The sequence below is a fragment of the Sorex fumeus genome, unplaced genomic scaffold (assembly GCF_029834395.1).
Source record: "Sorex fumeus unplaced genomic scaffold, SorFum_2.1 ptg000030l, whole genome shotgun sequence".
In the NCBI taxonomy this organism is placed as follows: Eukaryota; Metazoa; Chordata; class Mammalia; order Eulipotyphla; family Soricidae; genus Sorex; species Sorex fumeus.
The window spans coordinates 8,356,297-8,478,192 of record NW_026606087.1 but is presented as its reverse complement, the minus strand read 5'-3'; the positions used below and the strand labels follow the sequence as shown (position 1 = coordinate 8,478,192).

Below are 121,896 nucleotides of genomic sequence, written 5' to 3'. Positions count from 1 at the left end.
ATTTTCACAATCATCAAGGGGAGATTGTGGTTTTTACATGGGATCTAGGTAGTATGAGTTTATTATTATGGTTGGAACAAATAAAGCAAGCTTTTTCTTTTTGAGTCATACCGGGCAATGCACGGGGCTACTCCTGGCTCTGCACTAAGGCTGGCGGTGCTTGGTGGACCATATGGGATGCTGGCAATTGGACCCGGGCCAGCCGCATGCAAGGCAACACCCTATCCGCTGTGCTCCAGCCCCTCAAGCAAGCTTTTTATGATGTAATGCCCCTTCCAGGATTATTAAAACACAAATGGTAATTCCGTTTTCACTACCAAATAAGGGCTAGGGTGGTAGGACAGGAGGTAGGACATGCGGCCACCCAGGTCTGATCCCCTGCATTCTGTGTGGTCCCCCAAGCACTACCAGGAGTAATTCCCGAGTGCAGAGAAAGTAACATTTTTCCCCCCCAGGGAAAAATAAGCCCTGTACCTGAATGCTCCTGCCAGTCTTTTTAAAAAAAATTTATTGCTCAAAGCACGTGGCTTTCTCTAGACTGATTAAGGCATTAAACTTTGACAGAAAACTTGTCTGAGGGCTAGGCAGATTGTGGGAGACCTCAGCAACACAGTTCCTTGGCACTACCGGGAGTGACAGAGCTGGATAGTCCTATTTCCTGTTAAAATTTCTTTTGGGGTACTACAGTGCTCAGGGGTCATTTCTGACTCTGCACGTAGGAATCAATCACATGGAGGTAGGGAGGGACACTGTGGTGCCTGGGAATACAAAGCATACAGCATGTGCAGCCCATTGGGTTTCCTCTCAAACACTGCATATGATGTTCTTCTAGTGCATTTAGGCAAAAGGAATAAGTGGAATAACATCCCCCCCCCCGCCTTTTGGCTTTTTGGTTCACACCTGGCAAATGCTCAGAGGTTATTTCTGGCTCTTCTCTCAGGAATCACTCCTTGATCACTCCTTGCAGTGTTTGGGGGTCTATATGGGTTGCTGGGAATGGAACCCGGGTCAGCTGTGTGCAAGGTAAATGCCCAACTGCTGTACTGACTCCAGCCTTATAGAAAACCCTAGAGAACCACACTCATACAGGGTCTAGAAATGACTCCTTATATTCATGGTTGGCTGATTTTCAATAATGCTAAAACCATTTAATGTGGGAGCAGGAAAGACATCTTTCAAACAAATTGCTCTGAAATAGTTGGACTTTCACACAAAAGCAAGTTAGATTTTTATTTCACAACATACACATTGAATAGTTCCATGACTCAGTATTTTCCATCAAACTACTTGACTTCGTGTATCATGTACCAAGGAGCAAACCTGGAGCTTCCACAAGCAAAAGCATGTACTCAAAAGAACACTTCCAGTTAGTTCAAACAATCCAGTAAATGGGAGAAATTTAGAATTCTAAATATAAAGGGTCGGGGAACTAGTGTAGCCGGTATGCTGCTTGCCTTGCACGTGACTGACCTGGGTGCTATTCCGTGTACTCTGATCCCTTCCAGGAGTAAGTAAGCCCTGAATACAGCTAGTTGTGGGCCCCAAACAAAATCCTAAAAATATACAGAAACTGTACAACTGAAAAATGGGGGAGCTCAAATAATACATGGGGTAAAGTTCCCCCAACACACCCAACTTGCTTTAAATTTTAAATGGGTATTACAGAAAGAGGTCCCTAAACTTTTTCCTCTTGCAACCTCCCCTGTACTTTTTTTTAGGGGGGGGATGGAGGGGCAGAATTTGTGGAACTCAGGTTTTAACTCCTGGTAATAGGAGTCTCTACTAACTACAGTCACAACTGCTTTTCACTGAGAAAGGCAGTATGGATAAGCACAGTATGAGTGCATGCTTTGCATGTGAGAGGCTCAGGTCCCATCCACAGCACTGAGTCCCTAAGCATAGCATATTACCCCTGAGCACCACCTGGCATTGCACCCAAACAAACAATCAGATTCATTACACATTTTTCCCCCTTATTATTCGCATCTGGGGTGTTTTGGTTACTCCTGGCTCTGCATCACTCCTCGCAGTGGTTAGACCACTGGGGATGCCAGGGATCAAACCTGGGTGTGCTATGGGCAAGGCAAACACCCTACCTGCTGTACTATTGCTCCAGCTCTCAGATTTGATTCAAGTTCTCTTAAATGTAACACAAAACATACTCTACTACCCCTCAAAAATTTGCGTTCTAATTACAGTTCTAAATAATGTGTAGAACTCTAGCACTGTCCTCCCATTGTTCATTGATTTGTTCAAGCAGGAGCCAGTAACATCGCCATTGTGAGACTTGTTACTGTTTTATGGCATATCGAATACTCCACGGGAGCTTGCCAGGCTCTCCTGTGAAATAATGCATAAGACTGAATTTGATCCATAGACCAAGGTCGCTGAAATTATGCTTGGTTTTTCTTTGGGGCCACACATAATTGTGGTCAGCGACTTACTCAGGGATCACTACTAGCGAACTCGGAATCATTAGGGGTGCCAGGGAATGAACTCAGCTTAGCCACATGTAAGACCTTGCCCCGCTGTACTATCTAGCCCATCCTAGAGATTATGTGAAAGAGCTAAGTGCAGTTTCTTTTTCTGCATGTCTGTGTTTTTGTATAAACATGACAAAAATCAATCAGTTCTCCAGAAAGGTTGGGGGATACACACCCATAGGGGCTCAAGCCTTACTCTTGGCTCTGCACTCAGGGATCACTCCTGGTGGGGCTCAGGGGACCATACAGGGTGCTGGTGATAAACTCCAGAGTTGGCAGCAAGCAAGGCCCTACCCGCCCTATGGGTTGTACTAGCAAGGCCCTACCCGCCCTATGGGTTGTACTATCACTCTGGCCTCCTCCGGAATGTTTTAAGTACAGAAAAGAAAAACATTAAATATGCAGGGGAGACAGAAGAAAGAACTAGAGGGATTTGTGAATTCTGGAGATCAAGGTCTGATCACTGAGTACCAAACTGGACGTAGGTGTGACCCCCAAACCAGAACATACACATAAAACAAAGCTGAGGGTTTGATCTGTCATCTAAATAAAAACTACATGAACATTTTTTAATAGACACAAATTATATGAAGGTACTAAATATGTTAGCCTGTTTAGAATACTGAAAGAATTGGCGGGGGGGGGGAGGGGGGAACGACGACTAAACATAATTAAGGCCAGAGAGAACACAGCAAGATTCAGGTGTAGCCCAAAAACAAAAAAAGAAAAGGGATAGAGAGACATCCCATCTCCAAATAGGATGGTGTACATGCTTTGCCTACAAGAGGCCCAGATTAATCCTTAACAGCACACAGTCCCCTGAACACTGCCAGGTGTGGCCCCAAAACCAAAATGGGCCAGAGATAGTATAGGGGTTAAGGTGCTTGCCTTACAGGCAGCTAAGATTCAGTCCCTGACTTAAGTGACATTGTTGTGCATTATTATTATTTTCCCAAAACTCGAGCAAATAATACTAATAAAGATTATACATGGGGAATGGGGAAGTTTCTCAATGATACAGTATGTGTCTAGCATCTGTTAGACCCTGGATTGAATACCCAACCTCAAGCCCACCTCCCAGATCATTTGGTTTGGGGCCACACCAGGTGGTGCTCAGATAACATTCTTGGTGGTGCTGAGGGGACTTTATTAGATGCTGGGATCAAACCTGAAATGACAGGTTTCAGGTTTTATACCACACCCAGCAGTGCTCAGGGGTTACTCCTGGCTCTGCTTGCAGGAATTACTCTTGGCTGATTTAGAAGATCACAGGGTGCTGGGAATCCAACCCAGGTTGGCCATGGCATGCAAGGTTAATGCCCTATATTCTGTACTATCACTTCGGGCCCCTGGCTTTATATTTTGTTTTGGACCACACTTAGTAGTGCTCAGGGATCACTCCTAGCAGAATTTGGGGAACCACATGTGGTGCTGGAGCTTAAACTCAGGTAGGCCATATGGAAGGGAAGCACTCTACCTGCAGTACTATCAGGCCCCTTTATCTGGGTGTGGGGAAATTGGAGTCACTCTTGACAGAGCCAGTGGGACTATACAGGGTACTTGAGATCAAAGTTGTGCAAGACAAGCACCATTCCCACTGTATTTTAAGGACTTCTCTTAAATTTTTTTTTAATGGGCCAGAAAAAGTACAGGGGTTAATATGCTTGCCTTATGGTTGATCTGTCAGATTCCAGGCACTGCATATAATACTGAGTACTGCCAGGATTATAATCTGCATAGAGTCAGTAAGACCTGTGCACTGCAAGGTGTGGTCCCAACTCAGAAACAGGCAAAAAACAAACAAGCGAAAAAAGCATGCCAGGTTGAATCCTGGGCACCATGTATGGTCCCCTGACCTCACCAGGAATGATCCCTAAGCACAGAGCCAAGAGTAAGCCCTGAGCCCTGTTAGATGTGTACCCAAAATAATCTGGGCCACAGCAATAGTACAGTGGGTAAGGTGCTTGCCTTGTATGCGGCCAACTCGGTACTACATATGGTTTCTCCAAGCCTGTCACACTCAGGTGATTTCTGAGCATAAAGTCAAGAATAAGCCCCAAGAAGTCAGGTGTGGCCCCCAAACCAAAGCACACAACAAAACCCACACAAACTCAAAACACAATTTTATGTAACAGCTGGACTACATTATTTCTGGCTGCTGTAGAAAGTGAACCCTCACATATTCAAGGAATGTCCTGTCCTGCGCATTGATTAAAAATGAACTATTTTCAAGACACTTTCTTCTTGGGTCACACCCAGTGATGCACAGGGGTTACTTCTGGCTCTGCACTCAGGAATTACACCTGGCGGTGCTCAGGGGACCATATGGGATGTTGGGAATCGAACCCGGTTGGGCCGCATGCAAGGCAAATGCCCTACCTGCTGTGCTATTGCTTCAGTAACTTTTTAAGATGTAAGGCATGGTAGGTGATTTGGAGAATCTGATTTTTTTTTGGGGGGGGGGGTGTCACATCTGGCAATGCTCAGGGGTTACTCCTGATTTTGTAATCAGGAATCCTGGTGGTGCTAGGGGGACCATATGGCATGCTGGGGATCGAACCCCAGCTGGCCGTGTGCAAGGCAAATGTCCTACTGACTGTATTAACCATCTAGCCCGAAATCTGAATATTGTATTTTGGTTTTGGACCATACTTTTTTTTTTTGAGGGGGGATGCACACCCAGGTAGTATTTTATTTTGGGTTTTAGGTGAGACACAGCTGTGTTCTGGGTGCAGAGATCAAACAAGTGCCTCCTGAATGCAAAACATCCCTCTAGCACCTTGAGCTATTTCTCAAAATCACACCTTATCTGTACTCCACACCATGACAAATGGAATGACAACAATTCCATTCCTGTTAATGATGGTTCTCAACAAGTCAATCCAGTTTCAATAAACTTCAATTTTGTGTTGGTTTTTCATTTTTATAAGAATGTAAAAATATGGGAGTGATGACAGAACAATGCATGCTGAAACTCTTTGCAAATCATAGTACCTTGAAAAAAAAATCACAGGGGTGCAGTGCTGCCAGCAGGTCAACTGTATCTGTGGGGCGAGTATATCAGCACCTGATGGTTCCTTCAGATTTCCTGATACCCCAAAATTGGTGTTGTGCCTCTGGCCAGACCCTAACAACTGGGACCAAGTTTCCAAGAAATTAAATGGCTTAATTTAATTAAGTTACATATTGGGAGCCACATTCACAAACTACCTCCAGCTCAGCTATGGAAGCTCATTTATCAGTCTTGCTTCAGAGATCCACAAACATCAAAGAGATCAAAAGCCTTAGTTAATCTCAGACCTGCACTAGGCTGAACAGACCAAGGTAAATCTGATGGGGGCAGGTTGGCCTGGTATCTGCCCAAGCAAAGCCCCTGGCAGCCCCTTGCTCCCACAATCCTAAATCATTGCCATGCCCCTAGCCAGACTCCACTGTCTCAGGACAGACCTCACCAAGACAATAACCTGTTGAAACTTCAGATATGTGGGTTTTCTTTTTTTTTTTCCATTTTGGGTCACACCTGGCAGTGCACAGGGGACCATATGGGATGCTGGGAATTGAACCTGGGTCGGCAGCATGCAAGGCAAACACCCTATCCACTGTGCTATCACTCCAGTCCCGGATATGCGGGTTTTATGACTGAAATCGCCAGGATTTCTCAGAGTCAAGATGGGCTACCTCCCCCCATTTCCCTATACTCCTGGTATCACTGGCAGTTACCCCAAGGAACCAACTCCAGCATCACCATGGAACCTCTTCTACTGGCCTTGATTCTAGAGATCTATAAATCTCAAAATAGATTTGTGTGTCAGACCCACACAAGGCTGAACAGACCAGGGTAAATGGGAGCAGGGAAGGTCAGCCTGATGCACACCCAACCAGAGGCACTGGCAGCTGCTTGCTAATCCAATATTGCCGCCATGCCACCAGCCAGACTCCACTATCTCAGGACAGACCTCACCAAGATAAAGCACCATAGCACTGTCTTCCCGTTGTTCATCGATTTGCTTGAGTGGGCACCAGTAAATTGTTACTGTGTTTGGCAGATCGAATACATCACAGGGAGCTTCCCAGGCTTAGCTGTGCGGGTGAGACACTATTGGTAGCTTGCCAGGCTCTCCAAGAGGGGCAGAGGAATCAAACCCAGGTCGGCCAAGTACAAGGCAAACACCTTACCCGCTGTGCTACTGCTCCGGCCCCACCATGATATAATATGCTAAAAATTCAGGCTTGCAGGTTTTGTGATTGAAATTTTCAGGCTTTCTCAGGGTCGGGATAGGCTATCTTCCCCTACCTCCTTGTACCTCCTGAAGCTTCAGCATACATGTCCACACCCCAAAGCTGCACCTAGTTAAAAAGCTACTCCAGCCTTCCCCATAAAAATACTGAACACCCTGAATAAACACGATGACCTCTTAGTATCTGTACTGCAGACTGTAATGCACAAAAGGAGGAGATTGGTTGTGGGGGGGGGAAGGGTGTTGTGTTGGGGAATGTGGGAGGGAGATGGGGGTCATTGGCAGTGGGAGGTGGGCAATTGTCAGAGGGATGGGTGTTGGATCATTGTGACTGAAACCCAATCATAAACTTTTGTAATGGTCCATCTATTCGACAAAAAAATTAAAATTCATGCCCCGCGCTTTCCCCCAACGATGCTAAAGGGGTAACTTCATGGCTCTGCACTCAGTATTTAGTCCTAACACCGCTCCAGCTACCGTATAGGATGCCGGGGATCAAACCCAGGCTGGCCATGTGCAAGGCAAGTACCCTACCCAGTGCACTACTACCCCTCCAGCACCTAAAATAATATTCTTTGTTTTGTGGTCATGCACAGGAGTGCTTGTCTTACACTTGGTAGAAGAACGTTTGAACCCTGGCAGACTATATGATACGCCCCTCCAGGGCCCAGTCAGGAATGATCCTTGGGCATCTAGGTGTGGACCCCAAACAAAAAATAAAAACTAATGAATGGTAGAAAATCAAAGTTACATTTTCCTTCAACATTTAGGCACCAATTATGCAGCTAAATCTAGATTAGGGTGGATCCCAAATTCCTACATAACCTTTACTAAATCTCGGTTATGGTGGATACCCAAAAAGGTGATCATTAACTTTCAAAGGGCTGAACTATGAACCAGAACATTCAATTAGGATCTGTAGAGATAGTACAATACGTAAAGACCCTGGCCTTGCATGCAATAGTCCTGGGCTCCATCCCCAGAATCCTATAAGGTCCCCTGAGCACCACCAGTAGTAATTCCTGAGTGCAAAGTGCAAAGCCAGGAGTATGAGCAAGGACTGGTATGGCCCCTTCTTGGGGGGGCGGGGGAGGGGGGGAAGCACCTCAAAACATTCCCTTCTACTCAAAAGCCAGATAATCTTTTGCATGTAAGTAACCCCTAGGCCATTCTATAATCACCTGGAATGCAAACACAGTGCAGTGAGCGGATCGGATTTCCTGGACAGCACTCCAACCTCCTGATGGAGGACAGGAGGGAAACTGGACAAATGCACCCATGAAAAGAACGATTTTCCCTATCTTGTTTGACCCCCACTTACTGGATCCCATCATTACTGTCTTGGTTGCCAAGGGGAACTTACTCGTTCATTTACTGAACATTCCTAAGATCTTTACGAAGCAAGCAAGTGGATTTGGGGGCGTGGGGGAATGGCAATGAGTTCTCTGTAAATAATAAAATCAAGATGTAGCCACTCTGTCACCTGCTCTAAAATAACGCTCATAAAAGCATTATGGCCGGGACCATAACTTTGGGGACAGAAAGAACCCAGGGGAGCAGCAGGTGCGGAAAAGACAAATAATTCCCACGAGTCCACAAAAGGTACGGGTCGCCAGCTCTAGGAAACGTCACCTGAACTTCGCCACTCGCTTCTACCCATTCTGAAGGCTGGGGAACAGCTCGATGTCTTTTGCCTTTTCTCCCCTTCCACTCGCGACATACACAAAAGGGAAAAGTGCAACAATTCAGGACGGTGAACAATTTACATACTTCCCAACCTGAACCTAAACAACACCAACGGGCCAGCGCCTCCGCCGCCAAGTCCTCCGGGCCGAGTCCGAGACCACCGCCCCGCAGCATTCGCAGGGACCCCCCGGGGAGGCTCGCCCACGCCCCCGCCCCGCCGCACCGGCCCCAGAGCCGCCTAAAGCCGCGCGCGGGAAAAGCAGAGCCCTCGGCCCGGCCCCAGGGCCTCGGCGGGGTCCCGAAGGCGCCCCCCCAGCCCGGGAGCGGCCGGGCGTCCGGCTCCATCCGCCGCCGCCCAAGCCATTCCGGCCGCAGCAGGCCGACCCCCGGGCACCCGCTCGACCGAGCCCCGACGACCCCGAGAACGCGCGGCAGCGCGCCCGCCGGGAGAGCCCGGCCCCTGAGGGGAAAATGGCGCCTGTCACCCCGACTCCCTCTCGGCTAGTCACAAGGACCTGCCTCCCTCCCTCGCTGCAAAATGGCGCCTCCCGCTGGGGCCCCAGAATCGGCATAACGCACTGCTCTGTGCGGCGGTGTCAATCTGGAACGAGGCTTCCTGCGCACCAGTCACACGCGGGCGCCGGGAGTGGGCCGCGCGCGCGAGCCACTCAGGCGCCGGCCGGCGCTCCGGGCGCGGCTGACGTCACAGCGAGGGGCCGAGGACCAGGCGGTGTCTTTTCCGCGTCGCCTCGCTCGGAGCCAATGACGTGCAGGAAGCGTCCCGTGAGTGACGTCGAGGCAGCCCAATGAGGCCTGGGGGCGGGCCCCTCGCTCCAGCTATGCGGGTTGCGGGGCCCGGGGGCCGGGCGGCTGTTTCCTGTCCTGGTGCATGGTGGTCGGACGAAGGAATTGTTGGAAAATTTTCTCGGAGGTTCGTATATAAATGTGTTTTTACCCAGTGTGCATTATTCTCCGCCCGGCCGCCGCCCTCAGCGCGGCGGCGCGGGCCCACTCGGGCCCGGGCTCGGACTCGGACGGTGCCTAGCTTCGCCGCAGGCCTTGCCGATGCTACGGCCGGCCGCGGCAGCAGCGCTGGGCACCCGCGGAGTTTATTAATAACCCGCGGCCGCCACTCCGGGGCGGCGGAGCCTTTCTACTGAGGACGCCACCCTCCCCCCTCCCCCTCCCGCCTCCCCCCGCAGCCTGGGAGCGCCGTGCCCTGCCTGTACCCTCCGGGGACCGCCGAGGGGAGGGCTGAAGGAGGGGAGGGTGGAGCCCCCGGGAGTCTGGCGGCGCTGCTCCGCCTGACCTCGGCGCGGAGCGAGTCCCCAGGCGCCGCCGAGCGCAGCTCCCGGGGCCGGGCTGCTGGGCGCAGGGACTCCGCGCTAGGCCCCAGCTGGGGCGCCGGGCGGCGGGCTTGGCCCCGGGCCCGCCTGGGGACCCCACTTCCAGATTGCACCCAGGATTTCCTCCCACCTGCATCATGCACAAGTTCATTCCCACGCTTTTTATTTTTTAAAAGATTGTTGAGGCCTAATGTCGACTATTAAAAATTCTCAGTTTTATTGTACCTCCTTTTTTTTTTTAATCCCCCCCGCCCCTTAGTCGGTTAAAATGTTCATGAAAGGGTGTTGTAATTGCTTTGTAGCTTTTTGGGATGTGTACCAATTTTTAGTTTCTCTTTGCTTTCGCTTTTTCTTACTTTTCCTTTTTTTTTTTTTTTGAAGAATTCCCCCGCCCCCCTGCATTAACGGAGTTAATTAAGGGGAGAAAATAAGGGGAAAATACACCACTGCCAAAACCATTATTTAAATCAACTTCAGCCCTTGCTGCTTTGAAAGTGTCTAATAGAGCTGTATAATCAAAGGGGGAGGGAGGTTGTGAAAAATTGTAGATTCCATGTTGTGATCATTATTCTGAAATTTTACTAGAAGATGCGTGTGTCTTGCTTTTATTAAAAGTCTTATGGAGAGGGGGGTTGCGTTTACAAAAGTATGCACTATGTAATTTTTAAAAGTGTACTTTTAGGTGGTTAGTATAGAGACTGTCAGGATGCATGAATTAATTTTTTGTTTGTTTGGGGGCCATACCCAAAGTTGGGCAGGGCTTACTCCTGACTGCACCCAGGAATTACTCTTGGCGGTGCAGTGCAGAACCATATGGGATGCCGTGCTAGAGATCTAACCGAGTTTGGCCCTGTGCAAGAAAGTGCCCTGCCCTCTATTACTGCTCCTGGTTTTTCGACTGCTTTGGAAATTGTTAAGAGTGCTGTTTCTCCATTGCACCCGCCCCCTTCACTTTTTAAAAAATAGCTTTATTGCTCTCACACAACTTCAGCCTATTTAAAAGTGTATAATTTGGTGGGTTTAATATACTTAACAGTTGTGTAACTGTCACCCCAGTTTTAGAACATGTTCATTGCTTCAATAAGAATATGCACTAATAATTATTACCAGTTTACCCATATACACCACTACACCAGCCACTAGCCTATGAATTTTCCCTTTGTGAACATTCCATGTCAGTGCAGTTACATAGTATGTGGGGCTTCTGTGACTAACATCTTTTACTCAATATTTTCAAGGTTTGTGTATGTGCATTTTAACCGTGAATCTCTGTGTAATTATTTTTTTTTATAGCTGAGTTTCATTGTATGTTTCAGCCTATTGACATAATAACCATCTATTGTTGGATATTTGGGTTGTTTCCACCTTTTGTCTGTTATGCATAGTGCTGCTTTGAACATTTTGTTTTGAACATACTGCTTTGAACAGGTTTTTGTGTGGTCATATATTACTGCTTCTGTTGGGCAGTTACCTGAGGGTAACTGTATATATGGCAACTCTAAGAAACTTACAAACTGTTTTCTTCAGTCACTGCTCCAATTTACATCTCTTCTTTCCTTGCATGATTCCCAGTTCTCTGGGCCTTGCCAGCTTTCATTATTGATCTTTTTTGATGCTTGCTGCCATAGTGCGTGTGATGTCATATCACTTATGATTTTGGTTTGCATCTCTTAGTGACTGATGGTATTGAACATTTTCTCTGCTTATTGACCATATGTGTACTTTTCCTGGCAGGTGCGTCTATTAGGATTCCAGTACAATTTGAAAATTTAATTATTTTGGACTGGAAAGATAGTTATAGCAGCTAGGGTGCTTTGGTTCTGGAGCTACATCCGAAAGTGTTAAGGGATTAGTCCTGACTCTGCTCAGTCAGAGATCACTCCTGGAAAGCTCTGGAGGCCGGAAATGGTGCCAGGAATATAACCTACATTGGCCATGTGCAAGGCAAGCGTCCTTCCTTCTGTATTGTTGCTCTGGCACCAGTCTTTTAATTAATTACAAAAGTTCTTTATATAAAATTTCTTATCAGGTGTATGGTTTGTGATCTCAAAAAGTAACTCAGTGGTAGGGTGCATGCCTTGTGTATATGGGTTCAATTCCTGGCACTTCAAAAATAAAAACAACATACATGAAATGCAAGATACCCATAGTCCATGATTTGCAAAATGTTGTTTGTTGGAATATTACTGTGATGTTAAAATTAATTTCATGCTCTTCATGGAAAAGATCACCTACTTGGACTGATTAAAAAAAGTGACTCCATTTCAACTGTTGTTATTTATAGCATATATGTGATTTATGGTTATGTGAGGAGAACTTTCGGTACTGAAGCTTTCGTCATTATTTTTCTGGAGGGTGGAGGAGTGGGAGAAGTACTCTGCAGATCATATGGTACCCGGCCTCCTGCATCCCATTACTTAATTTTTGAGATTTTTACGTAGGCTTTGTTTCTATTTTAATCTGAGTAGATTTACTTAGTACTAAGGCTTTCTGTTCCTGGGTGTTGCTTCAGTACACGCTGTTTTTGTTTTGTGTGGGGGCCAGTGCTCCTGGGCTGTTCCTGACTCTGTGCTCAGGAGTCTCTTCTGGCGGTGCTTGGGGGACCATATTTGGTGCCAGGTATCTAATGGGACCTAATGATTTCCAAGTGCTTTAACCCCTGTCCTATTGTGCTTTCACCCCTGTCCTATTGATCTGGCCCTACAGCAGTGTCCCTTCCCCTCCCTGCTATTATCATTGGCATTTTGGGAGCTACACACTTTTGGTTCTGTTGCTCACCTGGGCTAGCACATCCTCCTACCCTCCAGAGTCACATGGTAGCTGCAATGCTTGTGTGTGCACATCTTATACTCTATTGTGGTAGGGAGTGGGGGTGGGGTTTCCACATAGCTGAAATATAACCTTCCTGGGGCGAGTGGGGAGGGGCACTCTGGGGTCTTAGCTCATGGTCTTAGGCTATGAGGCAGTTGCTTTTTACTGAGCCAACCTGAGTTGCTAAATTGAGTTGGGGGAGGAGGCCGGCCTATGGCCCCTATCAGCCAGGATTGCTTCTTCAGCCTAGTGCTGGGGTTGTGGGTTTGTTCCCAGCATTGCTTGGGGCTTTTTTATGCCTATATTCCAACCTTCTGAACCATCAATCTCCTTAGCCTTCCTAAGGTGATTTTTAAAAAAAAAAAAAATTTATCATTGCTTGTAATTTGCTTTTTAAGGGACAGCCTTAATGAGTTATTGTTTCTTTTTCTTTTTTCTTTTTTTGGGGGCTTTTTTTTTTCTTGAGTCACACCCAGCAATGCACAGGGGTTACTCCTGACTCTGCACTCAGGAATTACTCCTGGCGGTGCTCAGGGGACCATATGGGATGCTGGGATTCGAATCTGGGCCAGCCGTGTGCAAGGCAAAAGCCCTACCTGCTGTACTATTGCTCTAGCCCATGAGTTAGTGTTTCAGCCTTTAATGTATTATCAGTGCCAGGTAATGTAATGTCAGATGATATTTTGTTTGGTTTTTGGGCCACACCTCGTGGAAACTTAAGGATTTCTCTTTGGTAGTACTCTGGAGACCACTTGGTGCTGGAGATCGAACCAGGGTTTGTTCCTGGAGTGCCTTAGACCCTGCTGTACAATTTCTCTGGCCCATGATTCTGACTTAGGTTTTTTTGTGTTATGCCCCACCCAGAGGTGCTCATGGGCTACTCCTGGCTCTGTGCTGAGGAATCAGGAATCATTTCTGGAGGTGCTGGGGGAGCATTTGCAGGGCCAAAAATTGAACCAGGTTGTCAACATGCAAGGCAAGAGCTTTCCTCCCTGTTCTTTATCTTTTAAAGGTGAATTAGGGGCCAGAGCAGTAGTACAGCAGAGAAAGTGCTTGCCTTCTACACGGCTGACTCCATGTCTAGCCCCAGCCCCAGCATCCCATATGGTTCCCCGGGCCCACCAAGGTTGATCTTTGAACACACGGCCAGGAGTAAATTCTGAGCACTGCTGGGTGTGGCCCAAAAACCTAAGTAAATAAAGATGGAATTAGACTGCAAGATGTCTTGTTTCTTCATAGAACAAAGTTTTTGAAAAGTGATTTTATTACCTCTTTCCCATAAGTTGAATCCTATTTAAAAATTGTTATGCATTTGAGCCTTCCCCCCTCAAAAAAAAATTGGTGTGCAGTGAGAACTCTTAAATTGTTGTTTATTAATGTGTCGACACAGACATTTAAATCGAGTGCCAGACACATAGTACAGGAATAAGATGCTTGCCTTGCATATGGCTAACCCGGGTTTGATCCTGGAGCATAGAGCCAGTGGTCAGCCCTGAACACCACTGGTGACCCCAAACCAAAAAACACATTTAAGTCCTTTTTTTTTTAACAGACTTATTTATTTATTTGGACTTCCTCCTGGCTCTGTACTCAGCAATCACTTCTGGAAGGGGTTGAAGGACTGTATCTGGTACAGGGGTCAGCTGCATGCAAAGCAAGCGCCCTACACACTATACTATCACGGCAACTCCCAAACCTAGTTTCATACTTAATATTCCACTAACAAAACAAAACTGATGTTCTTAATTTTGACTAGGTATTATCTGAAAGGATTTGTTCAGTGGTTTATATATGTGAAATTTTAATCTTTACTACCAACTGAAATCAAATACTAGTTATTCCTGTTTTGCAGGTGAATCACTGAGATTTAGTGTAACTTGACCAACTTTTATGAGACACTTGAACAGATGATTGGGTCAAATGCCTCAACTAAGTTCAGTAAACTACCAGGAATTCACCTCTTTTATTATTTTTATGGTTTTGGTTTTTAGGCACTTGGTGATGCTCAGGGCTTAATCCTGTCTCTGCACTTGGGGATCACTCCTAAAGTTTTGGGGTACCATATGGGGTGCCGAGGAGCAAACTAAGGTTGTCTGTGTGCAATGCAAACACCTTCCCCAATGTATTTATCTCTTCAGCCCCCTTTAACTTTTGTAATTTTTGTTTGTTTGGGGGCCACATTCAGCAGTGCTCATGGGTTACTCCTGGCTCTACACTCTGGACCATGTGGGATGCTTTTAACTCATACAAAGTATTTGTTCAGAAAATACTTAGTACGCATAACCCAGACACTTACAAGGGCCCTGAGAATTCAAGGGTGAACAGAATAGAGGAGGGCTCTGCCATTTTGCAACTTAAAGAATTCACTTGGAAATTCTTGAGACCAGAGATTTAGTACTGGAGGTTGGGCACTTGCCTGGCACATGGTCGACCTGGATCTTATTCCCAGCACCCCATAGGGCCTCATGACCCCTGCCAGGAGTGATCCCAGAGTACAGAGCCTGGAGTAAGCCCTGAGCACTGCTACGCGTGACACAAAAACAAAAACGATTCTGGTGAGGGCATTGAAGATGACAGTTCTTTGCGAGAGTAAGGGGGGGGAGATGAGGCTGAACATTATGTGCAGAAGCAGTGTAGCTTTTTGGGAACTGGATATATCTATAAAAACTTGAGTACCACGGATGTTTAGATATAGATAGATAGATATAAAGCATTTGTTTTCTAAAATGTTAGTTTTCTTAAACATATTCCTGAGTGTCAGAATGCAAGGACCATGTCACTCAATGGGCTAAGCACATACACAGACCACACTCTGCCCCTGGCTCCACAGTGTCTCCCCATCATCCTTCCCCACTCCCCCATCCAGCACTGCAGTGAGTGATCCTAGGGAAGGAGCCTGGACTAGCCCCTGAGTACCCGAGGGTGTGGCCCACAAGTGTGTCCTGCACATATCCTCCCCAACCCCCCCCCCCCAATAAATAAATAATGGCAGGACCCCAGATAGCACAGAGGCTCAATACATGCTCTTAGTGACGGAGGCCTGGGTTTGTTCCATAGTACTGAAGCTAGAGGAATATGTGGCTAGAGCGATGGCACAGCGGTAGGGCATTTGCCTTGCATGCGGCCGACCTGGCAGACCCAAGTTTGATTCCTTTGCCCCTCTTGGAGAGCCCGGCAAGCTACTGAGAGTATCTTGCCCGCACGGCAAAGCCTGGCAAGCTATCCATATGTATTCAGTATGCCAAACACAGTAACAACAAAGTCTCAGATGGAGACGTTACTGGGCCCGCTCGAGCAAATCGATGAACGACGGGAGGACAGTGCTACAGTGCTACTGAAGCTGGAAGTAGTCCCTGAGCATTGCCAGATGTAGCACAAAACATTTTTGTTTGTTTTTCAGGCCATACCTGGATGTGCTTAGGGCTTATCATTTTCATCCAAAACTCTTATTTCTGGGGTTTAAGAATGCAATTCCACTTTTGTACCCTCAGCCCCGAAGTGAAAAGCTGTTAGGGCTTGTTATGTAGTTCAGTAACAGAGCTTATGCCTTATATCACGATCACGATCACGACCACCCTGTTGTTCGTCGATTGCCTCGAGCAGGTGCCAGTAACGTCTTCTTCGTCCTAGCCCTGAGATTTTTTTTTTTTTTAAAGTGCCATATTCAAGGCTTTTTCAGGGTTAGGAGAATGAGACCCATCATTGTTACTGGTATTTGGCATATTGGGTATACCATGCCTTATATACATGAGGAAATAGGTTCAGTTGCCACACTGAAAGGGGGAAAAGACTATAGATTAATTAAAATGTTGTTTGGGCTTTTATTATTATTTTTTTAAGATTTGATTTTTCTGTCAGAGGCAAGCAAGGGGTCTGAGCTCATGGCAGCCCTGACAGTGACCCTCTAGGCCTAGAAGAGGAGAAATCACGATATCACAGTCTTCCCGTTATTCATTGATTTGCTCAAGTGGGCCCAGTAACATCTCCATCGTGAGACTTGTTGTTACTGTGTTTGGCATATTGAGTACGTCACGGGTAGCTTGCCAGGCTCTGCCATGCGGGCGAAATACTCTCGGTAGCTTGCCGGGCTCTCCAAGAGGGGCGGAGGAATCGAACTCGGTTTGGCCATGTTGGCTGCATGCAAGGCAAACGCCCTACCCGCTGTGCTATTGCTCCAGCCCAGAAGAGGAGAAAAGCTCCTTACAAAGCTCCATAGGAGAGAGGCCTTTAAAATGTTTCTTTATGTTTTTATTTTCCAGGGGTGACCAGGGGGTGTTTTGGGCCACACCCAGAACTGCTTACTTGTCGGAATTCTCGACCTGTGTCTGTGCCAGGATTTAACTGGCTCCACTGCATGCAAAGCAAGCGCCTTAATCCCTATGCTATCTCTTTACCCTTGTTTGTTTTATTTTCCTCTATGAGTTATATCCAGCTATGCTCAGGGACCATTTCTAGCTTAGTTCTCAGTGTCACGTGTAGCAGGTGCTCGGGAACCATGTGCCAAGGATAAAATTCAGGCTCCATCCCTTTGAACCATCTTCAGTACCCAAACAAGCCTAACACCAACCCCCCCCCCCAAAAAAAAACCTGTTTGTTGTTGTTTTGGTTTGTGATCCACACCATAATTATACCCAGTGCTGAACTCAAATTAGTGTGGGATATTGGCCTTCAAACCTGGGACAGTGGTGTGTAGGGCAAGTTTATCCTGCCCATTGGAGTAGTGTTCCGGCCCCCTGAAAAACTTTTTATTTTTTTTTTTTACTTTTTTTTTCCCTTTATTTTATTTTATTTTTTTTACAGTTGTAGATTTACAATTTTTTGTGCTTGGGTTTCAATTATACAATGATCAGATACCCATCCCTCCACCAGTGCCCATTTTCCACCACCATGGATAATATCCCTCCCACCCCCATCCCCCCATCCCCCCTGTCTCTGTGGCAGGGCAATCCCCTGTGTTCTCTCTCTCCTTTGGGTGTTGTGGTCTGCAAAAGAGGCATTGAGTGGCAAACATGTTCAGTCCATAGTCTACTTTCGACATGCATCTCCCCTCCTGGGAGGATCCTCCAAACATCCTTTATTTGGTGCTCCCTTCTCTATCTGAACTGCCCTTTCCTCTAGGATACCCGACTGGCCTCTAAGTTATGGAGTAACCCTCCTGGTGCTGATCTCAGCTATTCTTGGGTATTAATCTCATACTTTGTTACTTTATATCCCCCAGATGAATGCAATCTTTCTATGTCTATCCCTCTCTTTCTGACTCATTTCGCTTAGCATGATACTTTCCATATTGTACCACTTGTATGTAAATTTCATGACTTCATCTCTGAAAAACTTTTTTTCAGTGGTTAAATTATATGTGTCTGGGGGCTGGAGCAATAGCACAGCGGGTAGGGAGTTTGCCTTACACGCAGCCAACATGGCCGATCCAGGTTCGATTCCCAGCATCCCATATGGTCCCCCGAGCACCGCCAGGAGTAATTCCTGAGTGCATGAGCCAGGAGTAACCCCTGAGCATCGCTGGGTGTGACCCAAAAAGCAAAAAAAAAAAAATTATATGTGTCTGGCATTTAATACGGAAAATAATATTTGTATTAAGAAAATTATAAGGAAAATTAAGTTGTTAGATCACGATCATCCTGTTGTTTGTCGATTGCCTCGAGCAGGCACCAGTAACGTCTCCTCCTTAGCCCTGAGACTTTAAAAGAGCCATATTCAATGCTCTTTCAGGATTAAGAATGAGACCCATCATTGTTACTAGTATTTGGCATATTGAGTACGAACGACACTGGAAGTTTGCCAGACTCTGCTCTGCAGGCAGGATACTTTCAGTAGCCTGCCAGGTTCTCCAAAGTAAGAATGAGGTAGTAAGATGTCACGCGGCCGCAAATGTGGCTGCGCGCTTCTGGCTGGGTTTTATAGTCTCTGGGTCTTGGCCGTTGGTGGGACCAACTTGGCGCCAGCGGCAGCTGGTGGGTGTGATGCCTACCTACTGGAAGATGGGAGATCTGGGTGAAGAAGGCCCAGTCCCGATCCGAGCAGTCTTGGAGATCTCAGCCCCTGGACCTGCATGCCTGGGTTCCTCTGCCAGTTCCTTCATGCATGAGGCTTGTACGGATGTGTGGAGAGTAGTCTCAGCATGGCTGTGTTGTTAGAAGGGTATTGAAAGTGATACTTGTTTCTTGGCCCCAGAGTAGAGGAGAAGGAAAAGAGGAGAAGGAAAAGAAATAGGGGAAGGGGAAAAGAGATAGATGAGAAGCAATAGGGGTAGAGGTCAAGGGGATTACATTGGTGGTGTTAAGGACCGATAGAGCTCAATACCCAAACCACAGACTCAACAACATTGAAATCATGAGACCCACATTTTAATAACTAGGCTTAGAAGATGCCTGTCAAGATGGGCTGGGGCTGGGGCGGGGGTAGGAGGGAACCTGGCAATATTGGTGGAAGGAAGTTGACATTGGTGACGGATTCGGTGATGGAATATTGCATGCCAAAAACCAATTATGAATAACTTAGTTATTCACGATGCTTTAATAAAATAAAATTGGGGGCAGTGATATGTGTGAAGATTAGCATCTTAGAAAACTAGAAGTTTTCAAAGCTGAGCTCCTGTTGAGCCAGGAGTACCCCCTGAATATCACCAGATGTGACCCAAAAACCAGAACAGAAGAAAAATATTCAAAGCCATAATTTTTTGTTGTTTTTGTCACATCTGGTGGTGCTCAGAGTTTATTACTCCTGGGTTTTGTGCTCAGGGATCATTCCTGGCAGTGCTCAGGGGAGTACATGCATTGCTGGGGATTGACCTGGGGGCGATTGGCCTGGAAGGCAAGTGCCTTAACCTCTCTGACCCCTAAAATGTTACTTTCACCCAGAATTCTTAAACTTTTTCTACTTTCAAACCTTTATCACTCAAAAAAATTTACCTGGCCTCAAATGCACAGGAATATAAAGTAGGTATATAAGTCAAGCATTTACTGATGGTAAACTATTAAGAAATTACTTAAAACAAAACTTTAAAGATTTTTTATGACCTGAATTTAGCTATATTACCCCAGCTTAAGAAACTCGAATTTACACTATTTAGATAGAAATGTTTCAAGAAGAAAACCATAGTTTAACACAGTTTGCAGTGTTAAACTATTGAGAATTAGTGTTTTCAATTTGTAGTCTATGTTACAGCATGCAATGAAATTTTTGATGTTATACAAAGCAAAATATAGGGAACTGGCAAATTATTGAGCTGGAAATAAAAGAGAGATGAGAAAAGAGATTGGAGAAAATTATTAAATTGGAAGCAAAAAAGAGACTGGAGAAAAGAGGGCATAAGGAGGTAATTTCAATAGTTAAGGTGTGAGGAGATGGAAGACAAGGCCTTTACAGGATAAGGATTATGGAGCTGGTAACCGCCCTACTGTATTGTAAAGTTAAGAATGAGGATTGGGACCTGTAGAGATAGTTCAATGGACTCCCTCTTGCTTTGCTTCCCCTTGCTTGCTTTGCCTTTCCTATCCTGGCACGGCCTGGTCCCCAAGGCACCCTGAGTATGGCTCAAAAACAAAACAGCAACAAAATATATAGAGGACGAAGTGGAGGTTTAGTAGGGCTTTTTTGTATTAGGGTTTGGGATCAGATTTAGTTTGGAAAACAATTCTAACTGCTAACAAAATGGTTTAAAAGCTGGGTCAGGGAATGGCACAGTGGCAAAATGCTAGTCTTGCAAGCATGAAGCTATGAGTTTGATCTCATACACCTCAGGCAAGTGTGTGCAGTCACCACAACTCAGGTGTGCAACCCCCAGAGAGCATTGCTGCTGAAAATGTGCAGGCAACATGGACAAGTGTGTGACCTCCAGCGAGTACTAGACTCTGCAAGAATTCCACAGCCGGCCAGTGTGATGCCTGGCAGACACTACGGCCAGGTGTGGAACTCCCTTGCAAGAGCCACCACTAAGCCTGTGTGTAACCTAGTAGAAGTAACAGCAAATGGAAGGGAAGGTGGAAAGAGATTGGAAAGCCTCTCGAACTTACATTGTTCTAGTTATATATATTTTAATTTATAACCACATAAAATTATACAGACACGCACATATATTTGGGTTTTAGGTCACCCCTGCCTGGAGGTACTCAGTACTGATTCCTGGCTTTCAGGGAGCACTCCTGGTTGGGTTTGGGGGGCCATTTGGGGTACTGGGGCTTGAACGTGGGTCTGCCTTGTGCAAGGCAAGCACCCTACCTGCTGTACTATCACTCTGACCCCTATTTTTAAAAATATGAATTTTTAATAGGATTGTTTATCTAGACTTAAAGAATGATAGAAAATTCAAAAAAGGGCTCATGAATGATCCCTGAGTGTAGAGCCAGGAGTAAGTTCTGAACACCACCAGGTATGCTCCCCCCGCCCCCCAAATGGAAGAAAATGCTTGCAGATCTTGTATCTGGTAAGGAATTCATATGCAGAATATTCATTAACTCTTATAATTTAAAAAACAATTTATAAGTTTATATATACAGTTATATAAATTTATATATACAATTTAAAAAGTAGCTCTTTTGTTTTAAATAGGCATGGACTCTAGATAGATAATTTTCCAAGAACATACACCAAAGGCCAAGAAGCCAGTGATGCTTAATTCATAATGTCTGTGGGAGATGTGTGACTCCCACCAGGAGGGTCTTCTCTGAACCCTCTCCTCACCCCCAGTATCTCATGTGAAAGTGGGGAGAAGGTGGTAGCCTCAAGAAAGTAGTTTACAGCTTCTCTCAACCCACCTCAGTCACATGGGAAAGTGCCTGCGGAAATCTAGGACTGAGTAAGTCAGCCAGGAGCACCTGCTTATTCCTCACCAGCCCGAGGTGTTTTCCCAACTACACCTGAATTCCATTTGGTCTGCCCAGTGTGGGAAATGATCCCTGCCACCCAATTTCTCAGGGAGCCGTGGAACGCAGACTAGGGCAAAGGATTGTTCTCTGCTGGAAAAGAAAGTCCTAAATTCTGCCCGGGCATTTCCTCACGGAAAAGAAGTTCAGAAGACGACTAATAGTGCTTAAAACAAATTTGGGGAAGAGAGGGAGAGAAAGATATGCGCTCAGGAGAGACCGCTGACTTTCTTCAGAGTGGAAAGTGCATAGTACACATCTCGGCCCATGTTCCAGCAGTAGACCATCTCCTCCCCTGGGATCCAGCCTTGCTTTGGACCTGGAATTCTGCATCTCAGTGGTTTTCCAGGTCTCCTCACATGGGTCCTTTGTCTCAAAGGACTGGTTCAGATTCCAAGCTGTTTTTCTGAGCGTATATTACCAACAGTCCCCTTCCCCCCATCCAATTCCCTTCTACCCACCTCAGTCACCTAAGAAAGTGCCTAGGACTGATGAAAGCCTGCGATGGACCCCTGCACAGTCAGACCTGGAGTCTCACAGCCCTAGGAGGCAGCTGTCAGTCTGCACCTGAAGCTCCTCTGTTCTGTAGCGTGGGACTGGGAGAAGGGAGACTTGGGAGTGATCCCTGCCACCTGATTTCTCAGCTGTGGACTCAGGCTGGAGCAAGGATTTGCTATTAGCAGGAAGGGAAAGTCCAATGTCTTTCAGGTCTGATGCTTTTCCTTCAAAGAAAAGAATTCCAGGAGGAGATGAATAGTCAAGTAAAATAAGCTTATTAGAAGAAATTCACTTTGCAAAGTGTGAAAGGAGAGAAAGGAAAACATGTTCAAGAGAGAACAAGGGCTTCTCCAAGTGGAAAAAGCCAGAACACCTCCCAAGCAGGAATGTGCGGGCTAGTTTCCCCAGAATGTGGAAATGCGTCCTAAAATAAGAACATACACATCTCAAGAGGAGATGCAGGCATGGGTGGCCTCATTCTCTGCCAAGTTATTTAGTTTCCCCAGGAGACTCCCCTCCCCCAACTCCCATCTGTTGCTAGGGTAGTTGCCATGAGGGAGAGCTTGGAGCAGTCAGTGGTCTTTTTGATATTCTTCACAGGCCTTTGTTCTAGCTGTGGAGTTTCTCCTTCCAGGGGGTCCAGCCACCTTTCAGGAAGCCATCCTTGCACCTGGCCAGAAATTCTGCATATCAGTGGTTTTTCAGGATCCTGAGAAGGGTCCTTTGTGTCAGGCCTTCATGCCTTCTGACTGGTTTAAGTTTTAAACAATGTTTTCCCAACATGTATTACCGGGCTCCCCTCTCATCCTGAGTACAACAGCATATAGTAAGTCATCATGGAATTGTAAACTGTCATTATTATTTCCTAGTTAGTGTACTAATAATGTTTTATTGAATTATCATTAGAAATTAGAATTTTACCAAGATTGCTGGAGGGTAGAACATTTAGAGGTGACTAGAGTAAGATTATAGGATAGAGTAACCACTTATTTTGACTTGCCCAAGACTGTCGTGGCTCTGTGTGTGTGTGTGTGTGTGTGTGTGTGTGTGTGTGTATGCATGCAGACAGGGGAATCTAACCCTGAACTCTCTCCCTTTGAGCCATCTTACCAGCCCCTGTTCTAGTTGAAAAAACTCCCCACCACGACCAGAATGAGGCTGGAGTTATAGCCCATGGATAAGACACCTGCCTTACATGTGGCTGACTAGAACCCTGGCACTTCGTTCGATCCTTTGAATATTACCAGGAATGATCCCTGAGCTCAGACCAAGAGCTGAAGGGACTGGAGAAATAGTACAGTGGGTCGGGTGCTTGCTTTGCACATGACTGACCTGGGTTCAATCTCTGGCATCCTATATGGTCTCCCTAGCCCACCAGGAATGATCCCTGAACCCAAAGCCATTGTTAACCCTGAGCAAGGCTATGTGTGGCCCATCCCCCCAAAAGGTGATGATATCCTGTAATCTAATAGGAGGGACAACCTAGAAGACTCAGGGGCATAAAGCCTTTTCCCCGCAACCCCACACCAAAAAATAAAACCCAAAGAAATTAAAACTATCAGGGCCAAAATTACAGTATAGTAGAGAGGGTGCTACCTTACACAGTGGCCAACCCCAGCATCCCATATGGTCCCTTGGACACAACCTGGAGTGATTCCTGAGTGCAGAGCCAGGAGCCAGGAATAAGCTGTGAACACTGCTGGGTGTGTCCCCAAAACAAAATAAAAGCAAGTGAAAGTGAATGTCCCCTGTTCCATAAACCTCTGCAGTATTGAACAAATTGAGATGCTTATCTACCTTTCCTGTGTGGGTGGAAGTGGGATTTCACATCCAGTGATACTTATGTTCTGGAAGTGCTCTTAGCTCTATGCTTAAGGGTTGTTTCAGGTGGTTCTCAGGAAAGTGCATTGCTTGCGGGGGGGTGGGGGGGTAGGCAAATGTAGGTCATGTAGGTCTTCTGCATGCAGCACATAGGCTCAACCCCATGAGCCTCTCTGGCATCTACTTTATTGGAAATACTATATTTTACCACATAGTCATCACCACAATGTAATTGTTGCACCCTATTTTGAAGTAATCTCAGCAGTTTTTGTGCCACACCTGGCAATGCTCAGGGGTTACTCTTGACTCTGTACTCAGGAATTATTCCTGGTGGTGCCCAGGGGATCATATGGAATGCTGGGGATTGAACCCAGGCTCAGCCGTATGTTTACCCTTCCTGCTGTACTATTGCTCTGTCCCTCCCCTCCCCACCCCTACTCCATACTGCCACAGTTGGGTTTTTTTTTTTTTAAGTTCCACATAATGGTTCCATCCTACTATTTTGCAAAAAAAAAAAAGGTATAAAGCATGCAACATTTATGCAGGGAAATTTGGTATTAGTAGGGTTCAGATGATAATACTGAACTATGTGGGGAAATGGATAAAAAAAAGATTTTGACAGAAACTAGCTATAATTGAATTTGAAAATGCTTATACTGTGCTGAGGTCATTAGATAAAAGTGGGATCTAGGAAGCTGATGTTATTCAAATGGGTGACAGGATCCTATTAATCTAATAGGAGGGACAACCTAGACGATGGCTCAGTGGCATAAAACCCTTTTCTATCAAGTGTCGGGCCACAACTTCAGGCCCTAATGCTGCTGTTTGTACTAAGTTGATCCTGAGTGTGAGCTAGAGTGAAGGAAGTAAGATACTATAAAAGGAGCAGAAATGAGTGAATATGACTGACAAATTTAAGAAGTGGAGTGGTTATTTTTGGTTTGATTAATATTGGTAAATAAAGAGAGATTCGAATTGCTGGGTGATTGAGTTTATTATGATGGTGGGAAAAATCGGAGATTTCTGTGGGAAACTATTGCGATGAAGGTTATAAAGGCCAGTAAGCAATTTGTCTATATAGGTCAGAAATCTTTAATAGAAAGAAAGATAAGTTTTAGAGGACTTATAAATTAAAGTGCTCTTTGAGACTGTGTTAATGGATATGATTAAGCAAGGGGAAAATTGCTTAGAATGAAAAATCAGAAACAGGATCAGAAGAGGTCGGAGGGGCTGTGGAGTGATAGCATAGCAGGTAGGGCATTTGCCTTGCATTCAACCGAAATTAAGTTAGAACCATGGTATACTAGCTACTGCTCTGTGCAGTCAACCAAATTGTTAGCTCTACTTTGACACATCGGCTGTTCAGTTAATATCAGACCACCTGCAAAGTTGACATACTTGATGATTAGACCTAGATATTCATGTCTAAATTTGTGTCTCACATTTCGTATGTGGGGGGCAGGAGACACACGGACACACCCTGCAATGCTCAGGGTTTATTATTGGCTCTGCACTCAGGAATTACTCCTGGTGGATTGAACCCAGGTCGGCTACGCGCAAGGCAAGTGCACTACTCACTGTACTATCGCTCTGGCCCCAGTCACTTTATTTTTCAATTATTTTGGAGGGAGGTTTGGACCATAGTCAGTGGAACTTGGGGTTTACTTCTGATTCTATACTTGGGATTCCCCTCAGCCAGTTGTATTAAAATAATTCTGTTTCTAAGTGGCCCTGGACTTTGACAAAGCCTTCAAGTTCCAATGGTTTTCTTATCCAAGTAGAATATTCTGCTGCCTATTTTAGTACAAACTTTTAAATTATTTTTTCCCTCTTAACTTTTATGTTGTTGGGGATGACTGGTGGTTGAACACACTTGATGATGGTGCTTGTACACTTTGGTTAGAATACCTTCTTCTGGCATTTTGCTTTGAGCTTATGTTTTATCTTTTTTAAAATTTTTTGTTTTTGTTTTGTTTTGGGGCCAAGTCGGCAATGCTTAGGGGTTATTCCTTGCTCTGCCCTCAGGAATTACCCTGATGGTACTTGGGGGACCATATGGGATACTGGGGATCAAACCCAGGTCTGCCACATGTAAGGCAAGCACCCTATCAGCTAGTCTATCTTTCCAGCCCTTTTCTTTCTTTATTTTGATTTGGGAGCCACATCAGACAGTGCTCAGGGCTTACTCCTGTCTCTGTGCTCAGGGCTTACTCCTGGTGAGGGTTGAGGGGCCAAACAGCATACTCTGTATTAAACCCAGGTAGGCTGTGTGTCAGGCAAGTGGCCTTCACACTGTACTATCTCTTAAGGTTTTTATGTTCATCTTGATATCTGATGAAAGGTTCCTTAATTCATACTATCTTTGATTTTGCATTTTTAATCCAACTACCCACTCTGTGTCTTTGGTTAGTGAGTTTAGGCCATTCACATGGAATGGTTTTTGATAAAATGGGGCTTTTTCTGTACAGCATTAATAAAAGAAATGTAGAGGAGAGAATATGGGCAGAAACTGTTGTGGTTGTGTAATAAGAAAATTTGAAATTAAGTGATCCGGGCAAGAGCACTAGTACAGCAGGTAGGGCATCCTATATGTACCCCGAGCACCGCCAGTAGTAATTCCTGAGTGTAGAGCCAGGAGTTACTCCTGAGCACTGCCAGATGTGGCTCTGAAACCAAATAAGAAAGAAATGAAGTGATCAGGATTAGTGCCATTGTAGTAAGAAGGAACAAAAATCTTGATGAAGGTAAGGAATAATGAAGTCATGGGGAAATGTTTCAGGCAGGAGTCAGTGTACTGGAACCTCTGAACACCCCATGTTTGTTCTGGAGCAAAGTGTGCGGCTGAATTGGAATGAATGTAAGAGCGTAGGGAATGAGTGACCTCATAGGCCATTGTAAGGACTTTTGACTTTACTCTGATAAGAAAGTTTTAACTAAATGTGATCTAAATGTTTCCCTTCCCGAAAAAGCGCACTGGGTCTGGGTCTGGGGATTAGCTCAGGGGTCAGGCACTTGCCTTGTCTGTGTGAGACCCTGGGTTCTATTCCCAGCACCTCCAAGAAAAAAGGGGGAAAGAAATGGCACTCTGGCTCCTGTGCTGCAGGACCAGGAGCAGGGCGATCCCAGAAGCAGGGAGACGTGGGAGGATACTGTTGAGCAATTTGCTAAGAGATGGCTGTGGTTTGACTCAGGGAAGTATGGGAAAGGTGCTCGTAAGTGACTATATGCAGGCTACATTTCTGAAGATTGAGCCACCAGGACCGCTTTTGCCCAAAGGATTCTAATTTGGGAAATCTGGGGCATGGCTCAAAACTTACAAGGTGAGACTTGTCTGCTTGCTCAATAGTTCACTGATGATTTATGACAAGTCTACCGTGGATGCTTGGGTTAGTACTTTTATGCTTCACATGAAATGAAATGTCAGTTTATTTTAAACACTATGGGGGCAAAGTCTTCCTTGCAGGCATGAGGCCCTGGGTTTGATCCTGGGCAGTACCCTGGATGCCAGGTGCGAAGCTGGCAGCACTAGCACTTGGGATCCATGGTGCCATGACCGAGTATGCAGTCTCCACTGCACTGCAGCCAAGTGTGCACAAGCACCACATTTTAAAACATACCCAGACTTAACTGTATGAGCACTGTGACCAAGTATATGCACCCCTGGCATTGTAGCAGTAAAAGAAGGGAAGGGGAAAAGGGGAAACTTTAATTTATAAACTTTGAAGTAATAAAGCAGTAAACTTAACAGTGCTTTGTGGTTCATAAGTATTATATTATTGAGCACTTAACTGCTCAGGAGTCATTCCTGCTGGTGCTCGGGGGACCTGGCAGTGCTAGGGATCAAGCCTGAGGCTCTTGCATGTAAAGCATGTGCTCCAAGCCATTTATTCGTGCTTCCTTCCTGATCTCCTTCTTTTTTGTCATAAAGTCTTTTTTAGCCAATTTAAGGTTCCAGTTAATATAGCATACATATTCTTTATGTCCCACACATCGCTCTGTGTTTCAAGTTCCTGTATTTTTCTTCAAGGTAGAAAATGTTGTTAGCCCAAATAAATCGAGATTCTCAGGGAATGACTGAGTTTCCTGGAGGAGGAATGGAGGCTCAACACGTTACCCTGTGCCTGACGGAGGCAGTGACTGTGGCAGGTGAGCGGTCCTGTTTGATGGATCATGCCATGTGGGGGGTGGCATTTGTCTCGGGAAAATGAAAACTTTCCAGCACTGTGTGTTTGCCTTTCCCCCATCCATCTAGAGGCAGTTCAAAGAAATGCCTTTCTATGAACATTTCTTGGTGTGGCCGCTGACGGAAGTAGGGCACAGAAATGTTCTTGTAAATACTAACAGAAACTCATTTGACTCTAAATTAAGCTGTCTTCCCTTTTTTGGCCTAACTTTATTAAGTGAATTTAAACAGCATGATTGTTTATCTAAAAAGAAAGAAAGAACATAGTTTATTAGTTTCGTCAGCATTTTATAGCACAGTGGGTAGGACGTTTGCCTTGCACGCGGCTGACCAGGGTTCGATTCCTCCATCCCTCTCAGAGAGCCCAGCAAGCTACCAAGAGTATCCCACCCACACAGCAGAGCCTGGCAAGCTCCCCGTGGCGTATTCAATATACCAAAAACAGTAACAAGTCTCACAATGGAGATGTTACTGGTACCCACTCCAGCAAATTGATGAACAACGGGAGGACAGTGCTATAGTGCTACAGTGGATTGTTTAACAGTATTCTACAGAAAATAACATTTTTTTTTTCACAATAGACGGTGACAATTTAGAAAACATGGAAGGTGTAAGCTTGCAAGCAGTGACACTTGCAGATGGTTCTACCGCTTACATACAACACAATTCTAAAGGTATGTACATACACAAACCCTTGCTTAATAGCAATAATCTATGTCCTTACTGTTGGAGTGCCTAGCAACTGTGTCCCTTCCCAGTTCCTCGTAAGGACTTTTTGTTGGCTATGATTACTATAAATAGTTTTAGTTTAATTTGAAGTTTTAAAAATAATTTAGGAGAGACTTGAAATCTTTGGAAGGCACTCTGGGCCATCAACATCAGTGAAGAAGAGAGGGAGTAAGGGGCAGAGTGCCAGACCTGTTCTTAATAAAACCTTTCTTCGTTGCTTAGTTAATATTTAATGTTTTTACAAAATATGCACAAGAGTGAAAAACATTTGTTCTTGCTTGAATAACTTTGTCTCAGAATCATTGTTTACTTTGCTAGCAGTTCTCAAACTTCTGTTTATCTAGAAACCTGCCTAGCACTTGTTTACATAGTGAAAGGATTTATGTAAGCCCGGAAGGATAAGAGTGGCAACTGGCCTCACAGACACTGACTTGTCTGTTCAGCGTCTTAGTTTCAGGGTTAAAGTCACTGTTCCTAAGTGACTCAACAAGCTAACAGAGGTTTGGTTGTGTAGGGCGCCATAATGAGCCACTCTTCCTCTTGAACTTGTTTAATTGAAAATTGGAGGGGAAGGGCTGGAGCAATAGCAATGCAGGTAGGGCATTTGCCCTGCATGCAGCGGACCCGGGTTCGATTCCCAGCATCCCATACGGTCCCCCGAGCACCGCCAGGGGTAATTCCTGAGTGCAGAGCCAGGAGTAACCTCTGTGCATCGCCGGGTGTGACCCAAAATAAAGCAAAAAAAAAAAAAAAAGAAAATTGGAAGGGCAGAAAGATGGCTGAGGGAGGATTTTCTGCTTTCTGTAGGATCACTGGATGTGTAATTGAATTGCCTCAGAACATTGAGGGAAGAATCAAGATGAACATGATCTTAAGTAGTGTATGTTCTTATAGTTGTTATCATTTTGAAATTGTACAGAGCTTATCAACATTTTTGCTTGAGCTTATTTGTTGACTTCAAATTTTTGTTCCAGATGGGAAGCTCATCGATGGCCAAGTCATTCAGCTGGAGGATGGTTCTGCTGCCTATGTTCAGCATGTACCCATACCGAAAAGTAGTAAGTATTTATTGCAGGCAGGTTCTCAAACTTCAGGATTTGCCTCCAGCTGCCTCTCTGCCTCCCTGAACTTTGTCCTGATCTCTAGTTGTTTTGAAAAGAGGGATAAGGTGCTTTCCTGGCATGTTCTTGACTTTGGTTTGATCCCCTGCACCACATATAGTCCCAGTGGAACGGACCATAATTCATTTTAAAACAATAGAAGAAGAAAGAAAAGAAACAGCAGAGCAGAAGAAGTCAAAGAGAGGATCTAGAGAAAACTTTAAGTTAAAAATTATGGAAATGATCCTGGAGATAAGTAGGCAACAGTCCTAAATGAGTATTACTGTTATGAGTTAGATCTCCAGATCTTTTCTCCCCTCCAGCCCCCTTTATTCCCCATAAATATCCCTGGCATGCATTCCTACAGCAAATAATGCTGATACCTTATTTGGTTTTGTTTTTGGGCCACCCCAGGGTGGGTAGAGCAAGCAGTGACTCTTGACTCAGTGCTCAGGTTAACTCCTGGTGGTGAAGGGATCAGACTGGGGTCAACAGATTAGACTCTACTCTGAGTCACACGCAGCAGAGCTGGTGGAAGTGGGGAGTCATATAGTGCCAGGAATCAAACCCAGGGTCTCGTCTACTTGAGCCACGTCTCAAGTCCTCCAAGCGTTGGTTTTTCTAACACTTAATAGTTTATTGACTCTGTTCACACGAAATCTTAGAAAACATGAAATCTAAATGTAAGCTTTGTTTTTTGAGCAGGGGACAGTTTGCGCCTAGAGGACGGTCAGGCAGTGCAGTTAGAAGATGGAACCACAGCATTTATTCACCATACCTCCAAAGGTAAACTGGCTTTGGAAATACGAGGGAAATAAGGGAGAAGTGGAAGAATACGAAAAATAAGCCTTGTTGGAATGCCAATATGTAAAAGAAGAATTGTATTTCTCTGAAGTAAACCCATGTTCCCTGGAAGACTGCAGTTTGTCATATTGTTCATATTCTCTCTCTCTCTCTCTCCCTCCATCCCTCTCTCTGTTTCACCTACCCCCCTTCACCCCTTTCTTCTTTTTCTCTTCTCTCTTTTTTTCCTTTCTGTTTCTGTTTTGGGCCAAACTCAGTGGTATTCAGAGTACTCTGTTGGGCTGGGGATCAAACCCAGGCCTTCTGCATGCAAAGTATGTGTTCCAGGCATTGAGCTATCATCTCTCCAGCTCTTTTGGTTGGTTGGTTGGTTGGTTGGTTGGTTGGTTGGTTGGTTGGTTGGTTTTGGGCCACACCTGGCAATGTTCAGGGGTTACTCCTTGCTGTGCACTCAGGAATTACTCCTGGTGGGCTCAGGGGACCATATGGGATGCTAAGTTTGAACAGCCATATGAAAGGAAAACACCCCACCTACTGTGCTATCTCTACAGCCCTAATTCTTGTCACATAGTAAATGATCAGTACAATTTTTTTTAGGTTTTTTTTTTTAAATTTGTTTTTGGTGATGTCTGGTTGTGCTCATGCGCTACTCTTGCCTCTTTTTTGGGGGGAACCATGTGATGCTCAAGACCAAACCTGTATCAGCCATAGCAAGGAAAGTACCTTGACCCCTATAGTATCTGTCTGGTCCTATGATCAGTAAACTTTAGCTGTTTTTATTTTATTTACTTTATTTTATTTGGGAGGGTGCCAACACTCCCAAATAAAATAAAGCTCGAGCTCCTCTTGGCTCTTGGGGGATGATGCAGAGCTGGAAACTGAGTCCAGGGCCCCTGCTTGCAAAGCAAGTACTTCAGCCCTTTAAGCTATCTCCCTGGCCCAGTGTTATTATTTTTTATTTTTTTAAATATTTTACTATAAACTTGTGTTTTGTGTTTTAGAAAGACTATAATAAAACTCATATTACATTTATAGGTAAATTTTAGTTATAGTTGGTAAAAAGTAAGTTCTGAATTTTGTTTCATAATGAGAGTTAATCACAGGTTTATTATAATTAGATAAATTTTGATTTTCACAATGCTGTCTCTATATATTGACATGGTTATATAGAAGGGGAGCAACTGCCTGGACTTTCTTGGACTTACAATATGACATGTTTAGATCCTGGTTTCTGTCCATATGGTTTTTGACAGGTCGTTTGTTTTGCTTTTTGGCTCACACCCTGCAATGCTCAGGGGTTACTCCTGTATCTGCACTCAGAAATTACTCCTCGTGGTGCTTGGAGTTCATATGGGATGCTAAGGATCAAACTCGGGTTGACCATGTGCAAGGCAAATGCCCTACCCGCTGTACTATCATTCTGTTTTTTGTTTTTGTTTTTTGTTTTTGCTTTTGGGGGTATACCCAGCGATGCTCAGGGGTTACTCCTGGCTCATGCACTCAGGAATTACTCCTGGCTGTGCTCGGGGGACCATATGGGATGCTGGGAATTGAACCTGTGTCGACCATGTTGGCTGCGTGTAAGGCAAACGCCCTACCCGCTGTGCTATTGCTCCAGCCCCTGTACTATCATTCTGGACCCTGTTTTTGATTGTTAATTGTTTAATTTTCTTTTTCCTAAGAAAAGTAACTTTATTTCCCAAAATCTAACTTCCCTTTTATATATTGTGGGTAAATATCCCTCAAGTAGGTCATTGTTTATAGTAACTTCTCAATAAAAAATCATCACCTTCTTTTTAAAATATTTGACAGTTTACCAGAGTCCCTTTAACTTTAATGCCCTTTAATGCCATTTGTGTTCTCTCTCTCAGATAGTTATGACCAGAGCGCATTACAGGCAGTTCAGCTGGAAGATGGCACCACGGCGTACATCCACCATGCAGTGCAAGTTCCACAGTCTGACACCATCTTGGCTATTCAGGCTGATGGCACTGTGGCAGGTTTGCACACTGGAGATGCCACGATTGACCCGGATACCATCAGTGCTCTGGAGCAGTATGCAGCAAAAGTAGGACTTTTTATCACATTGCAATGTCATCCCCAGATACCACTGGTTTTTCATTAAAAGAAAACCTAAAAGGGGCCAGAAAGATAGTACAATGGGGTGCTTACCTTGCGTGCAACTAAGTTTGATCCCCTGGATCCCATATGGTTCCCCACGTACCACCAGGAATAATTCCTCAGTACAGAGCCAGGAGTAACCCTGAGCATCACCGGGTGTGGCCCAAAACTCTCCTCAGAAAAAAAAAAGAGCATACTTTATCAAATTAGAAACTACAGCTACCAGGAGCCAGACAAATAGTACAGCAGGTAAGATGCTGGCCTTGCATGTGGCCTACCTGGGTCTGATCCTCAACACCCTGTATAGTCTCTCAAAAACAAACTACCAATTCAAAGCAGAAAACAGACTGCCTAAAAGATCAGCACTTCTTTTTTTCTACTCTCCTGCCCCTTTGCTTGTCATGATAGTCTTGATGTGATTACCAGGGATTGTGTACAACTGACTGTAGTGCCCACGCATTTTTGTTAGTTTGTGTTTGGGATGGGGGAGTTTGTGACCACACCTACTAATACTCAGGCCTTACTCCTGGTTCTGTGCTCAGGGATCAGTCCTCGTAGTTAGTGCTAAATAGGCAGTTAGAGTCTGTCTGTGGAGCTGGAGATTAAACTGGGTCCAGCCTGTAAGCAAGGCAAGCTCCTTATGGCACTATGTCTGTACCGTTTCTCTGGACCCATACACATCTCTTTAAAAATCCTTGGTGTTCACCAGGAAACACACATCAGATTGGCATGTTCGTACATGTGCCCTCATACGCCTGCCCCTGGTGCTCATTGACATTTGCACTCCTTTACTTGAGGTGCATATACATGTGCTCAGGTAGGTTTACACTCCTAATTCGGGCACACAAGTTAATGCTGTGCTTGCTGGGGTTTTTTTTTTTCAGTACTCACATGCATGCTCATAGAGGTTACACTTCCTCTCTGTGTACTTGAACAACATTTTTAGTTGCAGTACTTGCTGGAGTCTTATCTTTTTTTCTTTCTATTTTTTTGGGGGGGAGGGGGGCAGTTGTTTGTTTTTAAGCCACCTACCTTGATTTACAAAGTTATTGTGATTAAGTTTTAGGCGTACAGTGTTTCCCAATATTAATCCCTTCGCCAATGTCCACTTTCCTACACCGATGTCCTCAGTTTTCCTCCCACCCCCTGGCCTGCCTCTGTCATGAGCAACTGCCTTCTTTTTAAGGCACTCTGGTTCACAGTACTGTTACTGATAGGAGTTTAGGAATCAAAGTTCACCACCTTCCAGCATTGCCTTTTCCTTTCTAGAGTCATCCTTTTTTTTTTTCTTTTTTTCCTTTCTTGGGTCACACCTAGCGATGCTGAGGGGTTACTCCTGGCTTTGGCTCTGCACTCAGGAATTACTCCTGGTGGTGCTCAGGGAACCATATGGGATACCAGGAATCGAACCTGGGTCAGCCACGTAAAAGGCAAACTACCTACCCGCTGTACTATCACTCTGGCCCCAAGTCATCCCTTTTCTTAGTGCCTCCACACATCCAGCTGCTATTTGGCAGGAAATTACTTGCAGTGCCAGGGATTACAGATGCCAGGTTACAGATTATAGTGCCAGAGCTCTCAGGTTTGTGCCAGGTGCATTTGGGAAACCAGGGAATCAAATCTGAGTGGGATGCACTCAAAGTATATGCCATTAACCCTGTACTATCTTCCCAGCCACTAACTTTTCTTTTCTCCCCCCTGTTTTCTTATTTTTGTTTTGTTTTGGGGCCATACCTGCAGTGCTCAGGGTTTACTCCTGACTCTGTACTCAGGGATGACTCCTGACAGAATTCAGGGAACCATATGGGATACTGGCAATAGGACATGGGTTAGCCATGTGCAAGACAAGTGCCCTACTTGCTGTACTGTCTTTCCTGCTCTCTCCTAATTTTTACTATGGAAATTTTCAAGCACGCACAAAAATAAATGATAATCCTATGCATTTATTATCCAGCCTAAATATCTATCAAAATATAAAATATTTTAAAGCTTTGTTTTATTCTTATAGGTATCCATTGATGGCAGTGAAAGTGTGACAGGTACTGGAATAATTGGAGAAAATGAGCAAGAGAAAAAAATGCAAGTATGTAAAGCTACCTACCATGTTTATTTTGTTTTATTTTTTAAATGAGACTCTTGTTCTTCATACTTGGGAGCCCTGCTGTAGAAGAAAGAATAGGGAACTTAACTAGGTGAATCTTACCAGTTGAGTAAAACAAGAGTATATATCAGACAGGAGTTTCCTAAACTACCTAGGTCTTAGAATCATATAGATATAAAGTGGCACTAAAGAAATATAAGTAGCACAGAATCCAATTGAAGCTGGTATTCTGGAATCCAAGGGTGTTGGAAACCAGGTAATAGAACTTGCCCTACCTGAGGGAGTGTTTGGATTCTTTCCCTGGGGCCCTGCTGTTATAGTGACTATTCAGATTTTTATTTTTCTGCTTCAACTGATTTCCTCCATGTTTCTTTTTCAACTTCTGGAGAGAAAGTCTATCCTAAATAATTTTTTTTTTCATGGACACAGAAAACTTTGGGTACTTTCTTTTGGACAGAGTCCTGAACTGCCAATGGTTTGTGCGTTGTCTGCCCATAACTCACTTACTGGATTCTTTCATTAGTTTACCCTTACCTAAGTAACAGCGTAGAGTAGTAGTGCCTCTAAAAGTTTTGATTTATTTTTATTTTTTTTTTTTATTAGTGAAACACCATGAGGTACAGTTGTAGATTTACAATTTTTTGTGCTTGGGTTTCGATTATACAATGATCAGATACCCATCCCTCCACCAGTGCCCATTTTCCACAACCATGGATAATATCCCCCCACCCCCATCCCCCCATCCCTCCGTGCCTCTGTGGCAGGGCAATCCCCTGTGTTCTCTCTCTCCTTTTGGGTGTTGTGGTCTGCAAAAGAGGCATTGAGTGACAAACATGTTCAGTCCATAGTCTACTTTCGACATGCATCTCCCCTCCTGGGAGGATCCTCCAATGATTTTTTTTTTTTAGGCATATTTAATTCTTAGGGAGTTAGGGAAATGCCTTTTAACATAAGCATTAGCAGTATCTTTTTTTTTTTTTTTTTTTTTTTTGCTTTTTGGGTCACGCCTGGCAATGCTCAGGGATTACTCCTGCCTCTGCACTCAGGAATTACTTCTGGCGGTGCTCAGGGGACCATATGGGATGCTGGGATTCGAACCTGGGTTGGCTGCGTGCAAGGCAAATGCTCTACCCGCTGTGCTATCGCTCCAGCCCCAGCCGTATCATTTAATGACAGTGAGTGATGCTGTTAGAAATTATCAAGTGGATTTTGCATTTATAATAATAGTGAGTGATAAAATTATTAGAATCACTGGTAGAAATATGATGTTTCTACATATTACTGGGCTGGAGCAATAGCAGCGGGTAGGGCGTTTGCCTTGCATGCAGCGTACCTGGCCGACCCAGGTTCGATTCCTCTGTCCCTCTCAGAGAGCCCAGCAAGCTACCGAGAGTATCTCACCCGCACAGCAAAGCCTGTCAAGCTACCCGTGACATATTCGATATGCCAAATACAGTAACAACAAGTCTCACAATGGAGACATTTTGGGGCCTGCTCGAGCAAATTGATGAACAACGGAAGGACAGTGACAATGACAGTGACCAATTTACATGGTGCCATAGAGCAGCAGTAGTATAAATACAATTTAATGAAGTGCTAAATCCTTCCAGGTTTGAAATTATATGGTTTTTTTTTGGCTTTTTGGGTCACACCCGGCGTTGCACAGGGGTTTCTCCTGGTGGTGCTCAAGGGACCATATGGGATGCTGGGAATTGAACCCTGTTCGGCTGTGTGCAAAGCAAACGCCCTGCCCACTGTGCTTTTGTTCCAACCCATGAAATTATATATATATATATATATATATATATATATATATATTTTGTTTTGCTTTTTGGGTCACATATAGCGATGCACAGGCTTACTCCTGGCTCTGCACTCAGGAATTACTCCGACAGTGCTCAGGGGACCATATGGGATGCTGGGAATTGAACCCTGGTTGGCTGTGTGCAAGGCAAATGCCCTACTCATTGTGCTATCGCTCCAGCCCCTAAATTATATGATTCTTGGGGGGGGAAAAAAGAAGGCAGAGGATTGGGGGCTGGAGAGAAATAGGATAGTGGATAAGGAGTTTCCCTTGTACTTGGCCAACCTTGGTGCAATCTTCAACACCCCATATTGCCCCCTGAGCCGATCAGGAGTTCTTTGAATGCAAAACCAGTAGTAAGTCAGTCCTGAGCACAACCAGGTGTGCCCCCCCCAGAAAAAAAATAAAAACAATAACAACAGGGGGCCAGAGAGACATTGTAAGAGGTAGGGCTTTTGCCTTGCACTTGACCAACTCAGGTTCAATCCCTGGCACCACAAATGGTCACTGGAGTCTTACAATAAATGGTCTCTGAGTTAGAAGTAAAGTCCTGAGCACCTTAGGGTGTGGCTCAAAAAACAATGAAGAAAAAAAACAGTGGGAAGGGGGCATATTGGGCAATGTCAGGCCAAACTCAGGAGGCACTCTTGACTCTGTGCTCTGGGATTATACCTGGCAGACCTCAGAGACCATATGCTAGACCAGTGCTAGGGATTGAACCAGGGTCAGCTGCTGGCAAGGCTAGTACCTAGACCTCTGCACTATTTCTCCAGTGCAGATCTTTGAATTCTTATTATAAATGCCTTTTCTTTTTACTGGGGAGGCGGGCCGAACTCTGCATTCTTCAGAAATACTTGCAGCTCTGTGTTCATGCATCAGTTTGGTACCAGGTATCAGACTGGAGCCAACTGCATGCAAAACAAGCCCTTAACCTTTGTACTGTTTCTCTGATTGTGAAAGTGCATTTTTAAGTCTCTGTATTTATAAAATTAAATCTTAAATTTTTCATTTTTAGGGGCTAGAGTGATAGGACAGTGGTAGGGTGCTTGCTTTGCATGAAGCCAATCCAGGTATGATCCCTGGCTTTCCATATAGTCCCATGAGCATCATGAGGAGTGATCCCTGACTGCAGAGCCCGGAGTGACTCCTGAGCACTGCTAGGTATGCCCCCCCCCAAATTAAAAAAATATATATCTTTTATATATTATACTCTATCAAATCCACCGAAATTCATAAAATCAAGCTACTGAAATGCGTATATGATGTAAATGTTTTCAGAGATGTTAGTACCTTGAAGTAACCCAAAAAAGTTTCTCTCACTAGTAAATAAAAAGGTTTTAAAGAATAGACGATTGTGTTGTGTGCTCACTCAGGTACGTGTCTGTGGTGTACCAGGGCATCACACATTTAAGACAGACACTACTGTTGAGCCACATGCCTAGCCCCCAAATAGAATATTTTATTTTGTTTTTGGGTCTCATTTGGAAGTGCTCAGGACTTCCTACTGGCTCTGCTCTCAGGGATCATTCCTTGAGGACTTGGGGGACCATATGGGATGCAGGAGGATTACTCAGGTCAGCCCTGTGATAATGCTAAGGTCATTAGCATTATCACATGCTAATGACTTCAGCTGATTAAGAAATAAGAAATTCTGGGCCAGAGAGGTAGCTGAAAGGCTACAGTATGTGCCTTGCCTGTTGAATTCCCCAAGTTTAATACCCTGGTACTTCATGCCCACCCAAGCACTGTTGGCGTGTCTCTGGTGACCCTAGCACCACATCACCAGGAACTGAATTGTCAGGCTTGCACAACTGGGCAGAGTATCATTTGCAATGGCCCCAGAGCCCTCTGAGCGCTGCTTGGGAGTCCCCTCCCCACAGAAAAAGAAAGAAAAAAGTGGGCTGGCGCATTAGTTCAATCAGTAGTGTGCTTACCTTGATGTGACTGACTGGGATTAGATCCCTGGCACCTCATATGGTCCCCTGGGCCCCGCCAGGAGTGATCCCTGAGTGCCGAGCCAGGAGTAAGTCCTGAGCACTGCCAGATGTGGCCCAAAAACAAACAAAAAAGAAACAAATTCAACTGGAGTGATAGTATAGCTGTAGGGTGTTTGCCTTGCATGCAGCCGACCCAAGTTCAATCTCGGCATCCCATGTGGTTCCCCAAGCACTGCCAGGAGTAATTCCTGAGTGCACAGCCAGGAGTAACCCCTGAATATTGCTGGGTGTTACCCAAAAAGAAAAAGAAAAGAGGAAGGGAGGGGGGAGGGGAGAGGAAGGGAGAAGGAAGGAGTCTGATATCTCCACTCCGTCTTTCTGCCCTGTAGGCACACACTAGGAAATTCAGTAGATTCAGAAACTGGAGCACCTGACCCCTTTGTCACCACCCTGAGTTCTTGAAGCAAATGACTTAGACATTTGAATGCAAGTAGACAGAAGTCTGTCTCTTAAAAAATTCCAATGTGCGCGCATCACAGGTTATGAATTTACTCTTAGTTTGGAGGGCATAATTAAGTTAATGGAAACTCCCCTCCTCCACTTCCAGTGTATATTTCATTCCAGAATTAAAGTTTCTGATCAATTTTCCTTGGAGTGATAGACACAACAGAAGTTTCATCTGTAGTGATAGTGTGCTGCCACCACCTGGGAAGGTGTGAGCTGTAGTTTTGTTGGTTTTAGTTTAGATTTGGGGCCATACCCAGGGGTTACACTCAGGAATTACTCCTGGCAGTGCTTGTGGGACCATATGGGATGCCGGGGATCAAACCTGGTTCAGGCATGTGTAAGGCAACACCCTACCTGTTATACTATGACTCTGGGCCCCTGAAGATGTGAGCTATTTTGTGAAATCCATCAAACTCAAATATGAGGAGGTCATAGGCACTGTCACTCTTGTCCTTAGTGCCCTCCTTTTCAATTAGTATCTGCCCTTAGAGCCTAATTCTGTTCTGCCAGAATAAGACAGTTTACTGGGCCAGAGAGATACAGAGTTCATTGAGTAGGGGGTTTGCCTTAAGTGCGACCGATCTGTATTCAGTCCCCGTTAGCACATACAGTCCCCTGAGCACTACCCGGTGTACTCTAGAATTTCAAATAAATAGAAATGAAACTATATATGGACATGCGTGCATTTGAAAAGCTCTGAATAGGGATCCAGGAGCTAACTAAAAGGTGAATGCTTTGCATTCTAGAGCTGTGAGTTCAGCTCCTGGCACTGCAAGGTCCCCTAGCTAGAAGTATTCTCCAAGTTCCACCAGGTGTGGCCCAAAGACTGAAAAACAAAAATATTAATTGGGGCTCCCATATGTAAAACATGAGCTCCAACCCACTGAGCCAACTCTCTGGTCTCAAAATTTATTTTTTTAAATGATAGAGTAGTTTTTAATAAAAAACAAAATTATGAAATTATCACCAAAGACTTTAGAGCTTTTTTTAAAAAAAAAATTAAGGTGTTAACTTATGTTTCGGTTTACAAAGTCACTGTGGCTTCACAGCCATCAAAGTACCCTAAGACCCTCTATATATTTTTATTCTTGTTCACATTTCATTCTCCCCTCTCCTTATTCTCCTTATTCTGCTCAGTAATCTCAGGTTTTTAGTCAGAGGTCAAGAGTTAGTCATCATTTGATATTGTCTATTATTTTGTTTCTCTATACAGTACAGATGAGTAAGATCTTTTTTTTTGTTTTTTTGTCAGCTGATTATCTGACTTACTTTGCTTAATAATTCCCTCTAGTTTCATACAAGTTGCAGAAAACAGCAAGATTTCCTCTTTTTTTAATTTTTTATAGCTGCAAAGTTTTCCGTTGTGTACACATGTGACAAGTTCTTTATCCACTCATCTCTCGTGGAACATTTGGGTTATTTTCATGTCTTTGCTATTACACTTAGATCTGCAGTGAACAGCCTCTATACTGTTTTCCACAGAAGTGAAACTAGATGACATTCCTACCAACAGTGGATAAGATTGCCTTTGACAATACATATCCATCAACACCAGTTAATTTTATTATTAATATATTTTTTATTTAAACACTGTGATTTACAAAGTTATTCATAGTTGAGTTTCAATATGCAATTTTTTTTTCTGCTTTTTGCGATCACACCCAGCGATGCACAGGGGTCACTCCTGGCTCATGCACTCAGGAATTACTCCTGGCGGTGCTCAGGGGACTATATGGGATGCTAGGAATTGAACCTGGGTCATCCGCATGCAAGGCAAATGCCCTGCCCGCTGTGCTATCGCTCCAGCCCTTCAATATACAATTTTTAAACACCTATCCTGTCACCAATACCAACTTTTCTTCACCAATGACCCCCTTTTCCTTCCCACGAGTGATATAGAAACAAAAAATTGAAACATTTACCCAAGATTCAGAGGAATAAGTCTGTTGGTATAATTAAAAGGAAACTGAATGTGGACATAAAATTCAATTTCAAAAAGTACAGTTCTGGGGCTGGAGAGATAGCACAGCGAGTAGGGTGTTTGCTTTGCATGCAGCCGATCGGATTCGATTCCCAGCATCCCATATGGTCCCCTAAGCACCGCCAGGAGTAACCCCTGTGCATCTCCTGGTGTGACCCAAAAAAGCAAAAAAAAAAAAAAAAAAGGACAGTTCTGTGCTCATTAACAAAATGTTGAAGTTAAAATTCTACAGAAATTGGGTCAGAACGATAGTACAGCAGGTAGGGAGTTTGCCTTGCATGAGGTCAACCCAGGTTCGATCCCCGGCATCCCATATGACACCCCAAGCACCGCCAGGAGTAATTTTTGAGTGCAAAGCCAGGAGTAACCCCCTGAGCATAGCTGAATGTGACCCAAGTAGCAAAAAATCAAAAAACAAAAAACAAAAAAAAAAACAAAGAAATTGTCCTAAGAGCATACTTTCGTACTTTCCATTTAAGTAATGAATAGCGGAAGAAAATAATGTAACTTTTATAGAAGAAAAGTTACTAAGGAAATTCATTTGCACATATTTCCATAATTCATTCGCACATATTTCTATTTATGACCTTGGCAGAGCTTGGCAAGCTCCCTGTGGTGTATTCGATATTCGATATGTCAAAAACAGTAACAAGTCTCACAATGGAGATATTACTGGTGCCCGCTCAAGCAAATCGATGAACAATGGGAGGACAGTGCTACAGTGCCATTTATGAAAGCAAGAGAATTATGTCATCAGAGATTTATTGGTCAAAATACAGTTTTTATGAACAAACTAATCCAAGGTGTTTCCCAGATAATAAAGTAAATGAAAAAAAATACCCAAAGAGAAAATCATGTTATATGGGTAATTGCAGGGGAAAATAAAATCAGATGAGTACAAAATGTTGTCAAACTTCTTAACATAAAGTTAGAAATAGTTTTGTTATTAAATGAGCTGTGTATTTTGAAAAGAATTTTAATTTTTTTCTTTTAAGATTTTATTCTTTTACTAGAATCAAGGGCTGGAGTGATAGCACAGTGGTAGGGCGTTTGCCTTGCACGCAGCCAACATGGCCGACCCGAGTTCGATTCCTCCGCTCCTCTCGGAGAGCCCGGCAAGCTACCGAGAGTATCTCGCCCGCACGGCAGAGCCTGGCAAGCCACCCGTGATGTATTCGATATGCCAAACACAGTAACAGCAAAGTCTCCAATGGAGACATTACTGGGCCCACTTGAGCAAGTCGATGAACAACAGGACAGTGATGATGATGATACTAGAATCAAAGTGAGATGCACCATTACAAAGTTGTTCATGATTGGATTTCAGCATATAATGTTCCAACGCATTCAACAGTGTACATTTCCTACCACCTTGTCCTCAGTTTCCCTCCCATCACCTTCCTCATGGCAGGCACTCTCACTCTCTCTCTCTCTCTCTCTCTCTCTCTCACTCTCATTTAGAGCTTTTTGGCATCCTCCCCCTTATAAGTTTTGTAAAGTTTTGTAGTATAAATCTTTTTTACCTAGTGCTATGTGGCACAGTTACTATCTTAAAAAAAATTTTTTTTCCCAATGTGAAAATTGAACCCAGGGACTCACCCGAGTAAGCGCTGAATTGTATCTATCCCTCACTGCACTCTGAATTATGAGGACATGGAAGATACAATTCTTCATATCAAAGAACTGTATGCTAGTAAGGAAAAGAAAAAAGACAAATAATCTTTAAAATCAAAGTCATTGTCTGAAGTGCCATGTTGGTAATAAAACCTAAACATTACAGGGACCTTGAGCAGTTAAAAAATCAGCAGTTTAGGTTAGCTTTTCAAGCCCTTGTTCTCCCTTAAACATGTAAAGTGCTTGCTTATCTCCGTGTCTCTGTACTTGTCTATTTCCTTTTTGGAGAAGCCTGTGTTCTCTCTTGAACACGTACTTCTCTCTTTCTGTTTCCTTACATCTTTCTAAATAAGTTTCAGTGAACACTGTCTTGCTCATTCCCCCTTCCCCCCCACAAAAACTCAGCAGTTTGAAATGATAAGAACAGGCATCATGGAGATAGGGAAGTGGGACTTTCAGCAGAGATGATGTGGCATTATCTTATTTTGATTATAGACACTTTTCAGTCAATAAGCATTCCCCTCGTCACATTGACACTTATGTACACACACTTTACCGAAGTATTTTATCAAGATAGGTTTACCTTTATTCAGGTTTGATTCTCAAGTTATTTGATACCCCTGAGCACAGAGTTAGGAGATACCCTGAGTGCTACTGGGTGTGGCCCAAAATAAGAGAGACAAAATCTTTTGAAGGATCATGTTTGAGCTGTGTATGATGATAGCACACAGATAGGATTTTGGAACACTATTACTGCCTGGTGTACATACAGATCCTTAATTTTGTTCTGTTTTGTTTGGGAGCCACATCTGGCATTGCTCAGGGATTACGCCTGGCTCTGTGCATAGAGGTCACTTCTGGCAAGGCTCGGGAGATCATATGGGGTGCCAGGTATTGAACCCAGGTCAGCCGCATAGCAAGGAAGGCACCCTACCTGCTCTATTGCTCTTACCCCAGATTAGTTTTTATGATTATCCTTTAAAAGCCTTTCAGATTAATGCTGTTGTTTGAATTCTTAGGGTATTGAGTCCCAGTAAAGTGATCTAAGAATATAAGTACACACTGAGATTATATGGATTAGTGTCATGCAGATGACAACCTGATTTTTTGTTGTTGCTTTTGACATGATTTTGAAATTTGAAATGTTTTTGATATTTTTCAGGGGGATACCTATCCTAAAATATATTTGTATACAGTTTTGTCAAATCATTCTTTTTGTTTTATTTAGATTGTCCTGCAAGGACATGCAACAAGAGTCACTGCTAAATCTCAGCAGAGTGGAGAGAAGGCATTTCGATGTAAATATGATGGATGTGGAAAATTATATACAACAGCTCACCATCTAAAGGCATGTATTTTTTCAATGCTGTTATCGAGTTGTGAGGATACCTAGAACATCAAATGTCCATGAGTTAGATATACGTGTGGCACTCAAACACTATTGTTTTCCCCACTTATCAAGATCCATACACATACTTACTTATACACAGAAATGTCAGAACTCTTGCAGACTTTGGAACCTGCGAACTCTTTCAGAGACCCAAACTCTGTTTGTTCTGGGTCCCTAAAGTACAATTTACTGCCCAGCACATGGTAAGTGCTCTGTATATTTCAGTATGTCGTTGGCATATAAACTTTAAATAATTATATGAGAGGTATGTGTTATCACACTTAATATTGATCACTCTTAATACTGATTTCCTGGAATCTAGCAAAATTTCCTATTTGTTCTGTCTCAAATATTTAGGCCAAGAATTTGGATTGTAGCTAAATACAATGTATCATCGCTCGTAGTAATAACTAACTTACTGGAATAACTTACTGCGTGCTAGGTTAGCATACTCAGTAGACCCCATCTCCACTACTTACCAGTGTGTAACATTCACATGTGATATAAAATTAGATTGAGAAAACCATTCCTTGTAGAATGGTTGTAAACATTAAGTTAGTACTTTTTATGTGACCTGAAAAGAATAATCTGGTATGTGGTAAAGATTCAGTAAATGTTGGCCACTGTTGTGATTACTCGTATGTCACAGCCACTTTACAGAGAAGCAAGTAGAGAAGACATGCACCTGGGCCATGCCTGTCATTGTTGGAATCTCATCTCAGATCCAGTCCCCTCTAATAGCCGCCTCTCTCTACAGCACCTTTTATTGTCACCTTACTCTGCTCATAGCTCTCACCTGGTATATGTCACCCATGAACACCTTTAACCATTCAGTAAAACTCAAATCTCCAGAGTTCCTGTGCTTTACATAAAATGAGCACTTCCTAACGTGCACCATTTAGGTCTTTATTCAGAATGATTGGGCTATAGCTTTTGGTTTGGAGCCATTCCCAGCAGTACTCAGGGCCTGCTCCCAGGTTGGCACTTGGAGGTTGCTCCGGGTATGCTTGGGGAGCCGGGCATGGCCAGGAATCAAGCTCACTGCCTCTTTCATGGAAGATAGTGGGCTCCTGTTGATCCACAGCCCAGTTCCAGTGAGCTCAAACTTGAAAAGTGAAAATAAGAATCATGTAAACAAAAAAAAAAATATGTTGGGGTGGGGGCTGTATGTTGAGACAGTCCACTTAAAGAATGCCTAAAGCAAATAGAATTATGCTGTGTTTTACTGACAGGTCCATGAGCGATCACACACAGGAGACCGGCCTTATCAGTGTGAGCACCAAGGCTGTGGGAAAGCATTTGCAACAGGTGAAAACATGCTGTTACTTTTTCTTTTTTGCAACACTCTGACCACATAAGTGCACATATAAAAAGTTGTTCTTAACTTTTTGTCTTGTTTTTGTTTGGGGTCCATGCCTGGTGGGGCTCAGAGCTCTCTGCGTTTAGGGATCATTCCTGAAGGGTTTGGGGGACCTTATGGGATGCCGCAGGTCAAGCCTAGGTCGACCACATGCAAGGCAAGCACCCTATCTGCTGTACTATTGCTCTGGCCCCTGTTTTCTTCAATTCTTATAGCCATCTTGAAAGTACCTTTGAAATCAGTGCGGTTATTTGGATTTGGGGGGTATTGAGTCCCAGAAAAATCTACTTTTGGGGTTATATGAATTGTAATGTCTCCAAAAGGTGATTCAAATAACCTTATTTTTGTTTTTGTGACTTAAGCAGAGACTGTGTTTAAGTAGCGATAGACTAGAGGCAGTTATTAACCATTGTCTGAGTCAGCGGACAAAAATGACCTGTTTTTCAGTCTCTGCCTTAACTGGTCTTGTCCTGCTGCTCAATTCTCTTTCTCACTTTTCCCTCAAGTCTGTTTCTTTCTTTGTTCTGTTTTTTTTTTCTCCTTCTTCTTCTTTTTGGGTTACACCTGGCGATGCATAGGGGTTACTCCTGGCAGTGCTCAGGAGACCATATGGGATGCTGGGAATCGAACCCCGGTCGGCCACGTTCAAGGCAAACACCCTACCTGCTGTGCTGTCTCTCCAGCCCCGCTTTGTTTAATTTTTGTTTCAAGCGTAGACCTGGTGTTGCTCTTAGACTTCTCCGCCAGGCTCTGTGCTCAGGAGGTGCTCGCTGCCATACTTGGGGAAGCCAGGCAGTGCCAGGACTGGCGTCTGTGCCTTCTGCATGGGAAGCCTGTGCTCCGGCCTGCATCAAGCCTATTTCTGGCTACAGTGTTTAGAGTTTTTATTCCATACTTTGCTCTCTGTTAGCAGGGGGAAAATAAATGAGTATTTAAAGCTGATATAAAATTTGATGTTAGAATAGATGTTAAGGAACCATGGAGAACTAGGGTTTGGCAGAGGGTAATGAGAGTGACCCAGGAAGACAATGGCCAGCCTGGGAACCTGTCCCAGACCTCCTGATCTCCACACAGTTTTGCGTTCCATTCACCACTTCAAGATTTGTGGTGTATCAATGAGAGAGAGAGAACAAAAGGGAATGCCCTGCCCCAGAGGCAGGGGGGGATGGGGGGAAGGGGGTGGGAGGGATACTGGGATCCAGGGTGGTGGGAAATGGGCACTGGTGGAGGGATGGGTATTTGATCATTATATAATTGAAACCCAAGCACAAAAATTTGTAAGTCTACAACTGTACCTCATGATGTCTCACTAATAAAAATTAATAAAAAAGATTTGTGGGGTATGAATTATGGACATTATTAAGATCCTGGCAAGTTTCACTGTTCTGAAACTTCAATTAAATTTATTTCATTTTTATTTATAGCTTGGATAATGTTTACAGTAGTGATTACATTTATGGTTTTGATGTACAAAGCTATTGTATAACTTCAACGTCACCAGTGTGCCCAAGTCTGTCTATTGTCCTTTTTAAGAAAATTTTCTTGAGGTGCTCCTAAACCTGAAGATTGAAGTACATTTAAAAAGAAAAACACATAAGCTCATTTACATGAAGATTAAACTGCCAAATTTTCAGCATAGTGGTCCTGAACGACCCATCTTCTTATCCATTTTTATTTTTATTTATTTTAGTTTAGTTTTTAGCTTTTTGGGTCACACCCAGCGATGCACAGGGTTTACTCCTGGCTCTGCACTCAGGAATTACCCCTGGCGGTACTCAGGGGACCATATGGGATACTGGGAGTCAAACCTGGGTCGACTGCATGCAAGACAAATGCCCTACCTGCTGTGCTAGTACTCCAGCCCCTTCTTACCCATTTTTAAATTACTCTGTTATAATTCTGTTAAACGTAGCATTATGAGTTACTTGGCATTTAGTATATCTTTTAGTCGATGAATCTCAATGTGTGTGATTAATAAGGGGATCTAATCAAAATTCTTTTAAATTTTTCTTAAAGGTTACGGATTAAAAAGTCACGTTAGAACTCATACAGGAGAAAAGCCATATCGGTGTTCAGAAGATAATTGTACTAAGTCTTTCAAAACTTCAGGAGATCTTCAGAAACATATCAGAACTCATACAGGTACTGTTGTGAGGGAGTATCTTCTCTAGGCCAGGACTTTCTCATCCACTAAGGGGAGGGGGACAAGGAGGAGGGACACTGGGAGGATTCAGGGAGTCACTGTGTATATCTGCTTCTTACCAGGATGAGGGGCCATAACTTTGTTACATTCTCGAAGGGGCCCATGTCCCGAATATTGATGAATAATAGCCATAGACCTCCAGCTCTCTTAGTTTTCAGGTAAATGGGTTATCTCAGTTTCAGTTTATCTGAGTAGCAGTTCTATTTATTTAGGATTATACATCTACTTGGTAGCCCACCTGAGACCAGAATCTAATGTACCCAAATCTTTCTCAGTATTTGTATCACTTCTTTATTGAACTGCTGGGAGAGAAAGCGTCTGAAAACCCCAATAGCCCCCCTGAATGAGAAATTACTTTCTATGATTCTTTCCTCATCATTCAATTTGCTTTATCTTTTCCCAAATGATACTTTGTTCTTTTTGCCCTTTCTTTGTGTAATTGTGTATTATTTGTGGAATTGGATTATAAGGAAACATATTTGCTGTGGGTTAGAGTTGGAAGCATTTCAGAAACATGATAACTTTTATTTTTTAAGTACTGTCTTGTTTTCGGGTCATAGTGTGGTACTCAGGAGTTACTCCTGGCAGTTACTCAGGAACTGCTTTTGGCGGCCTTGGAAGACCATATGGGATGCTTAGGATAGAATCTAGATTAGCTGCTTGCAAAGCAAGTGCTCTATTCACTGTACTATCATTCTGGCTCCTGGATAAGTTATTTTTTGTTTGTTTGTTTGTTTGTTTTCCTTTTTGGGTCACACCTAGCAATGCTCAGGGGTTACTCCTGGTTCTGCACTCAGGAATTACTCCTGGCGGTGCTTGGGGGACCATATGGGATGCCAGGGATGAACCCAGGTTGGCCGTGTGCAAGGCAAACGCCCTATCTGGTATACTATCTCTCCAGCACCAGATAAGTTTCTTATTGGACTGGGAAGACAGTTCTAAGGACTAGTGTGCATCCTTTGCACGTGGAAAGCTCAGGTGTGATCCCTGGATCCATATGATCCTGAACACTTCGAAAGAGCAAATTTCAAGCACCAAGTTGAACCACTGAACTGGAACTAGTACCTTATCACTTCTGCTGTGACCCAGATTGACCCCCACTTTCCCAAAAAAATGCTATTATAAGTTGTTCACTAATATAGTGTAAGATCTTTTACTTTGAGACTTTATTAATGGTGTGATAATTTTGCCCCAAATACATCTAAGTATTATTATGAAATAGTTTAGCAGATTTTTATAGAAAATACTATAAGTCACTAAATTTTAGATTTTAATTCAGATATGATCCCAAATTTATTTTAAATGATTTTGTACTTAGGGACATTTCAATTTCAATTTTTTTTTTTTAGTGAGCATGTCAATTTTATTTAACCAAAATGAAAACACTTATGTTTTGATTTTTTTTCAAGTAATTTTTAACTTTCTTGTGGAGGGCTGGGGGTCGGCACTCCCAGTGGTGCCCAGGGTCTACTTTTGGTAGGTCAGGGCTTTCTTCCAGCAGTGCTCAGGGACCCATACAATGCCAAGGATCAGATGTGGGACATATGCTTTAGTCCTTTCAACTATGGTCTTGGCCTTCAGTTTACTTTTTAAGCTTTTTTTTTATTTTTACTGGTGCTGGACACAGAATCCAGAGCCTCATATTTGCAAAGCAGTTGCTCCGCTGCTAAGTTACATCCTTGGCCCCTCAATTCATTTTTGTTTTGCTTGTTTGTTTTGTGGCCACATCTGCCTGTGCTCAGGGCTTACTCCTGGCTCTGTACTTAGGGGTCATTCCCGGCAAGGCTTAACGGACCATATGGGGTATAGAGTATCAAACTCAGGTTAGCCGCATGCAAGGCAAGGGCTTACCCACTGTTACAATCTCTCTGACCCCCGCCCTATAAATTATTTTTTTGCATAAAATGGGGGGGGTCATACTCAAGGCTTATGCATGACTCTACTCAGGGAATACCCTGGCAGGGCTCAGGGTATCATGGAGTGCTGGGAATTAAACGAGTCAGATATATGCAGGGAAAATGCCCTATCCACTTGCCATTGCTCTAGCCTGCAGTTTTGTTTTTGTTTTGTTTGTTTGTTTTGCTTTTGAGTCACACCCAGCAATACTCAGGGGTTACTCCTGGCTTTGCACTCAGGAATTACTCCTGGCGGTGCTTGGGGGATCATATGGGATCCTGGGGATCGAACTTGGTTCAGCCACATGCAAGGGAAACTGCTCCGCCTTCAGTTTGGTTTTTAATGTGCCTACATAGATGATTTCATCTTGGACAGTAATGTAATAAAGGATGAATCTGAATGCCATTCAGGTTTTTCTTTGTAAATTTACATTTGGGATAAAAAATACTGTTTCATGGGAAAAGAAAAGAAATACCTGACAGGGAAGTTCCATACAGGAAGACTAGTCTTGAGTGTTAATCCTAGACACAACTGCATGATAGGACATGTAAATCTCCTATCTATATTTGCACCATCTAATTTATTTCCTTTTGTATTTTCAGGAGAAAGACCCTTTAAATGTCCTTTTGAAGGCTGTGGTAGGTCTTTTACCACATCAAATATCAGGAAAGTTCATATAAGGACACACACAGGAGAAAGACCTTACTACTGCACAGAACCAGGCTGTGGGCGAGCCTTTGCCAGTGCAACCAATTATAAAAACCATGTGAGGATACATACAGGTAACAGTCTTGATTTTTTTTCTTGGTCTTTGACTTTCAAATTTAACTCCTGACACCCCATAAGTCATTTCTAAGTAATTACTTCTTCCTGCCTCTTGGCATAAAGAAGAGCAAGTAGGCAACTTAAAATGCTTTCACCTTAGCATATATGTACTCTACAAATAGTTGTGAGCATTTCCTTTGTGTTTGAACACCTGTTTGCGAAGCATCAGAGATACAGAAATAGGTGAGTATTGTCAAGAGCAGTTGAGGTAGCAAGATATAGTAGAAAAACTATTAGAGATAGTAAGTATTCTGTGTCACTCTTTATTTTAATCTTTTAGTTTTGACTGTTGGGTATCAAACCTGACTCCTGAGCACTGGGACATGCCCTTGATCGCCAGGCCACATCCCTGGCCCCTCATTGTCTCCCTTTATATGACACGATGCTGTGGGATTGAGAGGGGAGCAGTGATCATTGGGATAAAGGAGAGCCACTCAGGGGAGGCTTTCCGGAGGAAGTTGACTTTCTCTTATCGTCCAAAGGTTTTTGTTTGTATTTTGATATTTGGGGGCCATACCCAGCAGTCCTCGGGGTTTACCCTTGGCTCTGCACTTAGAGATAACTCCTGGCAGTGCTCAGGGGAGCCAGGTGGGATGCTGCAGATTGACTCTGGGTTAGCTGCATGCAAGGTAGCTCCCTACCTGCTGTACACTGCTCTGACCATCCAAAAGTTTATTTTTGTTTTATGTAGTTCACTTCTTCATTTTGGTTTTTCTTTCTAAACTCCATGAGTACTATCATTTGGTAGGAAGCCAATGGTTTATATAACTGGTTGTGTAGAAACACAGACCACAGATTGAAGTTGGGTGTTGCATCTGAATTATAGCATGGTCTTCAGAAGACTGTGCCCCTTACCTGTGGAATCATTTATTATCTCTGGGTAGTGTCAGAATTAAGTTGAATTCTTGAACACCTTGCTGATATCTAAGAATTGCTTATTGAAGGAGGGAAACCTCCACACACTCATTGGAATTGAGTTCAGAAACCTGACACACGATGCTGATAGCAGTGTCTTTAAGATTGTATTTCTTTTTTTGTTTGGGGGCCACATCCAGTGGTGCCAGGTAAGGTATTTTTGGTTGTTGTTATTCTTTTGGTATTTGGGGGCCATACCCAGTGGTGCTCAGGCTTAGTTCTGGCTCTGTATAGGGATCAAACCCAGATCATCTGCATGCAAGCATCCTGCTCTGTGTACTATCACTCTGGTCCCTTAAGATAGTATTTCTTGGGGCTGAAGAGAATATATAAAGGTAAAATTACTTGCCTGTCATACAACTAATGTCACGACTGTGTTTTGAATCCAGCACCACATATGGTCCCCCAAGCACTGCCAGGTGTAGCCCCTGAGCCCTGTTAGGTATGGTCTACAAACAAAATGATTGTTTCTTAGGCCAGAGAAATGCTCCATGGAGCACATGCTTTGTGTGCCGGGGCATAGATTTGACCTCTAATGCCACATGTCACCTGAGCAATGTTAGAAGAAACCCCTCAGCACCTCTGAGTGTGACTCAATCCCTATCCCCTAGCTCCCAAATAAAATTATATTTCCTATATTCATCGGTCAACATTTGGTCAGTCTGTATCATAGTGACCTTCTTTGCTTTTAGTTTGACTATTTCCCTTAATATGCCCCTGTCTCTCCCTCTCAAAATCAGTGTCTTTTTTTGCCAGTGGCTCTTCACCATTGCAAAAGATGGCCCAGGTATATGCTAGGTCATACTCTCCCAAATTAACATTCCCTCTGAGGATGAGAAACTTTCTACTTCTTTTGGCATATAGTATTTAAAAATAAATATATTTTTTAACTTTGGGAGCCACAGCAAAGGTGTTTGAACCCAGAGTTTGATCTCTGAGGGACCATGCAGTGCCAGAGATAAACTCAAAGTCTCACCTACAACTTGAGCCACATCCCCAGCCCTCACGTGTAGAATTTTAACATTCTTTTTTAATTTTAATATTCTTATAACACAGTATATCTTTATCATACACTGCTTCACTCGTATCATACTCGGGCTGGTGGCCTCAGCACTGGCCAGTAACTTTCTGTGGCCCCTCTTCAAACTATGGCCGATGCTCACCTCTTTGTTCTTTCTTCCACTTTGTTCAAAAGACTGTTCGTTTCTCCTTTACCTGAGAAAGTCACACCACTGTTGTAACTCTGAAGATCCAATAATACCGATCCTTCTAGATAAATTCTCAAATTGGCAAAAGACCTGCCTTTTATTTTTTTTAAACGTGGGTCACTAAATGGCCATGAGCCTGCCAATTTGCTTGACGCCATCATATCCTGCTCATGGAAAGTGAGCTGAGATCCTTAGCACGGTGTTTACAGCATGTACTGGGTTGTGCTGCCATGGGAGAGTGGGGCACATATTGTAGGGGGCTCTTGGTGTGATGGGCCGCTAGAATTTGACTTTTTCAGTGTCAAATGCCCTAAAGTTTACTAAGTGAAATGGTGTATTCTGGCAAGGAAAATATTATGGATAAAGACACGAAGGTATGAAATACCATTGTTTAGTTGGGAGTATTAGGTGGCTCCTTATTACTAGAGCATAGAGCGCAGATAGAAGAATTACGAAATTAAGTCAGAGTGTACATCAGTCTGTGTTTTGTGCTTTCCTGATAAAGGCAATTCCTAACCTGGATCTTAAGATGCTCAGAGAAGAGGAATGGGCCTCTTCCCTCTGTGGGTGTGTGAAGTTCTGGTTTCATTTTAGTTTGATAAATCAAAACAAAACAAAAACAGCTTTGTTGAGGTATGATTCACATGCTGTTCAATTCATCCATTTGAAGTATATTATTCAGGAGCTGGAGCGATAGCACAGCAGTTAAGGCATTTGCCTTGCATGCGGCCGACCCGGGTTCAATCCCCAACATCCCTTATGGCCCCCTGAGCACCGCCAGGAATAATTCCTGAGTGCAGAGCCAGGAGTAACCCTTGAGCACCACTGAGTGTGACCCAAAAAGAAAAATAAAAAAGTATATGATTTAACCATAAATAATAACTGATAGTGATAACTACCGCACAATCCAGTTTTAGAGCTTTTTTATCCCACCTAAGAGAAGCTCTTTGCTTATTAGCTGTCTTCTTAAATCTTTACCTGACACCCAGAAATGGTGACTAATTTATATTCTGTTCCTTGGATTTGTCCATTTCATACATAATGAGCTATTCCATATTTGATGATTTATGTCTCATCCTCTTTATATTGGAATAATACGTGTGTGTGTTTGGGGGCTATACCCAGCAATGCTTGGGTTACTCCTTCCCCTGTGCTCAGAGATCACTCCTGGCAGTTCTCGGGGGACCATATGGTATGCCGGGGATCAAACTTAGGTCAGCCACATCCCGTACTATCTCTCTGGCACCTGGAATAATGTTTTTGGCTTTCTGGCACATCATATGTTATTAGTTCCTTCATTACTGACTGAATAGTGGTCCATTAGATAGATACATTATACCTTATCCATTCACTTGTTGCTTTTGTATTTACATTTGTTTGGCAGTGGTGGGTTTATTCTTGGCTTTGCACGCAGGGATCACTCTTGGTAGGCTCAGGGAACTATATGGGGTGCTATGGATTGAACCAAGGTCATACTTGTCAAGACAGATGTCCTGCCTGCTGTGCTATCTCTCCAGCCCTAGTTTCACATTTTTTTTGACTATAAAGAATGCTGTTTTGAAACTTCATACACAAGTCTCTGTGGACATATTTTTTTCACTTCTCTTTGTGAATATGCCTACGAGTGGAATTGTGGATCATGTGATAACTCTGCGTTTAATATTTTGAGAAATATTCAAATTGTTTTCCAGTGTTACCACACCATTTTATAATCTCATCAGCAATATATAAGGGTTCCAGTTTCTCTACAGCCTAGCTGAGAGTTATTATTATTTGTCTTTTGGACCCTATACTGGTGGGTGGGAAGGTGTTATTCAACTCATGGTTCTTTTTTATTTGTGTTATGTTTGGGAATCATACTTGGAGGTATTCAAGGTTATTCTTGGCTTTGTGTGCAGGGGTCATTCCTGGTCTTGCTTGGGGGACTCTAAGAATCAAACCAGAGTCAGCTGCATGAAAGGCTTTACTCACTATACGATCATTCTTGTCCTCACAGTGCTTGTAATTTGCACTTTACAGGTGTGCTTTGATGTCAGCCATCTTTTTATGTGCTTATTGACCACTATAATGTGTTCTTTGTTTTTTTTGGTTTTTTTTTTCCTTTTTTGGGTCACACCCAGCGATGCTCAGGGGTCACTCCTGGCTCTGCACTCAGGAACTACTCCTGGCAGTGCTCAGAGGACCATATGGGACACTGGGGATCGAACCTAGGTCGGCCGTGTGCAAGGCAAATACCCTACCCGCTGTTATAATGTCTTCTTTGAAGAAATATCTATTTGGATCTGTTGCTCACTTTTCAAATTGGATTGTTTTGTTTTGTTTTGTTTTGTTTTGTTTTGGAGCCATGACCCACAGACCTCAGGAGTAGTTACTTCTGTGCCCAGGGCTGCTCCTCGTGTTGCTTGGTACTTGGTATTAAATCAGACCTGGGCCTCCTGCATGCAAAGCATACATGCACTCTCCTTATTAAGCTATCTCTCTGTCCTAAAACATTCTCATTATAACATCAATAAGTCGTTTTAACTGTTAACCAAAGATGTGTGCTGGAATAGAAGATAAGAGCAGCTATCTTATCAAGTCTATAATACAGTGAATTCCCGCATTATACTCAGCATGGAGTACAATGATCCAAATGCATAAAATGCTCTCAGTGTTGATCAGTTGTGGGGCTGGAGTGATAGTACAGCAAGATACAGCTTGCCTTGCATGTGACTGACCCGGGTTCAATTCCCAGCATCCCATATGGTCCCCCGATCACTGCCATGGGTAATTCCTGAGTGCAAAGCCAGGAGTAACCCCACCTATGCATTGCCGGGTGTGACCCAAAAAGAAAAAATAATGGTAGCTCACATGAACCAGCTGATGCAGTGCACTAGCTCCTCAAAAATGCCATTCAGATCTATTTACATCTCATCTGTGGCTTGATGCCACCTAGTGGTAGTTTTGTTCAGTCAAAATATCAATGTAGTCCCTTTTCTGGGTTGGATTTACCTGTCATTACCCACCTAGTTTTATTTTTCTGTCTTGAGGTTTTTGTTTACAGTGGATTTATTCAATATCTACCTATGTGTGCAGTTGTCACTCCACCAAAGTTCCAATATCTTTGCCCCACCAAAAAAAACCCCTCTGCTGCTTTTTGTTTGTTTGGGGGGCTACACCCTGGTAGTACTCAGGGCTTACTCCTGGCTCTTTTCAGGGATCACTCCTGGCAATACTCAGGGATATGGGATTCAAAGGATTGAAAGTACAAGCATCTTACCCACAGTACTCTCTCTCTCTCTCTCTCTCTCTCTCTCTCTCTCTCTCTCTCTCTGGCCCCTCTACTTATTTCTCCCTCCCCTTCTCCCTAATAACCACCATAGTTTTTGCTAACTAGTATTGAGGGTTTTTTTTTCTTGCCTTTTCATTTCCTTTAGTAATTGATATCCCACATGAGTGAACTCATCCAATAATTTTTTTCATTTTCATACTGTTTCACTTACATAATAGCCTCAAGATCCATGCATTTTTGTGCCAAAGGGTGCACTTTCATATATATATGTATATATATATAAATTTTAAGTAGTAGAGAAGTATTTCATTGAGTATATATACCTCAGCTTTTTTATCTAATCATTTCTTTCTTTTTTGGGGGGGTCACACCCGGCAGTGCAATGCACAGGGTTACTCCTGGCTTTGCATTCAGTAATTACTCTTGGCGGTCCTCGGGGGACCATATTGGATGCTGGGAATCGAACCCAGGTCGGCCGTGTGCAAGGCAAACGCCCTACCTGCTGTACTATCACTCCGGCCCCATCTAATCATTTCTTGATGGACATTGCAGTTCTCTGTTTCAGCTACTGAGAATGATGTTGTTTATGATTATGGAGGTGCTAGTACGTATCTCTAGAATTAATTTTCTAATTTGGTTTTTAATTTTTTTTTTTTTTACTCAGAATCCTTATGAGCAGAGTTTCTTCCAGTGAGTGAGAGAATTCGTGTTTTTTGGTTTTGGGGCCAGCAGTGCTTATGGTGAAGAGTGAGGGTTATTACTGCATAGTGCTCAGGGATCACTCTCAGCTGTGCTTGGAGGTCTGTGTAGTGGGTCAGACTTCAGTCTCCAGCATGCAGAGCATGAGCTCCAGTTTTTTGAACCATCTTTCTTGTCCCTGTTTTGTTATTTTACAATATCTTTATCCTTTATTTATTTATTTATTTATTTATTTATTTTTTGCTTTTTGGGTCACACCTGGCGATGCACAGGGGTTACTCCTGGCTCATGCACTCAGGAATTACTCCTGGCGGTGCTCAGGGGACCATATGGGATGCTGGGAATTGAACCCGGCTTGGCCGCATGCAAGGCAAACGCCCTACCCGCTGTACTATCACTCCAGCCCCAATATCTTTATACTTTTTATGTAGATGTTTTTGCTGCATCCCATAGGATCTTGTTGTTTGTCTCATTTTTTTGTTGTCATTCTCCAGGTAATTCCCCCCCACCCCCCATTTTTGGCAACATCTGTCTGTGTTCAGGGGCTGCTACTGGCTTGTTGCTCAGGGATCACTTCCAGTGGTGCCAGGGTTCGAACCTGGACCTCCTGCATGCAAAGCGTGCACCCCAGCCATATGAGCTATCTCTCTTGCCCCCCTCCAGGTAATTTTTTATTTCTCATATGATATCTTCACTGATCCAACAGTTTTTCCAGAAGCGTATTTTTGTTGATTTTTTTTTTTTAAGCTACACTCACGGGTGCTCAGGGGCTACTTCTGGCTCATTGCTGGGGCACTGCTCCTGTGGCAGTTCGGGCACCATGTGGTGGGTGCCAGCAATTGAACCTGGAGCCCCACATGCAGAGCATTAAACTCTGTGCCTGGCCCAGAGCATATTGTTTGGTTTCCGTGTGTTTTGTTCTTTCCTATTTTGGTTGTTGATTTCTAATATTACGGCATTATTATTAGAAAAGATGTTTGTTGTTATTACAGTCTTCTTCTGTGCCCCCTTCCTATTGTTTTATTGTCCCAGGGTTTGTGCACGCTTGTTTGTGTTCACACTTGGTGCCTCAGAGACCCTCCTGTGGTGCCACGAACACAATACAGCAGGACTGGAGAGAGTACAGCAGATAAGGTGCTTGCTTTGCACTTGGCCAACTTGGGTTCCATCTCTGGCACCCCATATGGTCCCCCGAGCACTGCCAAGTGTGATCCCTCAGCGCAGAGCCAGGAGTAAGCCCTGAGCATCACCAGGTGTAGCCCAAACAGCAAGCAGACAAAAAATATATAACAGTGTTATCTTCCCTTTGCTTTTCCTAGTTGTTTTTGATGAATAGTATCTGAGATTGGATGTGAGAAGCCAACTGAAATTAATGTGAACCATGGAATTCCTTTCATATTACCAAACTGGTACTAGTCCAAACTATGTCTAAAACTCTTTTTCAAAAGTCATTTTTTAAATTGCCATTAGGGAAACTAGTAACATAGCTTAACAGAATGGAGCACATATGCTTTGCATGCAGGTAGCCTGGGTTTGAGCCTCAGTACTGTCTGAGGTCTCTGAGCACCCCTTGATATCACCCCAAAACAAAACAAAGTAACAAGCAAAAACAAAGAACCCTAGGGCAGGGACAAGGAATGTAAAGTGTATCCTTTCTATATGAACCTTGAATTTGATCAAAAAAAAAAAAAGAGAGAGAGAGACAAACCCTTAGGGTAAACTGTACTTGTTATAGTAATAGTTGCATTTATTGTTGTTATCAGTATAAATCTTGATGCTATCTAAATAGTCTAACTATAGGTAGCAATTAGTCTCATTAAAGCGTAGTTAAACTGGGCAACATCTCCCTCCTGACACTTCTCATCTCTTGATGTAGAAAACTACTCAGGCAAAGGACTCACATTCCAGATACCAACCACTTTTGAGCCAAATCAAAAACCATACAAAAGTTGTGTGTGTATTCTCTCATGGCAAGATAGAGAGGGATCTGCCAACTATTTGTTTTGCCTTCATTTTTTTTTTTTTTTTGTCTATTTCATTTAGGGGAAAAGCCATATGTATGCACAGTCCCTGGATGTGACAAAAGGTTTACAGAATATTCCAGTTTATACAAACATCATGTCGTTCATACTCACTCCAAACCGTACAACTGTAACCACTGTGGAAAGACCTACAAGCAGATCTCCACATTGGCCATGCACAAACGGACGGCCCACAACGACACCGAGCCCATCGAGGAGGAGCAGGAAGCCTTCTTTGAACCTCCCCCAGGTGAGGGTTTGCCCAATTTATTTAGCTTTGTGTTTGGGAGCCAACATTTTATAAGCATGATTTATGATTCATATCAGCTTCTAGAAAAAAGAAAACAAAGTTTTATTAGCACAGTTTGCCACTGTAATTAATAAATGCTGCCAAGAGAAAGCACATGGAGCTCTGGAATGCCTAAGGGGTGAACTGCAGTCTATTCTGGGAGGTCAGAGAAGGTTTCTTGGGGACAGCGGGCCCCCAGGGCATCTGTCCTGCACACAGCCAACTTGGACTCGACACCTACAGTCTACATAGCACTGTCGAGTGTGTAAAATCAAAGATGGTTCTTCTCTGAAGAAATGAGCTTGGAAGAGTTTTAAGGTGAGTATAGGTTCATGAGGTGAGGAGGCAAAAGGTTTGGTGAGAGAAGAAGAGGTGCAGAAGCAAAATAACTTTTTTTTTTGGGCTTTTTGGATCATACCCGGTGATGCACAGGGTTATTCTTGGCATTGCACTCAGGAATTATTCCTGGCGGTGCTTGAGGGACCATATGGGATGCTGGGAATTGAACCCGGGTCGGCTGCAGGCAAGGCAAACACCCTACCCGCTGTGCTGTCGCTCCAGCCCCTTTAATAAATGGAATAACATGTGAGAAGCCTGGAGATTGGAGAGAGCAGAGTAAATCAGAGAGAGTGAAGGAGGCTGGACCAGTGTCATACTCTGCATGGGAAGGTGGTGTGAAGTGAGACTGGAGAGGAGCCGAAGGCAGAGAGATTATTTGGGTGTTGATATTAATGGTAAAATGGTAAGAGTGGTGAAGCTCTCTGGTTGTTTGAGTCTACTCAGGCGGTGCTCAGGGCTTACTCCTGAATCACTCCTGGCAGTTCTCAGGAGACCATCTGGGGTGCAGGGGATCTGTCCCAGATCAGCAGCATGAAAGGCAAGCACCTGCGTGCTGTCCTATCTCTCCAGCCCCCCTCAATAACTTTCAGTTGATTCATGTGCTATTAGTGTTGTAGGAGACAAAGCCATTCATTTCAGTAAGATTGAACTGTTGGATAAATTGTTTTAGACATTTATAACCTCTGATTTCATTGAAGTCATATAAGAAAACAGGTAAAACAAAGTAGGTTTTTCCAAAACATAGTGTGTCAGAGCTGAGAGTGAGCTCGACAGGCTAAGCTCTGCGTGTGGGAGACTCCAACAGTGCAGTCTCCTGCCAGGGCTAACCCCCAGGCACAGAACCAGGAGTAGCCCAAAATCCCCAAGTATGACCCAAGAACCAAAACAGTTTTTTTGTTAATATACAGTATACACAATCTGGGACAAATTTTAGCTTCCCAGCTAACACAAAGTTTGACTTCAAAAAATATGCTTGTATGGATTTAAAAGAAAAGTTAAATTTGGTAAATGCAGTTATTCTTATGAAAAAAGGAACAAAGAAAGCAGAAATCAAATGAGAAAATAGCTGCATATATTAACATGTGAAGAAACAGAATAGACTTTCCTGTGCTTCCAGCTTTTCTTGAAAAGTTTTGAAATGAAGTGCAAATGAAAACTTTTTAGCTCATTTAAAAAAATTAATTTTTATAAAGTTGTTCATAATAGTTTATTACATTCAATATTCTAACAACAGTCTCGCCACCATTATTTCAAGTTTTCCCACCACCACTCAAGCCTGCCCCAAAGGCAGATGCTAAATAATTTATTTTGTATTGCTTATTACAAATAATCCACTAAAAGTGATCCAAAGAGGAAAATGTGTGAAAATTTTTGTATCTCACCTTGGAGCCATTAAACCCCTATATAAAAGATCACTAATATGTTGTTACAGATTGAGCCTTGTATGCATATATATGTATATATATATGTATGTATACGTATATGGGGGCTGGAGTGATAGCACAGCGGTAGGGCGTTTGGCTTGCACGCAGCCAACATGGCCGACCCGAGTTCGATTCCTCTGCCCCTCTCGGAGAGCCCGGCAAGCTGCCAAGAGTATCTCGCCCGCACGGCAGAGCCTGGCAAGCTCCCCGTGACGTATTCGATACGCCAGACACAGTAACAACAAAGTCTCCAATGGAGACGTTACTGGGCCCGCTCGAGCAAATCGATGATCAACGGGAGGACAGTGACAGTATATGTATATATAATATATAATACATACGTATATACTGGAGCGATAGCACAGCGGTAGGGCATTTGCCTTGCGCGCAGCCAGCCCGGCCGAGCCAGTTTCGATTCCTCTGCCCCTCTCGGAGAGCCTGGCAAGCTACCTAGAATATCTTGCCTGCACAGTAAAGCCTGGCAAGCTCCCCGTGACGTATTCAATATGCCAAATACAGTAACAAGTCTCACAATGGAGATGTTACTGGGCCCGCTCGAGCAAATCGATGAACAATGGGAGGACAGTGTTCAACAGTCTTGTTTTTATATTTATCAAGATTGGTTGCCTTCTATTTTACATCCCATCAAATGTGGTGTGGTGCCAGGCAAAGGCTTTGACCCCTGTACTGTGTCTTTTTTACCTAACAGAGACTTTTTTTTTTTTTTTTTGCTTTATGGGTCAGACCCAGCGATGCTCAGAGGTTACTCCTGACTCATGCACTCAGGAATTGCTCCTACCTGGCGGTGCTGGGGGCCATATGGGATGCTGGGAATTGAACCCGGGTCGACCGCGTGCAAGGCAAATGCCCTACCCGCTGTGCTATCACTCCAGCCCCAAGAGACTTTTTAATTACCAAGAAAGACCTCCGATACACCATTACCTGGGCCTTGTGAGCCAGAATCCTGAAGTATTAGGGCCAGAGAGACAGTACAGCAGGGAGGGCACTCGCCTCAGGCGGCCCACCCGGGTTTGATCCTCAGCACCCCATACAATCCCCCAAGCCCTGCCAGAAGTGATCCTTCAAGACCCAGGGGTGAGTCTTGAGCACTGCCAGGGGTGACCCAAAAACAGAAGAAAAGGAAAAAAGAGACAGAACTTTAAAATTTCAATTTTCTTGACCCTGGAGAGGCAGGAAAGCAAGGCGTGACTGGCACTCAGCAGCACATGCAGAGCCGGTGTGGGTGCTGGCTGGTCAGCATCATCCAGACGCTCCGCTGAGCCTCATTTGTCCGTGAGGTTCCTCCTATGCAGACATTGCACGGTTGGTATTAACGAGCTTTCCAAATTAAACAATGTGGGGCCCAAGCGACAATTCAGGGGAAAGGGTGTCAGCCTTGCATGTGGCAGACCTGGTTTGATCCCCAGCACCGCATAGGGTCCCCTCCAAGCCCCCCCACCACTGCCAGCTGTGGCCACAAAACAAAATCATTAACAGTATGTTTGGGGTTCTGTGTGGGTTTTTTTTATGCTCTTTGGGGGACCTCTTATAGTCTAGTTCTCCTTCTCAGAGAACCCAGCAAGCTACCGAGAGTCTTCTGCCTGCACAGCAGAGCCTGGCAAGCTCATGTGGTGTGTTCGGTATGCCAAAAACAGTTACAATGATGTGTCTCATTCCCCTGACCCTGAAAGAGCCTCCAGTGTGGCACCGTTGGGAAGGACAAGTAAGGAGAGGCTGCTAAAATCTCAGGGCTGAGATGAATGGAGATGTTACTGGTGCCTGCTCAAGCAAATCGATGAATAATAGGATGATAGTAACAGTGATACTCTTGGTATATCATTGGCATATGGTATACCAAGCATGAGATGTTGCACGGAGTATGACTGTGGCCATGTGCTCGAGGAATTCTTTTTTTTTTTTTTTTTTTTTGCATTTTGGGTCACACCCGGCGATCCTCAGGGGTTACTCCTGGCTCATGCACTCAGGAATTACTCCTGGCGGTGCTCCAGGGACCATATGGGATGCAGGGAATCGAACCTGGGTTGGCCATGTTGGCTGTGTGCAAGGCAAATGCCCTACCCGCTGTGCTATCGCTCCAGCCCCGAATTCTAAAATTTTAAACACAGTGCTAGAGCTGGAGTTGCATTTTTAACTGTATGGAGATTTTGAAGTCTGGAGGCATCTCAGCAGCGTGTTGCTCTCTTCTGAGATTTATTTGTGAGTCTCTGGACCATGGCCATTAATGGGCTTATATGGTGCCAGAGGCAGTTCGTGGGGGTGACTGCCAGGGACTGGGAAGCACAGGGAGATGGGAGGAGGGTGTCCATTCCCAAATCTGTGCAAACCTAGAAGTTCAGTCACAAAACCTGCATACCTGGGTTTTTCAGTGGATTTAATTCTCTTGTGTGAAGGGCCCATCCCAAGCCTGTGAAGATCGGCAGTGAGCATGGCAGAGATTGGGTTCTGGAGTTTGCAGCTGCCAGGGTTCTGTTGGGTCAGGCAGAGAGACTCATCTACCCCCCTTCAAGGTACTCTGGATGAAGTCAGCCTGGTGCGGGGTGAGGAGGCATCTCTCCCAAAACAGTTTCATCTTCCTGTTTCACTGAATACCTCCTAAATGAAGTTAATTTGAAAAATCAAAGAAATACCCTTTCCATTTGAAGCACTGAAAAATTTAAGTAAAGTAAACGAGTTGCAGATTAAAATTATTCACTCCCTGATCAAATAATTTCCAGTAATTCATGATTTTGTTTGGTTGGTTTGGGGGCCATAACCAGTGGTGCTCAGAGCTTACTCCCAGTTCAGTGTTCAGGAATCACTCTTGGCAGTGCCAGAGAGCAAGCTAGTCTGCTACATGTAATACCTGTACTATCCTGCTGAACTCTAGTTCTTTATTTTGTAGCTGAGCAATGTAAGTATGCACAGTTAGATATTATTGTAGAAACCCTTCCAGTTGGAAAGCAGGCTGTAATGATGTCCAAGTCAGTTTTAGTAGTCTTTTTTTTTTGGGGGGTGGCACATCCAGCAGTACTTATGGCTCTGTGCTCAGGTCAGGGATCACTCCTGACAGGTTTGGGGGACCATCTGGGATGTCAGGGAGATCAAACCTGGGTCAGCCGCATGCAAGGCAAATGCTTTGACCACTGTAATTTTGCTCCAGCCCCTCTGTGTTTAATATTTTTCTGCTGCTGTTGTGATGGCCTGAGATCACGCACACATCTGAGGTGTTTGCCCTTTCTAGTTGCGGTGCTCACATATGTGCTTTCTAGGGCTTATGCCTGTGCCCCAGGGCTCATACATCTTTTAGTGTCCATGTGGCAGTGCTCATGCATACCTGGCTGTGGTGCGCCAGAGATCACGCACTAGTGTAGGGCTCAGGGGAAGGGAGTTTACCAGACAGCAGAGTCTAAAGAACTGCTCTGAGTGCATGCAGGTAGCACAGGGACCGAACTCAGGGCCTCATTTGCAAGGCAGGTGCTCTTTGCCACTGAGCCAACTGCCAGGCCCTACACATTCACGGGGCAGGGGTGGTATGTTTGAGGTTGGGGGACAATAACCAGTAGTGCTCAGGAGCCATTCCTGGCTCTGTGTTTAGGGGTCACTCCTGGCAATAGTTGAGGGACCAGTGAGTGCCAGGGATCAAACTGGAGTCAGCTGTGTGTCAGGCAGATACCTAAACTTCCCTGTATTGTCTCTCCAACCTCAGACCATTCCTTCTTTTTTAAGCTTCTTTGGTCTTTTCCTTAAGTGTTGATATTTTAGATTGTCACAATTTCTTATGTTCTAAAGAAAGTCTGTACTATACTGTCATTTTGCTAATTTTAAATTTGATGAATATCTGATTGCATCTGTCCAGTACCGGCATGTGTTACATAGAAATCATGTTTATTTGTCTACTGTTGCAGAGTCCATCCCAGTTGGAAGTGGGTAGGAGTGGAGTGGAGAGGCAAAATCAATCATATATTGTTTCATGACTGTTCTGAGGATACGTGCAATGTAATCTAGTTTCTATAAATATAGGATCTTTACCAAACAGCTGCTTCAAACACAAATGAAACCTCTGTGACTCTTTTAAAAATGTGGAAATAGGGGCCAGAGAGATGCACGGGGGTAAGATGCCTTCCAGCAGCTTACCCTGGTTTGATCTCCATGCATTACATATGGTTCCCAAGCATCACCAGGAGTGATCCCTCAGCGCTGAGCCAGGAGTAAGCCCTGAGCACAGGGCTTTAGTTTAGTTATTTTTTAAAACTAAAAAATAATAATAAACTTTGAAAACGAGGCCAAAGAGTTAGTACAAGGGTTAAGGCACCCACTTTTCCATTCAGTTCCTACCTCTTCACGGTCCCCAATTACTACTAGGGTGGCCCGAGCATCCTCTTCTCCTCTCATCAGCCCTTTTGGTGGAGAATCACTCAAAGGGGTCCCCAGGCCACCTGACCACTTCTTGGGAGTCCACATACATAAAGTAAAAATGTGATGAAAGTTACTGCAATTCTCAATGTAAATATTTAATAATTCAGCACATTTCCCTCAGCTAGTTGACTCCAGGTGTCCTCTCTCCTGAATCAAGCCTGTGTGAATAACAGAGACCATTTAAAGGTCTCTGAGCTCACCTCTCTTTCTTCAGCATGAGGAGACTGAACAGTTGCTGGACAGTAGCAGAAACTGGCAGCAGCCCCTGCCTGGACACTCCATGAGGATGTGGAGCTGAACTCCCTCCACCAGTTTGTAGTGCTGCACCCCCAACTTCTCTCAGTTGCTTTGAAATAAAGTGTGCCTTTGTATATACACACGCATTCTTCCCCCCAAAAGAAATCCTCATTTACCTTTTTTCTGCCTTTATGGGAAGTTGGAAGTGGTAGGAGAGATCAGTTATCTTCCTGGTTGCCAAGTGTAGCAGTAATGGGCTTGTTGAAATTGCTGTTTACTTACTGACTCTTTATGAGATAAGGAAGGGGATAGGAGTTTCTGCTCTATCACTTGTTAAATGATTAACCTTACTCTGGATAATATGCTATTTACTGTCTCTACACAATGATGCCATTGAGTACTGAAGACTTGCAATCAGTCACTTGTGTTAAAGAGTAAGGAGCTTGTGTTTACACTCCATTCTAGTTTTGTGGTTAATGTTTATGAAGATTGTCTTATCGTTTTTAACAGCTCCTTAAGTGGCTGCAAGAATTTGGTTTATACTTGCCAACATTAGAAGGATTATTGCCAGTCAGTATTCCTGTGCACTTCTTTTCCCACACTCTGTGCCTCCACATATATGCACAGTATCGTATGATGACTCTGTCTGAGAGTAAGAGATGGAAGGCTACCAGAATTAGAACATTTACAATTTCTTTTTTATTTTCCTTTGGGATGTAGCATTGTAGGGCCCCACCTAGTGACATTCAGGGGCTCAAGGAGTCACTAGTAGTGTTCTTTGGTGGATGATGGTGGAATCAAAGCAGGGTCTGCTGCATGCAAAGCAAATGTCTTAACCTCCTCACCAGCCCAGATAGTTCAATTTTTTTTCTTTTTTCCCATCCTGCCTTCTTTCTTCTCTCCCCTTCCCCCCTTTTCTCTTCCTCCCTTTCTTCCTCCCCCTCTTTCTCTCTCTCTGTCTCCTTTCTTTCGTTCCTTCTCTCTTTCCCTCTTTCTTTTTCTCATGGCACCCTTGGTAGTGTTCAGTGCTTGCTCTGCACTCAGGAATTATTCTTGGTGGACTCGGGGAACCATATGGAGTGCCAGGGATCAAACCCAAGTTGCCACATGCAAGGCAATTGTCCTACGCTGTGCTGTCTCTCCAGTCCAAACACTTAAAATTTCTTATAGAAAGTTTTGATTTGGCTTGCAAAAGAGGAGGTAGAGGGATTAGAAGGTTCTAGAAGCCATTTTCATGATTTAGAATATATAAACATACACTTGAGTTTGTATGTTTTCATAAATTTAAAATAAACTTTGGTTTCAAAGAGCTCGGGTGATTGGTCAGTAAATGATTTATTTATTTTAAACAGGTCAAAGTGAAGATGTTCTTAAAGGGTCCCAAATCACATATGTTACAGGTGTAGAAGGGGATGACGTTGTGTCTACACAAGTCGCCACAGTAACCCAGTCTGGTTTGAGTCAGCAAGTTACTCTCATATCCCAGGATGGAACTCAGCATGTAAGTAATAACTACAAGTTAAATAATATTTCTCTGAACCTGGACTTGAATTATAGATTGAGTCTCAACTACAGACACCTTTAACTACCTATGCACCAAGTTTAAGCTGCAGCTTCTTTGTGGTGCGAGAACTCCTGAATATTTTTCAGTAGTCTGCCCAAAGACACTGCATGTAGAGTTTAGTAAAGAGAAGTTTGCGGCTCCATAAAATTCAGATATTGGTAAGTTTACAGATTTGGCAATGAAGATCAGAACCAGGTTGAAATTGAGGACTTGAAAAGTGATGGAGAGAGCCTGGAGTAAGTTGTGAACACTGCTGGGTTTGACCCGTTAGCCAAGGTGAGGAGTGATAGATCCACAAGAAGCACAATTTAGATTAGTGATGGAGCTTGGTAGCTGAGTATATCTAAGAGGTGAGAATGGAAAATCAACAAACTTGACTGAGGCAATGATAATATAGTTTTGTTTATGTTTTTATTTTGTTTTTTTACAGAGTGTGTGTGTGTGTGTGTGTGTGTGTGTGTGTGTGTAGTGATCCTCTGCAGTAGTGTTTGGGAACCTGGAGCCATTCCCACTGATAGTCAACTGTATATGCATGTGAAGGGGTCAGGACTTTCCAGTGCTGGTGGCCAACAGGGCTACACCCTGAGTTACTTGGATGGGGAACCCTATACTCCAGGGATCAAACCCAGGATTTTATATATGCGAACCGTGCTCTCTGCCACATCTCCAGCATGGGTTTCTACTTTTTCCAAAGAGAACTCTTCCTTATCCCCAACTCACAGCTTGATCTTCCATGGACTAATCAGTAATTGTTAACATGTCAGTGTTGGCTCGGAGGCAGAATTGAAAAATACAAAGTACTTGTACCTTTCTGTTTATTCCCCTTCCTTTAAAAAAAATATATATATATAAATTTATTAATTGAATCACCGTGAGAGCAGTTACAGAGCTTTCAGGTCTAAGTCTCTGTCATACAATGATGAAACGCCTGTCCCTTCACCAGTGCCCATTTTCCACCACCAAAAACCCCAGTGTGCCCCCCATCCCACACCCTCCCCCTACCTGTGTGGCAGATGATTTCCACATTATTCTCTCTCTACTTTGATTACATTCAATATTTCAACACCAGACCCACCATTATTATTTGGGATTTTATCCCAACACTCAGATCTGCCGAAAAGGCAACATTAGACAATTTGTTTTCTATTGTTGATTATGAATAGCATATGATGTCACTATTGGAATTCTGAAGTTTCAATAATTAAATCTGGAGGGATTTCTGCCAAAAGCCGTTGGGTTCCAAGATTTGTTTCTGAGTCTCTGGGATAATGGCCTTAAGCAACTTGATCAGTAGCCAGAGGGCTCATTCTTGGGTGGGAACTTGGGGTCTAGTTGGGATGGCTCCACGCTTCCCCCCCCCCCCCCCCAGGCCTACCAGGCTGTTCATTGTATGCCCCTTCCTTTTGACATTAACTCCACAAATTACTTTTTGTTCACTAATTGGCAGGCAAGATCAAACTTTTCTTTTGTTCCTTTGTTGCTGGAAGGAGGTACTTTTGAACTGAACCCACTGTGCCTAGGGCCTGTTCTTTACTATGTGCTCAGGAATAATGCCTGGTGGTTCCTGAGGGACCATGAGTGTTGCTGGAGAGCTAACCAAACGGGTGACAACATGCAAGGCAAATACCTACCCCTGTGTTGTCTCTCTAGCCCTAAACATATTTTCTAATTCAATTTTTGGGGGAGGGGGTCATACCCAGCGATGCTCAGGGGTTACTCCTGGCTCTTACACTCAGGAATTACTCCTTAGTGCTTGGGGGACCATATGGGATGCCAGAGATTGAACTCGGATCGGCCATGTGCCTGCCTGCTGTACTATCTCTCTGGCCCCCTTTTTTTTTTTTTTAGTTAAGGCACCATGATTTACAAAATTGTTCATAATAGAGTTGTTTCAGGCATACAGTGTTCCAACACCAATCCCACCACCAGTGTCCTCTTTCCTTCACCAGTATCCCTCCCACCTCCCAGTAAACATTATAGATACTGCTTAAGCATCAGAATTAATGTGAAAGATTACAGTAAAAAAATCTGCGTTAAAAAATACTGATCAGGGGCTGCAGTAATAGCACAGTGGGTAGGGCGTTTGCCTTGCACATGGCTGACCCGGGTTCTATTCCCAGCATCCCGTATGGTCCCCTGAGCTACCGCCAGGAGTAATTCCTGAGTGCAGAGGCAGGAGTAACCCCTGTGCATTGCCAGGCGTGACCCAAAAAGCCAAAAAAAAAAAAAACTGATCAGACATAGAACAATCAGTATAAATCAGGTTTTAATTTATTATTGAAAAATGAATAAAATCCCTTAGCAGTCTAGGAATAAACATGCCTTTCTTAATCTTGTAGAGGGCAGCCATATGCACCATTAGTGAATGCATCATTAATGCCACATATTGGGAGTTTGTGGTATCCTTTAAAGAAGTTCTTTTATGCTGATTAGATTGTATTTTTTCATGTTTGTGAAGTGAATTGCCCCAAATATAAATGTCTAGATCTGAAAGTAAGGACCAAAAAACTTCATATTTCCAAGTTTTTTTCAAAGTTTGAGTTAACATAATCCAAAATAATACAGCAGTATTCTTGTATTTTACATTTCTCTAAATGAGTGATGTCTTATGTAAATATTCACTACTAAAAGAATTCTGATTTTGGGAAAAAAATAAAGGTCTTTTAACACTTCTTGCAAAACTGGTTTCAGGACTATGAATTTCTTATGCTGTAATATGTCCATGAAGCTCTGTGTCATTCCTTCAAATCTGAATGATAATCTAGCTGGATAGAGTGTTCTTGGTGAGGTGTTCATTTCGTTGAGGTTTTTTGTACTATCCCTTTTATATTCTTCTGGCTCGTAGATTCTCATTTGATAGAGCTGCTGCACATCTTATGGTTTTTTCCTTTGTGTGTAAGTTCCTTTTTCTGTCTCTGTCTTTATCTTTGGATATTCTGTCTCTTTCTGTCTCAGTATTCTGTCTCTGTATCTGGATCTTATCAGTTTGAGTGTAACTATCTTGGAGTTTTACTACTTGGATCTGTTTTCACTGGGACACTTCCAGCCTCTTGGATCTTGGTACCTGTAATCTGCAGCTGTGAAAAATTCTTATCAGTGATTTCTTTAACGGGCTGGAGCGATAGCACAGCGGTAGGGCGTTTGCCTTGCACGCAGCCAGCCTGGCCAAGCCGGGTTCAATTCCTCTGCCCCTCTCGGAGAGCCTGGCAAGCTACTGAGAGTATCTCGCCTACACAGCAAAGCCTGGCAAGCTACCCGTGACGTATTCAATATGCCAAACACAGTAACAACAAGTCTCAAAAAAATGGAGACATTACTGGGCCCGCTCAAGCAAATTGATGAACAACGGGAGGATAGTGTTTGTGTTTGATTTCTTTAACTATTGTTTCTTCATCACATTTGCCTTCCTGTTCTTCGGGGATTCTGATGATTCTGATACTATTCCTCTTGAACTCATTCCATAGTTCTCTGGTTTGCTATTGATTTCTTTTCTGACTATTTTCCACCTTCCTAGCAGCTTCTTCCTCCTCATCTTGGAGCTCCTTCATCTTTTCTCAGCTTCTGTTATTCTGCTGTTCAGTTTTTTATATCATCTACTGTACTCTTCATTTCTGCTTATAATTGCTTATAATTATCTCTTTTGTGTGTGTGTGTGTACGAGTACTGTTATTTATTCAGCCACTGATTAGCTGATTGAATTGGGCATGAACTCCACCTTACTTTTTTTTTTCATAGTTTTATTTTTATCTTATATTTATTTATTGAATCACTGTGGGAAAAGTTACTAAACTTTCAGGTTTAAGTCTCGGTCATACAATGATCAAACACCTTTCCCTTCACCAGTACTCACATTTCACCACCAAGAACCCCAATATACCCTCCCTCCCACCCTCCCAATGCCTGTGAGGCAGATGATTTCTACTTAACTCTTCTCTACATTGATTACATTCATCAATTTGACAAAAGATGCACCATTATTGTTTAGAATTTCCCCCCCAACAATCAGAATTGCTGAAAAGGCATTGTGAAATACTTTGTTTTCTATAGCTGGCTATGAGAATCATATAATGTTGCACGGCCGCTATTGCGGCCATGCAATTTTGGATTTCTGCAAAGAGCCAGATAATTTAGAGATTGGTTTCTGTGCATCTGGTGTATGGCTGTGCCGGAGAACCGCTCGTGGGGGTAACTCAGGACCTCGGAAGGGCATGAAGGACGAACCAGTACCGCCCCCTTTCCCATGAGACTTCAGTTGCCCCGTCACTGCCGGCTCATACCTGGCTTTCCTATAAGCTCTGAGGCGGCGGCCACCTTGCTGCCAGGGGAAGGGGGAAGAAAAGGCAGAAGGGAGCAACACCCTTTCCATCCCGGGGAGGCATGGCGCCATAGTTTAACGCATGGTCCCTTCACTTTTCTGCCGCAAGCTCCCGGGCTCTGGATTAAGTCCTTTTGCCTCTGGAGCCATGGCCATGCCGGAAAGATGCTCGTGGGGGGCAATTTGTGACCTCAGTAGGGCGTGAAGGATGAGCCAGTACCGCCCCCCTTCTCATGAGACTGCAGTTGCCCTGTCACCGCAGGTTCATACCTGGCTTTCCAATAAGCTCTGAGGAGGCAGCCACCTTGCTGCCAGAGGGGAAAAAGGCGGAAGGGAGCAACATGCTTTCCCTCCTGGGGAGGCATGGTGCTGTAGTTTAACGCATGGTCCATTTACTTTTCTGCCACAAGCTGCCAGGTTCTGGACTAAGTCCTTTTGCCTCTGGAGCCATGTCTGTGCCGGAGAACCACTCGTGGGGGGCAACTTGTGACGTCGGTAGGTCATGAAGGACGAGCCGGTACCGTCCCCTTTTCCATGAGACTGCAGTTGCCCCGTCACCGCCGGCTCATACCTGGCTTTCCAGTAAGCTCTGAGGCGGTGGCCACCTTGCTGCCAGGGGGAGAAAGGCGGAAGGGAGCAACACCCTTTCCCTCCCGGGGAGGCATGGTGCTGTAGTTTAACGCATGGTCCATTCAGTTTTCTGCCGCAAGCTGCCAGGCTCTGGATTAAGTCCTTTTGCCTCTGGAGCCATGGCTGTGTGTGCGGTCCAGATGCATTTCTACCAAAAGCTACTGAGTTTTGAGATTTGTTTCTAAGTCTCTGGGATCATGGCCATTAATCAGCTTGATCAGGAGCCAGAGAGGCCGTTTGTAGCCAGCGACTCTAGGTCTCACTGGGATGGGGAGGAAAGGGCCGGTTCCACCCCCAACTGGTGAGGCCCCGTGTGTCTCATCACTGCAGGCCCAAACCTGACTGTCCTGTGGCCTCTGGAGGATGATGGTCACCAGGCCGTCAAGGGAAACAGGCCAAGGCACGAAACTTATTCCCACCTGGAGTGGCCCAGCCCTAGTAACCTACTGCAAGAATAGGACGCATTTCTGCCAAAAGCTTTTCGGTTCTGAGATTCGTTTCTGAGCCTCTGGGATCATGGCTGTTAAACAGTTCAATCAGGAACCAGAGAGGCCATGCCTCCAATCATATAGCTGAGCCGGAGGTGGTTTGTGGATGTGTCTTCCACATACCTAACTTTTGGCTGTTTACTTCCTTGATAAACTTTGCCCCAAGTTTTTGGAGTCTGGCCAAAGGCACAGCAGCAATTTTGGGGTATCTGAAAGTCGGACGATGCCATCAGGCTGCTGATGCACTCGCCTCACAGGTACAGATTCACCTGCTGGTGGCACCATCCTCCCTAATTTTCTCATTTTGACTCCCATGCTTTCGTGTGCTTTGCTGACTACCTGTGCCCCTTTTTTTTTTGGAGCTCATTAACTATTCTCATCTTGGTCTCACTAACGTAATTATCTGAGAAGTTACTGAGCTGATTGTTGTTTTGCCTTCATGATATTTTGTTCATTGAACTTGATGTTTCTATGTTTTCCTCATTGGTTTTCTAGTGTTCTTCTTTGCTGGGGGTGAGTCTTTATAGTTAGATCCTCTGGAAAATGCTCAGAGATTAGGCTGAGTGTTGCTTTCTTCCTTCTCTGCCCATCTTAACCAAATGACCTGTAACAGGACTGTGAGCAGCATGTAATTTGCTGATCACAGATCTGTTGGGTAACTGCTTATGTGGCTGCATGCTTCAGAAGCTGTGGTATGGGCCTCTGTTAATATGCACAGGTTAGGTGTGAAAGCTACTAGCACCTAGTCGGAGGGAGGGGCCCTGCCTTTGTTCCAAAGTTGACCCAGTGATGTCAGCTGGAGATTAATCTCACCTGCAGCAGCAAGTAGAAGTTGAGGAACTGTGGTGTGAGCCCTTTTCTAATCCTGTTTTAACTCACTGTCAGTCTTAAGGCATTTTTAAAATTAGGTCAGTGCAAACAGAGAACTTCTGGGGGTCATAGATACTCTCCCTCTTTCCCTAAATTTGAAGAAACTTCCTGTACAGCAGCCCCAAAACTTAAAAGGCAGGTTCTCTTAGGAGAGTGTTATGGTCAAGAGAGGCAATATAGGGATGAAGATGGACGCTTGGTTTGCATGAGGCTGACCCCAGTTTGATTCCTATTAGTTCACGGTTCCCTGAGCACCACAAGGAGCAACCTCTGTCCATTGTGGCCCCAAACACACCCCCGTACCCCAAAAGCACAATAAACTTACCAGGGAAAAAAAGGCCTGTTCCATTGTGATATATTCTATTGCTGTTGATAGAGAATGAGTCTTATCCTTTTCTGTATTTTTCAAAACAAATATTTTCCCCATACCAGTTTTATTTTTTTCTATGTGATCTTCCATTTCTTTCAGAAATTGTATTTCTTTTCTATTCTTTTAGTCAATTTAAGACAACTTTTATTGAGCATTTGCATAATACTAGACATTTTGGAAGCTTGCATAGGGAGTACAAGAAAGAAGGTATCAGAGTCTAGTAAGAAGAAAACATTGCTGAAATGAGCAGTTTCTTACGATGATGGGTATGTAGCACCAGAGAAATACAGGCTGAGAGCATACGTGTGTATGCTGAGCATAGATTCTAGTCCTTAAGTTCTGAGAACTACCAGTGTGCCCCCTCCCCCGCCAAAAAAAAGAACAGGACCCGGAGAGATTGTACAGTAGATAAGGTGCTTGCCTTAGATGCAGCCAGTCGGGTTCAGTTCCCAGCACTGCAGATTGTCCCCTGAACACCCCTGTCTTGCCCCACCCCTCCCCGCCACACGGGAGGGAGTAGGCCTTGACCGCAGCTGAGTAAGACCAAAACACCAACACTAAGAAAAAAGAAAAAAAAAATTTTTTGGTTGCTGTGTAAGTGCTATGGCAACCTGGAAAAAGGACCAAATTATTCTTCTTGAGGGAATCTTGGAGGCCCCCCATTTTTTTTTAATTTTAATGTAGAAGTATTGCTGTTTATTCAGCCATTGATTAGGCTGATTGAATTGGGCATGAGCTCCACCTTACTTTTTTTCCCCTTTTTTATAAATTTATTTATTGAATCACTGTGAGAGCAGTTACAAAGCTTTCGGATCTAAGTCTCAGTTATACAATGATGAAACACCCGTCTCTCACCAGTGCCCATTTTCCACCAAAAACCCCAGTATACCCCCATCTCACACCCTTCCTCCTACCTGTGGGCCAGATGATTTCCATATTACTTTCTCTCTACTTTGATTACATTCAATATTTTGACACCAGACCCACCATTATTATTTGGGATTTTACCCCAGCACTCAGATCTGCCGAAAAGGCAACATTAGACAATTTGTTTTCTATTGCTGATTATGAATAGCATATGATGTCGCATGGCTGCAGTAGTGGCCATGCGATTTTGGAATTCTGAAATTTTAACAAGTAGATCTGGAGGGATTTCTGCCAAAACCTGCTGGGTTCTGAGATTTGTTCCTGAGTCTTTGGGATCATGGCCGTTAAGCAGCTTGATCAGGAGCCAGAGAGGCCATTCGTGGGTGGCGACCTGGGCTCTCATTGGGGTGGGAGGAAAGGCGGCTCCACCCCCATCCCGTGAGGCCCCACGTGTCTCCTCACTGTAGGCCCAAACCTGACTGTCCAATGGCCTCTGGAGGATGACGGCCACCAAGCTGCCAGGGGGAACAGGCCAAGGCACAAAACCTATTCCCACCTAGGGTGCCCAGCACCAGTAACCTACTGCAGGGACTGGACGCATTTCTGCCAAAAGCCGCTGGGTTTCGAGATTTGTTTCTGAATCTCTGGGATCATGGCCTTTAAGCAGTTTGATCAGGAACCAGAGAGGACTTGCCTCCAAATATAGGTGAGCCGGAGATGGTTTGTGGTTGTGTCTCCCACATACCTAACTTTTGGCCATTTTACTTTTTTGGTAAACTTGGCCCCAAGTTGTTGGGTTCACAGCAGCAATTTTGGGGTATCTGGAAGTCTGAAGGCACCATCAGGCTGCTGATGCACTCACCTCACAGGTACAGATTGACTTGCTGGCGGCACCATACCCCAATCTTGGAGATCCTTACAGAGAATTCCACTCAGTAGATCTTGAAGTTTTCTTTTTCTTTCTCTTCTTTTTTTTTTCTTATTCTTCTTCCTTTTTTTAAATGAATCACTGTGAGGTACAGTTACAGACTTATAAACTTCCATGCTCAGGTCTTGAAGTTTTCTATTTTTATTTTTTGCATGCTCAGATCTTAAAATAATTTTATGAGTTTTCCATGCAGAGAGTGAAGATACAGCACTCTCTGGGTGTAGAAGGGACTGTTTGTGGCTTTAGTCCAGATACTGGTGTGCAGGTAGTGGAAGGTGTATGTACGAATGTAGAGAAGCTTTTAAATGACATCGTGCAAGGTTGTAAATACCCTGACAGAAGCTAGTTGTCTTTCTCTTCCTGACCTACTTAATTAAAACACACCCTCTAGTTTCATCTATTTGTGCAAAAAGCAAGATTTCATCTTTTCTTATAGCTGAGTAATACTGTGTGTGTTCACGCACGCGCACGCGTGCGTGCAGGCCATTTCTTTATCCCCTTGTATTTTATTAAGAATTTGGATTGTTTTCAGATCTTGGATGTTAAAAATAGTGCTGCAGTGAATTTAAGCCTGCTCTTTATAAATGTGCCAAAAGGCACATTCCACTCTGTTACAGTCCATATCCCATCTTGAAGTGTGTAATTTCTTTCTTTTGTTGTTTTTGTTGTTGTTGTTGTTGTTGTGTTGTTGTTGTTGTTGTTGTTGTTATGGAAGGGGTTCTACACTTGGCAGGGCTCAGGGAACCATTTGGTGCCAGGGATCAAACTGCAAAATATGCAGTCAGTCTGTGGAGCTTTCTCGCCGGATCCTGGAATTTCTTTCTTTTAGTTCTTTCAATTCAAAGGGCTTCTATTGTCCTTCTTTTAGTTCTTTTAATTCACAGGGCTTCTATTCACCCTTGCAGACATCTGTGTTATTTCTTGAACATGATACCTTTTTCTCTCTCCCCTTTTCATAGTTTCTTTACTTCACACATACATACCAAAGGACTTCCAGTGTCTGGGGAGCTAGAATGAGGTGCTTAACTTGCATTCAGACACAAGTTTTATCCCCAGCACCACAGAGCTCAGACTCCTGATCACAAAATAATCACTAAGTATAACAGGAAATGTTGATTTGTGAAATGCATTGTATTGCAGGTCAACATATCTCAAGCTGACATGCAAGCCATTGGCAGTACGATCACAATGGTAACACAGGATGGCACACCCATCACAGTCCCCACTCACGATGCTGTCATCTCCTCAGCAGGAACACACTCTGTTGCCATGGTTACAGCCGAGGGTACAGAAGGACAGCAGGTAACTGCTTTTTCCCATTATTTCAATCAATAGATCAATAGATGTTTCATTATCAGAACCATTACTACAGTGTAATACAGTGGTTAAACTTAGAAATTTAGGATTGAATCTCTGTTTTACTACTTTTTTTTTTTGGCTCTTTGGGTCACACCCGGCTCATGCACTCAGGAATTACACCTGGCCGTGCCCAGGAGACCATATGGGATGCTGGGAATTGAACCCAGGTCGGCTGTGTGCACGGCAAACACCCTATCCACTGTGCTATCACTCCAGCCCCTGTTTTACTACTCTTAACTATATAGCTGTCCGAGTCTCAGTTTTCCCTCATCTTTGAAAATAAGATTGTTGCATCTGCCCTCTTAAGGTTGACATAAAGATTAAACAAGATAATGCATATTAAGTACTTAGCCAAAGTACTTAGCCATATTAAGTACTTAGCCAAAGTATATATTAAATGTTCATTGATGCCAGAGTGATAGTATAGCAGCGGGTAGGGCACCTGGGTCGGCCGTGTGCACAGCAAGCACCTTACCCCATCACAACCCCTACACATACTTTTAATGGCCATGTCTAGACTGTCCTGCACTTTTTAAAACTTCATTTATTCATTTTATTGTAGTTGATGAAACATGGTGACAATACTGTTTATACTTTGGTATGAAAATTTATGGTACACTAAAGGACAGTGCCAAAGACCTGCTACCTCTGTCCTTCTGTTACTTCTACTTTTTAAGTGATTTTTTTTTCATGGAAGTGCAAATATTACTGTTTCATACTTGTGCTACATCAAGCTCACCACCAGAGTGCCAGGACTTGTGTCCTGGGCCCAAGGTCTCTCCTCCTGCCCCCAACATTAGCACCCTCAGATGTCCCCTTTGTTGACTGTGCCTCGGGGGTCTGAGGGTTTGCTTCCATTGAGGACGTCTGTTTCTTCTTGGTTTCTTTACACTTTGCCACATATGCACAAGATAATCTGGTATTTGTCCTTTTCTTTCTTACTCACTTCGCTTAGCCTGACTTTCAGTTCCATCCAGATTGCAACAAACCTCAAGATTTCATCTTTTCTCATACTTCTCATAGCTGAGTAATATTCCATTGTTATGTATATAACACAATTTCTTCTATTGTTGGGGTGAGGGAGGTCTTGAACCACATTTGATAGTTCTCAGGGGCTCTGAGCTCAAGGGTTGATGGTTGAACTGATGATTGTTAGGAGTTCTGGGGGTTAAGGATCAAATTGAGGTTGATCGGTCACTTGCAAAACAAGTGACTTAATCCTTGTGCAATCTCTTCATCTCCTTATGGATCACAGTTTCTTTATTCACTTCTCTGTTGTGGACACTAGAATTGTTTCTAGATCTTGGCTTTTATAAGTAATGCTGCTATGAATGTGTGTGTGTGTGTTGCATCTAGTAATATTTTTATTTCATTGAACTTCTGTACACTCACACCCTCAAATAAAAAAGTGGAGTCCAGAAAAGGTAAGAGCTCAGGTCTGTGGTCAATAGGCAGTTTTTCCTTTAAGCTAGAAGACTGTCTTTTGCGTTATATGGATTATAGCCTGTTTAAGTCTTTCTTTTTTAAAAAAAAATTTTTTTTAATTTTTTTTTTAATCTTTCTTTTAATTCTTCCCCTGTGTATTTTCTTTGTCGCTTCAGGTTGCAATTGTGGCTCAGGACTTGGCAGCATTCCATACTGCCTCCTCAGAAATTGGACACCAGCAGCACAGCCATCACTTAGTGACCACAGAAACCAGACCTCTGACATTAGTGGCAACATCCAATGGCACCCAGATTGCAGTTCAGGTGAGTAAGTCACCTCGGTGTTGCTCCAAGCAGTCAGCCTTATACCCGTACTTTATGCACAGGCCTTCCAGGAGGTAGGCACAGTATAATCTGTTTACTACTATCGTTGATTATTTTAAGGGAATCTAAAAGGTAAAGGCCCTCCCGTTGATCGTCGATTTGCTCGAGCGGGCCCAGTAACGTCTCCATTGGAGACTTTGTTGTTACTGTGTCTGGCATATCGAATACTCTGGGTAGCTTGCCGGGCTCTCCGAGAGGGGCGGAGGAATCGAACTCGGGTTGGCCATGTTGGCCGCTTGTAAGGCGAACGCCCTACCCTACCGCTGTGCTATGGCTCCAGCCCTAAGGGAATTCCTAAGGGAATCTATAGCAAGAAAAATAAGGTGAGGTTGGAGAGATAGTAAAGCGGATAAGGCACTTGCCTTGCACAATGACAAATTGATTTAGGTCCCCGGCACCACACATGGTCCACGAGCCCCACCAGGAGTGATCCATGAGCACAGAATCATGAGCAAGCCTTAAGCATCATCAGGTGTGGCCCAGAAACATAGAAAAGAAGAAAATGAGGCTGTGGGTGCTAGAGATAGTCCAGCAGGTAAGGCATTTGCCTTGCGCGTGGCTGACCCAGGTTTGATCCCTGATACCCCATATGGTCACCCAAGCCAAGCCCACCAGGAGTGACCCCTGAGTACAGAGCCAGGAATAAGCCCTGAGCACAGCTGGGTGTGCCACCACCCCCCTTCCCAGCCCTCGACAGAAAAAAGAAGCAGAAAAAGTGAGGCCCTGGGTTTGAGCCTGACACCCCACTATCACCACCACCAAGGAAGAAAGGAAGAGAGAGGAAAGGAGAAGGAAGGCGAGGAAGGCAGCCAGCTACCTTTTCATCGTTTTCTTTTTGAGCCACACACATTGGTGCTCAGGGCATTCTCCTGGCTCTGAGCTCAGGGATCACTCCTGGTCAGACTTAGGGGACCATATGGAGCTGGGGTTCAAACCTGGGTTGGCAGTGTGTAAGGCAAGCATGCAAGAATATCCTTTTAAGCCCAGGCATCTGAATTTCAGCAAGAAATTTTGCTTCTGGTATCCTCAGTAGTCCCCTTTTCTACCATTCAGTAAACTACAGTCCAAAATTTATATATATAAGTAATTTTGGTATTTTTTTTTAAGTAACAGATTTTATTTGGAGGTTTTTTGGAGAGGAAGAGAAAGGGGTAAGCAGATAAGTGGGGAAATGGAGAATAAGAGAGAGAGTGACATGCTCAGAGAGAACGCGGGCTTCTCCAAAAATGGAGAGAGCCTATATAAGTGATTTTGAAAGCTAGAGAGACCATATTCATATAAGTTTCTTACAGTACGCTATAATTTTTGTTCTGATTTTCTTCTTTTTTGGTGTTTTTTTTGTTTGTTTGTTTGTTTTGGGAGGCGATGCTCAGGGGTTACTCCTGGCTCATGCACTTAGGAATTACTCCTGGCAGTGCTCGGGGTACCATATGGGATTCTGGGAATCAAACCTGGGTCGGCCGCGTGCAAGGAAAATGCCCTACCTGCTGTGCTATTGCTCCAGCCCCCTCTTTGGTATTTTCTTAACTGTGGTTTTATCCATGTTCCTGTTTTAGCTCGGAGAACAGCCATCTCTGGAAGAAGCCATCAGAATAGCATCAAGGATCCAACAAGGAGAAACACCAGGGCTGGATGATTAATCCTCACAACAGTGGAGCTTATGATAAGCAAAGGGAGCCATTCAGTCTTCAGGCCGCCGGGCCCCGTGGAGTGTGGGCCCAGGACAATTAGAAGTTTTCCATTCCTAAAACACTGTACACATTTTTATGCAAGAGTGGAGAACATTTTATTCTTGACACTTTTGTGTATCTAACTCTTGGAATAGCTTCCCAGACTGATTCATTGTGTACAGGGAAGTATGAAATTAGGGCAATACAGTCAGTTTTCCTGTTACTTTCTTATCAGATTGCAAACTCCTGGAGTCTGTGTGAAAGATCAGTGATGTCTTATGGACTCTGATGATGGATTTTTAACCTACTGTGAAATAAACTAAAGGCTGTATCTAAAATTTTAAAGGTTATATACATCAAACAATCATAATTCCAAAAGCCATCATGGATAATAAAGGATATGAAGCCTTCAAATATCTCCCTGTTAGTAGAGTGTCTGCAGTTTTTGTTCTACTGTATACTTGTCCGTTTTTATTTGTATTTCATGGTTTGAAGATTATTCATTATAGTTTTCCATTCCTGTTAAATACCAGCTCTTCAGCTGAAATGCTAATTATATTAGCATTACATTGGATTATGTATAAAATTACAAAGTTTGGTTATTTAAAACTAAAACGTTAAATTCATTGCTTTGGTTTTGTTAAGATTTTAGTGTTCAATGTTTTGTTACTGTTGGTTTTTTTTTTTTTTAATAATGAATTATCAAAGTTTGACCACAGCCCGGGATAACAGTGCTGTAATTGGAAATGGCTTTATTCTGAAAATTAGGTTAGTGGGTTGGTGTAAATTATTTATTTTTGCTCATGTACTTTTGTTTTAAAGCTTATTTACCTTAAAATTTATTGTTACTTTTGAATACAGCAATTTTTTAAACGTTACCTTTATATTTGTTTTATTAAATTGGTATGGGGGTTGGTGAAGAAAATGTTTCATAAAATACCACAAATGTAATAAATAATGACACAATTCTATTTGAGTATATTGTACATCAAGTAGAGTAAATATTCCCCATGTGTTTTCATATTTTCACATTTGGTGAGATAGATGGGATTTACTGTCCCCATCCCTACCTGAAGAAACAGTCCAGGGAGATTAAGTGTCTTGCCCACTTCAGTTGTGAAGAGGCAGGATGAGGAATCTAGATTTTCTGACTCCCCAAGCCAGTGTGTTTTCACAGCACCACAGTTGTCTCCTTGGATGATCACTTGTATCAAAGATTAAATAGGTGAGCTTTGACTATTTCAGGTTCTCGAATGGCCTGGGCACTCACACTCTTCAATATCAGAAACTCAACATAAGATTCACCAAAGGGGGTAAAAAGTGTGTGTGTGTGTGTGTGTGTGTGTGTGTGTGTGCGCGCGCGCGTGCACGCGCGCGCATGTGCATGTGCTTGTTTTGTCCTGCACCAATTCCTCAGTCACTGTCATTCATCATGCTTTGTTGCCAGTGAGCTGAAGGTGACTTTCCATCATTTCAGGATTTACAATAAAAAAGGAAAATATGATGTACTGTTTTAATATTTTAATATAGACCAAACCTGGATCAGCTGTGTGCAAGGCAAATGCCCAACCCTACCAGCTCTGTGATCTCTCTAACCCCTAAATCTGATTTTTGATCATATTTTTTGAAGTCTTGCTAAAAAGGGTCATAATAGTCATTCAAAAAGAGAAACAAAAAAATTTTTTTAGAAAAAATAAAATTGGGAAATTGTTTAGGGTTGGGCAGGGGTTGGTTACTTTCCCTTCAAAGCCCTTATAAAGAGTGTTGGGAAAGGTCCTAGTCAGCCACACATCCAGTCTTCTTGATAGAGAAATCATACTCTGGTCATAGGCCTCAGAAAGGGGCTGGCATGGTGGGATTTCAAAACTAGAGAATCTTAGTGCTCCGGTCTCCAGCTGACCATCATCCACTGGACCAGGTCAGACCTGCTGTGCATCCTAGGATACAAACACGAGCTCTCAGTGTCCCTGGCGCCTTTGTTCTGAGCTCATGGTGTTTCTTCCTTTGCCCTGAGCCTTTTCCTGCTGGAGTGAGTAAAAGGACTGAGCTGGAATGTGCGAGTGGGCACGAAATCAACTTCGAAGAAAATGCCTTCCTATTGCCAACAGAGAGGGCAAAGGGGTGCTACTGTCTGCTGTCCCAAGGAGGTGGCATGTTTTCACTGCAGCCGGTATGCCAACAGTTCCTGGCAAAGCTGACCTAGAGCCTCTGCAGTGCAGGATGCAGAAAGAAGCCCTCCAAAGGCCAGGGAGATAGCTCAAAGGGCTGCTGTGCATGGTAGAGGCCTAGATTCACCTGGTGTGACCCTCATCCAACCCCCAAGCACCAGCCCCTGAACACTAGCAAGTGTGGCACAAGAAAAAAAAAAAGGTCCAGAAGTCACTTGAAACAAGTGTGCTATCAGGCAAAGCTGACTGAGTGGCCCCACAATGCTCAAAGCAAACTTTCTGGCCAACCCAGGCACCCCTCCCAGACACCACTTGAAGCTACTACAAAGAAAAGGTCCTTTCCAGAGCTGGAGAGAGCTTCATGGGCTGAGTATATGCATGCAGGAGGCCCGGGTTTCATTTCCAGCACCTCAAACTCCCTTGAGCACTGCTAGGAGAAGCCCCTTAACACCACTGGGTGTGCCCCCCACCAAAAAACTTTTCTTAGAGACTTTTTTTTGTTTTGGGTGGGGAGAGGCACCCATTGATGCTCAGGGTTTACTCCTAGTTCTGTACTTAGGAATTACTTCTGACGGACTCTGGGGACATATGGGGGTGCCAGTGTCAGCTGCATGCAAGGCAAGTGCTCTACACGCTGTATTCTGTTCTCCTTAGAGTCTAGACCTTATAAGAATTTAGAGTCAGAGCTGGTAATGATCCCTGCGTATCACCAGGTATAACCCATAAGAGAAAAATACATAAAATTTCTTTTTGGAGGCTTCCCAAGACGTTCTCAGGTGTCTGGGACCTCTCCTGGTGATTCTTGGTCAAACAGGTGGCCAATGGTCCAGGGCTTGGGCCTCACCAGACGATTCAGACTGCAGTGCCAGGGATTTCCTGAGCCCCTGAATTCTCCAGGCTGCACCCCATGATGTTTGGGAGACTGAGCGGAGCCAAGGATCAAACCAGGGTCCACCACAGAGCAGGGAATGCGCCTTAGCTTCTATCCTATCTCTCCAATCCCCAAGTATATCATTTTAGCCTTATTTTTGTTCTTTTTGGTGCAGTGATCAAGCCCAGGTCAGGCTGAGTCACATCCCAGTCCCCATTTTAACCAATTTTGAGGCCCAGCTGGTGTGCGGCAGAGGTGCCAGTGTGCTCGGGTGTAAATTATGCTCACATCCTTGTACCACCCTCATCCCCCATCTCTGCACAATCCCTAAAGGAAGCCCAGTGCCTTTCCACACCTCCTGCAACTCCTTGAACCAGGTACTTCGCATCAGAGGAACCAGATTGTTCTTTCCTGTGGGTCCCGGTGAGTTCTTTATTAGTAGCATTATTAGTACTAATATTATTTTAGTTTGGGGGCAACACACAGCGGTGCTCAGGGGATTCTCCTAGCTCTGCACTCAGAAATTATTCCCAACAGGTTCATGGGATGTACAGGGCTCCCGGGATCAAATCCCAAGGTCGCAGTGTGCAAGGGGAGTGCGCTCCCTGCCAGCCCCTTCCTCCTACTCCCAAACTCTGCTGAGTCAAAGGGTGCTTCCAATCCGCCCTTCTCTTTTTGCTGTCACAACACAAGAGGTCTGACATGCGTTGGGGGTGGGGTGGGGGCTGTATCGTCTGCTGCTTTGAAATTCTGGGTTCCTTTAGGGTAACCAGGAGTACCCGATCCCGAACTCCTGGAGGCGGAGCAGAACAACAGAGCACTCGCCCCTGGTGGGAGCAGCCCCCACAGAAACATAGGAAGTCTTGACTTTGGGTTTTGGGACCATACCCGGCAGTGCTCAGAACTTACTTCTGGCTCTGTGCTCAGGGATCACTCCTAGCGGGGGCTCAGGGGACCACGTGTGGCACCAGGGGTCCAACGCAGGTCAGCCCCATGCCAGGCAAGCGCCCTACCGGCTGTACCATGGTTCCTGCCCTGGGCAGAAAGTCTTGCTGAGAGTAAAATATGATCAAAATTCAGGGTAACTGCATTGAGAGTTCAAATTTTTTTTAAAAATCACTCAGGAAAAGCTTTTGTGGCTCCCTTTCCTGCATTCAAAGGAAAATGAGATTCCTGCTCTCCCATAAATCCCAAGTTTCTCCTTAGTTTGCACTGAACTCCACAGAGTGTGCCTGGAAGGAATGAGAGATACCCCAAAAGATCTCCAGTTAAGCATCTTCACTAATGAGCCTCAGACAGGAATGTGAGACACCCGTCACCTCCAGGTTGCATACACATCTGCGCGCTGGCCTCCAAGCAATTCTGCGCCATTTCTCTCAGAAACACAAGAGGGACTGGAGAGATAGCACAGGGGATAAGACATTTGCCTGACTGCAGCTGATTTGATTCCCTGGCACTACATATCAGTCCTCAAGCACCAGCAGAGGTCACTAGAACCCAGAGCCAGGAATAATCCCTGAGCTCTGTTATAATCCCTGCCTCCACCACAGAAAGAAAGAAGAAAGAAAGAAAGAAAGAAAGAAAGAAAGAAAGAAAGAAAGAAAGAAAGAAGGGAGGGAGGGAGGGAGGGAGGGAGGGAGGGAGGGAGGGGAGAAAGAAGGGAGGAAGGGAGGGGAGAAAGAAGGGAGGAAGGAAAGAGAAAGAAAAGGAAAGAGAAAAAGAGGAAGGAAGGAAGGGAGGGAGGAAGGAAGGAAGGAAGGAAGGAAGGAAGGAAGGAAGGAAGGAAGGAGGGAGAGGGGGATGGAGGGAGAGGGATGGAGATGGAGAGGGTGGGAGGGAGGGAAGAGAGAGAAAGAGAAAGAGAAAGAGAGGAAAGAAAGAAAGAAAGAAAGAAAGAAAGAAAGAAAGAAAGAAAAGAAAGAAAGAGAAAGAAGGAAGGAAGGAAGGAAGGAAGGAAGGAAGGAAAGAAGGAAGAAAGGAAGGAAGGAAGGAAGAAAGAAAGATCTTTACTGCCCCCAGGGATTGTCTTACCTTTAAAAAAATTACTTTTAACCAGGAGGTTTGCTCCATGGCTTGGAGGCCAGCCACACATGCTAGGGGAAAAGGGGGCTCAGATAGAGAAGGGAGCACCAAATAAAGGGGGTTGGGAGGATCCTCCCAGGATGGGAGATGCATGCTGAAAGTAGACTATAGACCAAACATGATTGCCACTCAATGCCTCTTTTGCAAACCACAGCACCCAAAAGGAGAGAGAGAACAAAAGGGAATGCCCTGCCACAGAGGGAGGGTGGGATGAGGGGGTTGGGGGTGGGAGGGATACTGGGATCCGTGGTGGTGGGAAATGGGCACTGGTGGAGGGATGGGTATTTGATCATTGTATAATTGAAACCCAAGCAGAAAAATGTGTAAGTCTATAATTGTACCTCATGGTGTTTCACTAATAAAAATTTTTTTTAAAATTACTTTTAATTTGGAGGGGAGGGGAGGTTTAGGACACACCAGTGATGCTCAGAGCTTACTCCTGCTCTGCATTCAGGGATCACTCCTTATCTGACTTGGGGGACCTTATGGGGTATTGGCGATTGAACCAATGCAGTCAATGCAGTACAAGTGCCTCAGCCACAATGCGATCTCTCCAGTCCCTAGAATCTTTTTCTAGAGCTCCCGCCTACCCTTTCCCCTTCTCTTTCCCCTCCCCTTCCCCTTCCCTCTCTCCCTCCCCTTCCTTTATGCATACTTGGATGAGGTGCTCAAATACCTGGTCCTGGCACCTGCCCAGGGTTAGGGGGTCACACATTTAGCTGTGTGCTGCACACAAGCTTATCAGGGATCACTCTTTTAGGTGCTCCCGCACATTCTGGTTGTAATGCTTACCAGGGCCCTTGTAACAGTGCCACGCACACTGAGCTGCAGTTCAGGGAGTGGAAAGAGCATCACATATTCGGTTACAGTGCTGGGGTCCTGGATAGCAGAACCACCACACTTAGCAGCGCAGACAGCTCTGGAATCAGGCTTTACCTCATGCTTGCAAGACGAGTGCTTTTTGCTCCTGAACGATAGTACCTTTCCATACTTAGTGGGAGCCTTCCTGTCCAGCAGTGCTGACAGATGAGATCATATTGTGAGAGGGATTGAACTCAGGACCTCTGGTACCCAGCATGCGCTCTAGCCCTCAGAGCTATCTCCCCCTTCAGACTGGGTGGTAGGGAGGGGCAGGGAGGTGGGCACACCCAGAAGAGCTCAGAGTCACGAGTCACTTCTGGCAGGGCTCAGAGGGTGCGCTCTCTCTCTCTCTCTCTCTCTCCCCCCCCCCCTCCCCGTCAGCAGATTACTTCACTGGATTTTTAGAAAAACAAAAAACCCGAAATTGATTAGGCAGGCAGCTTCCTGGCTCCCACAAGGCCTTTCAAATGTACCAAAAGAATACTGATTAATGTTCTTTTATCTGGGGGGGGGTCTACTCCCAGTGATACTCAGAGGTCACTCCTGGTTCTGCACTCAGGAATTACTCCTGGTGGTGTTCAGGGGACTATATAGGACGCAGAGGATCGAATCCGAGCAGACCTTGTGCAAGGCAAATGCCTACCTGCTGTACTATTGATCTGGCCCTGAAGATTGTTTTATTTATTTATTTGTTTGTTTGTTTGTTTGCACACAGACGAACACGTACCTGTCAGAAACAAACTAGTTCCTGACGTTCCATTTGCTCTCAACAGAATGAACATCTCTGGATGCAACAGTTAGGTGTACTTGAGTCAAGAACTCAACATGACAAATGACTTGGTGCCAGAACTGCGCAGGAGGAAGACAGCGGCTTGGAATGCCTTCAAGAGCGTTGAAGAAGTCGTTAAGAGGACGAAGACGAAGAACCTCTGGCTCCAGGCACATCTTTTCGACTCCACCATTCTTCCTGCACTAACATACGTTAGTGCAGAGACCTGGACCCTACGAAAACAGAATGAGAATGCTATTCGGTGTCCCAAAGAGGAATTGAAAGAGCTATGCTTGGAGTATCACGCTTCACTCAAGTAAGAGAAGGAATCTGGAGTTCCGGCCTCCATTGATGATCGAGAATCGGGGATGCTGCCTCGTTTGCCAAGGTGTTGAAAATCAGATGGGCCAGACACGTAATGCAATTTGGAGATGACTGCTGGACTAGAGCCATTACCGACTGGATTCCACAGGACATCAAAAGAACACCTGGCCTCCCACCTATGAGATGGTTTTGTTTTTTGTTTTTTTTTTGTTTTGTTTTTTACTTTTTCGGTCACACCCAGCAATGCTCAGGGGTTACTCCTGGCTCTGCACTCAGAAATTATTCCTGGTGGTGCTCAGGGGACCATATGGGTTGCTGGGAATTGAACTCAGGTCAGCCATATGCAAGGCAAATGTCCTACCTGCTGCGCTATCACTCCAGCCCCCACCCCTACGAGATGGTCAGACTTCTTCATCAAGACCCTGAACGAAAGGTTTGATGCTCTTGGTGTTCCTGGAGTGAGCAGACGCCACTGGACTACACTAGCACGTGACAGGGAAGAATGGAGATGTTTCTGGTGCCCGCTCGAGCAAATCGATGAGCAACAGGCTGACAAGTGATACAAGTGATTTATTATTTTTAATGAGGGGAGGCTGAAGTCATAGTATAGTGGGTAGGATGCTTGTCTTGCACATAGCTGACCCACATTCAATTTCTTGCTCCACAAATGGTACCTGAGCCCCACGAGGAGTGACCCCTAAGTGCAGAGCCCGAGTACAGCAGATCGTGGCCCAAAACAAAAAAACAAAATGTTTCGGTTTTGTTTGAATTTTCTGTATGGTATTTATTTCTCTCTTTTCCTTTGTTGGTGCTGTTGGGGGGTTGCATGCTTGGTTTTGGGGCTCCTGAAGAGTTGCATGTATGATGGGATCACCCCTGAAGGTTGATGTGGGCAGGGCCAGGGATCCAGCTGTGGGTGAGGTAGGTTCTCCCCAGTGCCCCGGAGCAACAGCCTGCATTCCTGATTCAAGTTCTTTAAAAGGGCAATTAAGGAACAAGAGGGAAATGGACAATCGAGAAGTTGCTGAAACCCTGTGGGTATTTCAGATCTGAACAGATGGGACTGGGGAGACAGAACAGCAGGCAGGTCTCTGGCCTTGCACGCAGCTCACTTGGGTCCAATCTCTGGCTTCATCCCTAGCACCGAGTCAGAGGTAAGGGCCAAGCACTGCTGAGTGTGGCTCAAAAACCAAAAAAAAAAAAAAAAATCAATATCAAGAAGAACGGAGTGGGGCTGGAGTGATAGCACAACGGGTAGGGTGTTTGCCTTGCACTAGGCCGACCCGGGTTCAATTCCCAGCATCCCATATGGTCCCCCGAGCACCGCCAGGAGTAATTCCTGAGTGCATGAGCCAGGAGTAACCCCTGTGCAATGCCGGGTGTGATCCAAAAAGCAAAATAAATAAATAAATAAATAAGTAAAGGCGAAGAAGAAGAAGGAGGAGGAGGAGGAGGAAGAAGAAGGAGGAAGAAAAAGAAAGCTATGAGGCCAGAGATAGCACAACTGTGCACCCAACGCAGGTTCAATTCCCGGCACTTTGAGGTCCCCACTGGGTGCAGCTTTGGGGGCTACCCCTCCCCTCCAATCCCTGCCAACACCACCGGGTGTGACCCTGAAGGGCCCCAACACAATCGGAGTGGACCAGGATTTTTGGCATTGCAGGGCTTGGGCAGCATCGCATCCTTGGGCCCTTGCACTGAATCAAGTGTTCGGTTGCAAATTTATCGCTGGTGGGGGGAACCCCAGGAGGAGTTGCTCACAAAAAAAATTAAAAAAAAAAAAAAGGAAGAAAAAGGAAAGAAAGAAAAAGGTTTGAGAGGAACTCAGTGGACCTTGAGGTTATCCATCAGCAGGGGGCACGATGGAGCCCAGCACTCCTCCAAAGCAAATTGTTAGCAGGAGTCTGCAACCTGTCCAGAGAAAGCAGGTGAGTGATGCAAGAGAAGGACAATTCCCCACACTGCCTTTCCTCAATCCAGCAACTTCTTGGCTGTTCTTTGCGGGGGTGAGGGAGCACACCCGGTGGTGCTCAAGGCTCTTGACTGTGCTCAGGGATCATCCCTGGTGATCCATAATGGGATTCTGGGTATCGAACCCCAGTTGTCCTTGCAAGGTGAGCCCCTGACCTCTGTACGACTCTCCTGCTCCTTTCTTTTTTTTTTTTTTGTTAGCTGTGGCGTTGCTCAGGGGTGCTAAAGACTGAGCAGGCATGTGCTCTACCACCTGGATCATGTCCCTTGCCCTCTGGCTCTTTTGGGTTTGGTTTTATTTTTGGGGAGGGTTGCAGGGGGCACACCTGGGGTACTCAGGGCTTACTCCTGGCTTTGTGCTCAGGGATCACTCCTGGAGAACTCAGGGAATCATCCATATGGGATGCCAGGGATCCATCCTGGTTGACCGACCCAGCCACTGTACTACGGCTCTGGCCGCCCACTTTGACTTTTTCACCAGGGGACAATATTCCTGTAGGCCTCTCAGAGTCTGTCCAGAGGAGCTGCTGCAGTCCTTCTGCTTAGGAGGTAGGTTGCTGAGGACTGAATTACTCTTCTCCCCCGTATTCACAGATGGGATGAGTTGCTCCAAGTCCTTCCACAGATTCCTGGCGGCACTCAGCGGTCCTCGTGGGCAGGTTGCTGGCAGTATTTGATATTCTTTCTCTTCTTGTGGATAAAGGGTCCCTCCAGGCCACACTCTGTCAGCTGGATCTCACAGTTCAATGTTTAGCCTGGATGTGCTGCTAAGACCTAGACATGATGGGCATGGGGGATGGAAAACATCCACCCTGAGCTGTTCCTTCCCCCCGGTATTCTGACTGAACTCTAGCCCCTGGGCCAGCTCCCTCCAGCCCCACTTACTCACCCCAAGGCAGAGCGTGTCCAGGGCCCCATTAGCTGCAGGTAGGAGCGTGCCCCTGACCTTGTTCCTGAAGACTGACTCCTTCTCCGTTATGGACCCTGACTTGCTGATCTATGCCGGGTCATGCCAGGAGAGCTTGGAGGGACTTACCGCCACTGAGCCCAGCAGGTCAAGGCTCCTTTTCCCAGATTCACTCCTCTGCCTTTGAGTTCCTTGTCCTGATCAGCACTCTCCAGGGGGTATTTGTCAAATCACCATGTGACATCACTGTCCTGACTGCCATGGTGACAAAGTTTTCAGGTACCTATTTGCTTGTAGGATCCATAGATCATAGGACAGAACTAGAAGTGGTATTTTAACCATCTGAAGAGATGCACAGGGGTGGAGGGATAGTACAGGGGATAATGCTTACTTTGTACATGACTGACCCCAATTCAATCCTCCTAATCACTTGTGTGGCTCTGAGTTCTGTCAGGAGTGATGCCTGAGCACAGAGCCAAGAGTAAGTCCTCAGCACTGGCAGGTGTGGCCTGAAAAACAAACCAAAATAAAAACTATGTACACTCACTTGTAATAAGAGAAATTAAGGGCTGAAGAGATAGTACAGTGGGTAAAGACACTTGCCTTGTACATGGTAGACCTGGGTTTGATCCTTGGCACTCTACATAGCCCTTCAAATCCTGCCACGACTGACCCTTTTTTTTTTTTTGCGTCACACCCGGCGATGCACAGGGGTCACTCCTGGCTCTGTGCTCAGGAATTACCCCTGGCGGTGCTCAGGGGACCACATGGAATGCTGGGAATCAAACCTGGGTCAGCCACGTGCAAAGCAAATGCCCTACCCGCTATGCTATCACTCCAGCACCCAAGACTGATCCTTGAGCGCAGGGCCAGGAGTTAGTCCTGAGCACCACCCAAAATAGAAATTAATAGTAAATATATTAAAATTACTGCATAATAAATAAAAGGGTTTTACAAAGCTATATAAATATCCCTTTTATTACTTATAAAATTGGTACATGTCAACCTCCACAAAATTGACAAATATAGAGAAAGTATAAAACCGAGCTCCTGAAAGAGAACAACGCAGAGTCTCCTACCCCCGTGCCTGGCTGTCCTCATCGGGACCCCTTGGAGGAGGGCAGATTGAGCTTCCCTCCCCGCCCAGAGCAGAGCCCCGGCAGCTGAAGACCTCTGGAACCCAGGCACAGCCATGCTTAAGACCAGTCTCCACATGCTCGGATGAGCCTCACGCATGAAGGAACCAGCAGAGGAACCCAGGTGTGCGGGACCCAGGGCTGAGATCTCCAAGTCTGCTCAGATCGGGACTGGGCCTCCTCCACCCAGATCCCCCATCTTCCAGTAGCTAGGCGTTAGGCCAACCAACTGCCCCCCGTGCCAAGTAATCCCATCAATGGCCAAGACCCAGAGACTATAAAACCGAGCTCCCAGAAGGGCGCAGACATATTCGTGGCTGCTAGACCTCTTATTGTCTACTTCTCGCTCTCAGAGAACTGGGCTGGATACTGAGAGTATCCTGCCCGCATGGCAGAGTCTGGCAAGCTCCCCGTATTCGATATGCCAAAACCCAGTAACAATGATGGGTCTCATTCCCCTGACCCTGAAAGAACACCAATGTGGCACTTGCTAAAATCTCAGGGTTAGGACAAATGGAGACATTACTGGTGCCTGCTCAAGGAAATCGATGAACATTGGGATGACAGTGATACAGTGATAGAGAAAATTGGGGCTAAAGAGATAATATGGGGGTTAGGCACTTGCCTTGGAGTGATAACTGAGTGCAGAGCCAGGAGTAAGCCCTAAGTATTGCTGGGTCTGGCCCAAAACACACACACACACACACACACGCACGCACACACACATGCACACACGCACGCACACAGGCATGCACACACGCACACACACACAGAAAAAGTTGGTACTATTGTGAGAAAGGAAATAGATAAATAGGATTTACGTTCATATAACCTTTGGGCCAATAGTTCCATTTCTAATAACATAATTTTTGAGTCCACCAGGAGTGATTCCTGAACACAGACCCAGGAATAAACCCTGAGCATCTGCTCTAATTTTGGGCTGGTGTGGCCCAAAAACCAAAAGCGAAAAAGATATACTGAAATGTGGAGAAATTTTTCATTCATTCATTCATTCATCATCCTGTTATTCATCGATTGCCTCGAGCAGGCCCCAGAAACGTCTCTTTCATCCTAGCCCTGAGATTATATTCAAGGCTCTTTAGGAGAATGAGACCCATCATTGTTACTGGTATTTGGCATATTTGTTATGCCACGGGGAGTTTGCCAGACTCTGCCCTGTGGGCAGGCTACATTCGATAGCCTGCAAGTTTGTCCAAAGTAGGACATTCCTACTTTGTGGAGAAATAATATTAAGATACTTAGTGAAGCACGACTCATAATACCAAAAAATTTGAGGAGAAAGTGAAAGGAGGGCTGTTTGGTTGAACTATGGGGGAGTCCTGGGCTCCTCAAGGATGACACTGTGTGCGGGGTTCCTGGCACCCTGCTCTGGGAAGCCTGAAAGGACTCACCTGATATGAGAAGTCAAATGATTATGCCCCAAACATGACCGTCCCAGAAGTTGTGCATATTATTTTATGTGGATCAGGGGACTCTGTAAGTGTGATTGCACTGAGGATCTTGAGATGGGGACGTTATTCTGGATTTAGCAGCTGGGTCTAATGTGGTCCTTAGGAAAAGAATGCAGAAAGGGACAGAAAGGGTGATGTGATGACAGAAACAGAGCTTGGGGGGATGTGCCTTGAGCAGGAAGGGAGAGGCTTCAGTAGAAACTGAAGATGGCGAGGAGGGCTGGGCATCAGCTCAAGTGGTGGAGCACAGGCCTGGCATGTAAGAAGTCAGACCAGGGACTGGACCGATAGCATAGTGGGTAGGGCATTTGTCTTGCACGAGGCCGATCCAAGTTCGATTCCCAACATCCTATCTGGTCCCCCAAGCACCGCCAGGAGTAACTCCTGAGTGCAGAGCCAGGAGTATCCCTTGTGCATTGCCCGGTGTAACCCAAAGAGAAAAAAAAAAAAAGTCAGACCAGCTACCAGTTTCTTCAAACATCTGAGGGGGTGGGAATGCCTGAGGGGTGATGCTCTCTAATTCTGATGTTTGTTTTGGAGCCACACTTATTTACAAGAACTTACTCCTGCCTGGCTCTGGGTTCAGGGGTCATTTCTGATGTGGCTCAGGAGACCATATGGAGTGCTGGGGATTGATTCTGGTGGGGTGTGTGTAAAGCAAGTGCCCTGCCCCCCTGTAGTATCTTTCTGGCCCTATATGTTCCAATTTTAAAAGGACAAGATCAAAGAAAAATATTTTTTACCCCCTTTGGTTTTTGAGCCATGCCTGGTGGTGCTCAGGGTTTAACTCCTGGCTCTGTGCTCAGGGAACACACCTGCAATGCTACAGGGACCAGATGTGGTGTCAGAATCCACAGCCACAGCCACATGCTACGCAAATGCCCTAAATTGTTTTTTCATTTTGTTTTTGGATAAACTGGTGATGCTCAGGGGTTACTCCTGGCTCTGCTCTCAGAAATTATTCCTCGTGGGACTCAGGGAACCAAATGGGATGCCAGAAATTGTAGCTGAACCTGGGTTGGATGTGTGCAAGGCAAACACCCTACCAGCTATATTATCTCTCTGGCTCCCAGGGCCCTGATATTTTATTCTCTCTCCAGTCAGATAAAATAAATTTTTTCACTGTCTATTTCTCTGTGGTAAGTTCCATTCTGGAGCACTGACCATAGATAACCTATCTGAAGAAGAGCAGAAGTGAGGGAAGACAAAACCACGACAGCTACTGGTGCTGCGACAGTTTTGCTTTCTGCACCCACAGAAGGGGCTGCTGCATCCAGTCACTTGCTGGTGGGTCTCCCACACAGGTAGCGCCGCTTGCCTTGGCTGCGGCAGGGCAGACACTCTCCATCAGCTCCACCACACTCTGAAGATCTTGTTGGCGATGTTAAGATAGGAAATGGGGGTGGGAGGATGCTTCCATCTGTGCATCAGGGCATCTACAGGACCCGTCTTCTGGGGAGAGAGCAAACCTTCTCCCACCGATTCTTTTTCTTTTTTTCTTTTTGGGTCACACCCGGCGATGCACAGGGGTTACTCCTGGCTCATGCACTCAGGAATTACTCCCGGCGGTGCTCAGGGGACCATATGGGATGCTGGGAATCGATCCCAGGTCAGCCGTGTGCAAGGCAAATGCCCTACCCTCTGTGCTACAAATGCCCTACTCGCTTCAGCTTCCGCAAATAGCACTTTAGTGTTCTATCTTGGGTCATCAAATGAAGCTGGTTTAAAATAATAACAGTGAAAATGTTTGAATTTAGATTTCCACAGTAGATTTGAGATGTCAAAATCTGGGTATAGAGTTCCCACCTCCATCCCTGGCCCTGCCAGGAGTCACTGCTCAGCACAGAGCCAGGAACAAGCCCCACTGGGTATAGGTGTCAGCAGTGACTCCAATGTCAAAGTCTGGCCTTGAGCAATATAGACTTTAAGCACAGGCTGGGCTCCAAGTCTGAGCTCCCCTCCCCTGCATATCCGGTCATCCTCACTATTGAAACTGTTCCGCACCAGGTCAGGGTCCATGCTCACCTCCATGATAGGAGATCACAATTTCCTTCTACTTTTCTTGGCCACTCACAATCTAAGATGCCTTCAGCCCTGCTAGAAGCGCATGATCCCAGCTTAGAAGATGCTGAAAAAGTCGTGTGGCCTTTGCTTCCTTCTTTGGCTTGCCGGCTGCATCCTGCTTCCCGATTGGCCCTCAGAGGAGCAGGGTGGGATGGGGGTGGGGGACCCGGATGGTTTCTCTTGCTGGGGAGCTGTGAGTCAGCACGACTCATTCCAGTTTCACCTCTGAAAATTCGCAGGTTAGTCTTTAGTCAGCTCCTTGCACTCCATCACCTGGCAAAGTTTCAAGTTCTCCTCCCACTCCCTTCAATCAGTGACAAAACCTAATGACAAACTTTTTGTTTTTAAATTTTATTGTTTTATTATTTGGGAGCCACATCCTGTGGTGTGCTTACTTAGGGCTCTGCCCTCAGGGATCACTCCTGGTAGGGCATGGGGGACCTTCTGGGGTAATGAGGATCGAACCCAGGCCAGGCGCACACAGGTAAGTGCCCTGCCCAGGATACTGTCTGGTCAGCTTCCTGGGTATGTGCAAAGGCCACCCCCACCCCACCCCTAGAAAGAGGTGAAAGAGCCACACTTTAGTGTTGTGCTATCACCGTCTTAAAGATCTTCATAAAATTTGAACACTGCACTTTGTGTGGGATTTTTTTGTTTGCTTCTTTGTTTGGGGGCCACACCCGGTAGTATTTGAGGGCAACAACTAGCTTAGGGTTGATGGTGGAACCCTAAGCTAGCCAGGGGTGGAACCCACGCCTCCTCCTGCATGCCAAGCAGGTGTTCCAGTTCATATTTCCAGGCCTGAAAACTGCATTTTATTTCTCTGTGCCTCGCAAATTTTATTTTATTTCAGTGGGTCCTAGGTTTGGTAATGTTGGCAATGTTCTTGATTCCGGCTGTTGCATTTGTGACAATTCACCAAACTGTCCTTGCTTTGTAGTTCGCTCATTTGTGTGCATCCTATACTCCAAGATAGGGGCTGAAGTGATAGCACAGTGGGTAGGACATTTGCCTTGCATGCGCCCAACCCGGGTTCGATTCTCAGCATCCCGTATGATCCCCCGAGCACCGCCAGGAGTAATTCCTGAGTGCATGAGCCAGGAGTAACCCCAGTGCATCACCGGGTGTGACCCCCCAAAAAATTACACTATACTCCAAAATAAAATTGTATTTCCTTTTATCCTTGCCCTTCCCTTTTGCTGCTGTTGTTGTTCTTATGTCACGGTGCTACACCAGCTTGGCTGGGTGTTAAATGTTTGGCTGTGGTGCTGGCTGGGAATCACACTAAGTGTGTTGGGGTACTTGCAAACATCAATCTGGCACCTAAGTCAACAAGCTCCGAGGCAGTGCTGGGGACCCTGGGACAGCACAATGGCTGGGACCATGCTTGGCTCTGGTCTCTTTCTTGCAAAGTAGGTGTTTTTTGGGCACTGAGAGTTCCCCAAGTTAGTACATAGTTTTTAAAAACTGGGCCAGGGTTATGACCTCGGCAATAGAGTACATGCCTTGCCAGGGTTTGATCCCAGGCCTACCCTCCCAACCCCTACCGTATTCTTCCCACAAAATTGAATACAGTCAATTTTTTTTCTTTTGGGTCCCCTAGACTGAAACTTTTAATTTTTAATTAATTAATTAATTAATTTAGTTTTGCTTTTTAGGTCATACCCAGTGATGCACAGGGGTTACTCCTGGCTCTGCACTCAGGAATTACTCCTGGTGGTGCTCGGGGGACCATATGGAATGCTGGGAATCGAACTCAAGTCGGTTGCATGCAAGGCAAACGCCCTACCCGCTGTACTATTGCTTCAGCCCCTGAAACTTTTAATTCTTTTACACAAGGCATCAGCAGCTCTATCACTACATCCTCCACTGATATAGACAATTTTGGGTGGCATGGGGTTTGGGACACACCTAGTACTACGCAGAGATTACTCCCGGTTATGCTTTGTGAAGTATTAATGATACCGAGAAAGAAGATGGGTCTGGAGCATGCAAGTAAGGTGCCTTACCTGCTATACTATCTCTCCTGCCCCCACACAGTTTTAAAAGCAACTCAGAAAACAGTTTTTATGGAGTACAGTCAAAGTCGTAGTCATAAGAAAATGCTTGTCCTTCAATATTTTTATTGCTGAACAAGAAAATTAAAATTCAGGGCTAGAGAGATAGTTCAGTGGGAAAAGTGCTTTCCTTGTATGCACCTGACCAGGGTTCAATCCCCAGAATCCCAAGTGTGGTCATCTGGGCACCAACAGGAGCAATTCTTGAGTGAGAGTCAGGAGTGAGCCCTGAACATTGCAGGGTGTGAAGCAAAAAAAAAAAAAATTTTTTTTAATTAAATTCAAATTCGTGAACAAAGTAATTTAGGAAGTTAGACAGCTTTTAAAAGACACACACACACACACACACACACACACACACACACACAAGGACAAAGTAAAACAGCTGTTTGGGAGGTAGCTCCAAGGGCCACAGTGCATGTTTTGCATGCTGGATTCAACCCAGCACCACATGGTTCCCAAGTTCCTTTGGGATCAGTGTCAGAGAAACATGCTGGGAGCAGTCCCTGATTACTGCCTGGCATGACCCAAAAACAAATCCCAAAAATGTGAAAGAAAGGATAAAAAAATTGATGATTTCAAAATCAGAAAAAATACATAATTTACAAAGAAATGGATGATTTAGATTTTTTGAGTGTGAAGAAGCAAACAGAAAAACTGACCAATCACTTGTTAACACAATAAAGAAGAAAGACAAATGAAAATTAAAAGCAGGAGATAATGACTTAACAGGCTGGAACACATACTGTACGTTCATATTCAAAGTCCAGCATTAACAAGCACTGCCAGAAATGACTCCTAAGCATTGAGTCAGAAATAGCCTCTAATATCATCAGGTATGCCCGCCAAACAAACAAAAAGCAAAGAATGAAGGTCAGAGGTAGTACAATGTGTTAGGTGCTTGCCCTGCATGCCAAACATGAGTGTGATCCCCTGAGCCCACTAGAAGTGATCCCTCAGCACCCCAAGGATCAGTCTTTTATTTTAAATTTTTTATTAGTGAATCACCGTGGGGCACAGTTATAGACTTACAAACTTTCGTGCTTGCGTTTCAGTCATACAATGGTTGAGTACCCATCCCTCCACCAGTGCCCATTTTCCACTACCAGTGGTTCCAGGCCTGTCCTCTCCACCTCACCCCGCCTCTGTGGCAAGGCATTCCCCAAGGGTCAGTCTTGAGCATAGAGCCAGGAATAGCTCCTGAGCGCCACTGGGTGTGGCCCCCAAACCCAACAAATAAACAGATAAACTTCAATGAAATGAGTACATTCAAGGAAACATAGTTCCAACAGGAACTAAAATATAAAGTAGAAAATCTAAATAGATAATCATGGGTGAGGGTTGTCAGGGTGCTCAGGGCTCAGGCAGGAGAGCACCTGCAAGCGTATGCAGGCCCTGACTTCCGGCCCCCTCGGTTTAGTCCCCCGCATGCTTGTTTGGAGCATGGACCCATCAGGCCTGGACCACTGCTGAGCATCACAAGGAATGGTCCCTACTCAAAAGAATTCTCTGTTAAACAGTGCTTGCACATCTTTTGAGCTGCAGTACTCGCTGGAGGTTATAGTTTGACTATGCTCACACAGCCTGACTGGTGTGACCAGAAATCTCTTGCTGTGCCAGGGATCTCAAAACAGAGCTGTCAGGATCACACTCAGTACACACACACAGTGCAACCAGGGGTCAAATCACCTCCTCATGCTCACAGACACTTTAGCCATGTACAACCCCTGAAAAGCACATCTGTGAGCACCACAGCAACTCCACACAAGCACTATAACCAGAGTGTGTCTGAGAATAAAATATTGTGACCCCAGGCAAGCACCACGCCAAGCTTGTGTGCCACCCTGAATCACTGCAACAAAAGCATCAATGAGGGAAGGGATAGAGGAAAAATAAACTTTAAAGAAAAAAGGTGTGGCCCAGAGGTAGTGCCACCATCAGGGTGCATTGCTGGGCATCGACCTGGCTCAGCTGCCAGCACCTATGGCTGCACCTTCAAGTAGCAACAGTCACAACCCTGAAGATCCCTGAACACTTGTCAGTGTGGCTCTGAAGGACTCAGCACTGGCATAGTGAACTGGGTAATCCCTGGCACTGCAGGACGGGACAGTGTCACATCCTGGGGTTCTTGTATTGAACTGCCAGCCTGGTTGGCCAAGAATTACTTGGGAGGAGCTGGAGAGATAGCACAGCGGGTAGGGCGTTTGCCTTGCACGCGGCCAACCCGGGTTCAATTCCCAGCATCCCATATGGTCCCCTGAGCACCGCCAGAAGTAACCCCTGTGCATCACCGGTGTGACCCAAAGAGCAAAAAAAAAAAAATTACTTGAGAAGGATCAGAGACGTGGCACAGTGGGTAAGATAAATGCTTTACATGAAGCGAACCCATGTTCGATCCCCGGTACCACATATGCCAGGAGTGATCCCTGAATGCGGAGCCAGGAAGCAGCCTTAAACACTGCCAAGTTTGGCCCCAAAACCAAAAAATAACCTCTAGTGAGGCTCTAGGGGGCTCCTGAGAGCTGCTTGGTTAGCACCCCCTCTGCACACCTCCCAAAAGTGATGGGGCAGGATAGATAGATAATTTAAGGGAATGAGCCTGGATTTACTCTCTGGCACCACATAATCCACCAAGCACTGCTGGCAGCAATCCCCAACAGAGCCAGACATAGCCCCACACCCCAGCTCCCCTGGCGTGACGTAAAAGCAACAGAAAAAGTGCTTAACCCAGATGTGTTATTGAGCAATTCCAAACTCTAACTGACTTGATCATTCTCACACATTAATAGCCATTTCAATGCCTAGTGAAAGAAGTAAACATCTAGGGTTTTGTGGAGCCAATTTTTTAATAAAACTCATTAAAGAGAGAGACTAAGGACTAGTTCCACATAAGGACAGAAATAGTGCCTCCCCAAGACATATGAATTATATGAATAAAATTTTCAGTGTATTTCAAGAACAACTTGACTAAGCACAGTTTATTTCAGGAAGGACAGGCCAGAGAGACGGCTCAACAGACTGAGTGCCTGCTTTGCATGTAGGAGGCCTGGGTTCAACTCTAGTACCACATGGTTCCCTAGCCACCGAAGGGAGTGGACCCCAGGAACAGATCCAGGACTAGCCAGGGGTGTCCCCAAAACATACAAAAAATTTCAGGAAGGCAGATTGGTATAAAGAATTTCGTTAGGGACTGGATTCATTGATATATATATATATCAATATATATATATACATATATATATACATATATATATATATATATCTGGCCAGGAAAAACGAACTGGTCATGGTTGGTACTAACCACAAGTGTGTTTGTGGGGATGAGGGTAGGTAAGATAGAGAAGATACCAGCATGACAATTACAGCTGGGAATGATCTCGCTGGACAAGATCTGAGGGTTAAAAGTAGGTAAAGGGATTTTCTTGATAACCTTTCAGAATCAATATTGCAAGCCACAGTGCCTAAAAGGAAAGCAAAAGGAGAGGGGAGGGAGGGAGGGAGGGAGGGAGGGAGGGAGGCAGGGAGGGAGAGAGAGAGAGAGAGAGAGAGAGAAGAAAAGCTCTTGTTATAGATGAGGCAGGCAGGGGGTGGGGGTAGGATGATGGGAGGGAATCTGGGGAATCTGGGGACACCGGTGCTGGGAAATATACACTGGTGGAGGGATGGGTGTTGGAATAGTGTATGACTGAATTCCAATCATGAACAGATTTGTAAGGGTCTCACAGTGATTCAATTAAAAAGTTAAAAAAATTCCATTGGGGGCCACCAAAGTGATGGTCCAGCAGGGAGGGTGCTTGCCTTGCACAAGGCTGATTACCTGGCATCCCAATATGGTCTCCTGAGCACAGCCAGGAGTAACCACTGAGCATTGCTTGGGTGTCGCCCCATAACAAAACAAAAATTCACTGGTGAATCCATTAGTCTAAGTACTTTTGGTTAAGTACTTAGCAAAAGGAAACCAAAATAATTTGTAAAAAAGGCAAAGCATGTAATATAATAACCATTCCTCATTAGTCTAATAAAGGGAATAAAAGACTTAAAAATAACATCCCGTACAAATGCATACATACAAAAATTCACATCTGCTTAAAGAGTATTACTCTTTAATATCCCCATTAAAGTCAGGGACAAGATAAAAACCTATCTATTTCTCCTAGGCATTGAGCACCTCACCTGTTACTGAATGTTGTTCCTGAAGAGTTCATTAATGAAGTTAGATAATAAAACAAAGTAAGAGCAATAAACACGGCTTGGAAGCTGGCCTCACATGCTGAGGGGGAAGGCAGCTGGGATAGAGAAGGGACCACTTGGTAAATGATGCTTGGAGGGCTTGCTCGGGATGAGGGATGCATGCTAAAAGTAGACTATGGACCAAACATGATAGCCACTTAGTACCTGCACTGCAAACCATTAACACCCAAAAGGAGAGAGAGAAAAAGGGAATGTGCATGCCACAGAGGCAGTGGGGAGATGAGGTGGGGGTGGTGGAAGGGATACTGGGAACATTGGTGGTGAATGGGCACTGGTGGAGGGATGGGTACTTGATCATTGTACGACTGAAATGTAATCACAAAACTTTGAAGTCTGTAACTGTATCTCATGGCGATTCATTAAAAAAAAGTAAAAATATAATAAGAGCAGTAAGTACTAGAAAGAATTTTTTGCTTGTGTTTTGTTTGGGAGCCATACTTAGTGATGCTCTGAGGTTATTCCTGGCTCTGCACTCAGGAATTACTCCCTCAGTGCTCAGGCAACCATGTAGGATGCTGGGGATCAAACCCAGATGGGCCACATACAAGACAAGTGCCCTGTAATATCTCATTGTAATATCTCTCGAGCCCTAAGAGAGAATTTTTTGAAAATAGTACCAAGGCTGGAACTCATCAATGCAAGCCTGAACTTTATTATTGAGCCACATCCCTGGCCCAAGAAGGAGAGAATTGTTACCAACTATATGATGGTATATCTAGAAATCCAAAATAATCAACTGAAAAATAGCTGGAAAATATACAAGCGCATAAAATACTTCTGTACTTTTTAGGGATATCCTTTTTGTTGTTGCTTTGTTTTTGTTTTTGGGCCACACCTGCTGGTGCTCAGGGCTTACTCCTGGCTCTGTGTTCAGGGAATGTCTAGGATCAAACTCCAGACTACCAAAGAGAAGGCAGAGGCCCTACCCATTGTTCTATCTCTTAGTTATCTTTATTTTATAATGGTCCTTTTTCTGTGTTGGGCCTTGGAGGTATCTGGGCTTGGGTAGCTGTGAGAATGGGTGTGACATTTCACACTTGGCTGGTTTAAACTCCCTGAAAGCAGGAACAGTCTTTGGTAACGGAGTTTTGAGTAGGCTCAGTTAACATTGTGAAGCTGGGAAAAAAAAAAGTCAAAGCCTTTGACTCTGCCTTTAGAAGTGAGGCTACAATAAATCAGAGAGATGGGGAAGTCTTCCTCCTTATCAGCACAGAGCATGGAGCACAGCCAGAGCCCAGAGCAGCTGATCTGCTGGGGAAGGATGTGAGCAGAAACAGAAGCAACTTTCCCAAGAGCCAAGCCAGAGGCGGAAGTGAGGGGTGTGGGAAGCTGGGGGAGGGAGAAACAGTGGGGCAGCCTGAGAGCAGGCACTGTGACACTGTGCAGATGGATGCCCTGGCTGTGGGACTGCAGGCCTTCCCCATACGCCTTTTTCTTCTTTTGGTCTTTTTTTTTTTTTTTGGTGATTTTTATTTCACAAAATGTTTTGCATGGTTATTACCACTAAATTTTATTATTTATTTCTTTTGGCTTTTTGGGTCACACCCTGAGATGCTTAGGGGTTTCTCCTGGCTCTGCACTCAGGAATTACTCCTGGTGGTGCTCGGGGGATCATACAAGATGCTGGGGATCAAACCCGGGTCGGCTGCGTGCAAGGCAAACGTCCTACCCGCTGTACTATTACTCCAGCTCCTAGTTATTTATTTTCTACTGGGTGTTTGATCACACCTGGGCTTGCTCAGATCTATTCCCAATTTGCTACTTCAGGGCCAGGAATCTAATCCAGACCTCAGCACAAAACATGTAGTCAGGCTTTTGGTGCTTCTCTCCAAGTCATTTTATTTTACCTTTTTTTTTTTTACCTTCTAGGGCTCATTCCCAGTGGTGTTTAGGGGTCACCGGAGTCATACCAGTTGAGCCTGGAGTAGGACCTGGGATATCAGGGATTGAATTCAGGTCCTCATACATGCAAGTTTTGTGCTCTATCACCTGGATCTCTCTCTCTTTCCTTCCTTCCTTCCTCCCTCCCTCCCTCCCTCCCTCCCTTCCTTCCTTCCTTCCTTCCTTCCTTGTCACACTCAGGACTTATTCCTGGCTCTGTGCTCAGGGTCACTCCTGGTGGACTTTGAGGTCCATATGTGGTGCCTAGGACTGAATCCAACTGACTTAGTCTTCTAAATAAAAATGTTAAGCGCCCTTTGTTGCCAAAATTATGTTGGGGAGGTGTCAGTCGCACATACTTTAGTTGCCTGCTCACACTCATCTGATAGGCATGCCCTGATGAGCACCACTAAATGGTCTCTGGGGATTGCCATCAGCAGGCGCAGGTATTGAACTCTCCTCTCAGGTTTTCTGCCTCTGAGCCAAACCCCAGGGCCTTTCCTTGACTGGTTTCATAGATCAAAGATAAGACCTTCTTCCTGGCTTTCTCTTTAAGAAGGCACGTAGGCACTCTGACATTGTTTTCTTTACCCACTCTATCCAACAACTTTGAGAAGTGATGTTTGTGTGTGTATGTGTGTGTGTGTGTGTGTGTGTGTGTGTGACAATTTAGTGTGTTTTTCAAATGTCTCCTATGTGGCATGCTTTAGGTTAGTTTAAAAACTAATCATAAAAACTGAATCATACAAGTTTGCAATTTTTAAAAATTTATAGCTTTAGGTACTTTTTCATTTTGTACATATAGTCCTAGCTCATTATTTTGGAAACTGTAGTTACTTAGTATTCAATAGGCATTTGGGTGGCTTCCACTTTTGGTTTAATTAAACAATGCCTAAGGCTTACCTTGCATTCAGCCAAGCTCAGTTTGATCCTTGACACCCGTCAGCACTGCATATGGTCCCCCTGGCACCACCAGGTATGACCAAAAAAACAAAAAGAAAAAAGTTCTAATTTAAAACTACCCCCTATGGGGCTGGAGCGGGAAGGGTAGTTTGCCTTGCACACAGCCGGCCAACAGGGTTGGATTCCCAGCATCCCTGAGTACTGCCAGGAGTGATTCCTGAGTGCAGAGCCAAGAGTAATTCCTGAGCATCACCAGGTGTGACCCAAAAAGAAAAACAAAAAAATAAAAATAAAACTACCCCCCCCCCCCATGCAGTATATGAGTCTTTTCTCTTGAACTTAAAATATAGCTCAAAGGACTAGAATGCTCAGATTCAAGCTGTCTCTGTCTCTCTCATACACACACACACACACACACACACACACACACACACACATACACGGGTCATTTCCAGAATCACCTGGTCCAAGCACCACCAGGCAGCGCCAAACACACAACCAAAAGCAGCTCCTCAACACCAGCAGTGTGTCCCTAACAACAAAAAGGAATGTATTTCTCCACAGTCTCCAAAGCATAATGTCCGTTTATTTCATCTTCCTCTTGAACTCAGAATTTAAAATACACGAGGATGAGGCTGGAATGATAATATACCTGGAAGGATGCTTGCCTTGCATGCAGTCAACCCAGGTTTGATCTCTAGCACCCTGTATGGTCCCCCAAATCCCACCAAGAGTGATCCCTAAGCATAGTGCCAGGAATAAGCCCTGAGCACTGCTGGGTGTGCCCCATCCCAAAAATGCACAAGGGGTTTGGGGCTGGAGAGACAGCTGAATGGGCTGGAACACACACATTTGGGGGCACTGGGTTCAGTCACTGTCACCACACCAAACAAAGAGCCAGGAACAGTCTCTGAGCATCACTGAGTATGATAATAATGATAATATAATAATTTAAAATATAAGAAAAATTTAAAAGTCATTTAAAAACTAGTTTAAAGCTTACTTTTCAGGGCCAGAGCGATAGTACAGCAGGCAGGGCATTTGCCTCGCATGTGGCTGACTTGGGTTCACTCCCTGGCATCCCATATAGTGCCCCCATGCACTGCCAGGAGTGATTCCTGAGTATAGAGCCAGGAGTAACCCCTGAGTATCACAGGGTGTGACCCAAAAAGCAAAAAACAAAAACAAAACAAAACAAAACAAAACAAAAAAACCTGCTCTTCAAACTGTGTTCTTTCTTGAACACATATCTTGCTTGTCTTTAGTTCTCTGCTTGCCTGTTTCCACTCTGGAGAAGCCTGTGTTCTCTCTTGAACATGTATTTCTCCCTTTCTGTCCTCTTATTTTTCTAAATAAATCTCAATAAAAACTATTTTGCTTCACCAAAAAAAAAAGTTTGAAAAAGTTTAAGAAGGGGTTGGGGACAACTCTGCTTGTATCTCCCTGGCACCACATATGCCCTTCCTCATCCCTGAGCACAGAGCTGAGTAAGCCCTGAGCATAGCTGGGTGTGGCCCAAAAACCAAACAAAATGATTCTTCAGGACTGGAGAAGAAGTACTTGCCTTGCAAGCAGCTGACCTGAGTTTGATCTCTGGCATGTCAGGAGTCATCCCTGAGCACAGCTGAATGTAGTACAAAAACATATAAAAAAATTGTACCTCAACGTGGGACCCTTGTAGCTCGTAGAGTGTGGTCACTCCAGGGGAGACAGCACATGCTAGGAGCACTGTCACCACATAGTTCCCTCAGTTCTCCAGACAGTGATTCCTAATACCCCAAAACCCAACCAAAGCATCCAGGCACACACAGACATATAGACACAGACACAGACACAGACACACACACACACACACACACACACACACACATTTAAGCACTGAGTATTCTTTTTCTGGGAGTTTGGGGAGGAGGGGAGAGTCACACCTGTCAATACTCAGATTACTCCTGGTTCTGAACTCAGGAATTACTCCTCACAGTACTCAGGGGACCATATAGGATGCAGAGGATCAAATCTGGTTGGCTATGTGCAAGGCAAAACCCCCTACCTCTCTGGCCCCACATTTGTGCTTTTTGCTGTACTTATACCCTGACCTGTATTAAAGCAATGAGTCATTAGGGGCATGGAAAGTGTCTGGACAGAGCTGCACTCAATAAATGGCTGCCAAGTGCTGTTGATTTCTACACTAAGGGCCTAGTGCCTCCTCCCCAGTCTGTTTTTCCATGTACATACTGAACCACCAATCAGCTGATCATATCACACACCCCTCTGGGTAGTATCTACCTGACTAGCTACTGGATGATCTCATCTCTATGTATCTGAATAAGGCCTTTCACAGAACTTTAAAAGTGACTCACCACTGAGTCATCAAAACATAGCAATACCCAAACACACTGTTGCTACACAAAAGACTGGCATGGAACATCTGCTTTTATCTCCTTTCTCCCACGAATGAGACAGAGTTTCTTGACTTTCTGGGGAAGAGTCATCCCATCTTTTGTCATGCAGTACTCTGAACAAAGCAGTTTTAAATAATCACAGTCTGGTAGTCAACAACCGGTCAGTCAAAAAGACTGAACTAGTGTTCATGTCATCCAGGTCATTTCCTGTGTAAGTCACTAACACAAGAAGAGAGGCAATTAATCAATTAACAGCATGTGTACTGGACACTGGCTTTCTGTTGGGTACTCACAATTCCTACTGTTTATAGCATTTCTGTGAAGTGGCCTTTTCACTGAGTTATTGAAACTCTTAAGAATATAGAGAAAAGCATATTGTTTCTTTGTAAAAAGAAAAGAAAAAAATATTGGAGAAAATGGGGCTACTTGATGCCATTTCAGTAGAAAAGGGTTATAAAATAGTAAACAGGAAATGTGACGTTTTGGCTAATTGCTTCACAGTTATAGTTTTTATTACATTGACTGACAACTCCTTTCTTATCTAAGAATGATAAAGGTAATAATTAGTATTTTACTTTTACTCCTCTTCCTTGTCCTCCTTTTCCTACTCCTATTTTTTTTGGCCTTTTTTTTTTCCTTTTGACTGTGCTCAGGGCTTACTTTTGGCTCTGTGCTTAGGGATAACTCCTTATGGGCTTCTTGGGCCATATGTGGTGCCAAGGAAAAAACTCCAGCTGGCTGCCTGCAAGGCAAGCACCTTAACTAGTGCACTATCTCTTCAGCCCAGAGATCAGTATTTTCTTTTGGGAAGTCTTTTTCTTTTTCCCGGTGGGCTGGGGAGCACTCCTGGTGGTGTGTCAGGGGTTGCTCCTGGCTCAGGGATCACTTCTGGTGGGTTCAGTGGACCGTGTGAGGTGCTGGGGATCAAACCCTGGTCAGCCACATTGCAAGACAAGCCCTACACACTGCACATCTCTTCAGCTCCAAAAAAAGTCTCATAGTGTCATTGTCATAGGTCTGACTGCAATCAATCATCAAATATTACAAGATTAGGGAGCCTGTATAACAGCTGAATAGACAACTGGGCAAGTCTATTTGTTACTTTCAGTAACATGGCTGGCGTTAGCCAAGGGATTGTGTATGTATACATAAGACACAACTGGGGGCAATAGGGGCGGGGAGGCGGCTGTTTGAACTATTCCTGGCAGTACTCAGGTCTTACTTCTAGCTGTATGCTCAGCAGTCACTCCTGGCAGTGCTCAGGGGGATAACTGCCATGCCAGGGATCAAATGGGGGCTGGTTATGTGCAAGGCAAGAACTTTAACTTCTATACTGATTCTCCAGGACCAAGATACGAGTTTTTTGTCTTTTGTTTTTGGTCCACACCCAGTGGTGTTCAGGGCCTATTCCCAACTACATGCTCAGTGACCACTCCTGGCAGGGTTTGGGGGATTGAACCAGGGTCAGCTGTATGCAAGGCAAGTGCCCTACCCCGTGTACTATTACTCTGGCCCCCAGAACACAGTTTTTGCTTGTTTTTATTTTGGAGTCACACCCGATGATGCTCAGAGGTTAGTCCTGACTCTGTACTCAGGAATTACTCCTGGTGGTCCTCAGGGGACCATGTGGGTTGCCAAGGATGGAACCCAGGTCAACTGTGTGCAAGGCAAGCACCTTACCTGCTATACTATCTCTTCAGTCCCATGAAGCAATTGTAAAGTATCCTAGCATAGTCCCTCATAATTAAAGAGCAAAACTAAATAAACATTAGATCATCACTTATAATATGTGTCTTATATAATTACTATTACCACAATTAGAGGATACAATGAAATATGCCTTTAATTTTCCTTACATAAACACTAGAAGCATAAATGAATAGTGTTAGTATTCCTTAAAGATGAATTAGACATGAGAAGTAACATTTATTTCATGATTTCATAAAAACATATGTTGTTGTTTTTCCTACACCTGGCTATACTCAGGACTGACTCCTGGCTCTGCTCAGGGATCACTTCTAGAGGTGCTCAGGGGAACATATGGAATGACATGAATCAAACCCTACCGGCTGTACTATCACTCTGGCCCCGTAATACATGCTCTTAACTGGTTCCTTTTCCTGAGATATATTCAGGTTCTCAGATCTTTACTATCTGTTCTGATTTGATGAGCCTTGCTGGTTGTACACAAACTCAGCTATACACCTGTACACACTTATTTGAGAACACGTGATGCATTTATTGGCTATGAAGTCATTAACTATAAAGTGTAGATTATTTTCCAGCAATGTTACTATAATGAAAAGCGTATATAACATTTATTGAACACTGTTTTAAGGGGCAATGCTAGTCTCACATCTAATCCATTGAGGAGGAGTTGAGTTGATTATATGTATTCTCTGGGTGAGCTGATGAACAGGTGGTTTAACGGTCAAACAACTATATCCATCAAAGGTATTAAGACAAGTGACAAAGTAGAGAAATCTAATCTATATCTGAGAACTCAAACAGGAGCAGTGGTAGGAGTGACCACATTCTAGGCTGAGATCTGGATTCTTGGGGCCAAGTGGCAGTTGGTAACAGTTAGAGCAGGGTTGTAGCAAGGTGAGATTTGCTGAGAAAACTAGCCAGAGAGGAAAGGTAAATACGACAAGAAAGATAAAGAAAATTCTATTTCTTTACCATGTGATTTATTATTTAACCTGAAAAACAAATTTGACCAACATAGCTTTACTTTTCAACAGAAATCTATCAAACAGACTCTTGTTTAGAGAAAGTTATTATTAACCCCGAGTTACTGAATCAAAAGCATAAAATAGCAAAGAGTCAGCTTAGGTAAAGCTAGTCTTAGGAAACATTCCTATAAATTTTACTGTAGCACTGTCTTCCGGTTGTTCATCGATTTGCTCGAGAGGGCCCAGTAACGTCTCCGTTGTGAGACTTGCTGTTACTGTGTTTGGCATATTGAATATGTCACGGGTAGCTTGCCAGGCTTTGCCGAGTGCACGAAATACTCTTTGGGCTTTCCGAGAGGGGCAGAGGAATCTAACCCAACTCGGCTGGCCGGCCGGTGGCTTACAAGGCAAACGCCCTACCACTGTGCTATGCTTCCTGATTCTGAGGGATCTTTCATGAAAAACTGTAAGGCTCAAGTTAGTAAGAGTACGTATACATATTCATTTACGGTGTGTTGAAAATTTGGATAGTTTAGTAATCTCAATTATAAATCTTTTAAAAATTCTTTATTTTTGCTGTGATGGTAACAGAACCTTGCAGGGGGTGGCCCTTCCCCCACTCCCCCCTGGCCCCAGGGCCATACAAGCAAAGGCATGCATTCATTCCATTGCTTAGCCACAATTCCAGGCCTCAGTTATAACTCAAGCTAGTACTCTTGCTTGTTTTGCTAAAGGTAAATGGGCTGACAATAGGGGTATTAATGTCTTTGACTTGCTAAGTCAGCTATCTAAGGGGATAAACAGGTTAAGTTTGTTCTCTTAGTACCCAGAGGCAAGATTTTTACTTAGTTATTACAACATTACCACCAGCCTGTGGATTCTGCAAAAGTTGCCTAGCAACATCACAGTTACAAACACAGGAAATTTGAATTAGATATGCCCGGCAGCAGGTGGGCGTAACCCTGTCTCTCCACTACAGAGAAACTGGAAATTTTGAAAAATCAGAACAATCACTTAGAATTTCAGTTAGGGCAGTGCTGCAATTCAACTACAACGCTGTGCTGTGTTTTCAGCTCAAGAAGGTTGTGCCTGGCTTTGTAATCTGGCATTTTGGCACCTCTGCTTTTAAAAATACTGGATTTTTATGAAATGGTTCCAGAAACATTTATTAGGAATCTTCTCCAGGTTCACAGCATACTGCTAGTTACTGGAGCTCTTAAGACAAATAAAACTTGATCTCAATCTGGGATGGGAGGGAAGCCAGACAAGTAAACAATGAGTACTATTTAGTCCACATCCAGTGTGGTAGAAACTCTGGAGCAGGCAGGGAACATATATTTTACCTGGAAGTGGACTAAGTCAATGAAATACATTTTGTTTTCAATTTAAAATACATTTCCTCCTTTCTGCCAGTCTGTTTATTTTTCCCCTTAATCTATAACATATCTCTCTCATTGTATATGAAATCCTGGGTGCAAAGATTTCTAAGCACTGGGACTGTGGACCAAGAATGCCTTCCATTTATATCTGGAACTCAGGTCCTGTGCCCTAAACTGCCTCTTTCAAGAACCTCCCAGTTTAGGGAAGCAGGGAGGTGGCAAAGTTAAGAGTTGACAAAACCAAAACCAAAACACTCAACATAATACGCTAAAAGGCTGTTTACCTCCAGAAAGGGATGAGGTGGGGGCGGGGTGGTGACTAGGCAAAGGGTTGAAGCGGTGCTAAATTTCTTTTTCTGTCTTATATTGAGAAAAAGAAAAAAGAAAAAAAAAGAAAAAAAACACGGAGGGAAAATGTGATATCTGCTATCCTTTACACACACTTTTTTTTAAAAGGGGATGGCATAAGTTTGAGTTAGATTCAAGCATGTTAAGGAAATAAAGAAGCATGATCTGAGAGTGAAGGGTACGAAGAAATGTGAAATTGTGTGGATACCAAAATAAGATACATAAGAACTATACAGAAGAGGGCTTTAGTTCAAGCTGGGGAGAGGAATGTCTACCGGGGCTTTAAGTTCTCTTTTTCCAGACTGAGTATGCTATTTTTACTTGCAACTTACATTAAAGGCCAAAAAAAAAAAGTTTTCCAAAGTTGTCATTATTAGTATTACTTTTTTTTTTTTGGACACATTCAGAGGTGCTCAGGGTTTATTTCTGGCTCATCACTCAAGGATCACTCCTGACAGTACTTGGAAGACCACATGTGGTGCTGGGGGTCAGAAGTCTGCAAGGCTGGCACCCTAAGGGCTCTACTAAGGGTGCTAGTAGAGCCACCTTAAAATTGCTTCAGACCACCTTAAAATTATTTTTATTTACACTTGATGTAGAATGAGAAAAATATCAACTATTCAAAGAACTTAAATTTTTTTATTTGGCTATACCCGTGATTTACAATACTGTAAAGATAGGTTTCCTGCGTACAAAAGTTCCTACACCAAACCGTCACCAGTATCCACACCCCCAATCCCCAGTGGTGCAACCCCCACTCCCCCAACTCAGTTCTGTAAACAAGTTGTAGACCTATTCTCATGACAAAGAATTTTGTCATCAAGGGGGAAGGAGAAGGAAGTGTTGGAATGGGGTGTTAAAATCCACTCCTGGGCTTTGGCCACCAAAGATCTGAGAATGCCTTTGGAAAATACAAAAGGGTTTTTGCCTTCAAAGCGCATACAATTAAGATAAATCAACATAAAAGACACACATGAAAGTATTTTTCACTACAGTATAGTCCTGTAAGTTATCTCTGGTGACCCCTATACGGTAAGTACCAAAATATCTTTCTCTTGCTGAAAATCCAGCCTATGTTTAACTTTTATTAGGGGTTGGGGGTGGGGTTTGAGCTACACCGGGTAGTGCTGGAGCACCAGGCAGAACTGGGAATCAAACCGAATGCTAGTGGGGGGCTTTAAAACCCTTGTACGATACCTGCAGCGGCAGTTTAATATATATATTTCTTCCCATCCCCCCCCTCCCCGGACCTCCCAAGCGGTGTTCAGGGAACCCTGACATGCAAAATGCTAGGGCAACGCCAAAAAATGCTAGGACAAAATGCAACAAAATGCTAGGACAACACCATGGATTGGTGCAGAGAAAGATCAGGTCTACACTCTGGCGTGCTTAGCCCTTTAGGGGCTAGATCCAGGCTGCAAGGGCGGGGTTGGGCATAGTGTGCCAGGGATCTGGTTGGGATTCTTGTGTTATACATGTGGCCCTGACCTCTGGACGAGCTCTTGAACGAACAATTAGTTCTCACTTAAAGTCTTCTCTAGGTTCTTTTTTTGGGGGGGGAGGGGGCTCGATACCAAAAATGCTCAGAGCTAACTCCTCCGTTCTGCAAGCAGGTATCACTCCTGAAAAGCACAGGGGACCTTATGGAGTTACAGGGGAAGCGCCGTCCTGCTGTACACTATCGCTCTGGCCCCACGTTCTTGAAAACTACCAAAACTTTCTAAAAAAAATTATGTCCTTGAGGGCTGCAGAAAGAAAAGCCCTTAAATGTCATTGACTCAGCAAGGGCAGGGATTCTTTTCCATCAGTATTATAACGAAACCATCTTGAACCCAACATCCACAGTAAAATGCAAAGTGTTACTATCCGCTAAGCGCTGCAATAAAGGCAGACAATTGGGTTAGATCCCCGGTATCACAAAAAACAACAAACCGACAATAGAAGAATCGAACCGACAACAGAAATAAATGCAAATGGCCACGCGGCCCGTTCCAACGGCTTAAGGATGTAAATCCAAACAAAGTCTTCTTCAACACTTCGATATTCACTGAGGTCTGCAACCCACCGCTGGTGGCTTTATCAACTAATTTTTAAATCCCCAGAGTAGTTTAAGTTCTAGGCCGCAGCGATTCTCATTTTAGTGAACATAACTCAACGAATTACACAGCGCAACACAGGGAAGAAAAAAAAATAGTCTTGCTCCCTTCCGTGGTGATTTACAACGGAAACGCTCTAAGATAATTTGTGCGCCCAAACGGGATGCACTGGACCCGTCGGACGTTTTAATCAAGTTGCATTTAAGTTCGCAGCCAGCCGCGCCAATCGGTTTTGCAAACACTCGCCACGTGTCGGCAAACAAATACCCACTCGGGGGCACGCGGGGGCACCGGGCGTGTGCCAGGCCCCGGGGGCTCTGTTTATAGTAGACGGCGGGCAAGTCTCGCGTGACTAGCGGACGCGAGCACGGCGCCCCCATTGCCGTGGCCGAGGGGAGCCTCCACCTCACCCTAACAATCCCTTCGGGCTGGCGGGCGGGCGGGCGGGCGGACGGGGGAGAAACTGAGGCCCAGAGGCCGCCCCCACGGATCTCGAGAACCCGCAGGTCCCGCTTCTTCCCGAGCTCGGTGTCAGGCCCCAGCAATCTTCTCTCCCCAGTTCGGCACGGTCCGGCGAGCGGCCTTCGCCCCGGCCCCGCTCCCACCTCAAACCCCGGGAACGTGACTGCTCACAGCCACGCCCACGGCGCCCTACACTTGGCGGGCTCCGAGTCGGCGTGCGACCGGGGGCCTGCTTCCCCGGGCATCGGCGGGGGGCTGCTCCCCCGCACCACACACCCACACACGCCCGGGCCTGCGGAGTCTCTGAGACGCTCTTCAGCCACCTGTGCGCTTCAGACCCCGGGGCGACGGGAGGCAGCCTGGAGGCCTCGGGCGGGACGGCCCTGGGCCCCGCCTCTCGGAGTTAGAGATCCCGACGGCTCCTCCCAGGCCCGCGGGCTCGGCCGCTCCAGCCCGGCCCTGTCCGGGGCGGCGCCGCCGCCTCCTCCTCCCCAGCCCGGCCGGGCGCCGAGCGGGACGGGGCGGGGCCAGCGGGTTCGCGCCAAAATCGCGTAGCCGGTCCCTCCCCCCGCGGGCTACGTCGCGCCCTCCTTTTTTTTCAAACCCCGGGCTGGGCGGGGATTGGTGGGCTGGGCACTCACGTGGTTAACGGTCGCGGGAAGCCGCGGAGCCCGAACCTGCGGCTGGACTTGCGGAGACCCCCCAGCCTCGGCGCCCGGGCCGCCCCGCCTCTGCCGGACAGTCCGCGCCGCCGCCGCCGCCGCCGCCGGCACCGCCACCGTCGCCCGCCGGCCCGAGCGCCCCGGAGCCGCGCAGGCCTGTCGCCGCCGCGCCCCGGCGCGCCCAGTCGCACGTGGCAGACCCGCCCCCTGGGCGGCCGTGCGGTGGACGCCACAGGCCCCAGCCCTCCGGTCCTCTGCCTCGGCACCAGGGGCGCGATGAGCTTCTTGAGTCGGCAGCAGCCGCCGCCGCCCCGCCGCGCCGGGGCCGCCTGCAGCTTGCGGCAGAAGCTGATCTTCTCGCCCTGCAGCGACTGTGAGGAGGAGGAGGAGGAAGAGGAGGAGGAGGGCAGCGGCCACAGCACCGGGGAGGACTCGGCCTTTCAGGAGCCCGACTCGCCGCTGCCGCCGGCGCGGAGCCCCACCGAGCCCGGGCCCGAGCGCCGCCGCTCCCCGGGCCCGGCCCCCGGCAGCCCCGGGGAGCTGGAGGAGGACATGGTGCTGCGGGGCGCCTGCCCCGGCGCGGACGCGGCCGGCGGCGGGGCCGAGGGCGACTCGTGGGAGGAGGAAGGCTTCGGCTCGTCGTCGCCCGTCAAGTCGCCGGCGGCCACCTACTTCCTGGGCAGCTCCTTCTCGCCCGTGCGCTGCGGCGGCCCGGGGGACGCGTCCCCGCGCGGCTGCCGGGCGCGCCGGGCGGCCGAGGGCCCCTGCACGCCGCTGCCCGACCACCCGGGCACGCCGCCGCACAAGACGTTCCGCAAGCTGCGCCTCTTCGACACGCCGCACACCCCCAAGGTGAGCGGGCGCGGCGGGCCGCGGCGCCCCGGTCCCGTGCCGGGGGGACCCGACCATTTAAAAAGGCCGCGGCGCCGGGGGCCCGAGCGCGGCGCGGCGCGGCGCGGCCCGGGGTTCGGTTACATAACCGCCCGGCCGCGCCCCGCTGGCCCGGCCCGGCCGCCGCACCGCAAGTTGGCAGCCCCACTTTGGGGCGCAGCCCAGGAGGTGGCCGTTAAGATTATGTAACTGAACAATGGGCTTCGCCTGGAACTTCTTCATCTTTCGTGGGGGCGCCGGGCCAGGTGGCCGACGACTTAACGCCCGCCTGGTGGGGCACCGCTCGCACGCCGGGCGCGGAGGCTCCGAGGGGCCCCCGACCCGGCCACCTGACACTCGGGGCGCCAGGGCCATATGGTGCCTTTTAAAGGCCGCGATCGCGCCTGTAATTGGGGCGGCGCACGCCGGAGTTCGGTTAAGAACAGATTTCCTGGGCTTAGCTTGTGGTGGGCTGTGCCTCTTTTTTTTTTTCCTCGGGGGCGGGGGTGGGTGGGTTGGGTTTGAGCTCTGGAGCGAGACTACGCTGCGACACGGGAGGTACGGGCTGACCCACCCCGCTTTGACAGTCTCGGACCCTGGCCAATAAACTCGGGGGAGTGGGGATGCCCCTCTCGAGCCTTATTGTTCACGGGGGATGCCTTCGTGTACACCCTTGGCTTGGCGGTGGCCCAGCTTGGTCAGCCCGAGCGTGGGTGGGGATGTGGAGCATCCCTAAAATCCCGCGTTGGCTTTTTGTGGCTGGCGGTGGCTGGATCTTTAAAGGCTTCCGCGGGGTTGATGAGTATCTGAAAAGTAGGTATTCCGCCTGTTTGTTGAGAGCCAGGCAGGATGCAGATTACCACTTGTAGAGTTTAAAGATGCAGATTACCACTTGTAGAGTTTTAGAAGTGACCGCAGATTTGGAAATGGACACTTTTCAAAATGAAGGCAAATCGCACTGATAAGATTAATATGGAAAATGCACCCTTGTAAGTAAGGTTTCCTTACTGCTAATTGTAAACCTTCAGGAAGACTTGTTTTGTTTGTGCTGTGCAGGGTATTTTTTCCCCCCCCAGCTAACTGGCCCAAGGCAATAATCCCTTTGGAAGTGTGGGGAGGAGGCCAGCAGAGGTGGCTTTTCAAAGCCCTATTTAGATAAGGGTAGAGGGGTGGGGAACTTTTATGGTTCTCCTAGACTGCATCTATTTTTAGATGGATTCAAGAGTTTGCTAACTTCTAGACACAAGAATAAACTTAATTTTAGTCAGTTCTTTTTAGAGTTAGAGACCTATTTTAGTAGTGGTTGACCTTTTTTCAGAGGAAGTGTTCGTGCATCCAGCTTCAAGCATCACAGTTAACCAGTGTTTATTTTGCGTGAAATACAGCAAAGATTTATGTGTTACTCTGATCTACATCTTTACCCATGTAAAATGTAGGTTGAGAAGACTAGCTATGGGTCTCGCATCCTGAATATTTAATTTTTCTTTTCTTAGAGTTTGCTCTCCAAAGCTCGTGGAATTGATTCTAGTTCTGTTAAACTCCGTGGTGGTTCTCTGTTCATGGATACAGAAAAATCAGGAAAAAGGGAATTTGACATGCGACAGACTCCTCAAGTGAATATTAATCCTTTTACTCCAGATTCTCTGTTACTTCATTCCTCAGGACAGTGTCGTAGAAGAAAGAGAACATATTGGAATGAGTAAGTTGTCTTTTGGAGGTTGACTTTCTAACTATATAAGATAGGTTCGGTGTAGTTATCAAACTTAATTTCAGCTGAATGATATATTAAAGCTTACACTCTATTTTTTTTTTAATTACTTGCAACTAATTCTCAGGAGAGCTGGGAGAGAAGTAATCTCAGGAAAGGCCTAGGTAGCTTTTAGAACTTCTGTAAGGCAAGCAGAGAGATGGTTTAAGAAAGCTTTTTTTTTTTTTTTTTTTTTTTTGGCCTTTTGGGTACACCCATCCATGCTCAGGGGTCACTCCTCGATCCTGGCTCTGCACTCAGGAATTACTCCTGGCGGTGCTTGGGACCAGTGGTATGCCGGGGGTCGAACCCGGGTCAGCTGCATGCAAGGCAAATTCCCTACCTGCTGTGCTCTCACTCCAGCCCCTAGAAAGCTTTTAATGTTGAGTTTGTATGATACTGGCTTCTGGTGATTCTGTCTTATCAAGGCCAGTGCTTTCATCAGCAGAATTGTATCTAGAGATTTAAGAATTACAAAATTAAATATTCTCTGTTAGGTCCTTTAAAAATCTATTTCATTGCACACTTAAAAGCTTTTGTCTTGTTGATGTAATAGTCATAAATATTGATGGGAAAATATATATTTTTTCAGTTCCTATGGTGAGGACATGGAAGCCAGTGATTATGAGTTCGAAGATGAAACAAGACCTGCTAAAGTAAATATTTTGTTTCTGAAAATTGATTTTGTGCTTTTTAACAAGTTATATAAGCATGTTAACATACGATTTTTATTTTGGGGGGAGATCCACACATAGCAGGGCTCAAGACTTGCTCCTGTCACTGTGCTCAGGGTTCACTCCTGGGAGGGTTTTGGGGGGATCACAGGGGGTGCTGGGGATTCGACTCAATTTCATGCATGCAAAGCAAGTCCCTTCCTTATATGCTGCTGTCTCTAGCACCAACACATAATTTTAAAGTTTCACATAGTACTATCATTATGGTGGAAAATTATTTTATATCTTTATATTAATATGTGAATATATCTCTTATTACAGAGGATTACAATTACTGAAAGCAATATGAAGTCACGGTATACAACAGAATTTCATGAGCTAGAGAAAATTGGCTCTGGAGAATTTGGTTCTGTGTTCAAGTGTGTGAAGAGGTTGGATGGATGCATTTATGCCATTAAGCGGTCCAAAAAGCCATTGGCCGGCTCTGTTGATGAGTATGTATTAAAATTTGGGGGGTTTTGTTCTCTGAGTGTTTTTTTTTTTAATTTATTGAATCACTGTGAATTACAAAGACATTCATGATCGGGTTTCAGAAGTATTATGTTCAAGCACCAATCCTTTTATTGGTGCCCAGTTCTCTGTAACAGTGTCCCCAGTTTCCCTCCCTCCCAGCCAAAAGACAGCACTTTTATTCACTTTCCTTTGTTCTTTTAGGCACTGGTTTACAGTAATTACTATTACTGATAGAATTTCACCCATGTCATTTTACTTCCTTTCAGAACCCAGTCCTCCCTCAACGTGACCAATTCTATATCTACATCATTGTCATAGTGGTCCCTTCCCTGATGTATTCCCCTCCATCCCAGGTGGCAAGCTTCCTGCTAAGGACCAATTCTCCTGCCTTTTGTTTCCATTGTCTTGGGCATTAGTTATGCCCTATTATGTTTCTTTATATCCCATAGATGAATGAGATCATTCTATGTCTGTCCTCTTGTTCACACTCATTTCACTCAGCATGATAATCTCCAGATCCATCCATGTAGCAGAAAATTCCTGACTGACTTTTCTAAAGGCTGCGTAATATTCCATTGTGTATATGTACTGTAGCTTATTTTCTAGTTATCTCCTCCCATACACTTGGATTGTTTTCAGAGTTTGGCTGCCGCGCATATTGTTACAGTGATTTTAGGAATGCTGATGTCTTTTCTGCATCTGCATTGTTTTTGGACTCTTAGGATATATTTCTAGGAGTAAAATTGCTGGGTTTTAATGCTAGGTTTTTTTTTTTTTTTGAGGAATGTCTGTATTATCTTCCTAAAAGGCTGGACCAGTTAACATTTCCACCAGCAGTGAATAAGGGTCTCCCCACCTCCAACATCCACACCAACACTGCTGGTGATTCTTTGTGATGAGTGTCAGTCTCTGGTATGAGGTGATCTTTGGAGTGAGGTTGTTTTGGTTTGCATTTCCATGGTGATTAATGATGTAGAGCATTTTCATATGCCTTTCGGCCATTTGTATTTCCTTTTTGAGGAAGTTTCTCTTCATCTATTTTCCCCATTTCTTGATGGGTTTTAATGTTTTTCTTATAAAGTTCGACAGTGTTTTATATATCTTGGCTCTCAGGTGAGTGATGGACAAATGATTTCTTAAGTCTTGGCTGTCTTTGTATTTTGGTCATTGTTCACTTTGAGGTATAGAAGCTTCTTAATTTATTTTTTGCTTTTTGTGAAACCCCCGGAATTTTTTTTATTTATATATATAAATAAAATATATTTTATTTATGTTTTTTAACCAGCGATGCACAGAGGTTACTCCTGGCTCTGTACTCAGGAATTATCCCGGGTGGTGCTCAGAGGACCATATGGGATGCTGGGAATCGAACCTGGGTTGGCCGTGTGCAAGGCAAACGCCCTACCCGCTGTGCTATATTGCTCCAGCCCCGAAGCTTCTTAATATAGTCCCCTTTGTCTTTTGCTTTCACTTGCTCAGACAGTGGTGTTTCATCCTTGAAGATGCCTCTTCAGTATCATAGCTTAACTGTTAGAAATGCCGATGTCTTTTTCCTGTTTTCCTCTTTGTACCTTGTGGATTCAGGTCTGATATTGAGATCTTTAATCTACTTTTTGGGGGTTGGGGGGACACCCAGTGGTGCTAGGGGTTATTCTTGCTTCTGCACTTAGGAATCACTCCTGGTGGTCTCCACGGACCATATGGGATGCTGGGGGTCAAATCCAGGTCAGCTACACAAGGCAAGTGCCCAACCCACTATACTATCGCTCCAGCCCCATAATCCATTTTGATTTGATTTTTGTTCATGGCTTTTGAGATCTGAATTCATAATTTACATGTAGCTGTCCAGGTTTCCCAGCATCAGTTGTTGAAGAGACATTCCTTGCTCCACTTAATAATTTTTGCTCCTTTATTGAAGATTAACTGACCATATACATGGAAGTCTGTCTAGATAGTCAGCTCATTGATCTGAGGAGCTGTCTATTCCAGTACCAGGGAATATTTGAATTTTAGTTACTATTGTTTTGTAGGGGTTTTTTTTGGCGGCGGGGGGGGGGGGGGGGGGTTAGCATATCGAATACGCCACAGGTAGCTTACCAGGCTCTGCGAAGACGTTAGTGGTGCCTGCTTGAGCAAATTGATGAACAGCGAGATTACAGTGCTACTGTTTTGTAGTAGAATTTAAAGAAAGTGTGCCTCCCATCTTTTTTTCCCCAGTGATTGCTTTAGCTATTGGGATGAATACTTCATTGATCTGTATGAATTTCAGAAGTGTCTGGTCTATTTCTTTGAAACCTGTCATTGGTATCCTTATAGCGGTATTGTACTGAATCTGTATAATGCTTTGGGGGAGTATTGCCATTTTGATGTTAATTCTCCCAATCCTTGAGCAGGCAGTAAGGCCCTCCCGTTGATCGTCGATTTGCTCGAGCGGGCCCAGTAACGTCTCCATTGGAGACTTTGTTGTTACTGTGTCTGGCATATCGAATACTCTCGGTAGCTTGCCGGGCTCTCCGAGAGGGGCGGAGGAATCGAACTCGGGTCGGCCATGTTGGCCGCTTGTAAGGCGAACGCCCTACCGCTGTGCTATCACTCCAGCCCTGAGCAGGCAGTGTGTTTCCCTTTTCTAGTGTCCTCTTTTATTTCTGCCTTTGTTTGTTTTGGGGTTTCACTGAGTGATGCTTGGAGGTTACACCCGACTCTTCACTCAGGAATCATTCTTGCCAGTGGTCAGGGGACCAAATGAGATGCTGGGAATCAAACCTGGGTTAGCCACGTGCAAGTCAGGCACCCTACCTGCTGTACTATCTCTTCAGCCCCCTCTGTTATTTCTTGAAGTAGTGTTTTGTGATTTTCTTTGTATAGGTCTTTTGTCTCTTTAGTTAGGCTAATTCTTAGGTATTTGGTTTTCCTGAGGCACAATTATGAAAGAATGGAAAAGTTTTCTTAATATCTTTCACTGTTTGCTTATAGAAAGGCCGTGAGCTTTTGCAAGTAAATTTTGTAGCTTGCCACTTTGACTGTTATTTGTTTCTAGGAGCGTTTTTGTAGTCTTAAGAGTTTTCTAAATGTAATATGTCAGTTGCAGATGGTGAGGGCTTGACTTCTTTCTTTCATATCTGTATGCCCTTAATATCTTTTCCATGCCTAATTGCTATGGTGAGTACTTCCAGTACTAAATTGACTAGAAGTGATGAGAGTGGGCTTGTTCATGATTTTAGAGGGAAGGCTTTTTGTTTTTTTTCCCCATCTCTGAGGTTTTAGGTGATAAAGCACTGAATTTAGTTCTCTTTTTTGTGTGCGTGGGAGTGGGGGGACAGGAGCACACCTAGTAGTGCTCAAGGACTGACTCTTGGCTCTGTGCTCAGGGATAATACCTGGAGGGTTGAGGAATAATACTTGGAGGGTTGAGGGACCATATGAGATGCTGGGGATCAAACCTGGGTCAGCCACTTGCAAGGCCCTATTCTGGAATAGTCCCTCAGACCCCTTCTTTTCTTTTCTGTTTTTTTAAAGGATAAATAAAATTTTGAAACTTAGTAGTGCTTGGGCTCTACTGGGCAGATTTGTTGGGATTAAACCTGAATCTTTGCTTTCAAATTACATACTTCAGCCTCCTATTTTTTATTTTTGTTTGTTTCGTTTTGCAGGCGCCAATGAGCTGTGCTCAGAGTTAACTCCTGCCTTTATACTCAGGGTTCACTCCTGGCAGTGTTCAAGGGAACCATATATAGTGCTGGGAATTAAACCCTGGTCAGCCCACGTATAGGGCAAGCTCTGTCCCTGCTGTACTATCTTGTGGTGCCCCATGCTTCCTATTCTTTAAAAAAGCTTTTTTTTTTTGGTTGATTTTAAACCCTAACATACGCTGCTCAGGGCCTACTTCTGGTGGGACTCAAACTGGCTTGGCTGTCTTGGCTGTCTGCAAAGCACGCACCTTTTACTTTTCTGGGTAGGTCATGCTCTTTGACGCTCAGGGGTTGCCTTTGGTGTTGCTCTGGGGACCACATGGTATGGCCAGTGAGTGAACCCAGGTGGGCCATGCATATGGAAGACAAATATCTTACCCATTGTGTTACTGTTCTAGCTCCTAAAAAGCTTTTTAAAAACTTTTATAAAAATTAAAAAAATATTTACTGTCCTATGAATCTCAATTTATCCTAGGCAGAATGCTTTGAGAGAAGTATATGCTCATGCAGTGCTTGGACAACATTCCCATGTAGTTCGATATTTCTCTGCATGGGCAGAAGATGATCATATGCTTATACAGAATGAATATTGTAATGGTGAGTAATACAATGGTTTTCTTCTAGCTTGTTAATTTAAGGAAGTGAACATTAAGGAACTAA

At 44.8% G+C, this 121,896-nt stretch overlaps 2 protein-coding genes across 2 annotated transcripts in view; both read left to right on the top strand.

Annotated features, from left to right (window-relative positions):
- Window positions 1–9,275: 9,275 nt before the first annotated feature.
- Window positions 9,276–80,976, top strand: ZNF143 (zinc finger protein 143). Its single transcript, XM_056116043.1, has 16 exons — window positions 9,276–9,338; window positions 27,790–27,908; window positions 28,527–28,619; window positions 29,649–29,732; window positions 30,480–30,560; window positions 32,450–32,646; window positions 34,708–34,782; window positions 43,872–43,991; window positions 45,266–45,341; window positions 47,410–47,535; window positions 50,095–50,274; window positions 58,454–58,681; window positions 66,489–66,637; window positions 76,309–76,470; window positions 78,129–78,275; window positions 79,892–80,976. Exons 2-16 carry the CDS (start codon window positions 27,797–27,799, stop codon window positions 79,973–79,975), a joined length of 1,914 nt encoding a protein of 637 aa, XP_055972018.1. The 5' UTR covers window positions 9,276–9,338; window positions 27,790–27,796; the 3' UTR covers window positions 79,976–80,976.
- A 32,652-nt stretch (window positions 80,977–113,628) lies between these two features.
- The window catches only part of WEE1 (WEE1 G2 checkpoint kinase), a 21,964-nt gene continuing 13,696 nt past the window's right edge, over window positions 113,629–121,896 (top strand). The window contains exons 1-5 of the mRNA XM_056115938.1: window positions 113,629–114,595; window positions 116,107–116,312; window positions 116,953–117,016; window positions 117,356–117,528; window positions 121,712–121,833. Of these exons, the coding sequence (XP_055971913.1) occupies window positions 114,020–114,595; window positions 116,107–116,312; window positions 116,953–117,016; window positions 117,356–117,528; window positions 121,712–121,833 (1,141 nt within the window). The 5' untranslated portion in view covers window positions 113,629–114,019. The remainder of the gene's footprint in view (window positions 114,596–116,106; window positions 116,313–116,952; window positions 117,017–117,355; window positions 117,529–121,711; window positions 121,834–121,896) is intronic.

Excerpts from the sequence above, each read along its gene's own strand:
- ZNF143 (XM_056116043.1), top strand. The coding sequence starts at position 27,797 with ATGTTGTTAGCCCAAATAAATCGAGATTCTCAGGGAATGACTGAGTTT. Across the intron at positions 28,620-29,648 it reads CATACAACACAATTCTAAAG|ATGGGAAGCTCATCGATGGC; the intron begins GTATGTACATAC and ends TTTTTGTTCCAG. Across the intron at positions 66,638-76,308 it reads CCCAGGATGGAACTCAGCAT|GTCAACATATCTCAAGCTGA; the intron begins GTAAGTAATAAC and ends ATTGTATTGCAG.